Source organism: Vipera berus (genome assembly GCF_964194415.1).
Source record: "Vipera berus genome assembly, chromosome: 14".
Lineage (NCBI taxonomy): Eukaryota > Metazoa > Chordata > Lepidosauria > Squamata > Viperidae > Vipera > Vipera berus.
In genome coordinates, this window is record NC_138217.1 from 13,910,541 (window position 1) to 14,041,337 (window position 130,797).

At 58.2% G+C, this 130,797-nt stretch overlaps 10 protein-coding genes across 23 annotated transcripts; 6 read left to right on the forward strand and 4 right to left on the reverse strand.

The window, feature by feature from the left end:
• Positions 1-3,070: 3,070 nt before the first annotated feature.
• FAM222A (family with sequence similarity 222 member A) lies at positions 3,071-29,341 on the forward strand. Of its 2 annotated transcripts, none has more exons than XM_081338880.1 (3): positions 3,071-3,217; positions 17,888-18,017; positions 27,543-29,341. In XM_081338880.1, the coding sequence occupies exons 2-3, from the start codon at positions 17,936-17,938 to the stop codon at positions 28,805-28,807; spliced, it is 1,347 nt and encodes a 448-aa protein (XP_081195006.1). In that variant the 5' UTR covers positions 3,071-3,217; positions 17,888-17,935; the 3' UTR covers positions 28,808-29,341. The 2 variants fall into 2 exon arrangements, with proteins under 2 accessions (XP_081195006.1, XP_081195007.1); XM_081338881.1 differs by lacking the exon at positions 3,071-3,217 and adding an exon at positions 15,682-15,730.
• Positions 29,342-31,714: 2,373 nt separating this feature from the next.
• Positions 31,715-37,979, reverse strand: TRPV4 (transient receptor potential cation channel subfamily V member 4; the record flags this gene model as incomplete). The annotated part of the gene is made up of 15 exons (XM_081339315.1): positions 31,715-32,137; positions 32,334-32,455; positions 32,989-33,116; positions 33,198-33,514; positions 33,633-33,699; positions 33,988-34,153; positions 34,382-34,455; positions 34,715-34,807; positions 34,986-35,144; positions 35,238-35,417; positions 35,594-35,892; positions 36,290-36,430; positions 36,881-37,033; positions 37,295-37,467; positions 37,603-37,979. The coding sequence occupies 15 exons, from the start codon at positions 37,977-37,979 to the stop codon at positions 31,980-31,982; spliced, it is 2,607 nt and encodes an 868-aa protein (XP_081195441.1). The 3' UTR covers positions 31,715-31,979.
• A 6,020-nt stretch (positions 37,980-43,999) lies between these two features.
• On the reverse strand, positions 44,000-49,490 carry GLTP (glycolipid transfer protein). The gene is made up of 5 exons (XM_081338953.1): positions 48,570-49,490; positions 45,796-45,857; positions 45,367-45,500; positions 45,096-45,246; positions 44,000-44,893 (listed from the first exon to the last, which is right to left on the reverse strand). Exons 1-5 carry the CDS (start codon positions 48,670-48,672, stop codon positions 44,711-44,713), a joined length of 633 nt encoding a protein of 210 aa, XP_081195079.1. The 5' UTR covers positions 48,673-49,490; the 3' UTR covers positions 44,000-44,710.
• TCHP (trichoplein keratin filament binding) lies at positions 49,486-53,192 on the forward strand. The gene is made up of 12 exons (XM_081338952.1): positions 49,486-50,080; positions 50,190-50,400; positions 50,481-50,537; positions 50,657-50,725; positions 50,809-50,982; positions 51,227-51,339; positions 51,677-51,743; positions 51,893-52,065; positions 52,243-52,324; positions 52,413-52,598; positions 52,679-52,822; positions 52,994-53,192. Exons 1-12 carry the CDS (start codon positions 49,890-49,892, stop codon positions 53,024-53,026), a joined length of 1,500 nt encoding a protein of 499 aa, XP_081195078.1. The 5' UTR covers positions 49,486-49,889; the 3' UTR covers positions 53,027-53,192.
• Positions 53,193-53,342: 150 nt separating this feature from the next.
• GIT2 (GIT ArfGAP 2) lies at positions 53,343-63,645 on the reverse strand. Of its 4 annotated transcripts, none has more exons than XM_081338947.1 (19): positions 63,398-63,645; positions 62,924-63,057; positions 62,268-62,380; positions 61,838-61,943; positions 61,609-61,695; positions 61,386-61,516; positions 61,053-61,147; positions 60,852-60,897; positions 59,983-60,034; positions 59,596-59,668; positions 59,261-59,358; positions 58,772-58,883; positions 58,359-58,492; positions 57,993-58,097; positions 56,323-56,538; positions 55,873-55,955; positions 55,524-55,754; positions 55,365-55,428; positions 53,343-54,967 (listed from the first exon to the last, which is right to left on the reverse strand). In XM_081338947.1, the coding sequence occupies exons 1-19, from the start codon at positions 63,447-63,449 to the stop codon at positions 54,755-54,757; spliced, it is 2,145 nt and encodes a 714-aa protein (XP_081195073.1). In that variant the 5' UTR covers positions 63,450-63,645; the 3' UTR covers positions 53,343-54,754. The 4 variants fall into 4 exon arrangements, with proteins under 4 accessions (XP_081195073.1, XP_081195072.1, XP_081195071.1 ...); XM_081338946.1 differs by having other exon boundaries at positions 57,948-58,097; positions 59,983-60,031; positions 63,398-63,642; XM_081338945.1 differs by having other exon boundaries at positions 57,948-58,097; positions 63,398-63,642.
• Positions 63,646-63,659: 14 nt separating this feature from the next.
• Positions 63,660-69,373, forward strand: ANKRD13A (ankyrin repeat domain 13A). Its single transcript, XM_081338951.1, is given in 17 exon segments — positions 63,660-64,029; positions 64,032-64,052; positions 64,055-64,191; positions 64,974-65,106; positions 65,276-65,400; positions 65,748-65,793; positions 65,963-66,106; positions 66,186-66,381; positions 66,493-66,559; positions 66,704-66,785; positions 66,874-66,935; positions 67,040-67,170; positions 67,379-67,536; positions 67,648-67,761; positions 67,901-68,061; positions 68,293-68,360; positions 68,732-69,373. Coding segments are annotated over 17 exon segments (2,022 nt in total). The 5' UTR covers positions 63,660-63,845; the 3' UTR covers positions 68,925-69,373.
• A 253-nt stretch (positions 69,374-69,626) lies between these two features.
• On the reverse strand, positions 69,627-76,276 carry LOC308674410 (sodium-dependent serotonin transporter-like; the record flags this gene model as incomplete). Its single annotated transcript, XM_081338838.1, has 13 exons — positions 69,627-70,488; positions 70,587-70,754; positions 71,137-71,237; positions 71,574-71,673; positions 72,122-72,253; positions 72,577-72,689; positions 73,150-73,277; positions 73,617-73,720; positions 74,307-74,441; positions 74,591-74,729; positions 74,968-75,187; positions 75,496-75,750; positions 76,177-76,276. 13 exons carry the CDS (start codon positions 76,274-76,276, stop codon positions 70,411-70,413), a joined length of 1,773 nt encoding a protein of 590 aa, XP_081194964.1. The 3' UTR covers positions 69,627-70,410.
• Positions 76,277-79,401: 3,125 nt separating this feature from the next.
• On the forward strand, positions 79,402-95,429 carry SGSM1 (small G protein signaling modulator 1). Of its 4 annotated transcripts, none has more exons than XM_081339403.1 (25): positions 79,402-79,642; positions 84,248-84,323; positions 85,081-85,243; positions 85,762-85,902; positions 86,076-86,143; positions 86,296-86,441; positions 86,733-86,864; positions 87,159-87,283; positions 87,474-87,541; positions 87,743-87,909; positions 88,163-88,289; positions 88,865-89,041; positions 90,573-90,711; positions 91,122-91,186; positions 91,399-91,544; positions 91,625-91,753; positions 91,912-92,094; positions 92,318-92,389; positions 92,526-93,092; positions 93,335-93,459; positions 93,553-93,635; positions 93,920-94,029; positions 94,316-94,412; positions 94,677-94,844; positions 95,212-95,429. In XM_081339403.1, exons 1-25 carry the CDS (start codon positions 79,475-79,477, stop codon positions 95,298-95,300), a joined length of 3,531 nt encoding a protein of 1,176 aa, XP_081195529.1. In that variant the 5' UTR covers positions 79,402-79,474; the 3' UTR covers positions 95,301-95,429. The 4 variants fall into 4 exon arrangements, with proteins under 4 accessions (XP_081195529.1, XP_081195530.1, XP_081195531.1 ...); XM_081339404.1 differs by having other exon boundaries at positions 87,746-87,909; XM_081339405.1 differs by lacking the exon at positions 88,865-89,041.
• Positions 95,430-99,546: 4,117 nt separating this feature from the next.
• KIAA1671 lies at positions 99,547-124,747 on the forward strand. 7 transcript variants are annotated; one of them, XM_081339286.1, is made up of 11 exons: positions 99,547-99,621; positions 106,233-106,380; positions 106,682-108,206; positions 108,633-108,729; positions 109,934-112,561; positions 112,759-112,887; positions 121,090-121,208; positions 121,807-122,035; positions 122,112-122,292; positions 122,737-122,864; positions 123,033-124,747. In XM_081339286.1, the coding sequence occupies exons 3-11, from the start codon at positions 106,720-106,722 to the stop codon at positions 123,183-123,185; spliced, it is 5,151 nt and encodes a 1,716-aa protein (XP_081195412.1). In that variant the 5' UTR covers positions 99,547-99,621; positions 106,233-106,380; positions 106,682-106,719; the 3' UTR covers positions 123,186-124,747. The 7 variants fall into 7 exon arrangements, with proteins under 7 accessions (XP_081195412.1, XP_081195409.1, XP_081195410.1 ...); XM_081339283.1 differs by having other exon boundaries at positions 99,580-99,621; positions 106,233-108,206; XM_081339284.1 differs by lacking the exon at positions 99,547-99,621 and adding an exon at positions 104,072-104,741 and having other exon boundaries at positions 106,233-108,206.
• A 523-nt stretch (positions 124,748-125,270) lies between these two features.
• Positions 125,271-128,016, forward strand: CRYBB2 (crystallin beta B2). The gene is made up of 6 exons (XM_081339294.1): positions 125,271-125,886; positions 126,411-126,477; positions 126,660-126,778; positions 126,956-127,088; positions 127,421-127,563; positions 127,721-128,016. The coding sequence occupies exons 2-6, from the start codon at positions 126,430-126,432 to the stop codon at positions 127,887-127,889; spliced, it is 612 nt and encodes a 203-aa protein (XP_081195420.1). The 5' UTR covers positions 125,271-125,886; positions 126,411-126,429; the 3' UTR covers positions 127,890-128,016.
• Positions 128,017-130,797: the final 2,781 nt, after the last annotated feature.

A 130,797-nucleotide genomic window follows, 5' to 3' on the forward strand; every position in this document is an offset into this window, starting at 1 on the left:
TTGCCTGGGAGAAGATGCCAGCTGATCTCCCTGTGTCCACCTCTGCCTAATTGCCTGGGCCTGGCCTGGTGGGAGTTGGGGGTCCCTAGGTGATAAATGCAGATAATCTGCTCCAAAATGGAAAACACTTTAATGGTGTTTAAACTGTTTTTGAGGCAGAGTTTAATTGGGACACTTCACTGGGGCTTGTGTGGAAATGAGACCAGCGGGCACTTCAAGTTGTCTTCAGTGACCCGACGAGTGCCAGCCTCAGAGATCGGCTTCTCTCTCCAGATGTTTCATCACTGCTGCCCTGCAGTGTTTGAGCAAGAATAAAAAGGTCGCACAAGACTTAGAGCACAGGTGATGGTGGCGCTGGAAGGGAGAATCCCTCCTCTCCTCTCCTCTCCGGGGACCGGAGAAGAACCAGCAGGGTTTCTGTGCCTACATCTCCCCTGCAGAGGCATGAAATTGCCCCTGAATCGGAAATGGTCAGCCTCTTTCAGCAAACAGGAAATACACCCCCTTTATGGGCCCAATTGCAAAAAGTGCCCCCCCAGGAAAGGAGGCTGGGGAGAGGGCCCCGCTAGTATACCCCACCAGCCCTCTTTCACAGCAGATGTCGGCTTTGTATTGCATTTCCTTTGCTGTCCCTTAGATCTATCCCACCAGCCGGATGGACTGGCTGTGCCAGTGTCTGTGGTGGGCTCATTTAAGCGCCAGGCCCCACCTGGGCCAGAAAGCTGATTCGGCCAGTCCTTTCCGTCTCCCTCCCTCCCTCGGAACAAGGTCTGTGCTCCTGTCTGTCAAGAGACTGCAGCACTCCGTTGTTGGGGCTTGGAATAGATGAGCTTCAGTCCCCTTCTCCGGTGAGGCGGGGTGAGATTGCGGGAATCTTCTTTTGTATTTCGGCCTTTGGGCGGGTGGGCTGGGAACCTCTAACTTCTCTCTTGCTCAGGCAGGTGGTAGAAATTGGTTCCCTCTTTGGGCTGGGAAGCAGCTTTCCTATCTGAAGAATAAAAAGCTTTCCCTGAAACGTCCTGAGGAGATTAAGGACACTTCTGATCTCAGCTGTGCGGAGAACAAAGGCCCCACAAGAAGTTCTGTTTTCCTGACCCAGAAAAAGTTCCTGCCTCTCTAACTTCAGGGCTGCTTTTCCTTTGACTTTGTCACTTTAGGTCTGAAATATTTGGGGATGGGGGGGTGAAGGAAAGGACCCCAGGGGATGCTTGCTTTCAGCTTGCAAGTCTGGCACTCGATGGGTGGTGCAGGAAAGGCTTACGAATCCAGCTAAGCTGCAGCGGAGAGCAAGGGGCAACTGTTAATTAAATTCTGACATCTGGAAAGGCAGATTCTGAGGCGGGGACCTGTTCTCGCTCTGTCTTTCTCCCTCGCTCTCTTTCAGCGTGCCCTTCAGCCTACTGTTCTCTCAGGAAGTTTCCCGTAGAGGGCGAGGAGGCCTGATCCCCACCTATTGATGGCAGAGCCAATCAATGCTATCTTCTCTTCCCATGCCTGCACGGCCATTGATTTTTGTTGTTGTTGTTACCTCTCTGTTTATGTAATGTCTGAACTTTGCACAACGCAACCGTTTAATGTGCAGAAAAGGAGGCCGGTTGCCATGAAAACACGGCTCCCGATGACAGCATAATGCAGAGTGAGCCCTCTTTGCTTGGACTGCGCTGAGCGTATTTTAACCTTGACAAGTCAATAACTTTGTAGAAAAGAAAGCCGGATCTGACGGGGCTTTCAAGGCATTGAAGCTGGAGGAGAAAGGCCGGTTTCTAATTCCCAGAAAATCTCCCTCCCTCCCACAGCGCAGCAGAGCTGTGAAGAGAGAAAACACACCGCCCTCCTTGTCGTCGTCGTCGTTGTGATTTGTAGGCTCTGTGAACAGCCAGGCGGAGAGAGGTGGATGCGTTTGTGGCTTCTAAGGGGGATGAAGGTGGTCGGGGCGCCCTTTGGGGCAGGGAAGCCAGAGGGAGGGTCGGACGAGAAGTCAGTGGGAACCGGAGCCCAGCGTCGCCTTAAGACGTCGCGGCCGAAGCCCTTTTGCCGAAGGCGTTGACCAGCCGGGCCGGGGACGAGGGGAGCGGCCTGAGCAGAGCGGCCTACCCTCTCTGCTGGTAAAGCCTCAGCCCAAACCTCCCTCGCACCGGACGATTCTGCGAGGCGCGCTGAAAAGCGGCGGCGGAAGCCTCCGGTTGCGCCCCTGCAGCCACGGCAGCCACCCCGGGGCCTTTATTTCCATCCGCGTGCCGGTCGCGCAGCCCCCTCCTTCGGGGAGGACGCAAAGGCAAACTCCTTAGGAACCCGCATTAAGACCTCATTAGCGCTGGAAAGGCGGCGGGCGGGGGGGGCGGGGGGGGCTCCGGGGAGGGCGACCGGGCCGAGCGAGGCCGCTTTCGAATTCGGCCGCGTGGCTGCCGAGGCCCCGCCCCCTTCGGCGGGGGGGGAGGACGCTTCGTGGCGTCGCCCGGGCAACCCGGGCCCGGGGAGAATGGGGGGCGTGGCCGGGCCGCGTGTGCCGCGAGACGCGGGGAGCGCAGGAGGCGCGCGCGCTGCGCGGCTCAGAGTCGCCGGCGCCGCCGCGGAGGGAGGTCGCGGCCGGAGCCTTCCGCTTCGCGCAGCCGGCCGGGCCGGCGCCGAGCCAGCCGCCGGAGCCGCCTCGCCTCGCCGGCCTCCGCCGCGCTGCTCGCTTCGAGGAAGGGAGCCGGCGGAGCGGCGTTCCCGGAGCTGCTCCCTCGCCTTCTCGGCGCCCGACGGGCCCGAGCCGCGCTCCGCACCTGACCGGCCGCGACGGTCCCGGGCAGCCGCCTCCGCCGGGCTCTGCCGCGCGGTCCCCGGGGACCCGGAGCGCTGCCCGCTCCGCCCGTCCGCCTCTGCTCAGCGCGGCGGCGGCGGCGGCGGCGGCACACAAAGGGACCGGCCTCGTCGCCCCGCCGCCCTCCTCCATGTCGTCTGGGCTGCTCCGGCAACGGCGCGCGCGGCCCGGGCAGGATGTGAGCCCCGCTGGCGGCCGGCGACCCCCGCGGAGCCCCGGCCGGGCCCCGCCGCGCTCGGGCTGCCCCTGAGGATCGCGGCGGGCGGCGCCCTTTCGGCGGCGAGGCATCGGCGACGCTCCTGGCTCGGCTCCCTTCATGGCCGCGAGGACCCGGCAGCGGCGGCGGTGGAGGCGGCGGCGGCTGCTGCTCTCGGCCGAGGCGCCCTGAAGCCGATCCGGGGCCGCACCGAGATGGTAAAGCGGGGCGAGGGCCGGGCGGGGGGCATCGGCCCCGGCCCCCGCTTTGGGTGCAGGGCCGAGGCAGAGGCGCGCGTCCTTGGCCGGGGATGATGGGCAGGGCAGTCTGTGCGTCTGGCTGGGACGGTCCGCCCCGTCCTTGCCTTGTTCGTCCCTTCCCCGGCCGCTTCTCTTGGCGATTTGCCCGATGGCAGGGGTTCTCCTCCCGAACCCAGAGGCCTTTTCACTGAGCAGCAGGGCGGGGATGGGTCCCCCTTGCTTTCCTCAGGCGTGTGTGTGTGTGTGTGTGTGTGTGTGTGTGTGTGTGTGGCGGGGGTGGTGGTCCTGAGGGCCTCTGGCTCCCGCTGGGGGGCGGGGGGTGGCTGGTCGGAAGAGGCGCGTCGGTTGGAGCTCCGGCGAGTGGCTGAGGGCGGCCGGGGCCGGGGGTCCGCGTAGCCTTGGCGGTCTGGCCAAATGGGGACTCTCGGGAGGCGATTCAGCGGGCCGGAGCTTGGAGGAAGGTAGATGGGCCTCGCTGACCCGGGGCAGGTCAGAGTTGGTGTCTCTGCTTCCTTTGGGGGCTTCCGGCGCCTTCTGGACACCCCCACAGGCTCGGAGGGCCAGGAAAGCTGGAGCCACAGCCTTAAGGGACCCAGAGCCTGTGGAGGTGCCCTGCCCAAGTTGAAGACTTCTGGAGGTCTTTGGGGGGGGGGGAAGATCCTATTAGCCCTAAGAAGGAAAATCCCCCCCAACTCCAACTCTCCCAGAAACAACCCCCCCCCCCGAATGGCAGGTGGGGGCTTTCTGCAAGGGGGTCAATTCCCCTTGGGGACAGTTTCTGTCTGGGTGCTGGTTGGACGGGCTTGGCAGGCTGAGAAGGAAATCCGCTGGGGGCGGGGAGGGTCAGCCCTGGCCTGTCTTGCAGCTTCGCGGCTGCTGCCCTTGAGAACCACCGGGATCTGTCAGCTGCCCGGCCAGTGCCAGGCCCGCTTTCTTTCCCAAACTGGGAGAAAGAAATATTGCTGCTGCCGGATGGCAAAGCCGGGCCTGGTAGATGGGAGAGGCAGGGGAGGAGCCTCCGAGATCACCTATTTTATCCCCCCTTGCTGCAAAGGGCTCCCCCTCCCCTCATTGCATTGTGGGGAGGGGAAATGGGTCCAGGGGCCGGTCTGTCTTCAGAGAACTTCCAGAGGCCGCTCGCTGGGGCCCTTGGAGAAGGCGGGGTGACTGGGGTGTTGCCCCCCACCCCAAAGCCTGCTTACGCTGGTTCCTCCTGAGCAGGCCTGGGGCTGTCTGGTTTTAGCCTCCCCTGAGCCCAGATCTCCCCCCACAACTGAAAACCTCGATGGTGGCATTGTGAAGGCCTTGACAGGCAAGTTGGCACAAACATAGCCAGGAAGATTAAGTCCTCTCCAGGCCGCAGAGTCTTCTGCTGACTGTCCCTGTTGCGCGAAGGAGGCTTCTACTGAAGGGGACTTTGGCCCCCCACCTTCAAGTCTGCCTGGAAGACCTGCAGGTGAAGTCGGTGGCCTGCCTGCCTCTCCCCTCCCCCGTTCCCCATCTGCTCCGGGGAGGCTCTCTGGCGTGGGCGAGGTGAACCCAGAGGCCTTTTCACATTGGAGAAAGCGCCATTGGGGTTGAGGTTTGGGCACCCGATTCCAGGGGTCAAGTGTAGGCTTTCGCTTTGGGACATCAACGCCTCACTGCGCAAAGTGTGTCAGGTGAAGTGCGCAGAATGCATAAGACTTTTTTCCCGCTCTCTTTCCCTGCTTGCTTGGAAAAAAAAGTTTTCAAGTTTCAGACTTCTCAAGGAATTTTGTTGGAGAGAATGAAAAAGAGTCAGAATTTCAGCACCGGAGTAACGGACCTGCTCTTTGGCCAGGCCTTCAAATAAGGAGACTGATGGCTCCTGTTTGATTTGGCCTGAGTTTAATTGTTGTTATGATGTGAATTCCCTGAAATGCTCATTCTAAATATGAAGGTACCGTATATCAGTTCCGTGAAACAAGCTGGTTTATGTGTAACTGCAGAGAGTTTTTCCAGACGGACCAGGATGGAAAATTCTGTGAAATGTTAAAATCTGCACGCTTTTAATATCAGCTCACTCAGGCGAAACCTTTGGGCTGCGAGCACCTTGACCTGGACGCTCCTTTGAGTCAAAATTCTGAAACTGGAGCCTCCTTGAGCCTGTGAGGGAATGGTATCAAGGGAAAGACTTTTCCCCCTGGAATTTTATATCACTTGCCTGCTCAAGAACTCTGCAGAACTCAGAAGCTTACACAATTGGCCAGCGCTTTGCTGGTATTTTTATCTTATGATCCAGAAAGCGTCTCCTTTTATCTGGTATGGGGCATTTATTGGGAGAAGGGGGGGGCTGGGAATCCTTTGTGTCCTTCCTGCCTTTAAAAGCCTCCCAGACCGGCCTCTGCGTTCTCTTTTCTGCAGATCCGCCACTGCCTCGAAGAGGTCAATAAATCTCCATTCTGCCGCCTTCCTCTCAGTTTCACGCTGCGAGATATTTCAAGTCTAAAGAGGGAGCTGCATTAAAAATTTAAGCCTCCGAGCCACTGAATCTCCTCCGAGAGAGAGGAGCCTCATGCAGGCTTCTGGCGTGGGGTGGTGGTGGTGTGGGGGGGCAGAGAGTGGATTTCACGTGGATGGTTAGAGCAGAGTAGAGAGATGATGGGGGGGGCTGTTTTCCTGACGAGGAGGGGTCTGATTCCACAACGTTGCTCACCCCTGGCAGAACTGTTTGCGTTCCGGTCAGTGTCTTCAGCTTGTTCGGATAAAGTGGTGAGTGTCAGGCCGTCCTCCGCCCACCCTAATCCCCAGCTCTGAGGCTCGCTGTGTAGGTCGATACATTTGGCTAAGGATCACAGGCTGCCTGAGCAGGGCAGGTTTTATTGTGACCATAGCTTGGGTCCACGCTCAGGTTTCGAGTCCGTATTGTGGATGTGTGAAAGATCAAAAAGCAACCTGTTCCCAAAGGTCCACTTTCACCTTTCGGACTATTTTTCCTCCTTCCTCTGCTTGCAGTAGTTCACCGGTTGGCAGACTAGTGGCTTCCACACCTGTGCAGAGAAGTCGCAAAACGGCTTGTGGCTTCTTCTGAAATTCGATTCTTGATGCCCCGGCTGTTCGGGGAAAGGCTCTGGCTGGCGGGAGAAGGAAAGGGGCGCCCCCCTCCCCAAGAGAAGAAGGTGATTCTTTAAAGGGGGGGGCAGTTGCACGGGGATCTTTTCACCCCAGCCAGGGGGAGGAACCACTAGGCCTTCCTCCCGCCCGGCTCATTCCTGGGGAAAAGCTAACATTCACGCCAGGTAATTCAATCAAAGGGCAATTCCCCTTCTCTCTGGCTAATGCGGCGCACAAAAGGCCGGCTTTATTACCTCCTCCTAGCCAGGCGAATTGCTTCTCTCCCTGGAGTGAGCTGGCTAAAGCCGGCTTTATTGTGTTAACCTATTTGTGTGTCAAGAGCTATTGTGTGGCTGCCTATCGCTGTTTGTGCTCGCCTGGCACCACCGGGGAAGGGCAGGGGAAAATGGCTGGTCGCTCGGCCACTCCAGGGGCGCCGCTCCGTTGCTAAGTGACTTGCTCCCCTGTGCCCTTCTCTGAGGAGGGGGACATGCCCTCCGTAATTATCAGCTGGCTGACATTGGTTGAGGGCTGCCTAACAACCCCCTCCCCCGCCCGCCCCCTCCCCCGCCCGCCCTCTCCCCTCCCCTTCGGAAAGAGCAGAATCTGCACCGGGGAGGGGGGATCGGGACCTGCATGCGCTGCTGCCTGCACTCGCCACACCTTCAAGCGAGTCACCGCACAGCGGTCTCGCCTGGGGCTGCCAGGCCTGGCAGGCTGGCAAGTTTGGGAGACCTTTTCTCTGATAAGAATTGAAATGGTGAGCATCCCTCACTTTCTGAGTGAAACGCATTCACCCCCCCTCCCCCCAAACATGCAGGTAATTTAGGATGATGGAAAGGGTCTCCAAGCCCAGTGTTTCATTCCCACCCACCCTGCTTCCAGGAAGGAAAGTCAGCTCTTCCTCCCCTCCCACTGATCTCTCCTTGCAGCCAGATCTCTCCCCCCCCCCCCGCCTCGTCCATCCAGCCCACCTTGATGAGCCCTGCAGGAGAAGAGAAAGACCTTCTCCACTCTGTGAGGAGACCGACATTTTGAAAGCTGCTGCTCCTGAAGAGGATGGGACAACTCAGGGGGGTCCCCCAGAGATGTGAATGTTATCCCAGGAATTGCACAGATACACTGAAAGTCAGGCGGCGTGCACGTTTAAAAATTATTGTTATTCACGCCATCTTAACAAGTGGCAAGGAGGGGGTTGCGGTTGCGGTGGCTTCCCTGTCCCCCCTCAGCTTTGCGTCTGCAGTGTGCTTTGTGTGTTGCCAGAGACGGCAGCTGGCCCCGTGGGGTGGGGGTGGGGGTTGCGCAGAGCAACCGAAGATGCGTGCAGGTGTTTGCTTGGCTGATTTATCGTTTATTGGCTTTCCAATAGGCTTTCTGTTCCTTCGACCAGCACAGCAGCTTCCGGTACTAAAAGGATAAGAAGCAACATTCTTACAATTAAAAATCAGAGTTAAAATTAAGCGTTGGAATACAATTAATCATTAAAAGCTTATTCTGCTTGCAGCTTTTCTATTCCATATAATTATCTCTAGTATTTCTAGGCGTCCTTCCCACATCGGCTGCAGCTTAGAGCTTGCTTGTCAGTTTGGGGTTCCTCTGGGGAAGTTTGGTTGGAATTTCCTGTTCTTTGTGGCCAGACCTAGAATTTTTGAAACCACCTTGTCCAAATTTCGCCTGGACCACCAGGAATCGCCTCCTTCAGCCCATCCTTTGACAGCCACGTCCAGCAGGAGACGCAGAATAGCCGCGCCTCCCAACCACTGGCTTCCCGTGGTGGATTTGATCCAGAAGGGGAAGCTTGAATCCTGGGATCTGAGGCCTGGATGGGGTGAGGGGCCCTGTTTGCTCCAGGATGTTAGCGATCCTTCACTCGGGCCATCTGAGGACTCTGCAGGTGGGTGAAGGGGCTTGAAGCCCCCTCCCACCAAGGCACGGCAGAGGGCAGCAAGGTTGGCTCTGTAGCTGCGGCCAGACTCTCTGTGAAGGGTGCTTGGAGTGTCTGAATTGTGGACCTGGAAGGGGTTGCCGGCTGCGGCCTCTTCTGGTTTTCCCCGGCTTGGCTGGCTGTGAGCGATTTCCTTGGCTGCCCCTCAGTGCTCTGGCCCCCCTTCCCACTCTGGGTTTGAACTTTGCAGGGGCCGAGCCCAGTTGCTTTCAGGTCCCCCAGTCTTTGAGCTGGGATTGAAACATGCAGGAGATGCTTTTTCTGATGAGATCAGACCGTCTGAGCCACCGGCGCTATCCAATCCAGAGCAACTTGCTGGAATTTGTGCTTGCATGGTTAGAGAGCCCCCTCCCCTTTCGGTGTCTCAGGGCTGCGGCTTTCTTCCCAGCTGCTGCCCGCCCCCCTTTCCCGGGTCTCACGATGGCTCTTTGCTGGAGAGGCAAAGAAAGGAATCTATTTATGACTGCTGTAAACAACCTTTCAATAAAACAGGTTAATGACCTGAAACCGACAAGAGCCTGCTGGGAATTTTTTATTGCCCGGGAAGACAATATTGGCGCTTTTGAGCCCCCTCCCAGGGCCGGCTGCACTTGGCCCCCAGCCTTTCAGCCGCCTGAACTCCACACGCCCCCACAGCGCCGCTGCCCTGGCCGGCCAGCCAGATGGCGGAGGTCCCTGCAGGGCTGGGGTGAGCTTCTGGGCCCCCTGGGAGCCAAATGAATTTTGCCTGCTTCTTCCCAGGAGTAGCCTTGGATAGAATGGAAGGAAGGGGGGGAACGCTCCTCACCCCAAGATTTTAATTGCTTTGCATTTTCCCTCCTGCAGATCAGCGAATTGGCATTTTAATTCCAGAGAAAGGATCCTGAGATGCACAGGGTTTTCCTGGAGTTGGTGGGGGAGCAGTTCCTGATTAATCAGCTGCTTTGTGAATTCTCTCCTCCCCCACTTCTATCACCTGCCGGCTGAACTTTTGGGGTGTAAGCTTAAATGCAGCTGGGTAATTGCTTCTTTATGGTTCTGGTGGAATAAAGGAATCACTTTGTTTTGAGCATAGGGCTGTTGCATCTTCTGGCTGGGTGCTCCCCCCCCGCCAAATCTAGCTTGAAAGATGTAAAGGAAGGGTGGGCAGGTGAAGGGAAGGAGATTTGGGGAAGCGACCTACAAGCAGCTACTGGGAACTAAGGGGGGCAGGCTGGTTCCCCCTTGTCCCTAACCCTACTTCCTCTCTCTCCCGTCAAGCGTGGCTTCCTTGCACCTCGGGCGTCTTGAAGGACACCTGGAACTGGCTGCCACCCAACAGTGATGGCTGCTGGCTCCCCTCAGTGTAGAAAAGAAAGGGAAGAGATCAAAGTGGGGTAGATTCGCCCCCCCAACTCCTTGCCCCCGCATTATCTGTATGAAAGCTGGGTCTTGGTGGACAGGTGGCATTGGGCAGGAGAGTGGGCAGGCAAAAATGGGCCTTCTTGCTTGGAGGCTGCTGCATGAAGGCGCAAAGGATTTGCATGCCAGCCTCTTTGGCCGGGGACTGTGGGTGTTTTGAAGGTTTCAAGGGGTGTGGGGGAGCTGCCTGTTCACAAAGGGCACCTGTACGTTTACAGATTTTGCTTTTGAATTTTGCTTGAGGCTCCCTCTGCGGCAGGTAACGGCCCACCACTACTCAGGTTTTAAGACTTGGACGGGGGGTGGGTGGGCTCCTTCGTGCAGTTTCCATGTCAGGTGTGCAAACTGGTTCAGGGGGACAATTTCCTCTTTGTAAGAAGAGGTCTAAGGTTGGTGCTGTAAAGGAGGAATAAGGAGGCATTTATGGATGAAATATCAGGATGTTCTCCAGCCTCTTTCTGGAGATGGAAGGCCTGCGGCTGAAGGGTATTGTAGTCTAGCCTGTTTGGAAGACACGGGAGGGGGGTTTCTGAAATGATGGGCTGGCCAACAGAAATAAAAGACTTATGTTCTGTCTTTGCCTGGAAAAGAATGTTGTTTGAAGCAGCTGACATCAAAATAGGAGTAAAAGAGACCCGGTGTAATTAAAGCATTAGCTGGAATAAAAACACATTAAAGTCCTCTTGGCAACAAGTTGGCTTGAATGCCAGAAGCCTGTTTGAATGGAAATATCTCATTGGTGCTTCGGGAAACGGGAACGTTTAGCAGAAGTTTGCATACATCTCGTCCCCTGAAAAGGGTCTGATGGAGTCAGCTTGGTGGTCTCAAGTCTAATTTTGGGGGGGGGGTCTTAAAGAAGAAAAAGATTTTCGAATATTGGCTCGTCTCAGAGTGAAAAGGGGGCAGACATGTCCTCTGCGGGTGTTCTGCATTTGAAGGTGGGACTGAGACTACGTATCTGGTCAGGCATGGCGAAGCTCTAGGAAGTCTCCGGGTAGTGAGCTGGACTGTTGCTGGACGTGGTCGCCTCTTTTGTGTTTCTGGGCCCTCCGGAAGAGCTGGTGCATCTGCTGCATCCCATCCTGAGAGTGTGGGGGGTGGGGACCGAGAGGCTCGCGACCCCTCCCCTAACTCAATAGTGGCCACGGCAAGCTGGAGTCTGCGGTCCGGAGATAGAATTGGTCAGCAGCCGCCGACAGAGAAAAACCTTTTGCACATGCTCAGAGTGTGTCCCCGCTTGGGCCAACTTGCCCTCGCGTCTCCTCCAGCTGAACAAGACAAGCTGTTCTGCCCAGTTGGAGGCAACGTCCCGGAGCTGAGATCGGAGAGCAGCTGGAGCAGGAGGGCTTGCTCGCCTCTTCCGCTGCAGGACGTCCCGTCTGGGCAGCCTGGTCCCTTCTCAGCACTCCTCTGGGCAGCTCTGCCTCTCAGCCCTGCGGCTTCTGCGAGTTTTTTGGCAAGCCAGAAGGCACCCTTGGAGGAGCCCCATCCCTGCCTGTGACTTCTGCGGGACGATGGGTTTCAGTGGTGCACACACGTGAGTGAATGTGTGCTGCACAGGCAAAAGGGCGGGCCCTCCTGTGCGGCTCCCCTCCCCCCCGGCCCTCCCCCCTTGCCCGCCTCCCCAGCTGTTCCTGAGTTATTAATGCGCAGAGCCGATCACAGGCTCCCATTGTAATCATTAAAACTATTAGAAGGGAAATGCTCGCTCGGAGCGAATGTCAGCCGCTCTCGGCGTTCTGCTTTGCAAATGCTCACAATTAATGCCAATCAGAACGCGGGATGAAGCCAACTTGAAATCACGTCTGTTTGATCTCATTTGTCAGCTGTTGCCGATCCGTGCTGTACACTTTCATACAATTGCTATAAACATGGAAGGAAGGAGGGATGGTGGCGGGGGGGGGCTCTCTGTGTGCCTTCTCTCTTCCTCCCCGCCTTGACACAGTTTTTCCCATCGCACTGTTGTTCCGCCGATTCATTTTAATCGTTTGGCATTTCTCTGCCTGTCATTTCTCTGCCTGTCTGTCTCGCGCGAGGGAAGTGGCCTTTGGGCAACCAGCGACCGACGCAGGCCTCATTTCCTGGCCCAGTGGTGAGGTGAGGTGGGCTACGGGAAGCTTGCAATGGTCCCCTTCCTTCTGGTGAATTTCGGCAGGGCTCCAAGTCACTGAGTTGCTTTCTGGTCCGACCTTTCCCTCTCGACCTCCACCCTGTAAAAGATATTTTTTCTCCCCCCCCCCCTGTATTCTGCTTAAAAGCCTCCCCATCCCGAGTCTTGTCTTCCCAGTGCGTGCCCTTCCGAAGTGGGTCTCAAGGGCATCTTGGCTTAGCAAAGAGAGAAAAGCCTTTTGCACATGCTCAGAGTGTGCCCCTGCTTGGGCCAACCTGTTTCTGACCCACAAAAGGAATGGCAGCCCGCAGAGTCTTTGAAGTCACGCCCAGGTAGCTTTAGCGAGGATGCTCGTCCTAGCGACTGAAAGAAGAGGCTGAGGTGGGTGCTTATCCCAGGATGAGCCTTTTCCCCAAAGGAACAGAAAGTTGTACTTCTGCTTCTCTTTGGCTGTTTTGACCCCTTGCCTCCTTGGGCAGATCTGGGCGTGGGGATCCCGGCCTCTGCCCGTGACTCTCCAGCACTTGATTGACGCTCAAGGTCTTGCCCCTTGTTTGGGGGCCAGGCCCGGCCGTGCCCAGCGCCACAGGCTGCCTTCTGCTCTGTCCAGACGTCCAGAGCGCCAAAGGGGCCACGTATTTCCTTGGCCCCCAGTTTGAGTTGCTGGGAACAGACTTCACTGGCATCTGATGTTGCCCTGAAGGGTAGGAGACCCTTTTCTGGCCTGGGGAGGCTGCATGCTGGGTGAGCCCCCCTCGCCCAATTATTTGCCTTGGCTTTCGTTTAAATTCTCTGCCCTCAAACCGTGTCTGTACATCTTTTCTTCCTCTTAATCTCTCATTTGAATCAACTGCGTCTGCTGCCTCCCTCCTCCTTGCGCTAAAGGACCCCAGTCGGATGGAGACCCGGTCCGGTCGGTCATCTTTGTACGCCTTGCTCTCTGCCCAGGCCTCCCGCTGAGGGCTCCTTATTTCTGCTCCAGCAAGAACAAAACTCTTGTCTCAAGGTCTCCTTGTTATAACAAGAAAGGGGGGGAGAGAATCCATAAATTGTAGAGCAAACACAATAATGGCACAACAGGGCACTTCGCTTGTTTGTTAGAAGATAAGAAATTAGCCCAGGCTGTATAAGCTGATAATTTTCTTATTTATTTACTTTCAATATTTGCGGACCCTCCTTCAGGCAGAAAATTGTCCAGAAGCCAGTTTGCCAGCATTTAGGAAATGCAAATGAGCTGTAATTAGGAAAATGTTTCTTCCTCTGTGCAGTGAAAATCTGTGTTCGGGTTGAGGGGAGCCCGGAGGGTTGGAGAGGACTCTTGGGGGGGGGAGCAGAACCCTCATTGGAAATCAGCGCCACGAGGCTGAAATAGAAGTCACAGAATGTGCCCAAATACCACAACTTTGGCACAGGGTTTTTTGGGAAGAAGGGGAGAAGTCTGCAGCAGGGAGGGAACAGCGAACTTGTGGAGTCTAGATTTGAGTTTCTCAAAGGGTTTAAGATGGGTGGACTTCCACTCCCAGAATTCCCCATCCAGCATGGTTGCTAAAGTCCATGCATCTTAAAACTTGACCAGGTTGAGAAACACTGACCTACATCAATGACGGAGCACCTGCTGGGCCTCTGGGTCTGCCCACACAGCCCCTTGCTTCCTGGAGAGCCGAGGAAGAGGAGGAGCTGACAGGGAGCATGCCTTTGGGGGTGACCGGGGGTGCAAAGACTGGGGGGGGGCTGGCACAGAGGAGCCTCGGTGTTTCAGGCTGCAATCAAAGTTCATGCAAGCTTTAAACAAGCGTTTAAACTTGGCAGCCCCCCCCCCAAATGTCCTGGCTGGTTCCTCCCTCCCTGTCGGGTCCCCCCTTTTAATCAGCAGCCTGTGTGGCATGAAGCTGGCTGGGCTCTGGCTGATCACACGTGGGGTGAGTGGAAATTACCCTTGGCTCCTGCATGCTAATATAATCTTAAACCACATCTTATGGGCTGCAGCTAAAATTGCTTTTTAGATTAACATTTAATTATTAACCGGATGCGCTCCTCCGTTCTCTCCTCCACTGATTCCCCAGCAGGCTCGGGGCTTGCTCGTGATAGGGGGGGCAGCCAGTCAGGGTCTCCCCCCCCAAAAAAAACCGTATTAGCTGGGTTTCATGGAGACATTTGCGAGCAGGGAAAAGAGGTCGCACCGCCCCACCCCAGGCCGCCTGCCTGCCTCCTTAGATGCCTTTGGCAAGGTGCTGGTGAACTTTCCTGTGGCGGTTTTATTTATTTGCCATAATTTACAGAAAGGTGACCCTTCTCCAGATTAACTCATTCCAGCACCCAAACTGTCAGCTTGCTAATTGAGTTGCAGCCCTTTGGGGTTTTCAAGGTTAAGCATAAATTATTTGCAAGTTGCCTGACTAGCAGCTCACAGGAACGCAGGGGACAAAGCACGGGAGGGTGTCGAGAGGAACGGCATGCTTCGGAGCATAGGCAGAGTGCATCTGGGTCTTGGGTGCGAAGGGGAACTGGCTTCGTCTAATTTTGCATCCTTTGGACTCAGAAGGAAGTTAGATGTGATAGTTTCAAAGCTTGTGGCGTAGTTTGCTGGATCAGGCCCACCTTTGCACCAGGATTGTGATGCCCCTGAACACAGACCATGTTACAGCTCACCAAATGTAGGGCTCTCTGTTGGGCAGTCGGACTTAAGACGGGTGAGCGTAAACTCCTGGCAGGCTGGCACGAGCAGTCTCTGAATAGGTGTGCAGTGCCTTGGTTTTTCCTTCTCTCCACAATACTACCTGGACCTTCATAACAGCCCTGCAAGGTAGGATGGGGGAGTTCCCAGATCACTAAATGATATGCATGGCTGGGGGGGAGGATTTGAAGCTGGTCTTCCTGTGCCCTCCCCCTCGATTGCAGGCATTTAGAGTTCATTCCTTACCTCCAAAGACAGCTGGTGCTCAGTATAATCAGATCACCCGACCACAACACAAATAGAGCAGAAGCCACGTGGCCACGTGAGACAATTCACAGCAAAGTCGCCAATGTCAGTCGAAGATGGCTGGCTGGCATCTTCATTGTTTGAAGGCGCTTCCAAAAGAGCAAGTAAAGCTCAGGTGGGTTATGTCCAGCTGTGCCCCTCCAGCATAGCTGCAGAGGAGCTGTGATGGGAGTTGTAGTCTCAACACTTCTATGAGCCATCATGGCAGAGGATTGCTGCAGTGATGGCTTGGAAGTTGGAGCAAGCCTGATTTTAAAATTCTCTGTGCCACCCCCCCCCCCGTCTCATTGGGACTCAAGGCCCCTTTTATCAGCAACTGGAAGGTGCCAAAGAGCAGCCAGTGGTCTGCAGGGACAGGTGATTTGGGGGGGGAGGATTATTAAAGTCGCAGAGACCTTGGGCTTATAAATAGCCCTGCTTTTCACGGCAGGCTTTCAAAATTAGCAGGCGTTAGAGAAAAGGCTGTGAAATGGGTACTTATATCCGAATGGGAGGGACCGTTAGCGTGACTTTGAGAAGGGAGCTATTTTTAAGGGCCCTGCAGTGGGTAGATGTTGTGTCCTGCGCGTGGCAGTTTGCAGCAGGAGGCGAGACCGGCAGGGCAGGGCCTGATTCAGCAAGTGGGAGCATCCTTCTCTGGCTGGACGGGCTCTTTTGAGAACTGGAGAGAACAGGAGGGGTGAGTAGCCAGCTGTCCTCAACCAGGGACGGAGTCGGCAGATGGGCAAAACTGCTGAGTCCGGCCGTGCTCTCTACGGATCCGGCTGCCAGTGAAATCCAGGATGGCTGGGATTTAACTCAAATGCCGAGGGACCTAAGTAAGCGGAAACTTTTTTGCTGAGCCTTTGCATTAGAGATCCTCCATGACATCATAGCAGATTAGCCAATAAGCTGGAGAGATTTGCAAGCGGGTTCAAAACGGGTTGCCGCTTGGGGCTTTGGAGAAAGAGACCAAATGGGCCGGGATTTGGCTTTGCTTTGGTAGGTGAAACTCTCCAAGAAGAAAGAAAGTGCGTTTTTCACTCTCTGCAGTTCTGAGCTGTTTCCATGCCAGGCAAAGCTCTGCCATCTGGCCTGGGCAGCAGTCCCTGGCGGCCCAAATCCCGGTCCAGAGCCCCGAGCAGCGCCTTTGGGGGCATAAGGGGGGCTGAGGATCTGACTGCAGGATTAACCTCAAGTGCCAGGAGGAGAAGCCGGGGCAGGAGGCCGAGGCTGGAGGCCCAGATGGCCAATCCTTCTTAAGACGACGGGCAGAGCAGCTCTGCAGGCTCTCATCCGCGTCCAGCCTGGCAGGCAGCAGGGCACAAAGAGAGCCACGAGTGCAGAAAGTCCCAGATCCTCCAAGTCTGCCTCGCGAGCCGTGCCCGGCCTGCTTTTGGAGGGCCTCCTCTGCAGAGCTTCCCTCTTGCCCTGCTCATCAGGAGGGGGGCGGGAGCCACCCCCAGATCTGCAGAGAGGGGCTCTGTTGCTTCCCTGCTCAGAGTCCCCAGGGCCAGCCCCAAAGTGGAAGGGCTGCGGGCACGGTCCGAAGGAGCCCGGCTCTGTCTGCGTGGGGGCTGCTCCCCTGCAGCCCCCCACTTTGGACCTATCCCCTTGCGTGAAATTACTAGAGAGGAAATGGACACCCGGCTCTTGCATTAACGAGGGGGCTCCGTAATCAGGGTAATCAGGGCCCGTTTTGCTTGCCTCTCTTTTCTCCTCTTCAAGGCGGTAATAGGCGAAGATTGGCTGCGAGACAGAATAAAAGTCTCTTTCAGAGTAAAAACGCTTCTTTCAAGGTAGCTTCATGGAAAATAAAATAGCTGGTGATGATGAAAAGTGCCTGTTTCAGACTCCGCTTTTCTTTTCTTCCCCCCCTCTTTTTAGAGAAAGGCTGGTACAGATGGGGGGGGGTTAGAACCTAGATTGAGATAATTACGTAGTAACGAACTCTTGTTGTGAAATTAGCATCTTAAGAAAGATAGTGAAAAGGGCTTTTATGCCTGAATACTTCATTAGTACCAGGAACAGGAGCTTGGTGACTCCAGGCAGAAGTTCAACAGGAGCAGCAGCAGCGGATGTTTTGGGTCCCTCCGGCGCCACCTTGGCTCCATGGCGAGAGGCCAGGCTGCTTTTGGCCCCCTCCGTGGGGTGTGCAAACTCTTGGGAAGCAGATTGCGTGCTCCTCCTTGCTTCCTCGGGGAGGCACAGTGGCTGGGCAGCCCCCCCTCGGGGAAAGCCGGAGGGGGTCGTGCCGTCTTTGGGGGGGGGCAGGGATGCTGTAAGGACCAGAGCGGAGAAGGCCCTCTGGGTGGAGATGGAAAAGCTTTGCCTGGAAGAGTTAGGCAGCTCCTTTCTCCGAGGGTAAGAAGCCACATCCGCCATTTTCAGATTTCTGGGCAAAGCAGCTTCTGGAGCCCCAGGAGAGGGGGGGGGGAGCCAGGAAGGAGCTGCTTGCAGGACTCCCTTTTGCTCATTTAGCAGCCCCCCCCCCCACATACACAGGGTGTCCATTGTGTGCAGGGAGAAGGATGGTGGGCGAAATTGCTCCGACAGAACAACCAGTTCAGTCCGAGGTGACGGGATGCCCACCTTGATTGGGGCTGAAGGGGGAACATGCCTGGGGGGGGCAGAAATCCTGTGGCAGCAGAGAGCGAGAGAGAAAACTCCTGTCCGTTGTTTTTCCCCCAATGTGTCTCTGTTTTTGAATCTCCCTTGCAAACCGCTTGGCAGGTGTGGGAGCTCTTGAACACAGCCCCTGCCCTAAAATTGTCACGGTGCCCGCTGCCCTTAAGGGAAGCTGGTTGCCTGGTCTTCTGAAGACTGCCGGCCGGCAAGAGAGCTCTGGGTCCCCGCCTGGAGCCAAGCAAGGGGGCTGCAAAGGGCCTGGCTTTGCTTTGGTGGCCTTGGGAATTCTGGGACTTGAAGTCCACCCATGTTAAAGTAAACAAGGTTGCGAAACTCTGGTCTAGAAGCTTGGAAGTGTTGATTATCTGTAGAATTTTGCTTCTCCAGAGTGCACAGCACCCTTTGAAGCGGGAACCCTGCGCAAATCTTCCTTCCCTGCTGGTTTGTGATGCTGGTGGAGGGGTCTTTCCCCCCCCCCCAATTCCAGGCTGATGGACTGACCCCATTTCTCTTCTCTGGGGTTCCTTGCAGGGTCTTCTGGAGTGATGCCACCAGAGCCGTCTCGCCCACTCTTCCGCCATGTTGGCCTGCCTGCAGAGGACCCAGAACCCACCGAGGCAGCCTCTGGGTTGTCCGAATAAGGCCCTGGAGCCACGCAAGGGTGAGTCGCTCTGGGCTGGTGGCTGCAGCCAGGTGGGCAAAGGTTCCCTGGTGGGAAAGGCTCCGGCTGCTGGCGACAGAGGCGGCCACCCCCTTTGTCTCTGCATGGTGGCCCCTGGCAGAGGAAGGGGCTCTTGGCCTGAGTGCGCTGGGGGCCCCTGTTGCCCCCTTCTAATTCCCACTCGAGCCCACCTGGGCTTCTGGCGGCTGAGAGGAGAGGGCCTTTTGCAGGAGCCGTAAATGAGTTACCTTAAAATAGGTCCCCAAAGGTCACTCGGCAAAGCACCTGTTCCTGACGTTCTTTGCCTCTAAAGCCCAAGCTATGATTAAATGCATATTTAATGAGCCCGGTTTAGGCGGGCAGCGCTGACCTCTTCTTTGGCTGCAAAGGCGCATTAAGATTCTAAAGTGGTTATTGTGTGTTTTAAACTGGAGGAATTCTTTTAAAAAATGACCAGCACTTTACGGCCTGGGCTGGGCTCTGGTGGCTGCAGGGGTTCAAACCCCTCTTTCTTTGTTCCCTGGCCGAGCAGTTCTGCCACTTAAGAAAGGGGCACGGAATCAGAAGCGGTCAGAGATGAGGCTGGCCTGTTTCATTTCTTAAAACCTTTGAAAACGGCCTTCCGTGCCCCTGGCTGGTGCTGAGCCCCTGCAGCTGTGCTGGCCCAGCCTTCTTCCCACCTGGCGCCTGCGGAAAAAGGGCCAATTTCTCCTTCCCAGGAGGGCTAGGCTGGGTTTTCCCAAGGGAGGCTTTGCCTTTAGTCCTTCTGCCTGTTTTCATTTGTTTGCTGGAGAGGAGGGTTTGAACTGAACTGAACTGAGTACTTTATTTGGCCGTGTGGTCATACACTCAAGGAATTTGTCTCCGTGGCAGAAGCTCTCAGGGTGCCTGCAAAGCCACGAAACAATGATCACCACCCTCACCATCAAACTTGCAGGCTTCCGGTTTCACTTAGCATCAGTTTTAACTGAGCTGGGCACAAGCTGAGTTTGCTTGGGCCTCCCTCAGCCTGGCTTGATTTTACAGCTGCTTAGCAAGAGAGAAATCAAATCTCTCTCACCCTCCCCTCGCTTGGCTGCCAGGTAGCCCCACCCTGGGCGTTTCCTTGCCACCGCAGTTTTCTCCCTTGGATGTTTGTTCCACCCACAGAGGAGAAGCTGCACCAGGAGGCACACAGATGGCCGGTGGGGGAAGAGGGGGGGTCTTTGCCTTAGCCTGGGGGCATTGAGGAAAGGGGGGGTGTCTGTTTTTGTCCTGTCCTTCCAGATTGCTCTCTCAGTAATCAGGAACGATAGCACTTCTTAAAACTAGACATGATTTAGAAGCGCCTCTGATTACTTAATTTGCTCCCAAGTATCTCGGTAATTATCTTTATGGGCCTTATTTCATGTCCTCTGGCTGCGTTTCCGTCAGCATGAAATAAGTCGGCCGCCCAGCACGGCCTGCCACGGCTGCAGAATCCTATTACGCACCCGGGCTGTTGATTAATTTTGGTATTAATTTTGCATGCAAGGTGTGCCTGCTAATATTTGCCCTCCTGCCTGTGCTGGAGCTACAGAAGAGAGACGTTTCCCCCAGCCCGGCCCTCCCCTGGCTTTCTGGCCCACTTGGCTTGGCACAGAGCAACCAGGCTGGCCTGGCTACTCTGCAGGTTGGTGAGCAAATGGGTGCTCTCCAGGGGGCACTCTTCAGCCACTGCCCAAGGGCCATGGCTGGCAGAGAGAGGGGAGGGGTGCAGAGAAGGGAGGGGAAAGGCCAGCTCTGAGTGCCTAGCAACTTCTTTCCAAGTCAGGCCCATGATGGGCACATCCCCCTTCCAGAACCAACCCCCCCCCCGCGCAATGGTTGATTGTTCATGAGACAGAAGGAAGAAGCACCTAAATATGTACCGATAAAGGATAATATTTGTAGCTCAGGGTTGAAATGAGGGGTCCTTGCTGCTCTCTCAGCTTGGAGGTTTCCTTGCAGACATTTCATTACCCAAACTAGGTAACATGATCTACAAGAGAGAGGGATTTGCAGGGGGGGGGGGAGAAGGAGGACTGTGCGGTCCTGAACTTGGTGCTTTCTGAACTTTGTGGTTTTCTTAAAGACTTGTGATGATGTTACCTAGTTTCTGTAATGAAACCCCTCGTATCAAATGTGTCCTTGGAAAATTATGCAACTGACATCCTTGACCTTAGAATGCTTCTCTCCAGCCAGATTTGGGGAGGGGGATCCCACTGTGGCTCTCAAAAGACCTAGCCAGTGGTCCTGGGGAAGGGGGCAGAGTCGCATAATCTTCCCTTAATTGAATTAGTGAGTATGGACAAGCCTCTTCACCAAAGCACAACCAATTTCTTTGTGGGCAAACAAAGCACAATCTGTCCCATTGTGATGCAAACACAGCCCTGTTTCTTCCACTTGTCACAGAGCAAACTAAGCCATTTACTTTTTAGTGGCTCAGAGAGAAGCAGCCCCCTCCCCCTCCCTCTCGGCTGGGTGAACCCATGCAAGCCTCCACTAATCAAATTCAGACGTGCCCCTGTGTGGCTGAGCTCCTCCTTTAATAGCTGGGTTGCCTTGTGAGGCAAGGGGGGGGCTCACCCGGAGCACGGAGCTGGCTGGTGCTTCTGTAGGGGGGAGGCAGGCGGTGGGCACCAGCCGAGAGCCCAGCGGTGGAGATTGTGGCCTTAGGCCAGGCACTCTGTTCCTGGCAGAAATCTGGACGGGTGGCAAGAATAAAATGCCCCCCTCCTGGAAATTCCCAGGGGCCTGGCTGCTGCAATAAACAGGAGCATCTCTGGGCTGTTGAGAAAAAAGTCGCTTTAGCCGAGCAGGGCCTGTGGGCAGGCTGCAGCATCCTTCTGCCGGGGACCACACGCCTCCTGGCACCCTTTCTGCCTGGACAGCAGCAGGCAGCCATTGCTTAAGTGGGAGGGGGCCTCAGTCATGAGACGTCTGTTCTAGGTTTGGTGAAAGGGTCTGGTATCTGTAGGGGTGACCAACACGCTTGCTTATGTTTTCTTCTCAAAAGAGGGAAGGAAGTGCAAGAAACCCGGAGAGTTGGCTAGAGTTGGCTTAGAGCCCCCAGTCCATTCTGCCCCTGCTTAGGAAGCGGGTGTCTTGCTATCCTTCTGCAACTGGGCGCCCTCCGCATGCCAGCTGTCAGGCTCTTCGGTCACCATGAAGATCCTTGGCCAGGCTAGATAACTGGCTGCTTTTTAGGCTCGTCGTCCTACACACACGGTCTTCAAAGGCCCACTCCAGATGTTTCAGGGAAGGCGCCAGAATGTTCTGCACGCTGAGTTTGGGGGCTTGAGGGTCACGGAGAGAGAGAGAGAGGAAGGGATGATTCAAAACTGCGGCCTTGATGGGATTCACACAATGAGGAGGGACACCCCCCCTTCCCTGCGAGTAAGCCCCCTTGAGTTAGCCCAGCATGGCAGCCAAGAGTCTCGCAGGTTTTCCAGGTAGCTCAACGCACCAGAAGCCTTCCGGGACTGAACCCCAAGAAAGGGCTGCTCGGTCCCCTTTGCGCTGGGCCCCTTGCAAGGTAGGAAGCAGAAGGGGGAGCCCGCTGGCTCGGTTCCCAGCAAATCGGGGCTTGCTTTTATTTATGAGTAAACACAACTCACCCTGCCTGTCACTTTGGCTGCTGTTAAGCAGAAAAGCAGCGAGTAAGTCAAATAGGTGAGTAGTAGTGATAAATATTCCTGGGGGACAAAGGGGGGAAAGCTTAGGGAGCCAAAGGCCATTTGTTATTCAGGGCAGTTTCTGGGGCATAAAAACTGGGTATTTTTCCTCGGGGTTGGGGGTGTTGGCTGGATCCTTGAGCAGGTCTTCTCCTCTTGAAGGGACCTTGTGCCCTTGGAGTCTGCAAAACAGCCGGGAAACACCTCCGAAGGAGCTTCAGCTTTTTCCATAGTGCATTTTGTCACCCCCGTTTCCCCCCGGGACTGTCCCAACTCAGTGGTCTGGTGCAGGTGCCCTCCGTCCTTTGGCGGCTGAGCGGTGCCAACCTCGGTCTCTTCCCTTGCCAGACTTTTTATAAACTCGGCATTAAACTCTGAGCAGCTGACAGCCACGTGTTGGGCCAGCCAAGGCGGGCGGTGATTCATCAGCATGAAACCGTTCCCTGAGCCTTCTAGGAATCTTTAAGGGTCTTGGGTAGAAACGCAAGCTGGCTTTTCTCGGGCAGCATGGCGGGGCCCTGCTTGGTATTCAGGGAGTATTGGAAAATCTGTTAATGTGGGAGCAAAAATCCATATTTAATAGCTTCTCAGTGGAGATTCTTGTCTATTTCAGCTGGTTTGCTCCAAGTTGGTGCCACTTGCAAATATGAATTCAATTGCACAGGACTAAGGGTGGGGGGGGGCTCCCAGGGAGGGATTTGCAAGGTGGGTTTGCTTTCAAGCAGATCCCCTCCTCTGTATTTCAGGAATCCTCCCCTTCCTCTTCTTTGGGGCATCTGCCAAACAGAGGGTCATTTTTCTCAGATTTTACTCAGCTCAGTTTCTTCGCTATTACATTACTGGAAAGTTGATCCTGGCTGGGAGATCTCCGGGCTGCTGACAGGATATTTACCTAATTGGAAAAGGTGGGGAAAAAACTTGGCCAGCTCTGTCCTCTTTTGCCCAGGTGCACTTTTCTCACACTTAACTGGAATGTGCACAGCTCGGGCAGATGGACAAGTGTGGCCTGCCAGGCAGAAAGTGGGTGTGTATCTCAGCAGCCAGGATAAGTGTTCTTGCTAGTGGAAATTTGCATAGCCTCTGGCAGTCTTGATTCTGCAAACTCTACATCAGTGTTTTCAAAGTTGGCCACTCAGCACCATCCTGGTCAAATGCTTGTCTAATCTTTTGCAAGCCTCCAGTGATGGAGCACAGTACAGTTTCATTCAGGCTGCTCCCCTCTTTTGTGGTTGTCTGGCTGGGTCAAGATCAGGGCTGTCTGCAAAGCTTCACCGTTTGGAACCCTGGATGTGGGGGGGGGGTGTCCAGGCAGCCAGCCAGCCCCTCCCTTCAGTCCAGACCAATTTTCCAGGACTGGACCTGAGTTCCCCCCTCCCCCCATCTGTTGGCCAATTTGGGTGAGCAGAAAGTCCTTCTGTTTGAGAGCTAATCTCATCAGCTTCCTGATGGCTCCATCTCAGCGTCCTGCTCCCGCTCCGGATGTGCTCCCAGCTCCGAATAATATCAAAAGCCATCAGATGATTACCATGGGTCATGCATTTTTTCCATTTACTGTAATAAAATACTGAAGAAACAAAACAATTTAAAATTCTAATAAAATTCAAAGCCTATCTTCAGCAGCCGGGATGATTCAATTATTTGGCTGTTATTGAATGCAAAGTCGGGGAAATTGAACAGCTTGCAAGACGGAGAGGGGAAAATTTTGCTCCTGAGAGGGATTTGGGGATCTACTTTTTCCCCCTTCCCCCTTGAAAAATACGAGGAGATGAGAGGCGATGGAGACAGGAGGTGGTGATGGTGGAAATGAACCGGCTGCCTTCTCCTCTGATATTTATCCAGGGAGGTTTAGCTTCCTAAAAAAAATTACAAATGATAAATATATATTGATACTCTTGCATTTTCCTTGCTGAAGGCCTGGAAGCAGTTGACAGAAAGGAAAAACAAACTACATAATAAGGTACTTAAGTTGAAACAAAAGAAGGTTTGGTAAACAGGCAGTTTGAAGGATTCTGGCTGGCTTTGTGCTGGTAAATTTGCACTGCAGGTCACTTCAATGTGCTTTTAAAGTAGGTATCACTTTAATTAGAATGGATTAAATTGGGTCTTAAGCTTTTTCTAGGTTAATGGGCTTATGAAAAGACTTTTTTCTAAAAAAGAAGTATTTAATCTTTAACAGTGCACAGACTTCGACCTGCTTCCTCCCCGTTCCATACAAGCCTACGTACTTGTTAATGAAAGACATTAAAAACATTTTAAATTAAATATGGCATGGATTGGAGGCCAGTCTCAATCCTGTTTTAATACCGCTGCCTACTGAGGATTTTGAAAGGTTGAGGGTCCCCCCCCCAATTCTTCTCAGCAATTTGGGCCCTGGTGCTTTTCAAGTTAGGCAGCTGACGCTCCTCCAGGCTTCTTGAGAAGGCAGGACTCCTAACAAAACCAGGTCATTGATACATCAGCTCTGTCGTGTGGTTTTCGCAGAATTAGGGGAGTTTATTTTTGAAAAATGGAGTAATTCTTAAAAAAGAAGAAGAAGCCAGTTGGGGAACTGTGGAAGGAAGCTGGAGGCTGCATTCTGGCTGCCAGTGCCCAGCTGGCCTCTCCCGGAAGCCCCCAGACCCAGCCTGGAAGTCAGGTGAGATCAGACGGGGTGGGCTTCAGGGAGAGACCCCACCCCACCCTGGCCCAGGGAGCATCCCTTTCTCTGGCCGCCTTGCCCCCGGCTGGCGTGGCGGGGACGAGGAGCAGGCCAGCTGGTGTGGGCCAGTGGCAGCGTGGCAAGGCAAGCGTGTGGTGGCACAGTGGTGAGGGCGCCATGACGGAAAGCAATTACGGTCCCTTTGAAAGCAGTAATTACTGTGGGGAGGGAGGGGGGCTTGCCAGCCGAGCTCCAAAGCACGCCAGGAGCACCACAGAAATTGGTTCCTCTATCATTTGCGCAGCAGGGCGCTCAGCATCCCCCCCAGAGGTGGCATCACGGGGAATTTGTGGCTTGTCTTGTCTTGTGCTCAGCAGTGACGGAGTTGGTCTCCCTCCACCTCCGATTTGCGAGGGATGGTTTGGGGGCACGGGGGCATTTTCTGCCCTCCTGAAGCCAAAGGTGGCCAGGGGAAGCTGGGGACCAACCCGCACTGTGATTTTGAGGACACAAATGGAGGCCGGGGTGGGGGAGGTGGACAAATGGCAGCTGCAGGACAGCTGGGCCTCTTTCCACATGGGGCGGCTGTTCCCCTCCATTGCAGGCGGCCCCTTCCCCTGATAACTCTCAGGCCAGGAGCCTCAGGGACCAATTAGTGTCCCTGTTCCTAGAAGGCTGACAGAGCCTCCCTCCCCCCCCCACCTGCCCAAGGGACGCTGGGTCCTCATAGCGGGAGCCCAGAAGTGCCCTGTGCCTGGCTGGCTGGAAGGGGACACCAGCAGCCCCAAGTTGCTCCTCCTGGCTCTTGGCAGCCGTGCTGCCAAGCATTGCCCCGGGCACCCCCGAGGGCATCAGGCCTGGCCTGCAGGCACAGCAGAAGGGGGGGCGTTGGCTGTGAATGGCCTCCCCTTCTGCTTCCCTCGCCTGGACTGGGCAACGGAAGCTGACTGGCCTTCCACCAGTGCCACCCTCCTGCCCGAGAATGACGTGGTGGCACACGGGTGTTTCATTGCAGCAGCTGAACGCCTGGCCTGTTAATCACGGGTTTCCATTAAGCAGCAGTCATTGAAAAGCTACATTTGCTAGGCATCCTCCATGCCATTAACACTGAGGCTTTTTACAGGTGTCTGGAATAAGCATTGTTATTAACCAGGCTATTAAGTCAATTAAAACCCCGTCCTTCGAGTTGGGTTTAATGTAGCTGCTGGCGGAGAAGGGAGGGGAGAAGGGGCCGGTTGCTGTTCCACCACAGCACAAGCGGGCTCTGCCTTGGTGCCCAGAGAGGGGGGGCTTGCAGACGGGTGCAGGAGTTGGCAAGCACGAGGGTCCGACCCTCACTTCTCCCTTTTCAAGGCACCGGTGCTTGCCAGGGCACGGCAGACTTGCAGCGGGACTCTTGTGTTGCAGCCCCCTCCCCTCCCCCGTCCCAGAGTTTGCCACCTTGGAGAAATACACACGTGACACTTCAGGGCGTGACCCCTGCCCCCTCAGTTGGGAGAGCTGGAAACCTCCTGCTGCACTTTATTTCTCTGGACTCTTTGCAAATTCTTTTTCTATTTACTTTTTAGCATACATATATATATTATGATTGCAAACTGCCTCCGAAACAGATCTCAGCCACCTTTGAAGGAGCCAAGCAGTGGCCTGGCTTGGTTTTAGAAAGTGGCAGACGGGCTATTCTGAGCTTGCTTTCAAAGATGAAATCATCAAGGAGCAAATATAGGATTTTTGATCAACGCCTTTTCTTTCCCAGCTGAGTTTGGGGTGACAGACTAGGAGAGAAGGATTTTGTGGGCCTGTAATTCTCCCTTATTCTTTGCATCTTCCCCAAACCCTTCTCCTCTTCTCAGCCAGACCTTCTTTTTCCCACCTTCTCTTCAAACACCTAATTTATTCAATCTATTAGATAGATTTTGTAGATTTAATCATTTTCACAGTTGGTGGCTCATTGGATACTCAAGATAAACTCCAAATGAAAGCATAATGGAAACAACAAATGAGCTTTCACACCCCAGACTAGCAGACTAGCGCAGGAGAGGAGTTTGAGAGAGGCAGAATCCACAGAGTCCTCCCTCCCCCCCCCCAGCATTCTCCTCCTCCTCGAAGCTGCCTTCTGCTGACTACAGTAGGTTACCACAGTTAATTTCACCAGTTTTGTTCATCTGTAAAATTGCATAAAAGTGACATTTTTGTGCTCATTATAAGAAGTGCTGATTTATAGCTGGTAAATGGATTTTTTCTATTTTTTTCCAGTGGAGCTCTCATAGTGCCGCAAAGCATCCATGAAATTGCTTGTATAATATGGTTTAAATCCATTCTTTCAGAGCAGTGCTTCCTCTCTCTCGCCCCTCCCCCCCTGGTGTAAAGACATTTCCACTCTTCCCATATAGAATTACGGCCGCCCTTGCATAAACAACCTTGGAAGTCCAAAAAGAACAGTGGGTCGATCTTTAAGAACATAGAATCTGTTTGGAAGAAAGAAGACAAATTGGCTTCCTTTAGAAATGGACCAGACAAAGTGAAGGGAGAAATACAGTGTTTGGATTATCTTGAGTGGCCCTGGTGCTCAACAGAGCCTCCACAAGCAGGGGCAGAATACCATAGGAGAAAAGAGTGGGGCCACCCAGCCTTGATGGCTGGATTTCTAATGCAGGTTTGCTGCAGCCAGTGGGGAGATTGATGCTATTGGATGAGAATTTATCCTACGGCCTGCAGTTGGGGCCATCAGCCATCACTTCCAGGAGCAAATTCTGCAGTCGATCTGTGCAAAACCACCTTTGGCTTCTCAGCTGAGCCGAGTCGAGGGACCATGGCTGGAGGGGTCCCTTCTTTCTCCCAGAATTGAGGAAGAGACAGTATTGATCAAATTGTTGAAGGAAAAGTCTCCATCAGTATTTAAGCTCACTCAGTGGGCTGATTTTGCTTGCTCTAGGGTACTTTGCATGCGGAAAATGCTGTCCCTGGATTACCCGGTGAGGACAGACCACCTTTTATTTTAGCTCAATGTTTCCCATTCTTGGCAAGGATGGGTGGACTTCAACGCCCAGAATTCCTCAGCCAGCCACAAAGTCTTAGAGTTGCCAAGGTGGAGAAAGGTTGCTTTAACTGAAGCATGGCTGCCGTCAGTGTTAATTGTGCAGAGAAGGCTCTAGTGGCCTCTAGAGGTGACTACAAGCATTGCAGCGTGTCACCTATCTTCTTGATCTCTCCTAGGTGAAGCCATGGCTCCCATCCGCTCTCCACGATACCCCAGCCCAGCTGAGCTCGACGCGTATGCGCAGAAGGTGGCAAACAACCCTCTCACCATCAAGATCTTCCCCACCAACATCAGGGTCCCCCAGCACAAGCACCTTAACCGGACGGTGAACGGGTATGACACGATGGGCCAGCGCTACAGCCCCTACCCTCTGCACGCCAGCAGCTACCAGGGCCTCCTGGCCATTGTGAAGGCGTCTGCAGGCAAAGGGGCAGTGAAGAGCGCTGAGGGCAAGCGCACTAAGATGTCCCCTGCCCACGTGGCTGTAGCCCCCTACTCAGTGATGAGCACTTTAGCCCCCGGGCCGTCCTGCACAGCCCAGCTGAACTATCCTGGTGGCCAGAAGCAGATGGAGGCGCCCGTCCCGCCCAACGTCACGGTGGCCGCTTCGGTCGTCCCGCACGCCGGCCAGAGCTTGGTGCTGCCCCAGGCCAACCTGCCCTCCATCCAGAACATTATTTTTCAGATCAATCAGCAGTGCCAGGCTCAGGCCGGCGGCCAGCAGGTGTGCCAGGGGGTGATGGTGACGAGCCCCAGCCCGGCCAAGCATGGCGCCGTGGGCAGCTTCACCACTATGGCTGCCGTGGGGGCAGCAGTGGCCTACGCGGGGGCTGTGGTGCCGGATTGTCGGAAGGGCGCTGAGCTGGTGACTGGCTCCAACCTGGGCAGTGGCCTGGTGGGAGCCAAGGCGGGTCTTTACCCGGACGGCATGGATTATTTGCTGTGGCAGCAGAAGCAGCAGCCGCTGCGGATGTACAGTGCGGGCAGCGGGGGGGCCGTCAGCAAGTCACCTGAGGTGTGTGCCGGGGTCTTGCGTGCCCACCCCATGGCCAGTGCCACCACCGCGGACAAAGTGAGCTCTTCGCCGTTGAACTGCGTGGGCGTGCAGGGAAATTTCTCGGTGGGGCAGTACTTTGCCCCTGCTTGGAACAGCGTCTTGGTTACGCCCAACAGCAGCGACTGCTACAACCCCCAGGAGCTGCCCACCGGGGCCCGGGACCTGGGCCTGCACCCCTCGGAGGGGCTCCCCAGTCTGTCCAGCAAGGCGGTTTGCAACACCTCCGTCCTCAGCAGCAGCCTGCAATCCCTGGAGTACCTGATCAACGACATCCACCCGCCGTGCATCAAGGAGCAGATGCTGGGCAAGGGCTACGAGACGGTCTCGGTGCCCCGCCTCCTGGACCACCAGCATGCCCACATCCGCCTGCCTGTCTACAGATAAGGGCAAAGGTGCCCCGGGCTGGGCTGCCTGTGGTGGGGCACGGCGTTGGTCTGTGCGCTTCAGGAAGGGGTTTTATGGCTAAGAATGTGAACAGGGAGACGCGATCCGATTTTGCTGCTAATCTGGGGGTGCCCTGGGGGACGAGAATGGGTGTGTGCCTGCCAGTGGGCACTGCTAGCTGGACTGCCTGGGAAGGAGCCCCCCTGTCCTCTTTCTGCCCTGGGCGACAAGTGGGGGGCATTTGAAATGCATTGTGACTGGGGGAGGGCAAGGAAGGGTGCAGACTCCCCCAACCCCTCCCATTAATCCAGGGGGCTTAGCGATTCTGCCTCCTTTCTAGATGAAGTCTGTAACTTGCACTGTTTCGATTTAAAGCTAATAATTGGGGTGGGGGCAAAAGTCTGGAAGCTGTCTAAAGAAGGAAAAAAAAACACTTGAAAACTTGAAGTGACTTTTTTTAGTTTGAACCTGCTGTACAGTTTTTGGCTGCTATAAGATGGATTTTCCCACCCCTCCATCACATCAGCATTACTCCAGGAGATTTCTGAATTAAAACATTATTATTATTATTATTATTATTATTATTATTATTATTTCATTTTTAATAGCAGTATTTCATTTCATTACTATCTGCGTGTGAGAACCAGGAAGACCGTGTTTTTTGGGGGGGATATTTGCAGAAGAGAGGGAGACAGTCTTGAAAAAGAGGAGTGTCTTCAGTCTTTTTATTGGAATCCTTGCTTGGGATCCACCTCTATAGCATCTGGCTGCAATTGCCCGTGTCAAGAAGTTCCCTGGGAAAAACGTCAAGGGTCACTCCCTGGGGTCCCCCCAATCCCCAGCTGGGACCTGGCTGTTGAGTCCTTGCATGCCGAAGTGATGCAGACGCATCAGGGCTGCTAGAAAGTGTGGGAAGGCGAGCTCTGCATGTGTGAACCGGCCATTCCAGCCCCTGGTCCCGCTCTGTTCCTGCCCAGGCCGAGTTCTAGAAATGGGGATTGCGCGAGTGGGATCCAGTGAGTGGCCGTGGGTTCTTCCGCAGGCAGCTGCCTGAGCACCCGGCCCCCTCCAGCGTGTTCAGCCGCAGCCTGCTTTAAAGGGCTCCAGGCTCTTAGCGTTTCGCATCCTTTCATTTCCGCCTTCAAAAAAGAAAGAAATGCAGCTTCTAAAAAAGTGTTCCTTTCACCCCACAGTTGCCGTGGTGGAATTAGGAGTTTGATAAGTTTGATGCCAGGTGATCTGCTTTGCAGGTATTTCAGATTTTTCTTGTTAGAGAGAGAGATAGGAGGGGAGGGGGAGGGGCTCCAAATGCAGAGGTACTGTGTCCTTACCACCTTTTTCCAGCACTAAGTGCATTTACAAATAACCTGAGAATGTGTTTTTATACGAAAAAGCAACCATTATATTCTACTGTGACAAGTGCACTCTGCACTGTATTGTTTTGAAAATGATAGGAAACAAAAAACTTGGAAAAAACAACCAGAACCCAAATGTCTGTCTTTTTTCTCTTCCCTCCCACCCTCCTCCCCTCAAAGAAGACATTAAATCTGGGCTTTCATTGGATCGATGGTCTGCATCGTCTTTGCGTGCCGCTCTTGCTTGAACCCTGATTGGAAGAGGGTCCCCAGAGTGGGGGCTGGGAGGTCCCCTGGCTGGGAACGTGGACCAAGGAGGGTCTCCCGTGGGGTACACCTGGTGGGGCAGCTGGATGTGGGGGAACAACAGACCCCCCCTGCCTGGGAGGCTGTCTTCCTTTTTGGCTCCCATTCTTGGGGGGGGGCTCCTCTCCACCATGGCCTGGCCAGCTGTGAAATGGGCCTCCTGCATTGGGAGTCCGGTCAGCCCTGCTCGGTCGGCCGCTGCCAGTTTCCAAACGGGCAGGATAGAAATTGGGGTTCAGGCATAGCCAGGGCCGAAGGCTGCCTTTCCCCACCCCCTGAGCCTCAGTTTCCTGCTCGGAAGCCCCCAGAGGGCTCCTTGCCAGCTTTGTTGTGGGCGTTGACTAGCAAAGTGCAAGCTTTGGCGTCTCACTACACTGGTTTGGCCTTTCTGATTGCTCCGTGGGGCTGCGCTGTCACTCCGAGAGCCCCCAGTGGAGAGGGCAGGTTGGTGTGCGGGCTGGTGGGACCTCTGCCGTGGCCGGGTTCCTTCTGAACGGGCTGACCGACCAACCACCTCTTCTGGGTGACGGGCAAGGCGGCCGCCAAGAAAATTCTCATCCAGTGTCAGAAATGAGATTAACGCGGGAGCTGCAGCAATGTTGTTGGAAAGCCCCCACCCCGCCGCCGCTGCCCCCTTCTGTGGAGGGTTAGGAGCTTCCCATGGGAAAAACTGCCCCTCCCCCAATGCATCTGCACAATTCTGGTCCTTAATTACAGGCAGTGGTAAAAAGATCCAGCCATACATCCAGTGGTGCATCATCTGTTGAATGCCTGCCTGTCTGACCTTGGGAGGAGCAGAAAACCTATCAGCGAACTTCAGCCATCTGGTGGGGTTTGCTGCCCTCTTGTGGCCCTGATCCCAACCTGCAGAAGGAAGGAAGGAAGGAAGGAAGGAGTACAATGCAGTGGGAGGCATCCTCAGAGTGAACCTCAGCAGCTTTTCAGAAACCAGTCAAGACCAACTGGGTAGCGCAGGGGTATTGTAACCCCCCTCAAAAGCACAGAGTACAATAGAGATGCTTTGGCTTTTATTTCTAAATAAATAATTCAATAAAACCTTGTGCAAAATGATACTATCAGAGGAGACTCACCGTCCCCAGGCAGAGTGCGCACCTGAGCCGGCCGGCCTGTTTTCGGACCACAGGGAATTCACGCGGAACTGGGAACATGCCTATCTTCAAAGGAGCTGCTCTGGACGATTGCCTGGTGCCTTCTTGGTAGCAACCCTCCTGGGCTCCTCTGGCGGAGTCCAGGCTCAGCATTCAGAGCCTCCTTTAAGGACAACACTCTCCGCTCCTGAGCTACGTCGGCCTCCGTGCAGAGCTGCCCTTGTGCACAAAGCGGCCACCTAAACCCGCTTTCCAGTTTCTCTTTCTTTATAGGAGTGTTTCGTTTGAAATGCAAGAGGCTCGACCTCTCTGTGGAAGGCAGGCTGGTCTTTCCGGCGGTGGGAGCCGGGAGGTCGCTCCATCAGGATGCCAGTTTGGGGGGTCCGCTGGGGCAACAAGCCGCTAGATCTGAGCCTCTTCCTTCCTCCAGCTGTGAGGGTAGCTGGGCTTCTGCGCGTTTGCTCCCGCTGAGCGCAGGCTGTCCAGGGGCACCACCACCTCGTCCGGCTGAGAGTTTTTGTTCAGCTCCACCACCCGAGGCACCACCGTCGACCAACGATCTGCCCCACACCGGAGAGAGAAGGGGACGTCATGGGGGGGGGGAGAAAAAGCCAAGATGGGGGCTGGAGGGGCCTCCTTTATATGAGCATGCTGTCTGCTGCCCTAACTGACGCGCTGCCTGGGCACTGCAGCAACAGAGTCCAGAGTCCCGGCCTTGCTGTGGGGAGCAGAAGAGCCACCCGGCTGCCCACTCACCTCTGCGCAGGCGCCCCACGGTGTGGGAGAAGCCGTAATACTGGTAAGTGTCGTTCTTGCCGGGATCCTCGTTGATGATACCCAGGTTCTGATTCCAGTGAGACCAGTTCACCTCGTCCACTCTGCAAGGGGAAAAGCATCCCCTTTGGAGATCAGAGCGCTGGGGGAGGGGGGCGATCAGAAGGAGCAAGGGATCAGCTGACCGGCGGGCAGGCAAGCCCTTTCTCTGCCACGCTGAGTCTCTTGGCTCAGGGGCTACTTTAAATGGCATTGACCTGCCCAGGGCTTAATCCAGGTCTCCCCAGTAAATGCCTGTCTTGGGGATCTAGCTGTGAACCCCAGCTCATGCTGGGGACTCGGGACCCTTTCACAACGGATCAATGGACTCAGCCATCGTGAAGTCCTTCCAGATCAGAAGAGGAAGGGAGAACCCGTTAAGAGACTTAGAACTTCTGAGAGCAGCTGGATGATCTCCAGATGTGGAAGGGGGGCTCAGAGAGGCTTCCATGACCATCTGCAGCTCCTCCAAAAGTTGGGGGGACCAATAAGAACCAATAGGGGCTGATTCTGCACAGCTGGACTGGGGCCCCAGTTCCCTATTCCTAATCAAATAGGGTGGACGATTATGGCCAGAACTCTGAGGGTCTCTCTCTACCTGAAGCACCATCTTCGGTCAGGGGCCCCGTCCAGAGACTTCCCCACGGTGACCATCTCTCCCGAGCGGAAGGCTTTCCGGACAAACACGGGGAAGGAGCGCTCAATGTCCAGGATGGTGGTGGCCCACTAGGGATGGAGAAGACAAAGGAGCCTCAGCCACGCTGCCCTCCACCTCCAGGGCTCCCTCGCCCTCCTAAGCCCACCAACCTGGAGCTTCCAGATCTTCTTGCTTTCTTTGGAGACCTGCCCAACCGTCTCCCCCATGAGGGCGATCAACATGTTGAGCAGGAGGACGAAAGTGAGGATGATGTAGGTGACCAGGAGGATGACAAAGACCCCGGGGTACTTGGCGTTCTCGATCATCTCCAGGTCCCCCATGCCGATGGTCAGCTTGAAGAGGTCCAGCAAGAAGGTGCTGAAGGTCTTGCTGTCACGGCAGGAGGGGTAGGCAGGCGCCGTGCAGTTGGAGCGGTCCTCGCGGCAGGACTCGGCACTGGAGCAGGGGTTCAGCAGGGAGACCAGCGCTGCCGGAGGAGGGGCAAGCCTTTAGCCAGGTCCCCAACACGCTCCCTCCTGCCGTGGCTGGAGACAAAAGCCCACCTGGCAGGGCTGGCGCCAAGCTTTGCACGGGGAGGGACTTACCGGATGCGTAGCCGATCATGAAAAGGACGTAAACCAGGAGGAAGCGGAAAAGGTCTTTGAAGAGGATCTGCGGAGAAAGAGCAGCAGGTGGAGGTGAGTTCCAAGGCTGCGCCCTCAGCCGTGCTGTAATGTAGGTGGTCCTCAACTTAGGACGACAAGCAGGACAGAATTTGGATCTGGTGATCGTGGCGATGCTGCAATGGTCTTGTGAGTCACTTTTTTCACTCCTGTGGCAACTTCAAATGGTCACTCAACCGATGGTTGTGATTTGTGGGCCACCTGGAGCCACCACCGCTGGGTTCCCCCCCCCGCACGCCAAGGTGAAGGAAAGGAAGGGCACCTCGTTCTGCCTCACCTTCTGGATCATGATGCTGTAGGTGCCCGTCAGCTTGAGGCCGCGGGTGAAGTAGAGGGCGTTCATCCAGCCCAGCACCAGCGCAAAGACCATGACCGCCAGGTAGGCCTCAATGCCAGCCAGGTAGAGAGCAGCTGCAACCAGGACCAGGACGGAATAGATGAAGCTGTGGGTGGTGGAGGGGCAGGGTGGGTGAGCAGGTGAGTACACAGAGAGCCGGGGGGGGCACCCACATGACCCCATCTGCGAGGCCACAACGTCCCCATTAGAAGATCCTGAAGGGGAGTCCTCTTCTCCAGCCAGCCCAGGTGGAGGGTTTATGGCTGGGGGTCACTATTAAAACCTCCCCACGCCCTCAAATACACAAGGAGCCGACATTCTCTCTTCCACTCACTAGAGCAACTGAAAGGAGCCATCAATGAAGAAGGAATTGACCCCCGGGCATTTCTTCATGAACAGATCCTTGATCTGGAGGAGGGGAGAGAAAAGACTCCGCTGCTGCGGCCAAAATCCCCAGAGAGGAGCTGCAAAGGCCAGGGGAGCTCAGAAGCAGCAGCTTTCCTTGCTGGGAGGATTTGGGGTCACGGGGGAGGGGAAAGGGGAGGGAGAAGGGAGAGTCACAACCTTCCAGTGTGCAGGGAAAGGAAGGAGAGGATGTGAAGGTGGTTGGAGAAGGAGAAAGACGGGGCCCCTCCCCAAGCAAGAAGACCCCCCCATCTGCACTTACATTGGTGAAGAAAAAGAGGACCCCTGTGAAGAGGGTGACGATCTCTCCAGCCAGGCGAAGATAGTCCAGGGTGGTCGTGTACGGGTAGGGGGGCTGGGGGAGGAAAGGAAGGGCGCTGAGGGCTGCCCCAGTCTCAGAGAAGGAAGGAGACCCTCTGGTGGACGGGAGCCTCAGGTTGCACCAGCTGGGACTCTGCTGGGCTCTCACAACTGCAGTGCCTGCCTCTATCTGCTCAGGGTTCCTGCAGTGGGACAAGGGGCGGTGTACTCACTGTGCCCTCCAGGGGGCGGTAGTAGGCCACCAAGGTGAAGATAACCATGGCACAGAGGTAGGAGACCACGCTGATGTAGAAGGAGACAGCCCCAAACTTGCGCCACTTGTCTCGCAGCAGCTCGTTGATGGGCTCCACGGCCAACATCTCATGGCGGTTCTGGACAGGAGATAGGCAGGTGCCCCGTGAGGAGCCGGCGGGCAGGATCTTCCCACTGAGGGTGCCCCCATTCGGGTCTCCTGCCAACCTCACCTCAATCTTGCTATTGTAGACCAAGATCTCCAACACGGACACCTCCTCTCCACAGGTGTCCAAGGAAGACAGGTCGTAGAGGGAGGAGTAGACAGGCCCGTAGGCCCAGTCTCTGAACTTGCGGGAGAGATGGCGCGCATCCTCGTCCTTCACCTCCCGGCGGATGATATGCTGGAAGATCTGCAGGTCGGGGATAAATCAGTCTGATGAACTGAGGAGGGGAACTTGGCTTGGCCAAAGCAACCAAGGGATTTGGGACAGGTTCCCACCTCCAAATGGGACCCCGGGAGTCTCTCTGCCACCCTCAAGACTCGAGAGAATCCTCAGCTCGGTGCCCCCAACTGGCCCTGTCTCACCCCTATCTTTCCGGTCTTGGCTGCCATCATGAGGGGCGAGAGGCCGTCGTTGTTCAGCAGGGATTCCAGGTTGGTGTCTGGGAACAGCTTGGCACATTTGATGAGCAGCAGGTCGTACATCTTAGTGACGAACTTGGTGTTCTCACGGGTGTTATCTGCAATGGCCACCAAGGCGTGGAGCACCGTGTTGCCCCGGGAGTCTTGCCGCCGGAGGTCTGCCTGCTTGTGGGCATTTTCCGTCAGGTAGTGGACGATGTGGGGCTGGTTGGTGCAGGCGGCCAGAGAGAGGGGCAGCTCTCCTGTGCAGAAGTGGATAAATGGGCAGGTGCCAAGTTTCCAAAGGTGCACGGCTCAGCTCATCCATAACACCCCCAAATCAGCTTGGAAATGTAGAAAATCCAAGGGTCTTCCAGTGTTATGGGATCCAATTTAACATGCTGCATGCCCTCCGTTCTGTTCCTCGATGGACTCCCCCCCCCGATCCTTTCTGTGACTTGACCCCTCAATTTTTCCATCCATTCAGAAGCTCCCCACCCTGGCTTTTCTTCCTCCCATCCCCCTGAGGTCTCCCTCCTCCTTTCATCACTCTCCTGGCCCACAGGTGAACTGCAGAATGAGGCCTAGCAACCCCTAGGAGAAGGGCGTCCAGGAGAGACCTGCATCAGTTTTCAGTCTGGGAACAACTCCTTTACTCACCAAAGTAGAAGTAGCCACCCTCGTCTTTGGGCTGGAAGAAACGGCCCCGTGCCTGGGCGTGCACATCGGCCCCCTTCTCCACCAGCAGCTCCACGTAGTGCTTGCACCGTCGTTCGATCGCAATGTGCAGGGCGGTCTGGCCTGAAGAAGCACAACACCGTTTGCGGAAAGCCTCCCTGCTCCTTCTAGCGCCCCCTGCCCTTCTCATTGCCCCCAGGTCTGTGAGCCGCTGAGCACTTCCCGCCAGGTTCCACAGGCACGAAAGAAGCAGCTGCTGGGATGTGGCTCAGCGCACCCGCAGCCCACATTTCCATGCTGAAAACTCATAATTCAACCTGGTGCTCCCGAGAGCCAGAGAGCCAGGCTTCGGCTCCATCCAACTCCTCACCCACAGCTGTTTTCCAGGCAGCGATCTTTCAGATGGTCCCTGCCCCGCACAGACGGTGGCTCAAAATTACCACATCTGGGATTCCGTATGGCAAGGGTGGTGCAGGTGACTCTGGCAAGCACAGAACCAGCCGTGGGGGACGGACTGAGCCTCTTTTCCTGGGGAAAGAAGCTGCCCAGGCAGCCTCAGAAGAAGATCCTCACCTCGGTAATAGACGTCTCGGAAGGGCGCATTGATGAATTCTCGCATGTTGCCCGTTTTCTCGGCAATGTCCAGCAGGAGCGGGATGGTGTCATTCCGGCCACCATTGAGGTTCAGCAGGGCCTTGGGGAGACACGTCTTGCCGGTGGAGAGCTCTGGAACCAGGCAAAAGTGGCACCTCTGTTACACGGACAGCTCCCCTTTCTTCCTGGGAACCCGAGGCTCTTCCCTCTTTTGTCCTCATAACAACTCTGCGAGGTAGGCCGTGCCAGGAGGAGAAAGCTGTCTTAACATTGCCAGCAGTGCCTCACCCACCTGGGCCCCCAGGCTGCCTTTGCCCCAGCAAGGGCTGACAACCGTCTTCATCCCCCACCCCCTTTGCTCCACCCGCTTCTCAGACCCCCAGCCTCGCCCACCTCGGAACTCCTCGTCTGTCAGCCGCTTCTTGTGGCTCAGCAGGAAAGGCAGGAGGCCGTCCAGCCCAGCCGTGACCCCCCGGGAGACGATGTCGAAGAGGATGGGCCGGTTGAAGACCTTGAGGATGGGTGGGGGGCTGGGTGCGGGCCCCTTGTTGCTGGGGCGCTTCTTCCTGAGGGAGGGGGGGAGAAGGGAGAAGGCAGCTCAGCTCTGTTGGAGAGAGGCAGCCCTGCCTGACCAGAAGGGAGATCTGGGTCCCCCCCCAGCCAACCGCCCTGCTGGCTCAGGCCGAGGGCCCCCTACTCACTCCAGGACCCTCTTTCGCCTCCGCTTGTTGTCGCTGGGGAGGTGGCGGTAGGTGCCGTAGTCGAAGAGGGAGTCCATGGGGGCTTTCTTGGGCCCCGGCACCACCGAGGACTCGTAGATGGTGGACTCCAGCAGCTCCATGGGGTTGGGGACCCCCTTCCGGAAGGCCCCGTGGAACTTCATCCGCAGGTTCTGCTTGCCGTCCCCTGAGCCGGGGGGGCTGCAGGGGGCCTCGCCAGACCCAGAGCCCTCCTCACCCTCGAAGAGGTTGGCCAGGGAGGAGAGCGGGAAGGCATCGGCCTGTGGGGAGGACTCCTCGGCTGGGGCCTCAGTGGCCCCGGCGGGGCTGGCCTGGTGGGTGTCCTCTGGGTCGGCCATCGTGCGCACAGCAGGGTGGGCTGGGGGAGGAATGGAGCTGTGGGTCAGGGGCACACTTGGCCTTGCAACACTCAGCCAGTGCTGCTGGTCACTCTGTTGGCCTTGAGCTGAGATCCCCTCTTCTGGCCGTGGTGGAAACCCACAGAGAAGCCCCCATCATCCTCCCCCCACCCTTAGCAGCGATGGAAAGTGTGAAGTTTTTGAAAGGTTCCGTCTTAGGAAAGGATCACAAACCACCTACAGGAGCCTCAGGGTGTGGGAGAGACCGTTGCTCCTCAGGTCACTAGGAAAGAGCTCTGCTTAGTCAAATTCTCTTTTAAAAGCGTTTAGCAACGATCAGATACTTCTTCGGAGGAAACGCAGGAAGGCTGGACTTGCCTTAAGCCCTTTCCGTGCCTGAACTGCCCCAGAGCAAAGGGGACTGGAGACTTGCGGCTCTTCTTTTTCAACAGAGGCTGAGGACTCAGAGCTCCTGCTCAGCCCCACTGCCCCCGCCCCCCAGTTAGGGCCCCAAGACCACCCACCTCTGCTTTCTGGCTCCGCAAAGCCAAACCAAGGCTCTGTGGCTGGTCCTCCGAGGTGGAGATGCAGCTCCACACACTGTTCCCAGATGTGGCTGTTCTGGCTGGGGGCTGCTGTGCCTGACCCACATGGCCCCTCCCTCCCATGGGGCACAGCCTGCTTGCTACTCAGAGAGGCCTTTGAGAGACGGTGCGACTGGCCACCGGCCCGCAGCTCACTTCAGACTCGGCCCAGCAAGGAACAAGGAGTGCTTTCACAGCTCCTGGAAACGTCACCCGGACCCCACCCGAAATCCAGACGGGTGGGGGGGTGGAAGGAGGAAAGATGTGGCACTCCTGGAGGGGCCGCCAGCAGCCAGCCTCCTAGGCTCCCCTGCAGTCTTGTGGGGGAAGAAGCCCAGCCCAGGAGGAGACCACAAGCCTCAACCCCTTTCCAGAGAACCGCTTTCTGGCAGTGCCCATCCTCGCCCCCGGGGCCCTTCTTTTGGGGGGATGGCTGGGGAGAGAATCCCAGAAACCCTACCTGGAGGGCACCGGGTGGTTAGCCCAGAGGCCGAGAGGTGCCCCACGTGCTTTGAAGGCCTAAATCAAAGTGGCATCTCTCCATCCATCCCCGGCGCTGTCAATCCGAACCTTGAGACTTTTCCCATGCTGAACCGGGGAAAGGAGAGAAACTCTGGTTCTCCAGGAGGGCCAGTGTTGGGGTGATGGACCTGTGCAAAAGGGCCGGCCTGTGAACCTGGGGCCCCCCTTAATTCTTGGGGCTGAACCCCAGCGTGTGTATGGAGCTGCACTGCCTGCCCTTCCTTGGTCCGGAGAGAGATCCCAGCCCCCTGCCAGCCCTTCACCCTCAGGAGACACCCCCTCTTTCCCATGTACAGAAGCTGGGACCACTCAACACCCTGGATTGGGGCCAGCCGCGCTGTCCTTAAGCAGGAAGGGGCCGGCTGTGCCCTGCCTGGGAGGGCCCTGGCGTGGCACCCAGTGGAGTTGGGTACAAAGCGATCCTCTATTGAGAGTTATAGCAATGGGCTTCCGGCCTCCTTCCTAACTGCCAGAGCCCAGATTGTAGGGAGACTTGGAGCTCGGAAGAGCCGCAGGGACCTAAGCACTTTTCAGGACTAAATTAGGAACTGGGAGTTCCAGAGCAACAGGGAAGGAGAGACTTGGAGAAGAGGAAGCCAAGCCAGGCAGGCGGGTTCGGTTGGGTGGGGACGGAGGAGCTGCAAGTCCTCTCAGCTGCCTCTCTGGGGCGATCAGAAAAGCCTCTGAGGCCATGGGTAGGAGGTTCACTAAGGTGGTTTCCTTGGTGCCCAGACCAGAACACCAGACCCACAAGGCAGCCTGAATACTGGAAATTTTGGCGGGGAAAAAAAACGTCACGAGCGTTGGAGCGTTGACCAGCTCCTCGCTGCCCAGGAAGTCAGGAGCTGAGCAGAGCTCAGACAAAGCGGTTCCCTAATCTGAGCTATTCAGAGCAGGAATTTGCTGGGTGGGAGGGGCAGCTCTCCTCCTCCGGGATCAAAGGGTCCAAATCAGTAGTTGGACAAACAAGGGAGGGGGGGCCCTCTGGCAGGCAGCCCGCCTGCCCGCCCGGGCTTTCTGGCCAGCCCATCTTCACCCGGCAGCTCTTTTGCTGGCAACGGAATTCAACGGGTGGCACTCTCCAGCACCAGATGTGGCAATTGGGGGGGGGGGTGAGGGGGGAGATGGGATCAGGCTAAGCCTCAGCCTCCCCCTCCGGCCCCTTTTGAGAGCTCCTCCCTGAGCTCATCCCGAACCTTTACAGCCCACCCCCCAAAGTGGCAGTGTGCAAGAGAGGCCCTCCCCTCCCCCAGCCCTATTTTGAGAACCAACTCAGCTGCCCCACCACAGCTTTCCAAAGCCTCCATTTGTAGCATCACCGCAAGGAGCTTCCTTGCCAGCCCCGTTGGAGGGAGGCCTCGCTCGGGGGGGGGGGGAGGGGTGCCACCCCCTTCCAAAACAGGAACCGTTGTCTTATTGGGGGTCCTGCTGCCCAGGAAGCACGGGGTGGGGAGGGGGCTCCAGGCTGGAACCCCTCTCCCCCCAGGCAGAGGGAGGGGTGGTCCTGCAGCCCCAGAGGCAGCTGGGGACACGCAAGCCGGGGTGGAAGAGCCAAGCTGCATGTCTCAGCTTGGCCGGAAGGCGCAGTCCGTCTCCTCTGATGTGGTTGTGTCGCTGGCAGCGCTGGGGTCCCCGCCCTGCCAGAGAGTCCACGGAGCACAGGACTCCTCTCCAAAATGTGTTTGGTCAGTCTTGGGGGGCTGGGGGCCAAGGCTGTGCACGTCAACCTCCTGGCTATCCTGCAGCTTAAATGTTTGGAAATTTCACAGCTCAAAGGATTAATCGACATGCCCGAACAAGACCCTTTGGGTCTTGGAGAGAGAGGGAGGAACCCCCCCTCAGGCCAAAGGCTGGAGGTCGGCCAGCAGAGCGCACAGCCTGGCCACCTTCAGTTTGGGGCTGGGGGTGGGGAGAGATGGCCGGGGCAAGAACGGCACATGCTTTAAAGGTGATGCCCCAGAAGAGCGCTGCTCTTGCAGCCCTGCATGATTCACTGGCCTTTCCACCTCCAAAGGTGGTGCTGTTAATGGGAATACTGGCAAAATTAGATCATTCTGTCCCACCCAAAAACGGAGCCATAACTGAATGTGTGGAGCTGCAAGATTCAACTCCTCCCAGTAACCAGTGCAGAAAACACAGGGAGTGAATTCTGATCCTGCCCATCCCTTGCAGGGCAGGAGGAAAGTGCTCCCGCCCGCCCGGGCCAGCTCCCTTCTGTAATTCCACTGTCCCGCGCGGAGTGGAAGGGATTCTTGACAACAACCCCGATGGGCAGGCCAAGGAGGGCCGCGTGGGACAGAGAGCGGGGCGGCGGGGGGCTCCCCAGCATCGCAGCTGAAGCTGGACGGGAATCCGACTTACGCTCTGGATTGCCGACAGTCGCTAGTCAGGAAGTAAGCCTATTTCCAAGCCGGCAGAGCCAGATTCGGAGGGGGGGGGGGGTCTCACCGAGCCCACCGCTGAGGCTCTCTTAGTCCACGCTGCCCGTTCGAGTGGCGGCGCTGCAGCCCTTCGCTCTCTGCCACGAGCGGTTCTCGCCGGGAAAGGCACCGCAAGCGACCGAATCCCACCTCCCCAAAGTCCGGGAGTGGCCTCCGAGGCTGGCCGGAAAGGTGGCCTCACGAGGGCCCAAAACTGCGCCTCGCTGAACGGTCCCCGTTTAATCTCTCTTCTCCCGCCCTCGACGGGCTAGAGGCACCGGGAAGACCACCGCGGGCTCTGCAGGGAAAGCGCCTGGGGCTCGCTGGGCTCCTTTAGCTGTCCCGGCTGGGGATGATGGGCGCTTGAGTCCCGGAGAGCCGGAGGGAGGGGTCAGGGCCTGAGAAGCAGGAGGAGCAGCCAAACGGCCCTTCCCTGGACGTGTCCAGAGGGAGCCGAGGGGGGGACGCAGCCGCGCCCCTCCCCCTCCCGGCCCCACCCCACCCCCTCCCTCCCAGCCGGACGCGCCCCGCTCACCTCAGCGCCCGAAAGCCCTCCGGCGCCGCACGGGCTGCTCCGGTTTCAGCTCCCCCGCGCGTGGATCTCCGGCTCCGCGCAGAGGGAGCGCAACTGCAGAGCGCAAGAGACACGACCCCCCCCCGCTTCCTTCCCCTGCCCTCCCCGCGGAGCGAAGGAGGTCGGGCGCCCCCGAGCTGGCCAGACCACCCTTGCGGAGACGTCACTTGCCTGACAACCCCCCCCCCCGTCTGTCCGGGGGGGGGGAAGACTCTCGCCAGAACGCTCCGGGTATTCTCAAGAGCAACCCCCCTCCCACTTTCCCGGATGGCTCCCCTGCTCCCCCTCTGAAACCTTTGACCTCAAGACAGGCCCAGAGGCAGATGGGGGTCTCCCCTCTGCGGGGGGGGGGCAGGAAATCCCCTCCCCCAGACCAAACCAAACTCTCGCTGGCTGCCTCAGAAAGGAACTCCTGCAGGTGGGGAAACGAACAAGGAGTGGAAGGAAACTTTTTCCCTTAAAGGTTTTGCAAAGTGTTGTGCACACACCCAGCTCCTTAACTGCCTGTAGCCTGGCAAAGAAAAATAAGAAAAAAATGGGCAAGGGTGGAGCACAGGTGGGACTAAAAACACCTTTTAGTAGCTTTATTATTCTCTCTGCAGTTAACTAGAGGGGCACAACAAAGTGAGTTTCTTCCCCCTTTTCTGCAGAAAAGCTGCAGGCAGGTGGGTAGAAAACTGGCAAGGGATGGATTGAAGAAGCCCCAAGGAGTAAAAGTTCTAAGACTGGAGGAGGGCGGAGGGGGGGTCTTTAAAAATCATTCTCAAATAGGAACAAGGCAGGTGTAGAATCCAGCCGGATCATCCAAGGACAGGAGAGTCTGGAAGCACTCCAAAGAGACTACGGAACTGCCTGCCACAAGGGGTGGGGGCATCTTCCTGGCCACTCTGGATTGCTGGACAGGACATGACTGCATGCCCCAAAGGCGGAGAGGGAGGTGGGGAGCTGCAATCCCTCCACCTTTTCCCTCTGGGCTCCTTGGGTGAAGGGCCACCTTCCCTGCCAGACTAGAACCCCATTCTGAGTCTCCGGGCCTGCCGGCTTGCCCCCCTCCCTCCCTCCCTCCCTTGGCTGGGCTGATGGCTTTGGCAGGGAGCAGCCAAGGGCTTAGTGCTATGCCGGACGGAGGAATTTTTCTGGCCAGCCCGAACAGGCCTGGGTTGCACCCCTGACCCAGAGACAGCAGGAGCACAAGGAGCTAATTGGGGGGGGGGAGTAATTGAAAAGCAAAGGGGGGAGGCTGCAGCCCAGGGGCCTTGAGACAACACTCCGCTGGAGCTCAGTGGGTTGGACACCCTACAAGGTGGGGGGAGAGAGGAACCCGACCCAAGGACTCAACTCCCCATGGCCCACTCAGCCCCAAAGGGATCCTTATCAACTTTTTCTCCTTCTGCAAAACTTGGAGGGCTGCATCTGCTGACCCCTCCCTTCCTGGGTGTGGATGGCCAGCATGAGTTTCTCCCCTCCTCCATCTGTGAGGAAAGGCTGCCCACTGCTGGTGCGATGCAGCAAATTCCAGCTACCAAAAAATGCCAGCCAGGAGTCCAGTTGCCCTGTTAAGTGAGCATGATGGGCAACCCCCACCCATCCCAAGATGCCTGCCTTCTACTGGGCACAACAGGACCAGCTGAGAAGGTGGGTTGCCCGCTTCTCTGTTCAGGTTCACGAAGGTGGAGTTGCAGATAAACACATGGGCTACCTAAAAGGTCTTTTCAAATTAGTTTGGGTGCATTACTTAAAGCAATATTTATCTACATATGACCCAAGTAGATATCGTAAAGCTGGCAACATCTGGGTTGGCCACTAGCAGAAAAGGCTTTACACTCAACCCCCCCCCCCCCTAATCCCCAGCCAGTGTGGTCTAGCTGCCCCTCCCACAAATCTTCTTTGGGCAAACCAAAAGAAATTGCACACCTCTTTCATTAAATTTTAATTCAACTGTTGGGTTTCCTAAAACCACCCACAGAAGGCATCAAGCAATACTAACACCATTAAGGCTTGGCATAGATTTTATGCCCTGGAAAATGACAGCCAGTTTTAAGCCAAAGTCAGTTCCCTGAAGACACCCGTTGTGCAAAGAGGCCTTGTGGGTGTTCACCCCAAGAGTCGCTCGCAAAAGTCATGGAAGTCCAGCCGCTCTGGGCTGGCTGGTTTCCCCCTCCAGAAATCAGCCGGGATATCAGACGAGATTGAGAAGTTAAAAGCCACCCAGAAGAAGGCAAGGGAAGCCCACTGTGGCCCCACGGCCGGAAAGCTGCCTCCCGAGGGGTGAAGCACCCCGAGGGGCGAGGCTTTCCTGCGTTACGCGCCCTCCTGGCACGACTTGTGACGTGTTTGCGCACTAGCCAGTCCTGGGGCACAAAGGGTGTCTCTCGTGCGCGATCCAAAGGCAGGCAGGCAGCCCCAGTGAGCAGGGCTGGGCTGTCCCCAGCAGCAGAAAGGCCACTAGAGGAAGGCAAAAGGGCATCGGGGTCCCTCCGCCTGGGCCAGGCAGGAGACACACCTCTGCCGCTGCTGCAGAGTTTCGCTCGGGGTGGCCCAGAGAGGCTGGAAGGCACCTGCTGGGCTTCAGAGGGAAGGGAGGGGAGGCAAAGGGGCCGGCCCAGGCTGGCAAAGGAGGGGAGGGCCTGGTCAAGCCTTGTAGTTTAGCTCCGCATTCATTTTTGTGTACATCTCATAGATGGTGTCGAGGATGGGGGTTGCTTTGGACAAGAACAGGTGGATCTTCTCTATGGTCTCTTCCTGCTTGACCTCCCGGCCTTTCTCCAGGGCCTTCAGCAGCTCTGACTTGTAGGGCAGAGCGTAGACGGAGCCCTGGGGAGGGAGGCGAGTCAGCCGGCGGCAGCTTTGGCTTTTCTGCCTTTGCCCCCCCTCCCCAGGGCCGGAGCTAGAAGACCCCCAAAGCCTTTGAAGAAGGGGAGGTCCAGGGTGTTGCCACCCTCCCCCAGGTACCCCCCAGCCTCCCCAGGCAGGCTGGGTCTCTGCCGGAGGCCCCATCGGCCCCCCGGGGGCTCACCAGGAAAAGCTTCTGCAGCATCCAGCCGTGGTACTTCTTCAGGGCCAGCTCGTAGGCTTTGGTGGCGTTCACGCGGATCAGGTTGGGGTTGTCCTTATCCTGCTCGCCATCGCAAAGGCTCTGCAGCAAGACCTGGATGAACTTGAGACCCCTGGGGGCAGAAAGGTTTCTGAGAGGCTGCCAGCCCCCCTCCCCCCACTTGAGCTGGGTCCTTGTGAGGTCCTCCAGCCTCCCCTCGGAAGCAGAAGTGGCTTTGCGGTCACCCCCTCACCTCTTCAGCCACATGAGGGCCAAGGTGGCCCCCACCTTTGGCCAGGCTGGCCCGTGCATTTCCTTCTCTGCTTCTAAGATGTTCTGAAGGGTTTTGAACTTGGCTGGGTTAGTTTCATAAACCGCCCGTATTTTCTGAAATTGAACCAAAAGAGAATGACGAGTTTGACCCAGGGGTGGTTTGGGTCCAGCTGGCAGGAGAGGGGGCCACAGGGGCCTGTTCTGATTAGCAGCCCCCTTAATCCTGCTTCCTATGGAGCTCCTCCTTAGTGCCTCAGGATTCGCAAACAGCTGCCTTCCCAGGAGCCTGATTTGCAAGCCACGATAGACATAAACAACCCCGTGGTGGCTTGATCCCAGCCTGGGCCTGATCCCAGCTCAAACCCACCACCCTCTTTCCTCAGAGGCCCAGGATTGGGGCCTTCCCTACCTTAATGTTCCCAGAGAGATCCGCCTTCACTGGGGCGTAGACAAGTGGGGTGCCCAGGCAGTCTGCGGAGGAGAGAGCAAAGGTCTCCAGAATGCGTGTTGAAGGTGGGGTGTGAGGTTGGTTAGTTGTTTTTTTCTTTTAAGATGGTTTATTGGACACATAAACATTGCATCATTAATGCAAGTTAAAGTTTGCACTACAAGTTTGCATTGTGGCTTTTGTGGATTATTAGCCACCCAGAGTCACTATGTTGCAATGCAGGCTATATAAATGCTGGAATAAAACAGAGTAACAGTTAGAAGAGGCCTTCTAGTCCAGCCCTCTGCTTCAGCGAATAAATAGGTCCTACGGGTGAAGTTGCTTAGATCTGGCATTTGCAGCACTTCACGGAAGTAGATGGAAGCAGTGCGGGTGGGGTGGGGGTGGACAGCAGGGCTTCCCTGAATGCCAAGCGAACCAGCTTGCCAGCACGAAGCCAGATTTTCAAAGCAGGCTTTGTCCGTTTGCTCAGAGTTGGTTTGGGGTATGGAGAACAAAGTTGTGGCTGGGTGTCTGGGCTCTGGGGATGCCTGTTTTGCCACACAGCCCTCGGGGCAAGGCTGCCTCTTCCCCCGGACCCCACAGCAGTGGCCCCGTCCTTCCTGTTCTTCTCGTTCCCCCACTGGCCTTCTGGAATGGCTGAGAGCCTCTTGGCAGCCACTCAGCACTGCCTGCAGGCAAAGGCCACGGCTCTTTCCCAGACCAAGTGGCCCCGTCCAGTCTGGGGGCTGGTCCTTGCTGGCCAAGCCCACCTGGAGGCGCAGGGATGGCCCACGGCAGACAGGGTCTCAGGACCTGCGCAGCGTCTGCCAGGCTGCTGGCGAAGGCGTCCCAGTGATGCAATCCGCCCATTGAGGATTGCACAAGGGAGAAGGGAGAGGCTGGCACACCCAGCAGGCCCTGGGAGCTTTTCCCATGGGGGGGGGAAGAGATGAGCAGCCAGTGAGTCTGGCCTGGCGAAGCAGCAGGCAGACTGGGCTTGGCTCCCGACATTCATCCCCAGCAGAAAAGGCAGCCTGCTTTCACGATGGCTCAGCTGTTGGTGGAGGTGGTAAAGCCCCCCAGTGGGCCCCCCAGGTTTCAAGTATAAGGGGAAGGGAGCAACCCGCCATCCAGCTGCACTGGGGCAGCTCTGCGTGAGGGGAGATAACTTGACAAGCCCCAAAAGATTCTGAGGAAGCTTGCCAGGCAGAGCCAAGGCTGAGGGTGATGTTGCCCATAAGCCACTCGCTGGTTATGCAGGGGGGGTGTCTGGATCCCCAGGAACCCCGGGGACAGAATGCTCTTGCAGTCGCTCGGGGCACCGGAGCCTCCCTAAAAGCCTTAAAGGGGCCCTTAATGAAGTTCAGGGGCCAATCTAAGAAGGCCCTGAGTGAGGCAGCATTGTCTAGTGCCCAGTATTCCTTGGTAGGCTGCCCCTATTCATGGAGTGCCCATTTTTCTCCAGTGGCCCATCGGCTGTCTTAGCTTCCTCCACAGGATCCTCAGATTGCCCCTCCCCCCAGTTCTTCTCAGGAAGGCAGTTTTTTCTCCCACTGAACTAACCTAAACCTTGCAATGGCTCAGCTGAGTCGTGCCATAAGCCCACCAAGACACCTTGCTCGTGTTTTGAGGTGAGCACCCCCTCTTTTCTGAGGCCACCTTGGAACCCATCCCCAAACAAAAGTGCTTCGTTTGGCCTCTCCAGACCTTTATTGTTTGGAAAGCAGAGGAGGACTTAAGGAGGCTTGGCTGAATTTCTACAGGTGTCAGTTACGTCCATTAGCTGACAGCCCAGAGATCTCATTTCCACAAGCCTCTTGGCTGTGCCCCCCCCCAGTTTGGGGTTCAGAGAGCGAGATGCCCAAGGGGGGCGGGCTGATGAGTAGAATTGCAAGAGGTGGGGAAAAGACTTATCCCCGGACAGGATAACCTCTGGTGCAGGGAAGACCACGTTAAAGGCAACCACACTAGGGCCCTCTGCACGTGCCCCAAAGCACAGACCTTAATGAAAGACCAGGCTTAATTTTAAATATTTAGCGACAGCACAGTTCTGCCCCAAAGGAGTAAAAGGAAACCAAACTCGAATGGAAAAAGAGATCCCCGACGCCTGGGATGTCTGCCCTTCAGTTTATTGAAGAATTAAAGTCTCCGTTCCCCATTCTCTGCAAAGGCTTTGTATCCCTGAAGCCGGTCGGGCAACTTCTGCCCCCTTTTGGCCCGCTGGAGCACTTGGGCAGATCTGCCACTTCAAAGCCTTGACAGGTGACCGATCCGGCCCCCCGCTGGGGAGAGTGACGGGGAGAAGGGCTGGCCAGCCCGGCCGCGGACTCTTTCTCTAAGACCCGGAAAGGGTCGGGGTTCAAAGGGCCCCGCACTGCCCACCTCTCGCGCCCCCTCCCCCAAGGGGCTCCAGCTCGGCGTAGGCTCAGCTCCCGTCGGAGATAAGATCTGGACCGTCAAACCGATCATCCACAGAGCACAGCCCGGCTGGCGGGTGGGCGGGCGAACCGGTCTCTGCAGGCTGATCAGGCTCAGCGATGCCTCCTTCCGTTCTCAGTCGCCCCTCCGCACGGCCGCACGGGACCCCCGGCCCTTAAGGTCGCCCTCGGCGCTCTCCGAGCCACGCTGCCCTCCCCTGCAGGGCTGTTGTGTCGAGGGGAAACTTTGCAGGCGTCCCTCCCCGGCTCTGCTCGGGAGGCCGCAAGCCCGGCCGGCCGGGGCGCCTCCCGGGGGACGAGGGGCGCGCCACTCACCGAAGAAGGGCGGCAGGTGCGTCACGGCCTCCAAGAAGGGCTCCGTGTCGATCTGCTTATCGGCCGGCAGCGTTCGGAACTCGTACTCCAGCAGCAGCGCCATGGCGGGAGCCCAGCAGTCCGACCGGGCGAGTCGGCAGAAGGAACCCGGTCGTCGGGGTGGAGCTCGGCATCGCCGCCCCCGAGGGGGGCGGAGCGCCGCTGAGCCTCCTCCCGCAACAGCCGCCTGGCTCAGGGGCAGTCTATCCCCAAACCCGCGGGCCCGGACGCTCCCCGGACAGTGGAGCGGCAGCACCCTCGGATCCGGGGCGGCCTCGTCCCGGGCTCGACTCTCCCTGGGCGAAAAGCGAGGCGCCGAGATCTCGGGGTGACCCCGGCTTCGAAGGAGCAGTAAGCAAAGACGGGGCGGCACAACCCCTGACCATGTGCAGAAAGCTTTTGCGCTGCCCACGCTTCGACGGGTCTGATGAACATCTGGAGCCGCGGCCAAGGCTTCGGGGTCGCCAGCCCGGAGCCGGCCCCCCTTTCGGAAGCGCGACGGGCCGACTCGGGTTCCGCAAGCCCAGCTGGGGATGATGGGTGCGGCAGTCCAGCTCGCCGCTCTGAAGACCCCGCTCGGCAGCCAGCGCCGGGAAGGAGGTGCGCCTCCCGCCTCCTCCAGTCCGGGCAAGCGAGAAGGACCTCGTGGGGGTTCCCGGGCATCGCCAGGCGGAAAGCGGGTTGGCGGCCCCCCTTGCCCGGCGTCCGGTCGGGGTTGCGCTCGCCGCTCAAAAAGGAGGCGCAGCTGGCGGAGCGGTGACCTCGGAGCGGCGTGGGGGCGAAGCTGAGCCTGCGCTACCCTGCAAGGCTGTTGTGAACCTTCCCTGGCTTTGCCCGAGGGAGGGCGCTGCAGAGAATTCCAAAAGGGGACGGGAGCCCCCAGTTACGGCGGCAGCTCCGTCGAGCGCGGGGCTCGGTTCCGAAGAGCGCACCCGGAAGCCTCTGCAGGGAGACCCGGAGGACGCCTCTCCATTTTCTTAGCTTTGTGGGAAATCCAACAGTCCCGGCTCGGCTCCGCCCTTTGTGCGAAACGGGACCTCTTGTCCCTCGGCGGCCCCTGTAAAGAGACCGGAAGCGCTGCCCTGGAGACGCCTGGCCGCGCCGGAAGCGGCCCAACCGTCGGGCATTCGCGCGGAGGCAGCGGCGGGCGTCGGGCGCGGTCTCGGAGGCCCCGGAACTATCCCGCGGCGGCGTGGCGGGTGACGTCAGGACGCGCGGCCGGGCCTCTGCGTGACGTCACTGCGCCGCGCCTCCCCGGGCATCGCCGCCGCCGCCGCCGCCATGGACGCGGCCGCCGTCCCGCCTTTCTGGGCCAGCCGCAGCCGCGTCCTGGAGCAGCAGCTGGTGCGCCGGCGGGAGCAGGAGGCCCGCCTGCGCCGGCAGTGGGAGTTGCACAGCCGCTCCCTCCAGCAGTCCGGGCTGCGCAGCCTCAAGCAGGCCGAGTGGAGCTCGCGCGGCTGCTTCCAGCGGAGGTGAGGGGAGGGGGGCGGCGGGGAGGGGGGCGGCGGGAAGGGGGGGCGGGGGCGCCACGTCCCCCCCCTCCCTCCCTCCCTCCCTCCCCGCTCGCTCTCTCGCCCGCAGCATGGAGGCGCACGGCCGGGAGCGCCTGAGGGCGGCGGCGGCGGCGGGCCTGGAGGGGCGGCGGCGGCGGCTGCGGGGGCTGCTGTGCCGGGAGCGCGAGGGCCTGGTGGCCGAGCTGCGGGGGCTGCGGAGCGGCGGGCAGGCCGAGCTGGAGGAGAAGCGGCAGCGGAGCCAGGAGCTGCGCTCGGCCAGGGAGGAGCGACGGAAGCAGGTCTGGTCCCGGGGCCGGGGGGGGGGGGCGCTGGTCGGGCGGCGGCTCGAGTTGCATTCCTTGCTCGGCTTGGCTCGCAGGTGGCGGAAGATCGTCTGTACGAGTGCTGGAAGAAGAACAGCGCTAAGCTTCGAGAGGTGGGAAGCCTTCTGGGCGGGGGGGGGGGAGAAGGAACCCCCCCCAGGAAGGAGGGCGGATCAGAGCCTGGCTCGTCCCCCGGGCGGACTAGGACGCCGCTGTTTCTGCTGAACTTCAGGTGAGCTCGGAGCTGCACAAGAAGCACGTGGTGGAGGCCTGGGGGGACCAGCTGGCACAGAAGCAACAGGTAGGCCCACCTGCCCCCTCCGCACCTGCCCAGGAGGAGGGTGGGCAGAGGTTAATGCCTGCTTTGCTTTCCTCCCAAACGAGCGAGAAGCGGCAGATCGGGAAGAGAAACTCCGCTCAGAGAACCTGTACGAGAGGGCTCGCGGAGAGGCCCTGGAGCGGCTGAAGCAGGCGGAGGAGCGCAGGAAGCAGGAGGAGAGGAAGCAGGCTGAGATGCTGCGGCAGCAGATGGCGGAGCTCCAGCTGCGGGACAAGGAGGTGCGCAAAGGGCGGATTCGCGGAGACTCCACTGCAGCCATCCCATCCCAGAGCGTCAAGGGGAGGGCAGCCCGTCCCATTTCTGGATCCGCAGATCATCTCCTTTCTATTCGGATTCCTCAGCTTGCTTGCCCTCATTCAGCCCATAGCTCCACACCTGCTCTGTTCTGGCTTTGGGGGAGTGGAAAGGCAAAGGTGGCCAGAGAGAGAGTTCTCTGGCCCTCACTCTTGCTCCCCTTGTCAGGCCACCCAGCTGAAGGAGGAGGAGGAGAGCCTGCTGAAGCAGCGTTGGGAGCTGCAAGCACTGGAAGCTGAGCGGAAGCTCAAGGATGAGCACCGGAAGAAGGTGGAGCTTGGGTAGGTGATGGGGGGGGCAGGCAGCTTCTCTCCAGATGTTCTTGGAGGAGGAGGCAGCCAAGGAGGGGGCAGAATCCGTTGTCCAGCTGAGAGCTCGTATAGGAGGCTACAGTGAGAACGTGAGGGGGGTTAATTGCCAGAGGGAGCCGCTCACCCCCACTGTCTAGTCTTCCATAATTCCATTATTATCTTCCATTATTGGAGCTGTTGCTGGGCCCAGCCAGCTGCGCTGTTGGCAGACGCTTTGCTGGGAAGCGCAAACCTTCCCGGGGTCTGCTGGCCCAGGTTGCTCCCAGGGCTGTCTGCCCACTTGTCTCTTGCCCGCCTCTTTCCCCAGGCGCTTTCTGAAGCATCAGGTCCAGGCCCAGCTACGGAGACGGGCTCAGCAGGTCCAGGAAGAGCTGGTAAGCTTGTCCACCAGGGCAGGAGGCAGCTGCTGAAGGGCTGTGCCTGCAGGAGTGGTCCCCCCAAAGATCTGGGACGCAGTGGCTGCGAAGGCCCTGCCCTGCTTGCATGGAAGCCACGGTGGCTTCCTGTGGCCCTGTGATTCTAGGAGAAGGACAGGCAGATCCTCCTGTCCCTGTCTGAGAAGGAGCAGGAAGACCAGCGCCTGCAGTCCGCCCGGCGGGAAGAAGCCGTGGCCGCAGTGGCCTGGATGAAGGAAGTCATTGAACAGCAGCTGCAGCTGGAAAGAGAACGAGAGGCGGAGCTGGACACTATCTTTAGGTGGGGGAGCGCCAGGGGAGGGGGTTGGAAGCAAAGGCTGCCGGGAAGGGTCAGTTGGGGAACCAGGATCCTCATCTGCCCAAGGCATCTGTGGACGGGCAAAACCGGGGGGGGGGGGATTGGTGCTGCCTCTTGCTGGGCAATGGGCATCTCCCCGTCCTGTCTTTCCCCTCCCAGGGAGGAAGCCAGGCAAGTTTGGGAGAAGCGAGAGGAGGAGTGGGAGAGAGAGCGGAAGGCCCGGGACAGGCTCATGGCAGAGGTAAGAGCAAGACTTTGGGGGAGGGCTGCTCTTCCCAAGCAAGGAGGGGCGGGTCCCTGCTCAGCCCTCCCACTCCGGCTCCAAACAGGTCCTGGCCCAGCGGGAGCAGCAGATCCAGCAGAAGATGGAGCGGAACAGGCAGGCCCAGCAGGAGTCTGTGAGGTTCCGGGAGCAGCTGATCCAGCAGCTGGAAGCGGCCTGGCAGCTGACGCAGCGGGAGCAGGAGGCAGAGGCTGAGCGGAAAACGGCCCGCAAGCAGGAGCAGCAGGCCCAGGTGGAGCCTCCTTGCCGAGTCAGGTGGGGCTGGCTGGGCTGAGAGGTGCCCTGTCCCACACCGGCCTTCTCTCCCTTCAGCTCACGCAGCGGCAGCGGCAGCAACAGGAGGAGCTCCAGAGCCAGCAAGAGGCGGCCGCAGAGGCCCGGCTGCGAGAAGAGCAGCAGGAGCAGCAGGAGCAGCTGGAGGCCAGGCGCATGGTGGAGGTCGGCTATCGCAACCAGGTGGGAGCCGCTGCCCCGAGGGGACCCCAGCCTAGGACTGCTCAAGTGCGGCAGGCCAGAGGGCCCTCGATGAGCCTTGGGGCTCAGGGCTGCCATCCGGGAGTGCAGACCCCGTCGGTGGTCTTTCCCAGAGGGAGGATCTGATGCTACGTCTGCCCTGCCCCTTTCTAGTGCCACAGTTACCCCAAAGCTGCCTGGAGCTAAAGGAAGATTCTGGACGGCTGAGAACCTCTTTGCCAGCTGCTTGGGGACTAAGAGGGTGGACTGGCGCGTCCAGGAGTGGCCTTCCTGCCTTCCCCCAGGACGGAAGATGGCAATGAAGATGGGCGGGGGGCTTAGAGTGTCAATAAAGTGCTATTTTCTTTTTTAATTGGTTTTCTCCGGCCTGTTGCTGAACAGAAATACTGACAGCAAGCGATGGGCAATCTCAAGATTGTTCTGCCTATTTCTGTTCCACTGCCCCCCCCAATAGCACAAAACTTTTAAGAAACAGCTACAATGAAAAACAGCATTCAAAATATTATGGCACTTGTTTTTTATACATGTTAAGATTTACATATACACACACTAGCAGGATATTTTACACACACACACACACACACACACACAAACACACACGCTCCACAGAGTCTTCACTTAGCTGTGGTTTTAACATGGAGGTGGGGAGTTTGTCTCGAAGCAGCTGTGCCCCCATTCTTGCCAGGGCCCTGGGCAAGCCAGGCCCTCTCCGGCTGCAGGCGAGTCCTCAGGGCCAGGTGGCAGAGCAGCCTGTGAACAGGGTGTCTGGGGGAAGGCCAGGCTGTTGGCTGCTTCACCCGTCATTCTCTCGGGGGCTGCTGTGCAGCCTTGGCCAAGCAGCTGCATTCGCTTGGAAGCTTCTAATTCTCACTGACTGGGGGGGGGGGATGACCACTGGAGAAGCTACCCCCAACTTCTCCCTTTTTTTTTTTTTGCATTGACTGGCCATTGTGCCTTGACCGTGTGCTTTCTTCATTCTTCATACAAAAAGGCCTGCTGTGCTGTAACAAATGGGGATGGCGTGGCAGATGCAGAGCGCCTGCAGGAAGAGGGGAAGCCGGCACAATGGGTTGCCCGAACAGATCTCCCTCCCTGGCACAGCCCCAACTGCCAGTGGGGAGGCTGGGCGCTCACTGACCGTGCTTGGCCACCTCTCTTGCACAGGGCCCCCTTTTCTGGCCAGGCCTTCCGCAGGCACGCTGGAAAAGACCCTCATGCATCCGTATCAGTGGGGCAGGGAATTTTTTTTAAAAAGAGCAGGTAACAAGAGCTATCCATACTGGGGAAGGCACGAAGCCTGCCAAGGCATAGTTATTTCGCAAAAGCACTTTCCAGAAAGTCCAGCGTGAGGAGCCCCTGGGGGGGGCCTGCCTGGCTCTTTTTCAGATGTGGAGGGGCCGTTTCTTCTTCCTTCCAATCGGAGCCACGAGCATCTCCTGCTCCCCAGACAGACCGAGCAGGAAAGTGGGGTGTCCTTCTGACTATTCCCTGTATCTCAAGAGATGGCGGGGTGCTCCTTAGTGGTTCAGTATTGCCAAAGCAACTGCACAGCAGGATTCCAGGGCAGATACCCGAATTCTGAACTGGGCATCCGAGTTCGCAACGGGTGTTAAGAGCGCAGGATTCAAACCTCCCTCGCAACAGCAAAAAAGTCCTGGGAGATGGTGATGGTTGACTCAAGATAGACTTCCAACGCACACGCTCTATGCCGGCAAATACAGAGCACCAAATAAGGCAGTGGATTACAGCAATCCTGGGAAAAAGTCTTAGAAAAAAACATGCAAAAAAATTAATACTGAGCTTCCTTTAAAAAAATGGCAATGCACTGCTTTAAATATTCCTGTAAAAAAGAGCATCCCCTGAAAACCTGAACACAGTTTCCAAGACAACAGCAAAAGCTGTGCCGGAGCCCGCTCAGTTGGCGTTCTCTTTGGTTGTGATGGTGACGAGCTGCTTGGCAGCCTTGGCAATGTCGTAGGCGCACTGGATGACCTGCTGGGTGACCAGCTGGACATCGGCCGTGGAGCAAGACTCGGGCGGGAGGGCCTTCGCGCACTCGGAATGCAGGCGGAAGGCACTGGAAGTCAGCAGCCGCAGAGGGGTGCGCACCAGCTCCGTTGGCGGCTTCTGGAAAAAGACGGGGAACGCTGAACATTTTGGCCGACCTGGTTTCCCACGGGGCCTGAAAAGGGTAACCTATGGATGCAGCCAGGGGCAAAGTTGTCCTGTGGCCTCCCGCCATGCCAGCGAGGGGGTGCCACGGATTCAGCTGCCACCAGCCTTCCCCAGCCAGACATGGGAAAGAGGCTGGGAAGGGCCTTCTTGCCTGCCAGGCTTTATGGGCGTCGCTTGATTTGCACCTGACTCTGCTCACCTGTCCTCTGACAGTGTCCACAAATTTCAGGGATGCCTGAACTTTCTGCTCTTGCTGGTGCACCCGTAAATTTACCGCCATCTTCCCTAAGATCTCCTGGCCCAGCCTTTGCCCAGGCCTGCTGCCCCCCTTAAAACGAAGGTTACTTACTTTTGGAAAGAGGGCTGCCATCTCAGTGACGGCCAGATGAATCCTCTCCGAGCAGGGAACGTAGCTGCAGGGGGGAGAGGAGGCGGATGAGTCTTCCCAGAAAAAGGGGTCTTGTTCCCAGCAGACCCACACCGCAGATCTCCGGCCTCCCCAGCTCACCTCTCGTGCTTGCTCTCCTGAGCCGCCCGCAGCAGCTCCTGGATGTTCTTGGTGATCTGCTCGGTCTTCCGAATCACGTCCTCCGTGCTGGGGAAGCCAGAGCTGGGGTGGGCCTCGGGGTCCTTGCCCTCTGGCCCAAGGCCGCTCCGCTGCCTTGCCTTCCTGATGAGCCTGCCAAAAGGCACGTGCTGCAGCCCCAGACCGGCTCCCCCGGGCCCCTGGCGGCTCCATCTCCTCCCCAGAAAGGCAGAGAGTAGCCCCGTCTCTCTTGGGCCCAAGCTGGCCTGTAAAGGCCTCAAGGGAGTCCTTCAGTGGAGCCCCGAAATTACCGAGGGTCCTTGGCCCTTACCCTGTCTCGTCCAGCTCCAGGCCAGGGGCGGTGTTGTCGTAATCCCCCTCGGGCAAGCTGCTCTGTTTCTCCAGTCGGGACATCTGGAACGGAAAGGGAGAGGGGAAAGATGGGAGTCCACCCACTGATGGAGGAGTCAGGCCGCAGCCAGAGGCAGCCAGGCGCTCTCTCCCTCATTGCCGCTCCCCCCGGAGGGAAGCGGGCAGCCAGTCCGGCCTTTTGCCAAGGCTGGGAATCACCAGGTTTTGCGGGCTAGGGGAGTCCGGAGCTGCCGCAGAGGGCCTGCGGGAGCTGCCTGGGCTGGGGCAGCGGAGAACGAGGAGCCTTCGCCACAGAGATCCCCCGATTCCCTGACGGGGAAAGCGCAGGCAGGGCCGACAGCTGAGCAAAGGAGCTTTGGCAGCGACCGCAGAGGAATCGGGAGGGCGACAGGGCAGCTGCCTTACTCACGTGGAAAAGCTGGAGCCGGGGGGCGGTGTGCTCCTCAGGGGGCAGGTAGGGCTTCTGGGCGGACCCCGTCTCGTACATCGACATGGGCCGGCTGCCGCGCAGGGAGGGCCGGCGCACGGAGGGCCTGTCTGCGTACTCGGAGCCAGCCGGAGCCGGGTGGGGGTTGGGGGTGGCCTGCCGTCGGAGGCTCGTGTTTTCGCTCTGCAGGGTCTGAAGCTGGAATGAAATGTGGAGTCGTCCCACACGCCTGGCTTCATTTTTAAAGACCAAGGACCAAGGAGAGGGGGATTTGGCAGCGGCGTTTCAAGGCCGGGCAGGGCTCAGCAGCTCCCACAACGTCTCCAAGAGACGGTGGCTTGAGTAACATTTCTCGAGTGAAGGACGCTTGTGTGGAACAGCGAGGGACGAGCTGCAAGCCGGGAGGGGAAGTGTGGAAATGCCGAAGCCGCAGTGGGGGAGGGAACGAGAGAAGCAGGAGGCGCCGAGGCAGAAGGAAGCCGGCGCACAGCCCATTTCCTATAAGGCCTTCAAGCGGAAGGACCCAAGAGGGCGAGTGACTACAGCGCCCAACCGCCAAGCGGCCCTGCTCTGCCCATTAGGCTCATCGCCAAGGGATGAACACTTAACGTCGAGCATCGAGCATTTAAAGAAGCCGCCCACAGCCTCCCCACTGAGGAAAAGGGACCGCCCTGTGCAAGACCCAGGGGTGGGCTGCGTAGCGCCTTCTCCCCCTCTGGAGAGGCCACAGAATCCCGCCCTCCCAGGCTGCTGCTTCAGGAGGCAGATTCTTGCTGGGAGGTGGGACTGCAACTTCAGGGGGATCCTCAATTCTCCCCCCAACTCACCCCCCTCCCTGCGTATCTGAAATACGGAGAGCGGCACCCGAAGCGTGGCCCAGGCCTGTATCCCCTGGCAGAAAGGATGGGGATGGCCTGCTGGCGGCAGAGAGGAGGGCGTTCAGTTTCTCAGTGCCTGAGGAAAGACCCCCCCTCCCGCAAAGGGCCACCAAAGAACTTCCTGGAGTTCCCCACCTCCACTGGGCGGGGCTGGGGACCACCACGCTTCCTCTTTCTCTTCAACACAGGAACCTGCACCCGCTGCCGCCTCTGCCTGGCTATCTGCTCGCTGCCCTGGGCAGGCTGTGAAGCGGCCCAAGAGCCGGACTACAGCAGAGGAGTTCTGGGCCCACCTCCCCAAAGGGCCACAGCCTGTCAGCTGGAGAAAGGCAGGGAGGACGGCAAGGCAAGAGAGGAAGGAAAAAGAGGCCGAGAAGGAGGAGGAGAGCAGAGGGCCCTCGGGATACCATTGGCATGTGGGAATCTGAACTCGCCTCCTGTTCCAAGCTAAATCGCTCACCGGCCCCCTAAACACCACCTTCAAACCCCAGGCAGCCTCCGGCAACCTGGGGCTCCTCTAGCTGGGTGGTCTTTCATTCCCATCATCCCCTGCCCGTAGAGCGTAGGGCTGCACCCGCAAGGGGTGGGGGGAACTCAGCCTCGGGGGAAACGCTGCTCCAGGCGGGCCACCCTTTTCCCTGCACCAGGAAGAGCCCTGGTGATTCTGCTCAACCGGCCGGTGGCCGAAGAGGCGCAACCCTGCAGGGCGGGCAGGGTGTGGAGGGCTACCTTCTTCTGCATGGTCCTCAGCTCATCGCTCAAGTTGACGTTCACCTTCAAAAGCTGCTGGATTTTCGCCTCCGAGGCCGCCAGGGCGTTTTTCACCTGCAGGTATTCCTGGGCAGTGATGGGGCCGTCAGACAAGTCGGAGTCCAGGCTCTGCAAAAAGCCCACCCACCCCTTTTACGCCTGCACACACACTCTCCCCCACCCACCCGCTTAGAGCGATGTGCCCCAAATTAGACAGCGTTCAGCTGAGGAGATTCAGAGACCTCGTGAGGGCTCTCGCTAGAATGCAAGGAAGATAGATGGCTGCGCTTCAGAATCTCAGGGGGGGGGGCTCGGTCTCAACTCTTTCCAGGGAGCACCCCCAGAGCCTCCCCAGCCCCGCCCCCCCAGGCTGCCATCGTCTTCACTCACCTTCTGCCGAGAGGCCTTCCCTGAGCTCGTTTCCAGATCGCCTTCTTCGTCGGAGGCAACGCTGTCGTAGTCAGGCTGGTCGGCCTCTGGACCGTGCTGGCAGTTGACTGACTTGAGGATCAGCTCCACGTTTTCTAAGACCAAAGAGAGCAACCCTGCAGCGGTGGCCACTGGGAAAGGCCTTGGCAGAGGGGGGCTTCCTCCCAGGGGACCCTCCTTCCCTCGAGGCCCTTCTGGGCCTTCTCTCTCCTTGGTCCTTTTCCCCCAGAGCTGCTCCCGCAATCCCCCTCCCTTGCAGGCCGTCGTGTTGGCCCCAACGCCACCAGAGCCACGACGGGAGTGGATCCTTCCACCGCCCACCGGACCACCTCTTAAAAGCTGGGCTGCAGCTCCCAGGGGGCTGGAGGGCTCACCTGTGGTACTTGGAACAGGGTTCCCCTGCTGCCTTCGCTTGGCATCCCCCAGGATGTCAATCACCAGCGTGGCAAACTCATGGGCATTGAAGCGGGCCAGCTTCTGCCTTCCCTGGAAGCACAGAGGACAGCCTGTCGGGGTCCTTCAGGACAGCCGGGACAAGCGGGGCAACTGCTCCAGCCCACCCAGGGCGGGGTGCAGAGACTTGGGGCTCTCCCACCCAGGGCGGGGATGCAGCCGACTCTCCCTTTTAACTCCAGAACCCCGCCCCCCCCCCTTTCTAATGGCTGCCCGCAGCATCTTGGCATGGGAAGACTGGCCCTGAGGCCCCCCCCTTCCACCCCAGACTGATGGATTTGCAAGGCCCAAGTGGATGAATGCTGCCATTTTTCAGCTGGGGGAAAACTCAGCCCTGCAAGCAAGCGGAAAGGGGCGCCTGCTGCTTCTTGTAACTGCCGGAGCCCAGAGAAATCACCGGAGATTCGCACCTGGTTCCTTGTTGAGGAGTACTCCGGATTGACAGGAAGGAAAGGGACCACAGTTGTCTCGGTGACCAGTGTGCTGTGGTTCTGGGTCGCAAGCCACACTGTTGGTGCGAGGAGGAGGCAAGGTCAGGGGCGTGTAGCGTTCCCTTCTCGTTAGCTGCCCTTCCCCAAATCCCAGCCTTTCCCCTCAGCAACAGAAAACCCCTCCCTCCGTTGCTACTCTGGACCGTGGCTTCATTCTGGATCCCAGCAAGGCAAAACCGGGGTGGGGTGAGAGGTGGAGTGGGGCCCTGCAGGCAGCTACCCCAGCTGTGGGCAGCCCCACCAGAGGAAAGCACCTGCGTCTGTCTCCCGCCTGTCCACCTCGTCGTAGACGTCCATGGCCAGCTCTTCAAACAGGCGATTGCTCAACTAAAGAGGAGGGAGGGAGGGAAGGACCGAAGGGTGAGGCTGGGCCTGCCAGAGTTCCTGGGGACTGAGACAGGGCCGGCCTAGCCTTTGCGGTCCTCGGCTGCGGGCTTTAACCAGAAGCAGCCGCCCCTCCTTTGGGAAACGTCTGAGAGCCAGGAGGGCGGCTGCAGTTCTGGACCGCCCTCTTTTCCCAGGGCAAACGGTGGGATGGGGGTCCCAGGGAGGGAAGGGAGCTGGGGAGGGCGGCCCCTCCTTTCAAAAGTAAGCTTCCCTGCCCACCTTCGAGGCCAAAGTGGAGAAACGAGCAGACTTACCAACTGAAGCTTCTTCTTGGCTGCTTTGGCCAGCGCCGAGACGTCTAAGCTGCTACGAAAACAAACAGCCCTTCAGAACGTGAAGCCTCTTCCACGGAAGAAAGACCAGAGCTGGGCAGAGTCACTGAGAAAGTGTGCGTGCGTGTGTGCGAACGCGAAGGGGTCAGGTAGGCTTGCTCGCGCTTTCTTGAACTTCCTAAATCACCTCCGTGCCTACAGCCTCTCCCCCTCCCCCAAACAACCAACCCCGGTTTGGTCTGGGCGGTGATGCTTTGCTGTCCCGCAAGCCTTATCTACCCACCCCCGACATGGTAAGACAGCGGCTGTCCCCCCTGCAAGGCATCACCCCCATTTCAAAGCCCCAGAGGAGGTCCTGAGGCAAACCGTGGTCACACAGGAGACTCCAACACGCACAACTGAAAGCAACTTTTGATTTTGCCCCGCTAAATCATTAATTTGAATGAGCTGTTTTATCTTCCTCTCTTGTCTCGTCTCCTCTGGCTCCTGTACAGGCAGCTCAGGCTGCAAGTCAACATCGCCCAAGCAAAAAACGTTGCAGAAGCAGGAGGCGGCAACCTAAAAAACACACTTGCAGCTCCCTTCGTTCCCAGGATTCGGGTTCTAAACTGTGTTTATTTTGCTCTTCCCAGTCCAAAGAGCTAAAGTAGCCCGCCCAGTCTGATCCTGCTGGCTAAGGATAATGGGTTGGGATCGACATACTAAGAGGCGCCAGACTCGGCTCTCTTCTCAGCAGCTGAACAAACGCGCGTTGAAGCCACAATATGGAAGCCAAAAGACCGCACATTTGGGCCGTTGCTCTTGGAAATAGTTTTACCAAAAATTCTCAAGGTCCAAAGCCAGGTTCTTACCTGTCTGCCATCTGAGGTATAATGAAATGCTGCCTGCCTTTGTGATCTGAAAAGAACATTACAAAAGCGCATCAGGGAGGGGAAACAGCAGGCCTCCTCCGAATCTGCCCACCTGGACTGAGGGGCAGAGAAAAGGGGTGGAGTGGCCCAGTTCAAGCAGAGAGGACAACCGGGATCCTGCCAGCCATAACATCCAGTTACCTGGTTTTCTGCCACAGAGATAGAAGGCCAGCCGATCGGTGAGCTCGTACTGTATTTCTAACAGGCGCTCGGCCAGCTCATGGTGGCCTCCTTGCCTAGTGGAAAAAGGGGTCAGAGAGGCACTCGGAACTCACCGACATGGGGCTCCTAGGGGATAACAAACGGGGGGGGTGCTGCCCAGCTCCGTTCTTAATTGGATCCTCTTCTGCTATTCTCCCCAAGGGGCCTCTGCTCTAGGGGGAGGTTTTCATCCCTAAAGGCCAGAAGAGTCCCCAAACCTGCCCTTTGGGCAGTGGCTACCAAGAGACCCTCCACTGGCAAAAAAGGGCTCACCTTGCATAATCCACCGGTGTCTTCCCACAGGAGTCTGGGGTGCCAGGATCAGCTCCATACACAGCCAACAACTCAGCTTGCAAAATCTGCCCAGTCTTGGCAGCAACATGAAGTGGGGTGTTCCCTTTCTCCTACAGAAGGGGCCAAGAGAGCTGGCTCAGCTGCAAGACCTCCACTCCAAACCCGTTTGGGGCTACAGAAAGACCCTCCGCCGTTCTCTCACCGGGTGGAAGAAGTTGGCCTGTGCTCCCAACGAGAGAAGCCTCAAACAGGTCTCCAAGTTGCCAGTCCTGACACTGGAATGGAGTTGCTGGAAGCAAAGGCAGGAGAGGCCTCAGGACCGTCTAGCCCTAAGCTTAACGCTTCACTAATCAGCTGAAGTCACGCACGATGGCACCTGGAAGAGCCGGACACCTTGGGCCCTCCCGCCATCTGCCCAGGGGTGAATCTACCTTGCTGAGGTCCTTGGCAGTCACACTATCGTCATCCCGGCACGGCAAGCGATGAACAAAGGCCAGCATCTGATATTTTGCCCGAATGAATTCTGCCTTGTTGGGGCTGCAGGACGCGAAAGAGGAAAAGGCTGCAACGCAAGAGCCCAGGAAGGCCGGAGGGGTCTCTCCTGCTACGGACCAGAGTGGCAGGGGAGGGGGCAACACGCGGGGGAGGCAGAGACGGACAATCACAAAAGATCAACTGGTAGAGCTGCGACCAAGCCAGGAACAATCCGGCCAAGCTCTTCATCCTCAGGGCATCCCCTGATTTGGCGTAGGTGGGATGGCAACCCTGAGTTTCTCATTGTGTGGAGACTGAACTTCAGACCAATCACAAAGCGAACAATCTGCACATTCCCAAAAGTGGCTTCACAGGGTGTACACTTACTGCACTCTGTCCTGAGGGTTTGCTTTGCGCCGCCCGCTCAACACTGAGGCTGGGTCCAGTAGCGAATGCTCCCAAATGGAATTGGCACCATTGTTGTATAAGGTTTCCACCATCTGCAAAACCGAAGACAAAGCACAAGCTCTGGAGCTGCCTCTTCTCGTCCTCCACGGTGGCTTCGTGGCTGAAGGAACTTTCTCTGAAGCGAGGCAGTTGGAATAGCATCGCTTGACATTTAAAAAAGCACTAAAAGATGCTTCCTTTTCCCAGCCTCTGAATCCTTTACCTGTTACTCCATCATCCTCAGTTGTTTTACGCCGTGCCCAGGAAACCTTTAGCTATAAGAACAGAGCCAGCGAGTCTACTATTGCTAGCTGCAATGAGCGCCAAAGACCAAGCGTAAAAGGAGGAGGCCTGGCACGGGCAGCCCTGCCTTCTGGGCCACAGCAGGAAATCCTCTCCAGGCGAGTTTCTCAATCTCGGTGACACGAAGAGCGGGGTGGGTGGGGGTGGGGGGACTTCACCTCCCAGAATTGTCCAGCCGGGACGGGTGGACTCCAACTGTCAGGGGAGGGCAGGGAGGGTCGCCACCCTCTAAGCAACCCCCTTCCCCCCCCCGTCTCTTCCTGGGCCGGCCCAGTGTCCCCCCCCCCGGGTACCTGCAGCAGCGTGGCGGGCCAGGCCGTGTGCTTCAGGTGCCGCACCTGGGAGATGTGGCGGCCGAGGCTGCGGTGGACGCTGCAGCACTCATCGCACAGCAGGACGCCGCGGTTGACGGAGGCCCAGGTCGGCTCTGCCGGGGGGAGGAGGAGGAGGAAGGGAAGCCGGGCGGCGGCGGCGGCGGCGGCAGCCCCGGGGAGGCGGCTCCGGGCTCAGGGGACCCTCCCGCGGGCCGGGGAAGCCCTCCCTCCCTCCGCCGGCGGGGCAGTCCGCGGGGCCCCGCCCCAGAGATCCGGGCCGGCGCCCCCTCGGGCCGGCCGAGGACCCCGGGAGTCGCGGTCCGCCGGGGGAAGGGCGCCGCCGCCCCGTCGCTGTGGCGGCCGCGGGGCGCTCTGCACGGGCTCAGGGGCCCCGGTCCCCGGCACCGACCCCGGGCGGTCGCCCCCTCCCCGCCGCGCCCCCCCGCGGCCTACCCGCAGCGCTGCAGTCCGCGCAGACGTCGCTGCTCCGCAGCCGCTTGGACATGGCGGGCCGGGGTCGCCGCCGATCGCAGGTCGCCCTCCGCCCCGCCCGTCACGGAGCAGCCTCGCCGCGCACGCGCACGCCGTCGGTGCTCCTCGCCGCGCAAGCGGCGCCCTTCGCCAAGACGCTTCCGTACGTCGCGGGGACCGCCCTCGCGAGGGGCGGGCCGCTGCGGACGCCGTGCCGACGCCGGCCGAAGGGAGGCGGGCGCGGCCATCTCTAGGGCGGGCAAAACCGCCGCTTGCCAGAAAAGAAGCGAAAGAGGAGTGGGAGAAATTGCCCGCAATTGAATCCTTAACTCTCCCTAAAACCGGAAAACGCTACGTTCTCTTTTCCCCAAAGAAGCGTCCCTTGCCAGGTCTCTTCGGGACCCGCTTCCGCGGGCTGCCCTTCTCCAAAATGGCCGCGGGCGGGAGGAGCCGCGGAGGCCGACGGCGCCCTTCGTCAACATGGCGGCCGCGCAAGGAGCGGGGCGGCCGCTGCCCTGTCCCAAGATGGCCCGCCGGGCGTCACGGGGAGCGCCGGGGCGCGGCGTCGCAGGGCGGAGCTCCCTCCTTCCGGGCCCGGCGGCGGCGGCGAGGGCGGCGGAGGGCAGCAGGCGGGTCGGTGGTCACCGGCCGGGCCATGGCGGGCCGGGCGGCGTAGGAGTCGGGGCCGCAGCATGAGCGTCGTCGCCCGGTTCCCGCTGCACCTGCTGGTCTGGCGGAACGACTTCCGGCAGCTGGAGGCCGCCCTGCAGGGCCAGGTAGCGCGGGGGGAGGCGGGGGCGGCGCTCAGGTAGACTGCCGCGGGCGCCGGGGCTCGGCCGGGGCCGTCTCAGCCGCAGGTGCTCTTCTCTTGCAGCTCGCCCCACGAGCTGAAGCCGGAGGCGGAGGTAAGGGGCGCGGGCCTCGCATGCCGGCCGCGCTCGCATCCGTGCCGTCCGGACGCTCATCGTCTTTGTGCGCATCCCATCCGCCGAGAGCACACCCATCATCCGCGGCCGGGAAGGCCGCCCTCTCGCGCCCCCCCCCCGTGTTGCCCGGGAACGGCGCGCACGGGGGAGAGGGAGGCCCCCACGCCAGTCCTGGCCGCCCCCTCCCCAGCAGGGTACCCCGTGGCTGGCACCTGCCGTGGCCGGAGGCGGAAGGTCCGGCTGGGGAGGAGCCGCCTTTTCCCACTCCCCAACTCCCCCCTCCAGGCCTGGATGGGATCAGGAGGAAGAGGAGGAAGACCCCTGCCCGCTCTGAGAAGTGGCTTCTCCTTCTCCCACTCCCCCAATTCTCCCCAATCTGGGGAGGAGGAGGAACACCCCCCCCAGAAAGGGCTTCTCTTGGCCGAGGGAAGGAAAGTGGGGAGGGGTCTCCCGGGTGCTGTCTCATCTCTGAGCTTGCCTGTCTGTGTGTCAGAGCGAAGCAACGCCATCTCAGGGCTGGAGCTGCTTCCATAGGTTTCATGGTGTGTCTGGAAAAGAGTCACCGTTCCGTCCGTGACCGTGATAGGCTCGGGGGGGGGTCCTCAGAAGAGCTCTCCCTCTCCTTTTCCCAGGATGTCGACCAGCAGGATCCGCGCGGGCGCAGCTTGTTGCACCTGGCGGTCTCCTTGGGTTACGTGGAGTCTGTCCGCGTCCTGTTGCGGCACAAGGCGGATGTCACTAAGGAGAATGCCCAGGGCTGGACAGGTGAGCCTCCCCCCACCCCAAGCAAGAATCTGAGCAGCTGGCAAGGAAATGGAGGTGGTTGGAGACCAGAGCTAAATGCTGCACCTTCGTAGGGCCCAAGACTGATCTCCTATAGATTGCAAGCGCTGCTTCTCTCCTGTAGATTTAGCTCTGTGTTTCTTTCTGCCAGTCTTGCACGAGGCCATCAGCACCGGCGATCCGGAAATAGTCCACATGGTCCTTCAACACCGTGACTACCAGCAGACGTCCACCACTCTTGGTGGTGTCCCTGAATTGCTTCAGAAGATCAGTGAGGTAAATTGATGAACAGAAAAGAATAAACAATCTGGGTGAAAACCTTTTGGGCCTTCCGTTAGCCTCCATGTTCTAAGGTCCTTGTTTGCTAGGTTGATTAAATCTCTCCTGAAAGCCATAAGGCTTTTACGTACCCAAGAGTCAGCCTTTAGGCTACTTTTGAGTACACACGTTCAGATTTGCACCATCAGCTGAACAACATTTCCGTTCCTCAAAATTCCATGAAGGGGAGGTACTGATTTCTCATCCCTTAATGCCACAGGCTCAATCTGTAGAGCTCGTTGCAAGCCAAATCATGTTTTCTCCTCCTCGTTCCCCTTTGATTCTTGTCGTCTTTGCTCCCAAAGACTCCAGATTTTTACGTGGAAATGAAGTGGGAATTCACCAGCTGGGGTAAGTCTGAATTAACTTGCCACTTTTTGCTTGTTTATTTGCCCTCTTGGGCCAGGCTCACGCTATCCCTCTCAGCCTGGGAAACTGGCGTTCGTTTTGTGAGTTGTGTTGATTCCTGTGGCCAATCAGCATCTTTTAGCTCTTCTGCTCTCCCTGCGTCTCCCGACAGTGCCGCTGGTGTCCAGAGTTTGCCCCAGTGACGTTTGCCGCATCTGGAAGAGCGGTGCAAAGCTGCGAGTGGATATCACCTTGCTGGGCTTCGAAAACATGAGCTGGGAGCGAGGGAGACGCAGCCTGATTTTCCGAGGGGAAGGTGAGAAGTGTCAGAGTTCCAGGGGGCGGGGGCGAGGAACCCTAACCCCTTTACCAGCCCATCCCACTTGGCTTTCCAGATACCGGGCACTGGGCTGAGCTGATTGAGGTTAACCACGATGACAGAGTGGTGGCGGCCGAGCGCTTTGAGATCACCCAGCAGATCAAGCGGCTGACCCTGGACTCCATGGTGCCCAAGAACAAGGAGGTGGAGCGGCGGCTGACCTCTCCCATCCTCAGCACCTCCCTGGACACCAGGAACATCGCCTTTGAAAGGTAGGGCAGGAAGAGGTGCCCAAGGGTAAGAGAGCTTGAGGAGCGTTGAGTCACTCCTGGGCCCAGAATGTCAGAAGCCCAGAGGCCTGGAAACAGATGTTTATCTTGCAGAAACACCTCTGGCTTCTGGGTCTGGAAAACGGAGAGGAGCGAAGTGGTGAACGACTACGAAGCCAAGGTGGGAAGCCGCCTGGCGTCTGGCACAGGTGCCCCCTTTGCCCTGCCAGCAGCCCCCCTCAGGGTCTCTCTCTCGTTCCTTGGCTCTGAGGAGGTGGCTGTTGGGCTGCCTGGGCAGATCTCAGCTGCTTCCTCCTTTCTCCAGGTCTTCACGGCCAACAACGTGAACGTGGTGACCAGGATCCGGACAGAGCACTTGACTGAGGAGGAGAAGAGGAGATACAAAGGTAGCCTTGCCCAGGGTGACTGGGGGCGGGGGTGCCTTGGTGGAAAGGCCCGGAGCTGGGGGTGACTGGCCACTCTCCCTTTCTCCAGCTGATCGAAACCCCCTGGAGTCCTTCTTGGGCACCATTGAGCACGAATACGGAGCCCAGCAGGTGAGTCTGCCTTTGCCGTCCTCCTCCCCTCGCCCCTCCCTCCCACTCAGCCCTTCCGGGGGAGGGAGCCGCCCCTGAGGGCCGTCACGCTGCCCTTTCCCCAGGACCTCACCACGGAATTTGCCTCGACCAACAACCCGACGGCTCTGACGCCAGAGGAATACTTCGACCCTCAGTTCGACTTGCAGGACAGAGATATTGGCAGGCCGAAAGAAGTGACCGTTCGGACTCAGAAGTAAAGTCATTGGTTCCCCGGGTTCTCTTCGTGGTTTGTCCCCCAACCTGATTATTCCCCCCCCTTCACTCCACCAGGAAGAGGCAGCACCCACTTGGATGAGGGAGCATCTTGGTGGGGGGCTCCTGTTTCCTCATGGCAGAGGAGCAGCTCTCCTTTCATAACTCCCACCGCCCCCCCATGCAGCAATCCTGCCCTTCTTGCCCAGATTTAAAGCCAATCTGTGGATGTCGGAAGAGTTCCCGCTGTCCCTTGTGGAGCAGGTCTCCCCCATCGTGGACCTGATGGCCAGGACCAGCGCCCACTTTGCTCGGCTGAAGGACTTCATCACCTTGGACTTCCCTCCTGGGTTTCCGGTGAAAATCGGTACGGCCTTTCGGCTCTGCGCTTCTAATCCGGAAGACATCACAAGCCCAACCTGGTGGCAGAGATGACCGGGGGCCCCGCTGCTCAGTTCTTCCTTTCTCCTCCACACAGAAATCCCCTTGTTCCACATCCTGAACGCTAGGATTACCTTCGGATGTGTAAACAGCTGCAGCACCCTGGAAGAGGCTTCACCCCAGGGCCCCGAAGGCCCCCGGGGGACCGCCGGTGAGGCAGCTGCTCCAGGGGCTGGACTGGGAGAGTGGTCTGTAGCCCCTGGGCAAGGAGGGCGTCGGGACTTACAGTCCGTTCGGATTCCCAAATGTGTTGGCAGCTGTCCTGATCAGAGCCCTGCTCTTCCCTCCAGCTGCTCCGGCCTCCCCCTTTGTGGTGGACCCCTCCGTCTTCGAGATCCCCAAATCCTACCGGGTCCAAGACGATGGCCGGAACTTGCACGTGCAAGACGAAGACAACGAAATCATGCAGTTTGCCATCCAGCAGAGCCTCATGGAGTCTGGCCACAGCCCGGTGAGTTTCGGTCCCTGTCCTCCACGTGGCCAAGAGCGTGGCCCATTAGGCTGCCCTTGGGCCTTGCCATTTCCCTGAGGCACCCAGGCCGGGCTTTATGTTGCAACCAAAGACCACAGAGGCCCATTTGGGGATTGCTCTGAAGCTGGGTCATCCGGGGATCAAGGCGCCCTCCTCACCTGAAGCTGCAGGGAGAGGGACGAGCTCCCTGTGACCTCTGTGTCTCCCCAGGAGCTTCTGGGGCCAGCCTTGAACGGGGACGTCTCCTACTCCCAGGATCTCCACCTCCACTATCAAAGGTGAGGCCGAGAGCCAAAGGGTGCCGGCGGCCTCGCCTGCAGTCCTCCTTGGGGTTCCGTAGGGGTTCACCTAGGCCAGCGGGGGCACCCCGGGCTGGTGTGCGGGAGGGGAGCCAAGACCCGTCTCTCTCCTGGCAGAGCGAGCCCTCCTCCTGGCTCCAGCCCAGCTCGCCTCTTGGCAGCTGCCACCTTGTCCAGTTTGGTCTGTCCCCCGTTTCCACCCCCCGAGTATCAGTGTTGGGGAAAACGTAGCAGGGAGACCCTCCCCCAAGTCTTAAAGCTGCCAGGTTTGGAGACCCCTGCTCTAGCAGATCCTGGCTGGGGGCACCTTATCCGGCCCGCCAGGGTAAGCGCTCCTCTCCCCCACGCAGGGCCCTGCAGGAGAGCCTCCTGGCAAGCAGCGGGAACCACCCTCCCCTGCGTGGTTCTTCCACCTTCGACCGGGATCTGCAGCTGGCCATGGTGCTCTCCCTTCAGGAACAGCAGGAATGGGAGCAGCGGAGGCAGCAGGAGGAGGAGGAGCAGCTGAAGGAGGCTCTGCAGCGCTCCCTGCTGGAAAAGTAGTGGGATGCCCGCCTGGGCACTGGACGGGCAGGCCAGGCCAGGCCCTCTTCCACAGGGAGGGGGCTCTTCCACTTGCCCAACCAAGCTTTCAGCCCAAAGATCTGCCCGTCTTCCTCTGTGCTGAAGGGGGCAGCCCAGCTTCCTTCGCCAAAGCCTGTTCTGAAGGGGTGGCGGACTCTTGCCAGCCTCGAAGAGGGGTAACCTGAGCCAAGGGAGGGGCTTTCTCGGCGTCAGCTCCTCGCCTACCAGAGATCCAGCAGCTGTCAGGTGTCCTTCAGTGCCCGCGTGCCTTGGCCCGTCTGCCTCTACCAGAGTGCTGCTCCCTTCCCTTCAGACTGCTCCAGCCGCTTCTCCCATCTCTGTAGCCTTCCCGTGCCCCTCCCTCTCGTGCCCCTCCTAGCAAATCGGGGGGGGGGGCTTGTGTTTTTAAATAAAGTGGGGGCAACTCCTGTCTTGGCTGAGCTCCTTACCTGAAAAAGAGGTGAGCGGGCTGCTCTTTAGGTTAAAGAAGAACAGGTCTTCTGGAAGCCTTTCAAAGAGGCCGATTACAGAGACACTGCGGTTCTGAACGGCCAAGAAGATTGCAAAGTTTTCTGTCAAGCTGCAGTTTTAGGAGGGCATGATCCGACCGCTGGATCAGAGAGCAAAAATTATGAACTGCAACATTGTTTTGGTGGTTCTGCTGGCTGAGATAAGGCCAGATTCCCACAGGACTCGCCCCAAGATGAGATGGAGATCAGCTAAGCAAACCCACACTGACAACTCTTTTATTACGGACCCCAAAGTAGCCAATACACACCAGGAAAATCCCGTTAGGGCTCAAAAACAAAAGTACAGAATCATAAGAAATGCCAGCAGCAACGTGGGCAAACGGGGGGGAGCGTGCTTTCCCTGCACATCTTCGGCCTGCTGGAGATCGCTTGAGAGAGAGAGAGGCCCTTAGCTCTGTTAAGGAGGTCCAGTCGAGCAAGTCGCCCCGATCTCGTCCAGCCCACTGGGGGGAGCGCAGCAGCAGCAGGCCAGGCGATGGGGCGGAAGGAGCTTCCCAGGCTACCTGCGGCAGATCGGCCAATACACGCACACAGCCAGCAGGACAGTGGCGACCAGCCAGGAGGCCCAAGACGTTGCCCAGCAGAGCTGGCGGGAAAAAAGGGGTCAGTGGGCCGGGCAGGCACCGCGGAGGAATCTCAGAAGACGCCCCGGAGATCCGCCACCCACAGACGCCTGCAGAGCAGAGGCCATCGTGGAAGCAGCCCCCTCCCCAGCAACTAACAGTAGGAAGGTTAAGGGCCTGTGAGCCCTCGCCAGGGATCAAAAGCCCCCACTGTGCCCAGGAGACATGGAGGTGGGGGGAGAATAATTCTGGGAAAAGCGGGTGCTGGAGAGTTGACTTGGGAGGTGGCCAGCCCATCCAACGGTGCTTGGCTGTTGTTTTGGGGTGCTCAGCAAAGAACAGCCTGTGTTTTGGGGGTAGCTCCATCAAAAATTAAAGGGGGCCCGGCACGTCCACCATCTCCAGGGACAGCTTCCGGGCAATCTCTGGCCGAAGACACAGGGCCAGGCGCTGGAGGGGGGGCAAGGAGAGAGAGGTGGGTTTAGTGTTCGGAATCGACTGGGAAAACCCCCCACCCCCCGAAGTCCTTAGGATCCTGTTTCCCTGACCTGCTTCAGAGAACCGGGGGTCCAGACCAGCTTGTAGACCATGTAGGTGGGAATGCAGAGGAGGGAGGAGACCCCGATCAGGTGTCCCAGCCTGATGCTCCACGGGGGATACTCGTAGTCGAACAGCACGAGGGGGGGCTGGTCCAGGAGGGAGCTGATGAGAATGAACTGGGCAGAGCCAGGGAGGAGGAGGAGGAGGAAGTCAGGTGGGCAGGTTGCCATGCAGTTCTTTTCTTCCACCCAAGGGGATGGATGCACTGGGTAGCAACTGAGGCTGTTGGCCCTGGAGAGAGCTAGGGGTACCTCTGCCAAGACTGCGGTCAATACCTTCCCAATAGCCTCTTCTCTTAGGGCCATGTTTTGTTCCTAACTCATGGGGCATAACCGCGCCTTTCCTCCTGCTCCCTCACTCGCCCCCATCTTCCCCACATTTGGGGGATGTTCAACCAAAACCATTGGGAGGGGCAGCGAATGGCCCCCTTGTGTCCATTTCAACCTCAGCCAGTGGGTGGCATAAGAAGCCGTGATGGGGGAAGGGCCCATTACGCACCGCTAAGGTGGCCGGACTGACCACTCTCCAGCACACTTGCCAGTACAGTCCCGGCCCAAAGCCCAGCATGGCCTTCACGTCGCTGCAGAACTGCTGCATTCCTAGGAAGGAAGCCCAAGCCATTCATCGCTGGGTTGCCGGCTTCGGCTCTGGCAAAGCCCAAACGTTTAAGTCTATCCGAGTGACCTTTAAGGAGCTGGGCCCTGTCCCTGGGCCGTCGGGGTCAGAAATGCTCAGAGCAAAAGGGGAGGCTGGTTTTAAAGTCCGAAGGCAGCAGAAGGGTTGGCAGAGACGACGGGAAGAAATTCTGCTGGGCTTTTCTCTGAAGAAGACCCATAAAGGGGCGCTCCCTCTACCAAATTTGGGAAACTCTGAAGGTGGCACTGAAGATCTTATAGAGGCTCCCCCCCCCGCCAAAGGGTCACACAGCATCTCACCGTAGAACCAGGAGACGGCAATGGCTTCCAGGAACACCACAGCTAAGATGGAGTAACCAGCCCCAAACTCTTCCAGGAGTTTCACGATGTAGGGACCTCCCTGGATTGGAACACCAGTAAAGAGCCTGCTGTGAAACTGGGAGGGGAGGGGGGCTCTGATAGGCTGCAGACCCCCAGAAGAGCTGAGTTCAGAGCAGCCCTTGAAGGTGGACAATACCACAATGCTGTGGCTGGCCTTTAGGGTGCCACTCTGCCCTTTTGTGGTGGGTTCTAGTAGGGGGAGTGCCACAATCAGCTCACTTGGGGGCTTCCAGCTTGCTTCACCCCACCCCCATTATAGGAGCAAAATACACTCTCTGCAAACAGCCAGCCAGCAATATAGTCTCTTTCTTGCAGATACAGGAGAAGTGCTGTTAGCCACCCTCTGCCTGCAGCTGTTTCAGGGTCCTCCAATATCCCAGCTGGCCTTTCTGCTGCATTAACCACAGAGGTGTTGCCTGGCCCTGAGGTCAAGGGGTCAAGGAGCGCCCGCCGTCCCCATAACTCACATTGGTCAGTGTGGCCAGGGAGCCCAAGAAGCAGACGGCGCTGAGTCCCAGCACAAACAGCTGACGATGCTGGCCCAGCACTTGGGGATACTCGTCCATCAGGGCAGTGATCACGGCTTCCAGGCCCCCAAACTGCAAATCCCCCCCAGGAGAACCAAGTCTGAGGACACGCAGGGCTGCTCCGTTCACTTCAGAGCAATTCTGCCCTTCGAAAAGGTTGTGGACATTGAAGAGGAAACAGCAGATTGCTTGGAAAACAAATTGGGAGGTGCGGACTGTTTTCTCCACAATTTCTGCCTTGGAAACATTTCCACACGGGGCCTCTTTTTTAAGACAAAAGGATGGGCAAGTGCCACAGTAAGGTACATAAGGAAGCTGCTTTCGCGCAGCATGTAACGTGGAGCCCCACCCTGTTGCAGGACAGCAGTCGAGACAGTCTCCTGGCCTGGCCTTACCGTGCTGTCCAGTCCCAGTGTGATCATCATGAGGAAGAAGAGGACGGCGAAGAAAGAGGATCCGGTCATGTTGGCCAGGGCTTCTGGGTAAGTGATGAAGAGGAGGCTGGGTCCTGGAAGAGACCCTTGTGATGGCACCACAAGCAGGCCAATTCTGCACGCAGCCGATGGGCCAAAGGGAGGCACTCGAGAGAGAGAGCTCTCTGGGGCCTTCCCTGCCACCCCCCCCAAACAGACTCTTGGGTAGGTGCAGCGAGGGGACCAAGTGGGACCTGCCGGCAACAACATGAGCGAGGTGCAAGGCTGGCTTTCTCCAAAGCAGGGAGCCAGACATAAGCAAGCCCCCTGCAGCCGAGGGTGCCCCGTTCCTTGAATCCAGAGTTAATTCAATAAAGTTTGGTTTAGTTCATCTCCGGCAAGCCTCTCCTGAGAGCAATGGCACGGGGCTCCCTGGGCGGGTCAAGAAGCGTTGCCCACTCGGCCCCGGGACGCCAGCCGAGGGCTACTCTTGGTCCTCACCAGGGGAGGAAGCTGTTGCAGCCCCTTTGGCCCCCCCAGGAGGCCATCACAAACCTTGGTCCTTTGCAACGTCTGCAACTTCCATGTGCCGCATTTCGGCCATGTAGCCCAGGACGGTGAAAATGACGAATCCCGAGAGGAAGCTGGTGAAGCAGTTGACCAGGCTGGTCAGCATGGCGTCTCTGGAAAGGAGTGACAGAGCTGTGAGTCCCCCAGAGAAGAAAAGGATTGTGCCGGCCTCCTAGAGAAAGAAGGGGGCCAGCCGGCTGATAGCTAGGGCCCAATCGGTTGCTCCGCCTTGGGATCCGCCCGCTGCCCTCTTCAGCAGCCCTGCAGTCCTCTTTGCCCCCAGTGCAGCAACCCACCTGGGGCTCCCACCTGGCACAGGTGCGAGGCGGCGCCCTGGCACACTGGAAAGCCTGGTCAGGCTGATCCCCTGCTGGCATCAGCCTCCCAGATGTGCAGCCGCCCGACAGAGCGATTCGAGGGAGAAGGGCGAGCTGCTGGGCTTGAACCCTCACCGGTAACAGTTGTTGTTGAACGGGTTGTAACTGGCCAAGGCGAGGAGGACTCCAAATCCAGGGCCCAGCGAGAAGAAGATCTGGGCAGTTGCATCCACCCACACCTGAGCAGAGGAAGGCAGGGTGGCGCCGTGAGGCCCCTCTTGGAGGGGAGGGGGAGGTCCGTGTTCCTGCTGGCAGGTGCTGCCCTGGGACAGGTGCCTTAGGCAGAAGGAGGGCGCCAAGAAGCCCCTTGGAGGTTCTGGCCAATCTCTCCCTCCCCGCCACCCCCTTGGCGGTCATGAAAATGCATCAGTGCGTTAGGAGAGGTAATTATGGGCAGGAAGTCCATTGTCAATTCGGTAGGAAAGCAGGGCACCCTAATCAATTCCCCGCAGACAGCAAATGACATGTGTGATTCAGTTCCTGATTTGCATTTCTAAGGGTGCCAAAGAATAGCAAGGGAAAGAATGGCTCCCCCCTCCCCCCCAACTGGCCTTCTGATCTTCTGTGTGAGGAGGGGGAGTTGCCAGATTGGGGGCCTCTTTCTTGTGGATCTGCAGGAGAGGGGAGGGTGGGGAGGGGGAGCCACGGGGGCAGAGCCCGAGCAAGTGGCCCTTCGCACACCTAACTGGAATTAAAGCAGCTAAAGGCAGGGAATCTGGGATGAGGTACTGCCTGGCAATTACAAAGCTACGTGCAGAAACGTACGGCCACGCTCCTCAGCTTCTGCCAGTCGGGTCGCAGGTAAAAGACAATTCCTCTCCAGGCCCCTGGGAGGGTTGCCCCACGGATCAGCAGGATGAGCAAGACGATGTAGGGCAGGGTGGCCGTCACCCAAACCACCTGGAGGGAGAACCAGGCTGTGAGGGGGGGCGCAGGATTTGGGCCAAGCGGCTCCCCCCACCCCTCCCTGGGTGGGCACTGGCCAGGCTGCCCTGGAGGAGGCGTCAGAGCCCCACAGACACGGCAGTGGGGCCCCACACAGCCCGCACCTTCCCGGAGGTCTTGACCCCCTTCCAGAGGCTGAAGTAGACGATGGTGAAGATAAGGAAGAGGCAGAGCAGCAGCTGCCAACGGATCTTGCCCACATCGGAGAGTCCGTGCGAATTCTGCACCTGCAGGACGTGCCTCCTGCAGCAGAGAGAAGCTCTTGGTCGGAGAGGGAAAGAGAGCCGGAAGGATCGCCGTTGCTGGCCAAGGACCCCAGGAGAAATTCCAGCAAATTCACCCACGGGGGTAATTCCATCCAGGTGCCCTCCGTCTTGGCTCGTGCCGTGCCAGCCGTGCCGCCTAAGGACCCGGGCCTGGCTCTGTTCCCAAAGCCAGTTGGCTCCTGTCAGGGCTGCCGAGCCCCTCCGGCCCCTCTTACATGTAAAACTCCTCGGCGGGGGACTTGGAGAGGTTGGTCCAGGACACGTTGCCAGCATCAAAGTAGCTGAGGCAGCTGGGGGTGTTCCAGGGGTTGCTGCAGCTGGCCCAGGGCAGGGTGGGGGCAAAGGAGGAGCAGAAGTAGAAGAGGGCCCAAGCGATGATGGTGTTGTAGTAGAAGGCCACGTACAGGTTGATAACGCAGATGGCGAAACCGATGCCTGCCAAAGGAGAAGACGGACAGGCAGAGGCGGCCCCCAGACCCATCCTCTTCGTCTCCAGGCACCTCATGCAAACCAGCCAGGGGACCCAGAGGCCACTTAGCCTCCGTTTCTCTCAAGCACCGATTCACTTACCCTCTTCCAGAAAAACATTGAGACTGCCTCTCACCTGGGGGGGGGAAACCCTGACCTCCTCAAGCCCCCTCTTCCTTAGGGATCCTAAATCTTTAGGCAGATGTGCAGCTGTCTGCAGGCGCCCTGCCCTCCTCCCTTTTGGAAGAATTTCTGCTGTTCAGCCGGCTGGTTACCTTTAAAGATGGGGCAGATGTTCTTCCAGATGGGTATGGCTCCAACCCGGTGGAATTGCCCGAGGGCCAGCTCCATGTAGAAAAGGGGTACCCCTCCGAAGATGGCCATCAGCACGTAGGGGATGAGGAAGGCTCCTGGGAGAGTAAAGGGGTGTGGAGGGTGGGGGTGCAGCGTCCTCTCTTCTCTCTCTCTGGCCTGGAGAAAGAGCTGACCGGCAGGCTCACCCCCCCCCTGCCCCCGCCTCCGCCATCTCTCTCAGGGAAAGCCAACTTCAACTAGTCGTCACATTAAGAGGCTTCGTGAAGCTGCCTTGCTTCTCCCAAATTCCTTTTGTATGTTTTAAAGGAGCGCTGTGGAGGAGGCATGGTTTGCTCCCCACCAGTTCCTCCCAACCGCCCCTGTTCTTAAAGCAGCCACTTGCCCACAATGGAAGAGATTCAGACTGCCCTCTGATTTCTCTGCATTCATGTGGTCTAGAAACATGCACAACCGTGCCACGTATTCTTATGGCACAGCCGATGCGTCCATGGCAAAACAGGAAACTGCTGCAAGCTAAATTAATAAGACAAGCTGAAAAGCACAGACACCCAGCAGCGAGGAAGGCGAACAGCCACCCGTGTCCTGGGAAGACGCTCGGAAAGAAGCAGGTCTCCAGGCAAGACCCCGGCTGGGCACCAGACCTGCCTCGCTCTGGGGTGTCATTCTCTGCCTCTGAATGGCCCCCACCAGCTCCCAGAGGTGAACTGGAAACTGCGCTTCAGGCTCATTTACGAAAGGCATTCAGTCACTTTTCTTATGCTTTTCCAGAATTTGTTTTAGAAATCTAAAGGAAACATTGGACAATTTGGATACAGAGATTCAATCAGTGTTTGATTAATTTATTTCTCCCTCGATTTATTTCCATTTATTTTTTATATTCCCCTTTTGTTTTGTTGTGATCATTTGCATATATTTTACTTCACAAAAATCCCTAGTTGCTGGCAAATAGGGAAGAAATGTAAGAAAGAATTAGAGGAAAGAAGAAAGCAGTGACTTGCAGATTGCTAAACTTTGGTGTTGTGAATTAAATCCATAATGCCACAAAATAATGGTAAAACCTGTTTGCAACTTTACCACATTTTGGTTGATCTGCACTAAGCAGTGCCTTATTTCAGGTTTTATTTTTCCAAAGGGGCCAAAGAGAAACTTTATTGCCCACCAATGTCTGTTTGTGTGTCTCCCCCGCAATGCATTTCAGTGAGGTTGAAAATAAACACCATGGACAGCTCCCCAATCCCCCAGAGAGAGAAAGTACCATTATCTAGAGTCTGAAATATTTACGTGTGTCTGTGGGGAGGTTTTAGACCCAGGAAACTCTCCAGAACAGCAGAACAATCTTCCTACAGTGGCAAACTTCTCGAAAGAAGCTACGCTGACACTTTCATGCTTAGGTTTTCAATGGGAAAAACCCCCCCCCATTTTTCTGGGTCTTTCTTCCCCATTCTAAAATCCAGGCTTCCTGGTTGCTCTGGCAGAGAAGAAGGTGAGCTCTAGGAAGGAATGGAAGCAGAGAGACCCTCACCCAGAATTATAGCCCCCTTGAGGGCTGCCAGGGAAGGGGAAGGGGCTCCTTGCTCAGGGTGGAAAGTTTACCTCTGCCCCAAATCTGTGCCCAGCTGACGGACCCCTCCTTACCCCCGCCATTCTGGTAGCAGACGTAGGGAAAGCGCCAGACGTTGCCCAGGTCGACGGCGAATCCTACCACGGACAGAAGGAAATCCACCTTTTTGCTCCAGGTGTCCCGGGGGTCCCTCTGGTCAGGCAGAGAGCTGGCCCGGGTGGTCTCGGAGCCAGCTGGCCTGGCCAGGCAGGCAGTGGGAGAAGCGGACATCGCCCCCAACACCCCAGCTGGGTCTGGGCTGAAGAAGTTGGCGGAGGACAGGCACACCCGGGAGGAGGGCCAATGCAGCAGGCGCTAGGAAGGCTTGCTCACTTCAAAGGGAGAAGGGCAGGGGGGAGGAGACAGAGGAGGAGCCCCCCCCACTCCTGCCCTTGTCTGGCTCCAGGAGCAAGAGAGGCGCAAGGTGGGTGGGGGGCCTGGGTCTGCCCACACCCACAGCTGCGCAGCCTCTGTCTGGGGCCTGCAAGGCAAAATAGGTGGGTGACCTTTCCTTCTTCTGAGTGGGGATGGGGTCTGGGGCAGCGATGGGGCTTGCCCAGCTTGAGAGCCCCATTTCAGCCCCACAGCCTGAGCCCCACCAAGCAGGAGGGCTGCTGTGCTGCTCCACCCTGCTGGGTCCCAAACCCGCCCAGACGTAACTCTGATGCAGGATCCAGGGGAGCCTGGTCAGCCCCTGCTAGGGGCAGCATTGGGGGTCTTTTGCCTCACGGAACTGGGTCCCATCCTGGCCCAGCAGGGATTAAGGAATTGCCAGAAGGGGAAGGCGACAGGAGAATTTGCTTTCTCCCCTTTCAGGATAGCAGAATTGGGAGGGACCTCGGAGGTCTTCTAGCCCAACCCCCTGCTCAAGCAGGAGACCCTGGACCATTCGGGACAAACGGATGTCCAATCTCTCCTGAACACCCCCCCCCCCCGTGACGAAGCACCCACAACTCCTGGAAGTGTGCCTGGGTGAGTTGCTCTTTCACGTCGGCTGACTTCTGGTGCTTTTCTCCTGCACACCAACTTGTCAGGCAAGTCTTGGAGGCTGGGTTAGGGGAGCTGTCCTTGGCCGCCATGCAAGGACGTCTAGAGGGGCAGCTGCCTTTCCAATCGGGGACCCTCCTCGGACCCTGCTGGGGATCCGGAAGCTGCGGAGGAGCCTCTGGAGACTGCCGGCGAAGGGAAGGACAAGGGCCCCGGCTTTCCCTCCCTCTGCTCCACTGGATGCTCACACGGCCTCGCTTTCCGGCAGCCCCGGACCGGCAGAGGAAGCGGGGCCCCACCGAAGGGTGGCTGACTGCACAGATGCCCAGGGCTCTCTGCTACGGCGCAGGCAGCCCCTTTTCACGCCTGGGCAGCTGCCTTCCCTTCTCCTCTGCCACCTGTCAGCCGGATGTTCACATCTCCCTTCAGCCTCGACAGCTCCCATGTCTGAACGTGTCACTCAAGGGGCAGGCCGGGGAGGCGAGGCCCTCTTTCCCCCCCGCTGGGCTCAGTGTGATTTCACGGAGCGTGAACCCTCGGCCGCCCCTGGACGCTCTGCCCTGGTCAGCCTGGGCCCAGGCCGGGTCAGCTCAGCCCCCTTTCGGCCCAGCCAGCCCCGGATGGCGGAGGCTTCCTTCACGCAACGCGATGCGATTGACAGGTGTGACCAAGTGGATGCGCATTTGCCTGGGATAAGTGAGTGGAGGTGTGTGTGGGGGGGTGCTGAGCAAGTCAAGCTGAGAAGGGCAAAGGCCAAGAAAGCCCCCATCTCCTTCCACCCTGCCCCCCCCAGATACGCCTGTCCTGTCCTGACACAGGTTGCCCGCCGAGTCTTCTCAGCTGTGTCCTCAGGGGTTGCAGATACCTGGAGAGTCAAGTTTGGAATTACTGGGGCGGGGGGGGGGGGCTGCCCTGCCCTGCCCTGTCTCTCTGCCCCTCTGGTCCCTGGGATCCGCTCCAGAATCAGGCAGAGGAAAGAGGGGGGGAAGGCCGCGCTTGGGCCCTGCGTTCCTCCAAAGGAGGGCTAAGGAAGGGCAGGGGAGGAGAACCTCGCCCGGTTGGTGCCACAGACCCCGATCAAGGGGACCCAGCCTCGCGGGTCCTTCGGGAAGAGGGAAGGAGGCCGAGCCCCCCCCCCGCCTCTTCCGCCGCAGCCCCGAGAGCGGCGGGCGCGGGGAGCTCGGCCCGGGGGCGGGGCGGGCGCGGAGGGAGGGGCGGGGCCCCAGCCGCCTCCGCCTCCCCCCCCCCCGCCTGTCCAGCCCGCTGCGTCGCCTCGCCTCGCCCGCCCTCGCAGCTGCGTCCCCGCCGCCAGTCGGGCAGCCAGCCGGGCAGGCAGCGAGCGGGCGCGAGGGATGGCGGCGGCTCCGGCTCCCCCGGCTGCGGGCTCCGGGCGGCGGGCTCCGGCGGTGGCGGCCTCCGGGGGCTCGTCCGCCCTGCGCGCGCTGGCGCCGGCCTCGCTGCTGCTGCTGCCCGCCGAGGCCGAGACCCGGCAGCGCCTCCTGCGCACCGCCAAGAAGGAGGTGAGTCCGGGGGCTGGGGGGCGGCGGCGGCGGCGCCCGGGGGCTCGGCGCTGCGCTCCTCCCGCGCCCGGCCCTGCGCGGGCCTCCCTCCCTCCCTGGAAGGGCCGCGGCCTCTCTTGCAGAAGCGGAGCTGCGCGCCTCCCGGGCCGGGCTGCCGGCCGCGCGACCAGAGCCACCTGCGGCTCGGGCGGCCCGGCCTTGCCCGCCTTCCTGGGCGCCGCGTCCCAGGCGGCTCTCCTGCGGGCGGCCCGGGGATGGTCGGGCAGGTCTTCCCCCAGGAGAGGCCGGGCGGCCCGGGAAGGGAAGGGGCTGTAGGGAGCGGGGCTCAGGCCTGGGGGGCTCCGCTTTGCGCTCCGCTCAGTGGCCTTCAAAGGAAGTGCGGGAGGTGCCTGGCTGGCAGGCGGGGTGGGGGGGGGGGGCGGGCTCGCCCCCTGGCGGGGTCCCTGGCAGACTGGCCAGATTCTGAAGGGGACGTGGGGAAAGAGAGTGCACGAGCGGAGCCGGAACTGTGTCCCGCAATGAAATATACTGGTTTAAAGTTTTAAAAAAGTTTTGGACCAAAATTTGGTCCCGGGAAGAAACTCCCCAGGTTGCCATGCCAACTCCATCCTGGTTAAGGGAGGATGGGGCCTGCTTCGCCCTGCATCCGGCCTGATTTGCCGCAGCTCGTGGTCCTTGGTCGTGGCAGGGCCTCAAAGCGGTGCTGGCCGTGCTGATTCTGCTGCTGAGGTTTAAATGCCTTTTAATTCACTGGCCTGCCAGCCAGGAGCTTCTCCTATTTTTATTCGTTAATGATGAACCGGGCACATTGTGCCTGCTCTTAAGGCCTATTCTTGGATCCCCTTTCTGGTGTGTTATTGATGGCCTGGCAGTTGATACTGTCCATCCATCTGCTTGAATTGTGGGCTTGAGGCTGGCAGAGGGGGATTAATTGCCAGCACAGCCCCCCCCCCCCAGCTCACTGGCTGCCAAGCGTTCCTTGCATGGGCTGCCTGTCGAGCTTCAGGGGGACTGTTGGAGAAGCTGGCGTGGCAATGCTGCTGTACATGGCTGGCTGATTTAAGCGATTGTTTTAGCCCAGACATGTCAAACACAAGGTCCGGGGGCCGGATCCGGCCCGCGAAGTGGTTTCATGTGGCCCGCGAAGCCATCCTGGAAACAGTGAGGGAACGGCCCCCACTGCCATGGCCCTGGCCCAGAGACCCTCCTTCTGCCAGAGACCCTCAGATCTGTCCCACTCCTGCCCAGGCCCCCATAGGCACCCTTGATGCCAATGATGTAGAGCTGGCCACGCCCACCCAGTAGGCCATACGCACTCTAGCCACGCCCACCCAGCAGGCCACACCCACCCAGGCCACACCCACCCAGCCCCCTGAGGGCAACCGCAATGCTGATGCGGCCCTCAATGAAATTGAGTTTGACACCCCTGTTTTAGCCGGACAACGGGTTTCAAATGTTTACATTTTTAGTTCTTCTAAAGCTGCAGTGGGTAAACCCTATTACTAGAATTCGGCCACAGCTTCTCTTCGCATTATCGTTGTTCAGCAGGACCCCAACGCTCCTTCTTAACAGGAGAGCATCTCTGCTACTAATTTGTAGCGTCTTCCCTGTCCTGCTGTGTCCCAAAAGACCCGGGGCTCTTAGGAGGCCAGCTCCAAGCCAAGATCTCCTCTCTCTTGTGGGCCATTGAGTGAGGTCTGTTTCCCTTGGATGGAGAGGCCCATGAGGTTCCTGCACCCCGTGGAGATGGGGGGGCTGTGAGTCTGCCTGGCTCTGACTAACCCAGCACAGAAGACCAAGAGCTCAAAAGGGCCCCTCCCTTGGAGGGCTTCTGAGAGGTTGAAATGGTCTCTGGTGCCATTTTCTCTTCTTTGGAAGATGGCAGCCTGGGCTTTCTGCTGAAGGAGCCCTCGGGGAAGCCCCCCTCTTTCCCCCCCCAGCGTGGTGCCTCCAAGCCTTTTGTGGGGGGGGGTCCCACGTCCCTGGCTCTTCTTCCCATCCTTGCCTGGTGGTGCAGATTCTAGGTTGATAGTGTCGGCCTGTTTCCATGGGAACGGCTGCCTTCCAACGAGTCGGCGCCGGCCACACGAAACATTCCAGGGCCCGGAGTGCCGGCAAGTGCAACCCTTGAAGGGGCTGATCTGGAGTCGTGCGTCACACTCTGCAAGAGTGTGCAAAATTCTGTGCTTGTGAGAGGCTTTGACGAGAATCACATCAAGATAAACGATATCAGGCAGCCCCTCTTGCCCCCGTGTGTGCCCCCCAAATGCAGCCATTTGTGGGCATGCGGAGGCTGGAGATTCTGGACTGGCTGCTCCCTCCCTCTTACAAGTGCTTTGGATCTTCAGGCACTGTGTTTCTGAGCAGCTTTTTGTGCAAAATATGGAGCTTCTCCCCCAACCATTCAGGGCTTGTAAGCTCAGCTCTGTTGGAAATTGGAGGCTCTCATTGGGAGAAGGCTGGGAATCCGCTTTGCTTGTTCCTCAGCCAGGTTATCATCGGTGTAATGCAGAGCAAACCAACTCAATGCTGGGAACATGGCAGGTGGTGTTCACTCCCTTTTGTCCCCCGTTTTTTAATTAAAAGGATCTTGTTAGGTCCTTCGTCTGCAGGGGTGGCCTTTTGGCCTGCTCCTGCAGGATATTGGCAGTGCAGGCTGACGACAGCTGATGGATAGACTTGAAAGGGCATTGCATAAGCCATTGGTTAGTCAGGACAGCCAATGGCCAGGAAAAGAGTCCCGTTAAAGATCAGCCTTTGGGGCCAGCTAGACTGACACCCACAGAGCTTGGCTGACGTTGAAAGGCTTCTCTGAGGCTTCCTGCTGTGTTGTGTGCCTGGAGTGCAGAGCTGCACCTGCTTAGTTGCTTTGGGCTCATCTAACGGTGCCTCCCCTGACCCAGTGTTGTGTGTCTTGACTGCAGCAGGTCAGGGTCTCAGGTTTAATCAGGGTTACGGAAAACCCAGCAGCTTCCTTTAAAATAGATCGTGGCTTCTAAAAGCAGCCTAGGCAAAACTCTTAAAATTGCCCCAGTCCCCCCCAAAGGGTAAAAAGAGGGGCTCAAACATTTGCCCTGACCAGCGAGAGTGGCCCTCCCCCAAACGGACCGCCTCCCCCAGGGATGTGTATGCTTTTTAGAAGTGTGGTGGGGCAGGGAGGCCCCTGCCCAAACCTAGCAACTTATTCAGCTGTCCCGTTTATGAGTGATTCCAGAGCAGAGCCGGTTGGGGAATGCGGCAGAACCTCCCTGGCAAGATTTAAGGTCCTTTCGGCAGGACAGAGGTGCCGTTCTGGGAGATGGACGAGCAAGTTCCCACCCACACAGCCGGTGTGCAGCAGGCCTGGGAGAGGCCCCAATGCATTGCACGAAAGGCCAAACAAAATATTGTTAAAGGCGAGGCCAAGGGACGTCATCAGTGGGTTGCAGTTTTCTCTGAGAGAAGCAGCTCACGTGTGCAAGAGTGCTCTGGAGGGCCCCAGGGAGCGAAGGCCAATTCCTTCCTGTTCAGGAAGCTGGAAATATAATGGCAGCTCTGCCCAGCGGCCATTTGCCTTTGGATGGAGGGGAGCAAACTCTGGCCACTCGACTGGGAAGGGGATCGGGTTGGGGGTCATCCTGCCCATCTCCCTCTGGTCCCTGGTGTGGCTTTGGGGGAAAATTTGCTGCTGGAGAGGATTCAGCCTGGTGGAGGAGATGAGGGGCAGGGCCGCAGGGAGGGGCTGCTGGGGAAGCTCTCCAGCCCACGGGATGCCGAACACCCCCTCCCTTCCTCCTCTCCCTTTTTGCACCAAGGTTGCCATAGCAATGGGAAGGGATGCTGTGCCCGGAATAAATGGCCGGTGATGTTTTTTCAAGAGGAGCTGCAGAACCCTTGTGGGTGCATTTGATCCCAGCCAGGTTGTGGTGAAGCTGCTGTTTGCACTCCTGAGCCTCAGACACTTTTCCCCAAATCGCCCTCCCGGCACCTGGTTTTCCCTGCCGCAAAGCAGCCCCGAGTGACCAGCCTCGATGCCTTAGCGGCTGCAAAAGCCAAGGGAGGACTGGCCGGTTAATTTCCCTCCTTGCTGTTGTAAGGGCTTTAAGTCCCTTGCGCTCTCCTGCAGCCGAATAGGGACGTTGTGCTGCCATCTGAGGGGAGGCCTCCCCTTTGCTCCTCCGCTCGCCCTCGAGAGACGGGCGCCTGGCCCGTTTTTCTCCCCTCCCTCTCTTTGGAAGGACCCTATTTGGTGCAGTTCTGAAACGCGCCTGGAGAGAGAGGGTTTTGTTGAGCTCGCACATTGTCTTAATTTGCGTACTGTGGGTTTGAGCGTAGAAGCTGTCATTCCTTCAGCCAACTATGGCTTGTTGCAGTATGGGAACGTGGCTAAAGTGGGGCTGGCTCGGTCTCTTTGCTGGCAACAAAGAGGCGTGGATAGCAAATGACAGATTTCGCTAACAGGTTGGGAAAGTAAGGTTGGGGGCCAGCAGTAGGAATATCTAGAGGCAGCTCTGTTCTTGCATCTTCAGTGAGTGTTTTTCTCCTCAAATGCTGGCCTTAAATTTGGTTTAGCAGAGAAATATCTTTTCGTTTATTAATTTTCTCGGAAAATTGTTTTTTGGGCAGGTAAAGCAAATAATGGAGGAAGCCGTCACAAGGAAATTTGTGCACGAGGACAGCAGTCACATCATTTCTTTCTGCGGTAAGCCGGGTAGCGCCAGGCCTTTCCTGTCGTTCCCGTCGAGAGGCCCCTCAAGGAAACACGGGTGATTTTCCACCTGGTAGGCGGGCGTCCCTGTTCCCTGAGCTCCTGGCATTGGCTGCCACCCAGGCTGTCACCCAGGCAAGCAAGCAGGCAAATGGTTGGCACCCCTGAGCTTGACCTGAAAATCAAGAGCTCATTCTCTCTGGCCGCTTCTGTACCTGGCACCTCGGGAGGAACAAAGGAAGGCACCAGAAAAGTCACCTGAGTATTGATTTATTTGACTTACACTCCACCTGCAGGGAGCACCCTAGGCAGTTAGCAGAGTTTAAAAACAAAAGCTGAATATAAAAAGTTATTGTTACAATTAAGAGCACTGTAAGTACTAAACACATTGAACGGTGAAACGTCTTCTTTGCGCATTGTCCGGGAGGAGAAGCTGGGCAGCAAAGCAGCAAAGTGTGTGTGTGTGTCTTCCAAAGGGCTTAAGAAATGTTGGTATGATCAGAAGGACAGTCAAGCTCTTAGTCTTGCTCCACAGCCTTCATGGGGCAGGGGGGGGGAACCCAAGAAGTCTCCAGCCTGTCCAGAGGAAAAGGCAGTTTCTCGGCTGTGTGTGTGTGTGTATGCGTGTGAGGCTGGCAGGCTAAGGATGGACGTGGCCATTCCACGCCTGATTTTGCAAGGAGACCTTTGTCCATCAGCCAGATTCCTGGCTTCTGGGGGGCCTCTCAAGATCTGGGGCTTTTCCTTCCAGCCGCCGTCGAAGGCTGCATCCTTCACGGACTCAAGCGCCGGGCGGCCGGTTTCCTGCGGAGCAACAAGATCGCTGCCCTGTTTATGAAGGTGGGCAAGAGTTTTCCCCCCGCCGAGGAGCTCTCCCGGAAAGTGCAAGGCCTGGAGCAGCTCATCGAGAGCACGTGAGTCGCAGGCGCCGGGGGAATGATCGGTCCGGCTGGTGCCGGGAGAGGCCTTGAGGTGGATCAGCTCAGCCCTGCTCAGGCCGGCCTCCCTGCTGGCTTGCCGGTGCTGAGCACTGGCTATTGGGGAGGGGGGGAGCCTCAGGTCCTGCACCCCTTTGTGGTGGAAGGGGGGGGGTTGCCTTTAATTGATGGTAATCTAGAAAAGTGGAGCCTCCAATCAGTTGAGTCTGTTCCGAGCGGCCCTTTGGAGAAGTCGTTGCTGTTTTCTCAGCCAAAGCACGGAAGGGTTTTCCCCCCGGAAGCCTCTGGGATCTGGATTCAGATTCCCAGTCTCGTCCACGGGTTGAGGTTTCTTAGTGGCCTTCCATCAAAGTCTGGTTCATTTTAGATTTGGTGGGGTGCCTGTGTCTGTCAGCCAGATGAAATATGTAAAAAACAGGTTCCCCAAAGAGAACCCCTGATTTGGGGAGGGGTGATGGTAAACATGGGGCTCCTTCTTCCCTGCCTCCTTCCAGGCGAAACCTGCAGGAGGGCACTCGCAAAGCTCCGAGGCCCCCCGGCCTCTCCCCGCAAGCCATCAAGCACCTCTGGATCCGGACGGCGCTTTTTGAGAAGGTTCTGGACAAAATTGTGCACTACCTGGTGGAAAACAGCAGGTGAAGGTCTCCTCCGCCCTGGCGGTGCACTCCTGGGCACTGCTGCCGTCTCGGCCGTTGGGCCTCTCTGGCAGCAGCCCCCCAAAATTCTGCCATGTGCGAAAAAGTTGAAATTGGGGAGAATGGCCTCTATCCAGCGTAACCCTCTTACGTCTTCCCCCCCCCACCTGCAGCAAATACTACGAGAAGGAGGCCTTGCTCATGGATCCGGTTGATGGGCCGATCCTGGCCTCTTTGCTGGGTGAGAGTCTGGAGGCGTCCAGGGGGGTTGCAGTCCACACCCACCCGGAGGGTCTTGACCTGTGGAAAGCTGGCGGGCTGAAGAGGGTGGGCCTGAGTCTGGGGGAGCGCGCTCTCTGTAACCGGCCTGCCTTCCTTTTTCTGCACCCGCAGTGGGTCCTTGTGCCCTGGAGTACACCAAGATGAAGACGGCTGATCACTTCTGGACCGATCCCTCAGCTGACGAGCTGGTCCAAAGACACCGGATCCACAGCTCCCACGGCCGGCAAGACTCGCCCACCAAGCGCCCGGCACTCTGTGTAGGTTTCGGGGAGTGGGGGAACGGTCAGGGAGGTTGGGAGCTGAGGATCAGCGGGGCTGGGCTGCATCCTTGAACCAAGTAGCTTGGGGGGGGGAAGAGGGGGCTGCCTGGCAAGACACCCCCCCCCGGGATTGAAAAGTGTAAAAAAGGATAAAAAGAGAATGCGGCAAAGCTCCAATTCAGTGGGGAACATCACCCTGGTTCGATTCGGGCACCCAAATTGAATAGTCCAATTATCTGGAGAAATAGCTTTGCGTAGGGACAGCAATTTCCCCCTTTGGGCTTCCAGATCCAGAAGAGGCACTCCAGTGGCAGCATGGATGACCGGCCCTCCCTGTCAGCCAGGGATTACGTGGAGTCGCTGCACCAGAACTCCCGGGCCACCCTCTTGTATGGCAAAAACAATGTCTTGGTGCAACCAGTGAGTAGCCCGAAAGGGGCCAGTGAGTAGCCTGAGCTCCAGCAGGCTTTGTGGATGCTTTGCCTTCCCCGAGAGCCTCCAGGGACTCCTGCAAATTTGGGGTCCTGTTTGTCTGTGGGGCTCTTTGCGAGAGCCAAGAGAAGGGAGGGCTGGAGTGCAGCCCTGTAGGTTTCCAGAACCACCACCTGGCGGCTGTTTAACATGAAGCTGCACATTCTCTGCATGCTGAAAATTTGACCCTGGAGAAACAACATCATAAGTTGGTCCTGTCTCCTGTTTTCCCTCTCCCGATAGCGAGATGACATGGAAGCCATTCCAGGCTATTTATCCCTTCACCAGACGGCTGACGTCATGACGCTGAAGTGGACCCCAAACCAGCTGATGAACGGCTCTGTGGGTGACCTGGACTACGAGAAAAGGCGAGTGTCCTTCCGTGCTCTTTTGCCTGACTTCCTCACAGCCCACCCAGCGAGGAAATCACGCGCCCCCTGAATCTGGCTTGTGCTCCCCTCCCTGGCTCAGTCAGGTCCTCTGAATGCTTCAGCCATCCGGGCGGGAGGGGGTCACTGTTAAGGCGCCCTTGCCAGGCGTTGGTTCTTCCCTCTGCAGCATTTACTGGGACTACGCCATGACCATCCACCTGGAGGAGATTGTCTACCTGCACTGCCACCAGCAAGGTAAGGCGTGGAGCTGGCCCTCCGCTGCGTCCCCAGCTCTGAGCTTGCCCTCTCTTGCCTGGGCGGAGAGGCTTAGGGCGCACTGAGCCCGCTCCAGCCTTTGCCCGGGGAGAGGCCAGGCCTGCTTTCTGTTGGGCTCCCGTTGGCCCAAGCTGCTTCTCACGCTGCTGTCTTCCTGCACTTCCTCCTCCCTCTTGCCAGCAGTAGACAGCGGGGGCACCGTGGTCCTGGTCAGCCAAGATGGCATCCAGCGCCCTCCGTTGAGGTTCCCGAAGGGGGGGCATCTGCTTCAGTTCCTCTCCTGCCTGGAAAACGGCCTGCTGCCCCACAGCCAGCTGGATCCGCCTCTCTGGTCACAAAGGGGAAAGGTGAGGCTGGGTGGAGCTGCACCCTTGCAGGCGGGTCTGGTCTGAACGGGCTCCTCTGCGTGTCATCCAAGATGCTGGTTCAAAAGCTGGAGCCTTTTAGGGGCGCCCTGAATTTCGGAGGCAGGAAAAACACCCTTGCTTTACCAGATGCTCCGGGGCGTCAGCTGCAGCACTTTCCCCTGCTTTCATTGGGCTGGTCCTGATCCACCAGCAGGACTGAGGGGTTTCCGCTCCTGTGCTTTGCTTCCCAAAGGGGAAAGTGTTCCCAAGGCTGAAGAAGCGCAACCTGCAGGGGCCTTCGGAGCCTTCCTCGGACAGGGAGGAAGAGGAGGCCACGGACTACGTCTTCCGGATCCTCTATCCAGGCATCCAAGACTTCGGTAAGGGTTGCTCGGGAGCAATAGCGGAAGTTTCTTCCCCAAAGGTTTGCTTTCTCCATGTTAGGATACCTTACAGCCACATGTTTCAGAAATGCAATCCATTTCGCTATTATTTTAATGCAAAATATTTCTGAAATTGGTTTTATTTTGTCAGCTGCCTGGAATGCATGGTATAGTGGGGGGGAAACGGCATTGTTCCTAATAACTTTCGGGGGAGAGAAGGATCTCCAGTGGCAAAGCAGCCCAGGGGCATTTCATGATCCAGCTCGGCCCATTCCTTTATGGCTCCCTTGCAAAAGAGGGGACCTGTGAAAGCTGAGGGTCTGGGGAGATTGCTGGGGTGTGTGGGGGGGGGAACAGAGAGGTTTGCTGAGAACACCTTTCCCATGCTTTCTTCTTGGGAGAAGTCTTATAATTCCTAGACGTTTCCCTCTTCCGCCAGCCCTGGGAGCCTGCTAAAGAGAAGGGAGGCTCGCTTAGATAAACGTGGACACAAACTCTGTGGGTGTTTCTCTTTTTTTTAACAGGATGGGTTGGGGTCCATTTTTATATTTTCCCCTTTTCTGCTTCTTCAGCTGTGGTTAACGGCTCTTGTCTTGCCCCCACCTCTGCCAACGTTGGTGCTTCTGGGCAAGAGACGACTCGGATGGCCCGGATCCCTGGCAAAGTTGTGGTGATCCCCAAATGGCCCCTGAGTCTTCCTGGGGGGCCCCTTCCTCCTCCCACCAGCTCGGAGTCCAGACAGCACTGCTGTAATGTTCCATTCACCCACTGGGGGGCGCTAGAGGCTGGGCAGCTTGCTGTCTGTGTTGGCATTTGTGACTGGGGAAGGCAGGGACCCTCCCTCCCTCCCGTGCAAGGGGGGTGGGGTGTCCTCAGCCCATCCTTCCTGCTTCCCAGGCAGAAAACCAAGGAAGGAAGAAGGGGCAGAGCTGGGCCTTCCATTCCTGGCCATCTTGCGTTTGGAGTGACTTCAAACTGCCTTCAATGAAAGAGCCCTGAATAAAAACGCTTCTCAGATACAGAGAGGTTAAGCAGAGTTGAGAAAAATAAGGAGATTGTACTCCATGGCACACCTAAAGGTGTTGACTTAATCGGCTCCTCAGATTCTTACTATACGTCGTCATTTGCAAGTTGAGGCACGAAGACGGGAAGATGGATGGGAGAAGGAAAAGGTGATCTTTGCAGGGGGCTCCTCGCCCACTACAGGTGCCATCACAGGCCAAGCTCTTGACTGCAAATTTTCCTTCTTGGACCCCGTCAGTCTCTTCCCGAGTTCCGCACTCCCCTTCCTTGTTCCTCAAATGAGGCAGTTCTGTTTTGTTGTGCCCTCAGCGTGCTGCCACTCCTAGCTGGTCGAATTATGGCTTCTTTTGCAGTTTCGCTGGGTGATTCAGGACCCCCGAATTCTCTGGCCCTGGCTGAGCCTTAGATGTCTGCACCGATTGCTTTGGAGCAAAAGGCTTCAGCATCCTATCTAGTCTTCGAAATCAGCTCAGATTAGTCCACCTTTAGCTCATCTGTAATAGAATAGGGCAGAACAGAATAGAATGTTGGCTAAGGTTTCCGAGGAGCTTTTCCATGAAATCTAGAAATCCAGCAATTATTTACATCAATTATATTACTTCCGTAGTGGTTTAAACAGAGTATAAATGTTCAGCCCTGTAACAGAGAAATAAAACTGCATCAGCAAACAGACGCTGCTTAAGGTTTGAGAGGACAAGCAAAGCAGAGCAAACTGTCCCCCCCTCCCCCCCTCCCCGTTTCTTTCCTTGCACCCAAAGGATGGAATGTCTTAATCTTGGACAGTAGCAGCCTCCCAATCCAAGTTAATTCCTGGCTCCTGATTGGTTTGTCAGAGGAGAAGCCAGCTGGAGAATTGAAGGGCTGCGGTGGGCCTCTGAGCTGGGTTCCCAGCAGCCTCTTCTGATACGGCCGTTGTTTGAAGAGGCGAAGGCTGGTCCAGTTCAGGGCCTGGTTGAGGAGCTTGCGGGGGGCTGAGCGGAATGGGGAGTCTTGCGCTCTGCTTCTCTGGGGCGTCCCTTGATGGTGTCTCCACGCTTGATGGACGTGTTTCCTGTTGATCTTCCTTCCCTGACTTTGCCCCCAAAGCCTGGCGGGGATGATTGGATGATGATTAAGGCCTTGACCGGAGGCCACACATGAAATGGAGGTCCCAATCTTTCCGATGATGCTTTTTCCTTGCTTTCTTTCTCCGCTCCTGACGTTGGACTGCTCCTTCCCCCTTGCGCAATACTAACAGTTCGTTTCCGGTTCTTGCAGCCGCCCAGGATCTGATGGAGGCGCCAGGTAGCGCCCTCCCTTCCATGTGGCAGCCAAGCACTCACAAGGCCCCCTGCTCTTCCTGCGCCCAGGGGGGACCCACCGAGAACGGCCTGTTGAATGGCTGCAACCACGAAAGGTGAAGGAGGCCAGCCTGCCTGGGTGGCAGGGCTGGGGGATCCTGGGACCGGAGGGGGCCAAAAAGGAGGGTCTGCTGGCCCCACGGCGCTTGCAGCGTCACCTTTCCCTGCACGGAGGACAACGTGCCCCTCCTACCCGCATTGGGCAGCCTGGCGGCCTCTTGCTTTGGGGGAAGCGAGATGAAGAGTGGCAGGAGGGCAAACCCTGAACAAGGTTGGCAGGGTTGAGGTCCAGCCCTGAGTGGGGAGGAGCGTGGGTCACTGGGGGAATATGGGACGCCTCTTTTAAAAAGGGGGGGTGTGGGGAGAGGGAGAGACAAGCAGCCCCAACCCTCCTTGCCCTTCAGTTCGGCCTCCAAGGAGCAGGTTGAAGGAAGGGCACTCGGCCCCCTCCCCTCTCTCTTTGCAGAGCCCCCCTGAAGCTGCTGTGTGACAACATGAAGTACCAAATTGTCTCTCGGGCATTTTATGGCTGTGAGTATTTCCCACGACCAGGTCTTTCAAGGCCGAGCCTCGGTTTCCTTCCGGATCCCAGAGCTGTGAAAGTGCAGCTCTAGGTCCAGTGGGCAGCGTCCAGCATCCACGTCTTTGCCCCACCCTTCGTGGCCATGAACTGGGGTCTCCAGGGGGAGCTGCTCACGTTTGGGGGGAGCGTCTCTTGCTCCTTCCGGCCTCCTCTCTTCCAGGGCTGGCCTACTGCCGACACCTTTCGACCGTCCGGACGCACCTCTCGGCGCTGGTCAACCACGACATCGTGTCTCCCGAGGTGCCCTGCGATGCCAGCCCGGGGCTGACGGCGGAGATCTGGGAGCGGTTTCTCCAGGACAGCACGGTAGAGGGGAGCCTCCTTCGGACCCCTCTCCCCCACCCCGTGTCCCCTTCCAGCGCATTTCAATGGTATTTTCTCGGCAGAGCTACCAGGAGAAGGAGCTTCTCCGGCTGGTCTACTTCGGAGGAGTCCAGCATGAGATTCGGAAGTCTGTCTGGCCCTTCCTGCTGGGCCATTATCGATTTGGGATGCTGGAGGCTGAGAGGAAAGAGGTGAGCCGGGTTCAAAACATTTGTGCTTCTGAGTTTTGTGCTAAGATTCCACGGAGGGGCTTCCAAACGGAGCCTCCTTTTGTTGAACCTTGTTTGGTTCTCCTTTGGGGGTCTTTGGGGGCTCCTGCCGTCCTATCCCCCGTCTCTCTTGCCGGCAGGTGGACCTGCAGACCCGCACCCACTACGAGCAAACCATGGCTGAGTGGCTGGGCTGCGAGGCCATCGTCCGGCAGCGGGAGAAGGAGTCGCACGCCGCGGCCTTGGCCAAGTGCTCCTCGGCGGCCAGCCTGGAGTCCCAGGTGGGGTCCCTGAAGCACCACGACTCCACCATCAGCAACGGCGTGAGCATCTCCCGGGGCGCCCCAGAGGTTGCCGGCAAAAGAGTTTCCTTTAAGTCACTGAGTGCAACGGGCAGGTTTGGTCTGGGCACCGTCCCTCTCCCTCCCTCCCTGCCCACCTTTGGAAATGGGCCAGGCCGGAAAGTGGGGGGTTGTTCCTTCTGTCCACGTGGAAGAGTTCTTGGACACTCCAGCCGACTGAGGCTGCCTCCTCCCTCCCTTGCAGTCTTCCCAGAGCAGCAGTTTTGGCCCTCAGAACCTCAGCCGGCTGCAGAGCGACTCCAGCGGCAGCACCCAGGTGAGGAAGGGTCCCCTGCTTATTGGGGGGAGCCTTTGTGGGGAGCTGCCGACCCCACCAGCTAGCTCAGACTTCCCTTCCCCGAGGGGCCAGGCAGCAGCATGATGGGTTGTGGGCACCTGCTCTCTTTCTCCAGGTATTTGAATCGGTGGAGGAGCTGGAGCAGACGGAAGCGGAGTTGAAGCTGGAGGCTGGCAGGCGGGCGGCTCTGCCCGACGGGGGGGTCCCCGAGGCCGGCTCCTGCTCCCCTGACTCCGGCCATCCTTCCTCCCAGAACTTCTCCGTCGCCTCGGCCTATTCGGAGCAGAGCTTCAGCAATGAGGAGGGCTGGACGGAGGGAGGGAAAGGGGGGGCTGCCCAGACCATCGGGGAAGGGCCCCCGCCTGCCACAGAAAGTGGCCCCGTGGTCGGCAAGGGGGAGGCAGAAGGGCCCCAGGGGGGAGTCTCTGCGGCCAGGAGCCTGGATGCCTTCATCGCGATGGGCAAGGAAGTGCCCGGCAAAGAGGGGGGGCCCCTCTCCATGGCTGACCGCTGGGCCCTGCCCAGCGCAGAGCAGCCGAGTTCCATGGGGAGTGAAGACGACCTCTCGGAAGAGCCCGAGATGGAGAGCCTCTACCCAACGCTGGATTCGCACTCGCTGGCCGTCACCGACCTCACCTTGAGCGAAGTCTCTCCTGTCTCCTCCTCGGGGGTGACCTACTCGGTGAGCCCCCTCCCACGCGCTCAGTTATTCTTTTTTGGACATTTTCCACCCTACTGAAGTGTTGGCCCCAATTGTGGCCGTAAGTCAAGGACCCCCCGTATTTCGGTGGGGCTTGCGAGGACCGCAGCCCTCCTGGCAGAAAGGGGACGGGAAGCCGCATCCCAGGGTGGGGGAGGTCTTCCCCGACCTTTGCCAGGGGCGGCAATTCTGCGCTCGCTTCGATCCCCGTCTCTCGTCTGCAGCCGGAGCTGCTGGACCTCTACACGGTCAACCTGCACCGGATCGAGAAGGATGTGCAGAGGTGTGACCGGAACTACTGGTACTTCTCCCCGGCCAACCTGGAGAAGCTGCGGAACGTCATGTGCAGGTGAGGGTCCCGGCTCCTCCCCCCGCTGAAGCTCTGGCCCTCCCCTGGCTGACCTCTGGACGGCTACTCACTGCATCTCACTCCTCCCCGCAGCTACATCTGGCACCACATGGAGGTGGGCTACGTCCAGGGCATGTGTGATTTGCTGGCTCCTCTGCTTGTCATCCTGGACGAGGGTGAGTGGCTTTGTGCCCCCGGGCGGCCTGGGGGTGGCAGAGGTCCACTTGCAGTGCCTGAGACCCCTGGGGGGCCTGGAGGGGCCCTGTCAGCAGCCTTCCTTCGACAGCAGGAAGAGAAACGGCCAGAAGGACTTTGGGGCCCTTGGGCCAGGGGGAGGAGAGCCTGGCTACGGGGAGAAGGCGGCCCCTCTGGCCCCTGCGCGGCTGCAGATGGGGCTGGGGGCTGGGGGGCAGCAGCGGGAGGGGGTCCTGGACGTGGCTCCTTTCTGCTCCTTCGGCAGAAGCTCTGGCCTTCAGCTGCTTCACGGAGCTGATGAAGAGGATGAATCAGAACTTCCCCCACGGAGGAGCCATGGACACCCACTTTGCCAACATGCGGTCCCTCATCCAGGTACGGATGGGCAGCTGGCCGTTCCTCACGCCGGATGCCTCGCGGCCTGCCTGGCCTGGCTTTAAGGGGCGGGGCTGTTCATCTCAAACAGGCAGACATTCAACAGGAAAGGCTTTCTGGTGGGAAGGGGGAGAGGGGAGAAGGGGCTTCAGTTCCGGCAGGACGTCCCACCGAGGGAGTCTGTGGGGAAGGGGCCAAACTGGACCCTCTTGGAAGGGGCAGGGTGGAAGAGGGGGCTGCGGCCCGGCTCTCCTCTCCCTCAGACCCAAATGTGCTTTCCTGGCAGATTCTAGACTCGGAGCTCTTTGAATTGATGCACCAAAATGGGGATTACACCCATTTCTACTTCTGCTATCGCTGGTTCCTCTTGGATTTCAAGCGAGGTGAGCGTGCCAGGAGTGGCAAGATGATCCGTTGGGGGCCAGTTCGGGAGAGGGTGGTGGAGAGGGCCCAGGGGGCTGGCTGGCGGTTGGGGAGCACGCTCAGCAGGATGGTCCTTTGCTTGGCACAGCTTATCCCGCAGGCACAGTTGTTCTCCTGAGTGTGGGCCTGGGTGTGTGGCGAATCCCTGGTGGGATGGGGGGGTGCTTCTGGGGGTCTGTGGGGGGGCTGACAGCTCCCACGGCTTCTGCTCCACCCCCTCCCAGAGCTGGTCTACGAGGACGTCTTCACTGTGTGGGAGACGATCTGGGCAGCGGCCGAGGTCTCGTCGTCCCGCTACGTCCTCTTCATTGCCCTGGCCCTGGTGGAGGTGTATCGGGACATCATTCTGGAGAACAATATGGACTTCACAGACATCATCAAGTTCTTCAATGGTACGAGCCTCGTGGGCTGCAGAGCCCCGTGGAGGAAGCCTTCTTGCCTCACCGGGAATCCCCAAAGCAGCCCCGCTTGAGGTGCTTCCTGGCTCGGGGTCCGCTCTTTGCGGAGGGCCCTCGCTTATCAGGAGACCCTCTAGCTGTCAGCAGGGACACGTCCCAGTTTGGCGTTGATGGGCTGGGACCTGCCAGAAACTGCCTGCTTTCATCTGCTCCCGAAGGGGGTGCAGCCTAAGGCAGGGCTCTCCAAACTTTAAGACTTCTGGTCTTCAACTCCCAGAATTCCCCAGCCAGCATGGCTTTTCTTTAGAGACCCTTGGTGTAAGGTTTCCTCTGCTCTTTTCCTCCTGCTTCTCCCTTCCAGAAATGGCCGAGCGGCACAACACCAAGCAGATCCTGCAGCTGGCGCGGGAACTGGTCTCCAAGGTCCAGACGCTCATTGAGAACAAATGATTTGGGGAGCTTCTGCCCTCCAAGGAGGACGGCCACCCCCGCCTTCCTGGCCTTGGAGGCCGAAGGTGGCCGTGGAGACAGGATGCAAAGGGTCCCTGGGCTCCCAGCCCCTGGAATGGCAGCAGATGAAAGCCTGGCCTCGCCAGTCTCCCGGGGAGCCGATTCTGACACTTAACCAAAGAACTCAGCCTTTCCCTTTCCTGTCTTGGTCAGGTGGGGGAGGCATTTGGCACAAAGCTGGTTTCGAAGGTGGGGGGGGGCTTTGGAGAAGATGGCAGGAACTGGCCATTCCTTAGTTTTCCCCTCCCTTCAGTCCTTCCTGCCATGCATGTGAGCTGGGGGCGTGGGACCTTCCCCCCAGATCCCGTCCCACCCCAGTGGAGGGCCTGGGGCTGGCTCTTTCCCTTCTGCGCCTTCAGGATTGGGCTGCTATTTGGGGCCATCCCTGCCCTGGAGCTTCTCTGCTCGTTCCCCAGGACTTTGTGCCAAATTCCTGCTGCCATATTGACTGATGGATTTCTGCTTTGTGAAAATGGACCGGGCTCCCTGCGCTGGCCTGGCAGGTTCCTGCATTGTTTCCTTCTGCTCAGGGCTTGGAGCCTCTCATCGCCCCCTGCTCTTAGGGAGGCCTTATCCTGGCTCCCTGTTTTCTGACAGACCACCGGAGGGAAGCGTTTCTCCAGCCTAAGTGGCTCCATCTTTTTAGTCTGTGGCTGCCCATCAGCGCCCCCCACCCATTCTTCTCTAAGGCCTCCCTTCTGAGCAGTCGCCTTTTGAAGCAAGGCCTTGCGTGGGCCTTGGAGAAGGGGGAAACCCACCTGGTCCTGCTGGAGCCCTGCCTCTGCCTTGTCTTCCTGGCCAGCTCCAGAGTCGCCAGTCAACAGGGACCTGGGCTTCTTGGGAAGGGTGGAAGGTTTGGTTTCTTTAAACTCAGGTGTTTTTCAAGAGAAGCAAAATGGGGCTTTGTTGCCTATCAAAATCTGCAAGAAAAAAGCATCCGTTTGAGCTAAGCAAGTACCTATGTTTTTGCTGTGAAAATGGTTTCCTGCAAGCCAGAAGATGTTTAGCCATAGCCCTTCCTTCCTTCCTTCCTTCCTTCCTTCCTTCCTTCCTTCCTTCCTTCCTTCCTTCCTTCCTTCCTTCCTTGTGCTGCAGTTCTTCTGTGGGCTTCTAATCTTCCCATTCCATTTTGGAGAGGGAAAACTAACACAAAGAGTAACTCTTAAGAGCTTCTGTCCTTCTCTGTTAGTTTGTGTGCATATGTGTTTGTGCATTTCTGGTACATATAGATATATATGTGTGTATATATATTTAACGTCTGTTGAACCTAAGCAGAACATTTGGCTGTTCTTGGCAACATCTTTGCAGGAGATTTGCTGGACTTCAGAGGGAGGGAGGGCAGGTCTGCAATTATGGTTCATTTCTAGCTGCTATTTTTACAGTCGCTTCAAACATTTAAGTGGGCTTCCTTCTGCAAATCCCAGGGAAATTTAGTTCAGGAAATGGAAGTGGCTGACTTCCAAATTGTATAGCCCAAGGAGGAAGTACACTTTGCAGAAGTATTATCGTAGGTAAATACCTTTTAGTTGAGGAGGAAGATGAGGATGTTGGGGGTGGAGGAGGCAAATTAGGCTCCCTTTGCACTTCCACAAGCTTTCTCAGTAAAATACTTGTTGTTTCTTGGGGTCCTGAGAACAGCAAGGCCATCTGGGTGAGGGGGTGTAGCCTGAGTGCTCTTATTGGTGAAAACACAAGGAAACGCTTGCCCTGGTTACCTGGTCCATTCTTGGCCACCTTTTCGTGCTCTCATTCTCTCCACCCCACTTTACAGAAAAGGGAGCATTTAGATGCCAAGATTTCTGGATTTTTGAAACCAACTCATCTTTAAAAACGCTTTCTGTAGGCTTTTTCTCTGGGCTATATAGTTGGGCAAACTGGAATTCTGGATAATCAGATGCCCAAAAGATACAGTACGTGTGTGAGTGTGTATGTGTGCAAATGTGCATTTTAATTTGCTGGGCTATCGAATTTTGGATATTGCTCTAGTGATCCTTCTTTCTTAAAAGCACAATCCAGAGTGAGTGATCTTGTTCCTTTTGAACAAGAAAACTAAGCCAGATCCCTTTCAGAAACGCTTGGGTAGGCTCCCCCTGGTTGATGGGGATGGGGGCATTTCAGGCTGGGTGTGATGATGCCACAGTCGAGACCAGCAGTGACCCACCCCACCTTCCCAAGCTGTAGGGCAGCAGCTGAACTGTTTATAAAGACCCCCCAGCAGAGTTCCTAGCAGGGGAGCAGCCCAGGCTTCACTTGGGGTGCCTGGCCTGTTCCGAGAACGTTCAGGGCAGCTGAGAATCTCCCAGGGAGGGTGTGCTGGGCAAGGCAGCTCAGGCCCCTGGGAGTGACTCTTGTAGGACCAGGGGAAGCCAGCGGAGGAATTGTGCTCGGTCCAGAGAGCGGATTATGACTCTCGGAGAGCAGGAGCCCCCCGTGTGCACATATGGGGGAAACAGTTACAAATACAAGGGAGACATTACTTATATGTGTTTATGAATTCTGTGCGTCCTGAGGTCTGTGTGCATGAATTCCTATGCAAACAGAGATGTATTTTTGTCGCCGTCTCAAAATGTTATGTTGTAAACATTTTAGCAGGAAATTGTCTTGTATATTGCTACACATTATACAGATAACTAGCTCATGCATTTATATGTGTGTGTGTGAGAGCAGGTGTGTATACACACACCACGTATGCATGCATAAAAAGATGTCTGGTTTAAGCAGGGCAGTGCAAGAGCTTTGTGTGATCTTGAGGACTTCCTTCCCTCCAGTGTGTGTTGAGGGGACGTTTTCCCTTCGGTGTCTGCAAAAGGAAGTGATTTGAGGAAAGCTTTTATCAGCTTGGTAACATTACTGTTTATTTATAACCGAAGTGTTGTGCTGCTTCCCATAAAATATCGGGGAACAATTTATAAGTTACCTTTGGCCAGAGCATCCGTGTCATCAGGAGGCAGGGTTCATTTTCGAAGCAGCCTTTTCACCCGAGATAAGCAGCCTTCTGCCAGGTCAGCAGGAAGAGGCAGCTGCTCCCTTTCCCTGAAAGGCTTATTCAGTGGGCAATGATAGCTTCGCTCCAGGCAGAGGGGTGGGCACCCGGCCTCAGGTGGGCCAGGGAGCTAAATTGTAACTGGACCTTCCTCCCCGTGCTGGAAGCCGAGATAGGGGCTCTCGGCTTCTCCAGCCCCCAGCGATGCTAGGAGGTTTTCAGGGAGAGAAAAAGCTGTGTAGCAACTGCTGCCCAACACACAAATCTCCTGCTGCTTGTATGTGTGCGGTGGGTGCTTATTTCATCCCTTCTGGAAGTGACTCCTGGCATCCTAGTTTCTCTGGTTCGTGTTTTGTCGGGTTTTAAAAACAAATGCTGCTGATTTATTTTTTAAAAAAAATGTTTGAATTTTGCCCTTGTTCCGTTGTTGTCATTGACTCAATCACGCTTTGGAGTTTTGTTAATTCTGACTGTAATTTGTGTCTGTGGGGCCAGAAAGAAAAACAAAGATAAAGTTATATATATTGCCTATGGTTCTATGTATTTTCAAATCCACAGTAAAAGAGGAAAAAGCATCGGAGTTGTGTGTTCCGCAGGTCTCTGAACCGCGAGCCCGAGAGGGGATGCCCGGGGCGGGCGGGGGCGGCTCTCTGGCTTCCAGATCACCTCCGTGCAGTTGAGCAGGACCGAACGTGGGAACCCGGCCTGCGAGGGCATCAAACGCGTGTCCAGGATTTCTTCTGCGCGGATCTCCCGTTTCCCGAGGGAAAACGGCTCTTTGCAAGGGGGGGGTGGGGCGCAGGGAGCGGGGCGGCTCCCGGGTGCGAGGACCGGCCCGTTGCACAGCCGCGCCGCCCGCGGGCTTCTGGGAGTTGTAGTTCCACCCTGGGGGAGAGCAGCGCTGGGGCCCCAGGAGGCTCCGGAAGGGGGGGGCAGCCTCCTCTCTCTCTCTCCCCGCGGGCGGGGGGGGCTCCAGGCCCACCGCGGAGGCGGCGCTCGCTCCGGGGGTGGCGGGACCCGCTCCGGGCTGGACTGCGGAGGGCCGGCCGGGAAGGCCTCGAACCGGCGTCCTCGTTAATGCCAAGCTCCGCCTCGCGCGGCCTCGCCCCGCCCACTCGGGACGTGGGGTCGCCATGGCGACGGAGGTGCTTGCCTGGCGCAGGCCTCGGGCCGACCAGCAGGTTAGGTTGCGCGGGCCACGCCCCCTCGTGGCGCTCTGGGCCGGACCGCGGAAAGGAGGGCGCGATGGGAGGCGCGGGAGGCCGCTGCCCGACTCAGGTGAGGACTGCGGCCCGGTGGGGCGGCGCGGCGCGTGCCTGCGGGACCCCTCCCCACCCGTGACCCCCCAGCCCCGCCCCCGGGAGGAACCGCGGCCCCGCGGGGTCTCCGCCCCCTGCCCCCTCCCGGGCCTGGCAGGTGCTGGCCGGGGAGCATGGGCCTTGTTGTCCCCGCAGTCGGGGAGAAGGGACCCCCTCCTGGCCCGGGGGAGGGGGCTCCGGGGTGGGGCGCAGCCCGGCGGATCCTTCCGGCGGGAGAAGAGGAGTCCGGGCTGTGTCACGGGAGGACCGGGGGTCTGTCTGGATCCCGCTGGGCTTCCTGAGGCCATCCGGAGGCGGAGGGGCTGGGCTGCCCCGTGCCGGGCCGCGAGAGGGGGCCTCGCCCTGGGCCGAAGGTGGCGGTCTTGGCATTGGCAGGTGACATGGAGCAGAATAGAGCTGGAAGGGACCTCGGAGGTCTTCTAGTCCAGCCCCCCCCGCCCAAGCGGAGAACCTATTTCACTTGGGCTCCCCGGGGGCTCCTCTCCTCCGGGCTGGCTTGCCGCCTTCCGTTTTCACCGTCAACCAACGGGCGAAACGGAGGGGGCCCCCCATCCACTGTCCCGGAGTAATTTACTCTGGACGGAGGGGCCCTCCCTGAATATTTGCTTGCATTTTCACCCTCCAAAGTGGGATCAGCTAAAGTCCCTGGCAGATGGCAGGAGTCAAGATAACCAAGCCTGATTCTTTCAGACATATTTTCCCACTGCTATGTCGTGGGGTATGAAAATTGGCGGTAGAGGGTTGCTTCTGCCCCGGGGCCTTTTAAATGTTTCAGATCTGCTCAAAATTGTCTGTGGAATATGATAGTTAAAAGTGGAAATGCCCTTTGGGGATTGTAGCGTATGACTGCTGGATGGGTCATAAATCTTTTTTTTCTCAGTGGCAATTATTAGAAGGTGTCATGGCAAGAAAAAAATAATAATAACTTGATCCAGAGTTTTTCTGCTCCAAGGAGCTGTGCTGAGGTCGGAAATGTATGCCCAGGAGTTCTTCTCATGTGATATGTGCAAACTGAGAGGTGTGCCCACATAATAATAGTTATGAATAGAGCTTCTTAAGTAGCTTTAAACAATGCATGTTTACAAAGGCTATGATGAAAATGCCTTTCTTTGGAAGCTGGCCAGAGGAACCAAGCTAAAGTTGTCAGGTTCTTCAGGATTCTTCAGGGGAACCCATTCCAAAGAATTGGGGCCCCAGTGGAGGAGACGCACTGCTTCCAGGCTCTCCATTGGCATCCCAGGCCAGTCAGAGCCAGGTGGTCTGCAAGGAAGACCCCAAGTTGTGGGACACTTTACTAATAGGAGGTTTATTAGATGGAAAAAGAACAACATTACTGAAATCGCACTGAACAGCAGATTGTTGAAAACAGGCTCCAAACCCCCATGTGGTGAGGCTAATGTAGAAAAAAGGGTAATTTGAGTTGTCCTTGGTTTGCTGGGGAGGTTTTTATTTCCTGTAAATTCTTGAGAGTATATTTCTGTAGTGTATTTCAGGAAGAGAAATCCTGGCATTCTTCTCAGTTATGACAGGAAATAGAGCAGGTAATCGGAAAAAAAATCTGTATACGTACTTGTTTCTGTTGGGTTTTTCTGGCAAAGCCTGTCTTTGAAAGAATGCTTTAACAACTTAAATACTTGTGCATACTGTTATCCCGGGATATATCGATTAAAGCAATTGTTTTTCGCTTCTCCAAGGCTGGTTGTCTTGCTGTGATGGAAGACTTGACATGTGATCCCACTTCCTGGGATGCAGGAAGAGCAAAGCTCCGCAGGCCTTCTTCAGATGGCTTTTGTTGCCCATCCATGCAAGTCTTCCAGCCACGTCCTTCCACCTAATTACTTTAAATTTCAGCCTCGGTTTTCCTGCCCGGCACCATGCGCCTGGACGCTGCTGCATGAGTGGTAACTTACTCATCAGAGCAGGAGTTAATTCACCCATTAAGCCGTGTGGACGGAGCTCTGAAGGAATGCGGAGGCCAGTCAGACCAGTTTAACCAGTGAGTGAGTTTAGTCATCCAGGCAGAGGCCGTCTCTCCTCAGCGGTGAGCTCTGTGCATCTTTTTAGGTGGTGTTTGAGGCTGTTCTAAGACGAATATGGTGTTGATTTGGGCTTAGTAAATAGCCAGCCAGATACACCTTGTGGATCCTGGAGCACATGGGCAGCACCACGTTTGGCAAAACAAAAATGAAATGGTCATGCTGGAGCTTAAGATTTGCTAGAAGGGCGCTCCCTTCTCCCAAAGAATCTTGAAGGCGGAGAGAAAGAGGGGAAGAGACGGGAGAAGAAAGCACTGTGTGTTGACCTAAGCGGCTTCTCCTGCTGTGCTTGAAGGGGAGAGTTCCTAAGCTGTGTGGCTGGCCAGTTTGCACTTGCCTTACTTGACACGAATCAGTAAAGACAAACGTTACAGTACTTAAATGGGAAATTGCCATTCCTGTCTTATTCCTGATGTTCATGGTAATAGAATATCGAAAGAAGAGTTGCAAAGGGCAGCTTAGGGTGAGGCTTAGAGATTATAGCTGGGTGAACCTGACTGCTCTTTCCACCTAAGCTTTGGGGCTTCAACGCGAGGTCTCCTGCTTCTTTCCGAACTGTCTCTTCACAGAAATGCCAACCCCAGAATGACAGGAGGGGTGGGGGGGGAGTGTACGTTCCACCTAAGTTAATCGAAACTGATGAAAGCATGCCTTGGGACCTGGGGGGGGCAAGCATTCTCAACACTGATTTATTACCTTATTAATATAAATTCTAAGCTAATAGGTGGGGCAAAGGAGTTCTGCTTTTAAGGAAATAGGTTCCTGAGAGAGGTCAGGTTTCTCGGCTTTGAGGACTGAAATCAGGAGAGAAGCGTAACAGAAGGTGTGACCCAGAAAGCTGCATGGGCTCTGTGGCTGAGCAAGCGGCCCACATCCTGCCTGGTTCCATAGTCCATCTTGGAGGGTGGGGGGGCTGCTGTGGGGGTTGGGCTCCACTGCCCTAGAATGGGGCCGGTGCCAGCTTCAGAAGGCTCTGAGGAGAACCAGCTCTAGGCAGAATCTCGGGCCAAAGGTCGGCACGGCATGCCAGGCGAGGTGCAGTGGAGCAGGTCTGGGCAGGCTGCTGCCAGTCCTCTGCAGGGGTGGCGGCGCTTGCTGTCTCCGTTGCAGCAGGTCCTGTGGGTGCAGTTGCCAATAAGGAGAATGCAGCCAAGGCCCAGGGTCTGCCTTGGCTCAGTAGAGTCAGGTCCTTGCCCAGTGCTGGGGTGCCTGGCTCAAAAGGTGGATGGCTGCTTGCAGGTAAGGCTGAGGTGCCGTTCCGAGGGAGCGATCTGCCCTTAGGTTGGCAGCGGGCCAAGGTTCCTTCAGGTGTGTCCCTGGGGACCGACGAGGGCTGCTTGTGCAGAAGGGCTGCTTTCAGTGCACAGATCCCTTTGAGGACTGCCCGTGGGCCAGGCAGCTGCAGGCAAAGATCAGCCTGGTGTTCCTGGAAATAATTAAGTGCTCATAGTTTGGGTGAAATAAATCAGAACTTGTGATCGTACGTGGTGGATTTTGAGGGCAGTGAGAGGATTGTACAACTAACCAGTTGCTCCCTTAGCACCAATGACACCTGGCTGGGGGGAGGGGGGGATAAGGGAGCACCAGGGAGTGGGTGTGACCGCCCCCTAGTACAAGAAGTCAGGCCTTTGAGTAAGACAGGAGGTTGACCTATTTGATTTGAACAGCTTTCCTGAGTTGTAGCCCTCCTTGGTGGGCACCCAGTTGGTGAAGGACAACAGGCGAGCCACTCATTTCACCCGTGGGGACCCCCCTGGAGAGAAGCCTGGCTTTCTTGGGGAGGTTTCTGGGCTGTGGGAGTGGGGCCTCACAGCACGTGGGGCTCTCCCACTTGGTCACAGCCGCCCGTAGCTCACCCGGTTCTCCCATGTGCCGGGTGCCAGGAAATGTGGGCTGTGTGCAAGAGCTCTTTGTTCGGCTGCCCGGAGGTGCCGCCAGTCCTGTGCCAGCTTGCCTTCCCCTCCCTGCCCGCGGCTCCCCCTTGGAAGAAGCAGCCTGGGAAACGGCTGGTGCCGAGAGTCTCTGGGGCAGCCTGCTGGAAAGACCCAGCGCCCCTTCTCTGAAACCGAGGGTCCTGTTCCTGGCCTCCGCTGGCTGCCAGCTTCGTTCTCCTGCACTGGGGCCATCGCTGCATTGCTTTTGAGGGCAGAAATTCGAGAGGGGGTTCCGTTGCAAAGCGTCACGTGCCTGGTCTTGTCTTCTCGGGGTACCTGCATGTGTCTCCAAATGTGACCCCTTGCGTTTAATGGCTTGTTGGTAAGGACAAAGAGGGTCAGTTATGCCTCGGAGGATCGCTGACATCGTGGGCGGGGGGGGGGGAGCAGGGGCTCTGCCGGGGATGCCTCTGCCTCGAGGGCAGCTTTTGCAGGAGGGCTTCGGCCCCGAAAGAAGCCCTCCGGCTTGACCCAGAGGCGGGCCTGTCTTCTCCAGTGGCTGCTCTTTGGCTGCATGGAATCAGCACAAAGGGGCTGATTTGCCCAAGGGATCTTCCTCAGGGAGGACAAAATGCATTCACCTCTTGGCAACTCTCTTCCTGCTCTGTTGGTGTGTGTGCCTCAAGAGCTTCCCTTTGGGCCTCGGAATGGCTGCTGCGGCTTGAGCATTCGAGGTGCGTCTGAGAGTCGGGCAAGGAAGGAAGTGCTGGGGCTTGGTGGCTGAGCCTTCAGCAGGGCTGGGCTCCTTTGGGGGAGGGGGCTCTTGGGCTCAGAAGGTTAGGAGAGGAGCTCCTGTGGGGTGGATATCATTCCACTCTGGATTGGTGGGGCAAAGAGCCATGACTCGCCATCCCGGGACGGCCGCTCCCACGTTCGGGAGCCTCACAAAGACCTTTGTTTCCTGACGTAAGGCCCTCTGCTCAGCGCCTTCGGCCGAGGCCATTGTGTCCTTCCAGAGAGCGGCCAGGGTTTGGTCTCCAGTTAGCTTTGGGCCAGGGTCTGCACGAGGAGGACCGTGGTGGGCAGCAGGAAAGAGCCACTCCGGGTTGCTGCCAGAGGACGGTGAGGCACCAGCTTTAAACTCAGCTTGAAGAGATCCTGGGAAGCAGGTGGAACTGGGATCCGGGCATTCAGAGATCAGACAGGGCGCTGGCTCCCTCATGCCCAGGGAGTGAGGAAGGAGCCTTGGCTGGAGGGGCGCCCCGTGACACCGTGGGTCAGCAGCCCGTGCATCTGGCCGCCCAAAGGCCTCGGAGGACCGCCCGCAAGTGTCCAGGGGATGAGTCAGCCTTGCTGTGGACCATGGGCTTGTTCGCTGCTGTCCAAGAGCCTTGCCTGCAAGGTTGGCTCTCTTAACTATAACCCCAGTTCCCCCTCTGATCGTGTGAGCAGGGCGGAGTTGGTGAAATTGGAGGCGGCTGCAGGATTTGATGGCAGAGATCCGGACAAACCACCGTCGCCACATCCATTCAACCTGGACAGCCTCCTGCCCCCATTTTTCTGCTCTGGGTACAGACGGGGTCTTCTCTGCTGAGGGAAAAAGACAGGTCCCAGTTCTCTCTCTGCAGCCCCTGGAGAGGAGGGTGTCCGGCTTGATCCATGACAGTCCCCCCCCCAATATTTTATGATAGGTTGTGGGAAGGTCTGCTTTTCTGCATCTGAGTGGATGGCCTTTGTTTTCCCCTGCTGCGGGATTTCAGCCGGCCTGGGGGATGATTAAGGTCTGCCGTTTACTGTAGAGCCGTCTTAATTGCTCTGCCGTAATTTCAGGGTCCAGGCCACAAGCCTGCCTGATTATAGAGACGTGTCTGCTTATAATACACTCCACAAACCACGGCTGCCTTTTGGTTAACGATCGAAAGATGGCTTGTTTCCTGTCTAAGCCAACAGACGGTCTCTCGGCCCGGCCTTTCTGACCCTGGGAGGCGAAGAGCCGGTTCCCTCCTCGGTTGACCCAGCCAGAGGGGGGGGGGGGTTGCAGGGACCTCTGCAAGGTGGGTGCACCCAGGAGCTTCCGGAAAGGTGCCTGGAAGCCCAGGTGGGTCATGCAGGTGCGCCCAGCCCCCTTCCGAGCAGAGGAAGCATTTGGGAATTGCGCTGAGTTGGTTTGGATTTAGGGATGTTTCAAGGGGGGTTGTTGTGCAAAAGAAATGCTGGCAGAAATGCTAAAGCAGAGCCACATCCGGGAATTGCCTAGGAAGTTGCTTGGAAAAAATATTGGAGTGTATCCTCCCCCCCCCCCAAAGACCTTGCAGATCCCTCCTGGAAAAAGGTACCTGCTACCCTCAAATCCTCCCCCACCTTGAGCTATTTGCATCCCAGTAATCATCTGTTTCCTTTGGAATGAAATGCAAATGTTGATTAGTTGTTTTTAATTGGATGTAGAGGTTTTCTTTTGTTTTTTAACCAAAGCCCATTAAATTCCTGGATGGTCAGTCCGGTTCCCAAGGAGGCGACCTCTGCTTGCCAGAGCCAGAAGCAGCTCTGTCAGTCTCTTCCCTGGAGGGGGGCGTGCAGCAGGCAGGAGGCCCCACAACTCTCCACTTGGAGGGGGCAAGGGAGGAGTCAGTCCCCGAATGTCTTCTCTTTTTCATTCACAGGACCTCCTGCCTTCCCTGGATCCTTGAGGCTCTTTTTCTCTCCAGCTGTTTTTGTGGATCCCTTGAGGAGGTCTGCTTCAGAATGATCCTCCCTGGAGTCAGCTGCCTTTCCAAGTGGAATCCTTGTGAAACGGGTCAGGACGCTCAGGTTGTGTGAAAGGGCCTATTGGGAAGGGAACCAGGTTGGTGTTGGGAGGCTAATTGCGTAAAATGCATCTGCGGGAGTGTTGTGACGATGCATGAGCTCTGTGTGTCTTGGGAGTCCAGAGGAAATGAGCAGAATGGGGCGAGGACCCCCTGCAGGTGCCTTTTGGGGAGAGCAGAGATCAGGGGGCCTGCTGGAAATCTTTTTTCTGGGCCTGAAAACAGCTGCAGTTTGGAACGTTTCTGTGGGAACCCGAACAGCCGCTCGGCATCATGTTAATGCCTGATGTTTCCATTTTTCGCAGGGTGCTTCTTCTGGCAGGACCCTCGCCGTCCCAATTCCATGAGGCGCTTAAGGAGAGCAATGGCCACACAAGTCGAATTGGGCTCTGCCCTGACCTCCCTGGCCGGCATAAGCAAGGCAAGGAACGAGGCCGCCTTCCCGCACAACTTTATCAGCTCGCTGCCTGACACCAGCCCCAGTTCTCTGGCCCCGCTCATCCTGGAGGGCAGGAACAAGCCGGGGAACCCCGTGGGTCCCGCCACCATGCCCTCCACTGCGTCCAGGCCACCTTGGACCCCCAGGCCGTTCTCCCGCGAGGCGTCTTCTGACACGTTTGCTACGGTGAAACCACCCGTCCCAGCACTCAAGCCCAGCAGCGCTACCCCAAAGTCCGCCACCTTTTCCCAGATCTTTGAAGACGCTCCCAGGGGATCAACTGGAAATGTCCCACCGCTGCTGGATCAAAAACCAATGGAAAGCCAAACCCCCAGGGAGCCGGTCGCCCACCTGCCCTTCTGCCTGAGTCCTCAGGCAAACGCCGTCATCCTCTTTGAAAGCAGAAGCCCTGCGAAGGGGAGGCCCGAAGAGGGAGGGTCCAAGGCCCAGGACGGGCAGCTGCTTCGCTCCCACTCAGAGAAGTGGCCCCGAAGGCAGCCCTTCCTCTCCACGGACCCCAAGCCGGTCTCCTGGGTCCCTCACTGGAAGGAGGCCATTGCGGAGGGGCCCAAGGGTTCAGCTAGCGGTGTTGAGCCACAGCAGCGTCCGACTCTGGCCGCTGAGACGCATTGCCAGGCAGGAGGGAGACCAGCGGCCTCGGCTGGCTTTCGGGTATCCTGGCAGGAACAAACGCAACCGACTCCTCCCGCGGCTGCTTCCGGCCCAGAGACCCCAAAACCGAGACCGCTCCCCACCGATCTCACAGGCAGATTTGCATCCCAGGAGCTCTCTTGGCAGAAGACGCCTAGTCTGCCTGAAAGCAGAGAGAGAAGCTTTCTGGCAGCTGGCGACCGGGCCCTGGAGGCCACAGGAGCGAGGAGCCCCGCAGCTGGCTTAAGTGGGGCTGCCCCAGGAGCAAAAAGTGCCAGCCAGCTGGCTGAGTTTCCCCAAAGCAGTTTGCCTGCAGCTGGAGTGGCTCCCCCAGGCCAGGCTGTCCCGGAAGACTCGGGGCAAAACTCCACAAAGGAGGAGAAGGTGCCCTGGGAACTCAGAAGCCAGGGGAGGCCCAGCATGGGGCAGCACAACGCCAGCACAGGCCAGCCTTTGGGGGAATGGGGAGAGGTCACTCCCCAGGAGGCCGGCTTAAGGAACACCGAGGCCTTGGACGGCAAACACAGGGGCTGCGGGAAAAAGACTGTCCCGCTCCTGGACCCACCAGCAAAGCCTTGGGCTCCCAGCGACTCCCTTCCCGGCAGCCCCGGACAGGAGGTCCAGACACTGAACATCCAGCAGAGGATTAAAGTGCTGACGGCAGAGAATGCGGGTTTCAAGGCAGGAAGCCTGCGTGCCTCGTTCCGCTCACGGCCTCTTTCCGCAGATTTGACAAAGATGTAAGTGTAAGATGCAGCATTGCAGGAAAGCATCCTCTGGGCTTGGAAGCTAATAATGGCCCCGAAAAAGAATAAAACCCAGAAGCAATAAAATGGGGGTCCAGTAAGGGTGAAGCTTATGGATAATTTCGTCAGCTCTGTCTGGATCTGAACGATGAAAAAAGGGGGCTCAAGGGGGTCTTGGACAAGCTTGGAATGTGGGATTGAACCCAAGGATGCCTTGTTGACGTGCGGGCAGGCCGATTCTAGGTCAGGGGGAGGAATTCTTTGCCAGTGGCCTTTGGGGGAGCCCAGCGCTAAGGTTTTGTACGCGTTTGAAAGTTATAGCTGACTGCATTTCAGCTGCAAAGGTTGGCGGGAATGGCACAAAGGCCTGTGTTTCTCCTGTGTTTCCCCTCTTTAATGGTGTGGAATCTTTGCAAACAGGTTTTCTGGCCCCGCGACAGCAAGTGAGCTGAAGCCCAAGAGGCAGCCTGAACGGAACAACAGGAAGCCTGCTGGGGAAAGGCAGGATGCTCCAGAGGTAAGGGGGAAAACCCAAAGTCCATTTCCTCCCCCAGAGAGAAACCTAGACGGGGCTTGTGTGGCTCTGCAGGAAATGGGCGGAATCCTTAAGAGCTGATGCCTTTGGGGAGAGCCCAGAAAAATCATGGCTCTCCAGGATCCTAATAAACTCTGGGTTTGTCCCTTTAACCAGTAAATTAGATCACATTCTTGTTGTTAGGCCAGTCTTCCCAAGCTTAGCGTTCAGCTCCCATAATCCCTCAGCCAGCATGTGGATTATGGGAATTGAAGCACCCCAAGATTAAAGGAAGCGTCACACCTTTTTTCAGACTTCCTAAGCAGCCTGATGGCCACACGACCTTTGTCTTCCAGCCCTTTCTGGAAGGTTCTTCAACCTGATTCCTTGATCTGTCAAAGGGTTATGCTGGTTAACTGGCTGTATCCCGTACAAGTGAAAGTCTAGGTGTGTATAGCAGGTTGTGGTAGTTTTGCTTGTGTAGCCAGTTTAGTAAACATTTGCCATGATTTATACATTTTTGCAAAGCTCTCAGCTACGTTTGCTGCGAAGCCTGGTGCAGTCTCTTAACAAAGCTTGTTCTGACGAGAGGGACTGCTCTATTGGCAAACCAGTGCCTGAAATTTAAAGACATTGTTTAAGGGGCAAATGCCCATCCACGTTACTGGGTGGACGGTGGAGTATAATGTCCTTTGTATTCTTTTCTGCATTTAAAAAAAATTAATATACTGCTAAGGTAAAGGTAAAGGTAAAGGTTCCCCCGCACATGCGTGCTAGTCGTTTCCGACTCTAGGGGCCGGTGCTCATCTCCGTTTCAAAGCCGAAGAGCCAGCGCTTGTCCGAGGACGTCTCCGTGGTCATGTGGCCGGCACGACTAGACGCCAAAGGCGCACGGAACGCTGTTACCTTCCCACCGTAGTGGTCCCTATTTGTCTACTTGCATTTTTACGTGCTTTCAAACTGCTAGGTTGGCAGAAGCTGGGACGAGTAACAGGCGCTCACTCTGCTACGCGGCACTCGGGATTCGACCCGCCAAACTGCCGACCTTCCGATCGACAAGTTCAGCGTCCTAACCCACTGAGCCACCGCGTCCCTTAATATACTGCTAGGAACTATTTAAAGAAAAAGCCGGAGGTGTTTTAACACCGTGTTCCTGAACGCTTTCAGCTCTGACTTCTTAATGCATGCATATTTCTGCTTGTTTCAGGACGAGACGCTGCCGGCGGGTGGAAAAGATGTTGGAGAGGCCGGCACGGCTGGCAGTTCCCGGAAGCCTCCGCTGCTGGCAAAAGCACCGTCCATAGAGGGTGCCCCCAAGATAGAGGGCACCCATGCCAAAGGCAGGCTAAATGCCTCTTTGCCAGGCAGAGACCCTGGCTTGGTCCTCAGCCCCAAAGCAAGAACCTTCTCCAGTTCTTCCACGGAAGATGCCTGCCCTAAAACAGTCAGAGCCACCATGTTTGAGCACCACGTGCAGAGACACAGTGTGATGACCAGCCATCTGGGCCCTGAACCGGCCTTGCTGTCACTGATGGCGCCCTTTGGAGAGTCACCCTCCCGTGGTCAGGAATCGGGGGCAGAGAGGGTGCTGGCAGAGGGCCAGTCGAGCAAAGCCTCCGCCTGGGGGGCCGATGCTTCAGAGGGGGGCAGAGGACCCAAAGATCCCAGGCCTTTAGCCAAGGACAAAGGCTCTCCAACGTGGGCTGAAGAGGCTCCGAGGGAGAAGGATGAGCAAAGGGCTTCCAGGGGCACGGAGGATTCCCTGCTGGCTCAGAGGATCCAGCCCAGGTACGAGGTCCTGCAGACCGTGGGGGAGAGGGCCCAGAGCGAGGCGGTGGCTGCCGTCTCCGGAGGGAAGGCCATCACTCTGTGCCGCCAGAAGCCTTTGAAGGAGAACCAGAGAGCCAGTGGATATGGCAGGAGCAAAGACTGGAGCGGGGCTCCTGCCCTGGGAACCGGCCCCTCGGACCTCCCTGCCTTTGGGAGCCAGGTTGCTTTTCCCGGGGAAGGATCCGGGCCGGACAGAAACCGGGCCGGACAGCAGCCGGCCTCTGAGAAGGCAGCATCCTCCAGGATGAAGAAGGACAGCCACTTTGCACCGTGGCTGGACACCAAAAAGGAGAGGTGGCTTGCTCCAGCCGGTTTGAGAGATCATGTCCCGCAGAGGGCTGGAGCCAGGGTGCCCGGGGCTGATGGCTGCGAAGGTGAGAGTCCCCTGCAGAGTGGCAGCTGCCCAGGGCTCCTGTTCGGCCGGGACCTGAAGCCACCTCAGGGCCCCGAAGGACCGAAGCTGCGCTTGGCCGGACACGGAGCCCAAGGAGGCACAGCGGAAGGAAAGGCGTTGCGAGGGTCCGGCATCGAAGCGAGGTGGACGAGCAGCTTCCGTAACGTTTCTACCCAAAAAGGTTCAGACCGGTGGCGGAGGAAGACTCTGCCCCACAGCGCTGCCGGGCTTGAGGGCCCGACGGAGCCCCCTCAAGGCCCTGCCCAGTTGGCCAGCAGAAGCGACGCCCTGCATCTGATGGATGGTGCAGCTGCACAGAGGAGCCCCCAGGCCCCCCGTGGACTAGACCCCAGGCAGGCGGAGGTCACCTCTCCCAGCAGCCCAAAGAAGCCGCTCTCTCCTTCAGAGCCCAAAGCCACGTATTTTGCAGTCACCTGCCAAATCTCGGAGGAGGAGATCAATAACCAGCCCGGGAGAGCTGCTCCTCCTGCCAGCGCTTCCAGGAGAGCTGATCCCTCCAATTGCCAGCACAGGGCGTGCTTTTCGGAGGGAGGGAGCTCTGCAGGCGGGCCTCTTAGCAGGCACAGGGGAGGAAGAGAGGCCTTGGACCATTCGGGGACTGGGGCTTCTCGGGAGCCACTGACCGAGGCCAGAGATCAGGGCCAGGAGCTGCTGCAGAGAGGGCTGGAGGCGGCGGCTGAAGGGCGTCTGGCCAAAGCTGACCCGCCCTTCAGTCCTGGGACAAGGTCTCCTTACTTGGCACCCCTCCAGCAGGATAGCCAGCAGAAGAGATCCGGCAGAGGGGAGGAGAAAGCCCCCGATCACTACAGATCGAGAGTGGTTGACATTGATGAGCTGATGGCAGAGTATGGGGGAGAGTCCCAGAAGCTTTGTGAGCGGGAGGCCCAGAGAGAGAGCAGCTTCTTTCCTTGGGAGAAATGGCCCCCCAGGCGCAGTTTCTCGGGGAACCTTCCCTGCAGCTCCGACCAGAGAGACAAGGCCAGGGTGGAGCACTCCCTGGGCAGCAGAGGGCTGGGCACCGGGGCCAGCCGTGGCGAGGGCAGCCATGTGCGTGAGAGCGATCCGCTGGAGATCCACCTTCAGGAGTCGAGGGCCAGAGAGGGGAAGCGCAGCCCCCCTCAGTGGGGCAAGCCAGACCCGGAGAAGCCGAAGCCCTGCTCTGCAGAGCCACCCGGGCCAAGCACAAAGACGGGGCCCCAGAGTGCCAAAGGTGCCGCTCCCGGCCCCCACCCTGCCTGTCTGGACCCGGGAGCCTTGTGGAAGGAAGCCAGTCCAAAGCAGTGGGCAGTTCTGGCCCCCGCCAGCAGTGACCGGGGTGGCAGGACTGGGTGGAGAGCTGAGCCCCAGGCCGGGCTCTGGGAGGAGGGCTCTCCTGCAGCACATACTGGAACGGAACGGAGCCCTTCCACCGCGTCCCCGGGCACAGGCGCCACGCCGGACCTGAAGCGTTCATCCTCCGAAGAAGCCCACCAGAGCCAAGCCAGGCCCGGCTTCCCTTCGGGACCAAGGCTGGATCAGCCCCATGTCTGCCAGAGGTTCCCTCCTGAAAGGCCCGGGGTCTGGCTGAGCAAGGGAGGCCCGTCGCCGAGGGTACGTGAGGGGTTTCCGAGTGGGAAGAATGAGGCAGAGAGGGTGGGCTGGGGTGGGGGTCTGGCTCCCTTGGAGTTGAAATTAGCCCACCTGGAGACATCCAGGGATGAGGACAAGGGAGGGCTGTCAAGACCTGAGCAAGCGCCTGATTTGGGGGGGGAGGGGGCTTGTCCGTCTGATGGGTCTCCTCCTGACAGGACCTTGGGAAAGAAGGCCTCACCGTGGACCGTGACGATGCCACAACCACCAAGCGTGCTCTGTACCTCCTTACACAGCGACGGAGTCAGAGTTTCTATAAAGAGAGGAGGACCGACCACTGGTCAGGGGTAAGTGCTGCAGCCTCTGCCAAGCCTTTTCTGTAGGGCCGGCTGTGCGCCCAGCAGCCCGTTTGCGAAGGTCACCCTGGGGTGCCGTGGGGCAGCGCTTGGTCCTTCCAAGGAACAGGCCACGGTTGGTCTCCGCCTTGGCTCAGCAGGACTCAGCACAGCAGCTGGAGGAAAATGGCGGACGTGGCTCCTCCCTACATCCGAATTGCTTCTAAGGGCGAGTCCAGCTGGCCAGCAGGAACCCCCAGCCTGTTGGGGGGGGGTGGGATGTCCTCACACTCCTCCCAGGCCTGGTCACGGGGAAGGGATTGTGTCTTGCCTTGATTTTTTTGTTGTAGTTGTCACAGCTCCCGCCTGGCAGCTCTGCTTGTCTGTGGCTTAGCAGCGAGGCGAGACCCGTCATTGTAGCTTAGCATTTGGCTTGAACCCGGTTGGTTGTGGGTTGTGGAAGAATCCGTATTTCCTCATAGAGGAACTGAGCTTGTGTCGTCCTTCGTTGTCCTCGGCGTTTCCTTCTGTCGGCCTGGGACTTTTGCTTGGCTTCTCCTCGGGAGAAGGGAAGGTGGCCCTGAGGGGGACGTGGACAGGAGCTGCCCTTCCCAGCCGTGGCTGGAGGTCAGGCCTGGCCTTTGGGTGTCTTGCTGCGTCAGCGGGGGAGGCTGAGAGCTGACAAGGCTGCGCTCTAAAGAAGGTCCCGGGGCCCTTCCTGCACGTCCAGGGCCGAGAGTCCCTTGCCAGAGAAGCCAGGGTGGGGTGGGACCAGGGCAGTTAACACCCCCCCCCCCCCGGATGAGGTGATGGGAAAGGAAGATTCTGGGAAACTGCAGCGCTTCCTCTTCTGCCCGATTAGAGCTTTGCGTATCTGCAATAAAAGTCACTTATTTACCTGACCCTCAAGTCCTTCTGGAAGGCTTCCAGGGGCAGGGCTGGGCTCCAGAGAGGCGTTTGGATGGCCGGCTCCTGGTGCAGCTCTGACTTCCAGCGAGTAACTCCAGATGGGGGCCCCAATCCCAGCCAAGTGAGCCTCTGGCAGTGGGGATATGGGGGGCTCCTGCAGCTGTGTAGACCTGCGCTGAGCTGAGCCCCCCTGCCTGCCTGCTGTAAGCTAGGACGGTCCGGGAGGGATGAGCCGGGCCTTCCTCCAAGGCTGCCTCCTGGTCCCGCAGGGCAGCGGCTGGCAGGTGGTCTCCCATCTGGGAGCTGGGGGGCACTTGGGCGCCCGTTGCCTAGGGATGAGGATCCAGCTCCTGCTCGGGGACCAGGAGCCCTTTGGGCGGAATCCCAACGGCAGCCTCGCCATGCAGAGATGAAGTTTATCGGGCCTGCAGCCGTATTGAGGGTGGATCCCCGAGCTCAGCTCTTCAGCTCTGCTGGGTCGAGAGATGCCGTGGGCTTCGAGGCTCCCCCTGAATTCCCCTTGCAGCGGCTCCTCTGGTTCCGTGGAGGGGGCCGGAGAAGGCCTGCAAATGACTGTGGCTTCAGGGCTCCCCAACGGTGGCGGGACCCTTCCCTCCAGGCGAATCTGTCTCCTTCCTTAACTGATGCGGGAAGCCAAATGCCAGGCTCTCGGGCATTGGTGGGCTCCACTGGGGTTCAGGGTGCGGTAGACGAAGGCCTCCCAGGTGCTTTCCTGGCAGGGGTGACCTGGGGGTGTGGGGGTGTCTGCCGAACTTCTTGTCCCGCTACCTTCCCTTCTTGCGATGATTGGCTTCTGCTCCGGAGCTGGAATTCAGCCAGAGGGTCTTTGATGGAGGGGCAAGATGGGCGAGCCACTTTGGAGGCATAACGCAGATCTTCCTGGTGGGCCCGTGTCCTGCAGATTCAGGGTTCCCCCCCCACCGCTGATAACAAGCGTCTGGTGACCATCTGAGAGAGGCTGATAAATAATTTGCACGTTCTCGGTTCTGCATTTCAGATGAGGGGAGGGTGCTGAACGATTGCTTGTCGTGGGAAGGTTTTATCCTCCCATTTAATTTTTTAAAAGCGGCTTTAACAGAAACATTAAGCTCCTTTCTCCTCTTTTCTCGCAGCTGAAGGGGGAAATGAGGTCATTTACCACAAACAAGGGTGGTGACCTTGTGCTGTAGCCTCCCTCTGCTTAGCAACCCTTTGGGTGCCCGGGGAGCTTGGAGACATTTCAGGAGATGGCCCCCCCTTTGGCCTTGCAGCAGGCGAAAGGCTGCCTGGTCCTCCCTCTCCCCCAGGGCTGCTCTCCCTCCGTGGCCGCCTCTGTCCTGGGGAGCTGAGCTCCGAATTCCTCGGGCTCCCACGACTGGGCTTGGCTGAGAGGAACAGGATGGGGGGCTGCCTGACCCGGGACATGGAGTTTTATTACTGCCCAAGTTGCTGGAAATCCCTATGCAGCCTCTGGGTGAGTAAGAAAGAGCCTTTCTCTTGCTTCCTGATCCTTGGGGGGGGCACTCAGTTTCCTGGCAGTGAGGGGGTCTTGGCAAGAGAACCCAGACTCTGAACAGTGATGAGCAAGGGGGCTGCAGTGCTGTAGAAACTTTTCTCCCCCATCTAGGGAGAGAGCGGGTCACACAGTGCCCCCTGCTGGGCTGGGTGAAGCTGAGTGCGTTGTTCCCCTTCCCTCCTCCTCACCCCCTCCGCTCAGGCTTTTCCGGGCCCTCCGGAGGAGAACTTGCCTCCAGGGGCACCTGTGGGCCGTGCCACGGGAGGGCGGCAGCAGCCTTGCCCCCAAAGTGCCCAGGGACAGCTGATTTTCAAGGCGCTTTGCCAACCCTCCAGCACGTTGACTGTGGGCTTTCCGGAGCTGCTGGGCTGCCAGTTACCAGGGCTGCTTTGGCGACTTTGCAAATTGGGGAAGGGGGCAGCTTTCTCGTCTCAGTCCAGCTGCCTCGATGCCTCCTGGGGCGAAGGGCAGAAGAGGCCCCTTGGGCTTCAGGTTGGCCAGAGAGTTTCAACTCCCATTTGCCCCAACCAGCTCAGTCAGGGTAAAGGATTATGGGGTGCTGTAGTTAAAAACTCAGTGTCCTTCACAGAGGTTGGCCTCTGATGCAGTTCTGCACAAAGGCTGATCCTGGCTGGCGGTTAAATAGGGGTAAGGAAGATCCCTTGCAAGAACTTTCCACCATCAGATTTCAGATCAATGAAGCTGGAAGTTATTTTTAATCATCGCTTTAGCCTGTCCTTAGGCCAGGGGTATAAACAGGAAATGGGGGGGCATTGTATGGTCCTGTTGAGGCAGGGAGAGTGGGGGCTTCCAAACACCTGCTCTCCTCCCCCCCCAGCTATTTTTAAGGGCTCAGTCGAGGCCAGCCGGCTCAAATGAAGTCCTCTGTTGGGGGGCGGGGGATGCCTGGGCCACCAGAGTTGAGGAAGGCCTCTTGGGAGAGGAAAGGGGGGCAAGGAAGCACGGTCCCCCAGCCCCCCCCCAGGTGTTTTCCCTTCCGAGCAGCCTTTCCCTCCCCCCCCCCTTCCTGCTGGTCTGACTGTAGGGGGGCCTGGCAGCTGCAGCAGCAGGGACTCGACCCCCCCCCCGTGGGAGAGCCTCCCTTCGGCTTGGCCGCCGGGGGTCCGCTTAGAGGCATCCAGAAGCCACCTGAATTGACCAGCCTGGGCGGGGGCAGCGGGCAGGGGCGCCGCGGGAGGGGACGAGCGGGTTAATGCGGGCGGCCGGGCCGCGGGACGTGGCGGCGGCGGCGGCGGCGGCATCAGGCCGAGAGATGCGCCCGAGTCGCGGAGCGGATGCCGCGGTTCCTCCCGTGGTTGCCATGGCGACCTCGCCCGCGCTCCCGCGCCGTCCGATCCGCGTCCTGCCCCTCCCGGAGGGCGGGGGGCGCAGGGGGTCCAGCCGCCTCCCCGCGCGCTCCTGGCTGGGCGGCCGGCGGGGCTCGGAGCTTGGCCCGGGGGGGCCGGGGGAGCTGCGCCCGCGGCTCTTTCGGGATGCGGGTCCCGGCCGGGACGGGCCCGCCCTGCGCGGGGTGCGCGGCGGCGGCGGCGGCTCCTCCAGCCCTCTGCAGAGCCTGCCCGCCGGAGGGGCGCCCTGGGCCTCCCCCGCGCAGCCCAGCGGTCGCCGCCCGCCCTCGCCCCTCCCTCCGCGCCCGGCAGCGGGGCCGGCGCTACCTGCGCTCGATCGCGGGCTCCGGGCGGCCGCTCCGTCCCGCAGGAGGCGGCGGCGGCGGCGGCCATGGGGGAGCGGCCGGCGGGGGCGCAGAGCCAGGTGAACCGCTGGGTGGGCTCCCTGCGCCGCTCGCTGCACGGGGCGCTGAGCCTGGTGGCGGCGGCCGTGGCCCCCGAGCGGGGGGCGAGCGAGGGGCCGGGCCGGGCCCCCTTCAAGCGCACGGCCTCCTTCAGGCAGCTGGCCTCGCGGGGCCGGGCGTCCTTCCGCCGGTTCTCGGTGCGCAGCCAGCGCCGGCTCTCCTCGCTCAGGAAGAGGCCCGCCGGCGCCCCGGAGCAGCCCTCGCCGACGCCGGAGCTCGTAAGGGCGGGGCGGGGGGGCGAGGGATGGGGGGGTGAAAGCGGAGGGAGACCCGCCCAGCGCCTGGCCTCTGCCTGGCTTTCTTATCGAGAAAGGGAAGAGAGAGCCCCTTTGTCTGAAGAAGCTGGGGAGGGGGGCAGCCACAGAATCCTTTGGCATCAGCTGAGAGAGGCCAGGAGGACCCCCGCCCCACCCAGCCGCTCAGCTTCCTTCCCCAAAGGAGGGGGGGTGCTGTGTTGTCCAGCCCAGCACAGGGACCCTGGGATGGGGCAGCCAGGGCCTCCGTTTGTCCGGAGCCTAAGCAGGGCCCTGGAAGGGGTGCCCAGCAGGGCTCCAGAATGCCCCCCCCAGAAGAGAAGGTTGCTAACCTCTCGTGATCCGGCTGGTATGAGACCAAAGGCATGGCGCTGGGTATGGGGGGAAGCTGAAGGTGGGGCTGGCTGGCAGGTCTGGGATTGACAGTCCCCTGCTCCTTGGAGGGCAGCGGGAGCAGGGCAGATGAGGAGGGCACAGAAGCCCCTTGGGCCTGGAGGGCCAAGCCCCTCCCTAGCCTGGCATCCCCCCTTGGTCTCCTCTGGCCCCGGGACTCGAGAGGCTGGGGGCGGAGCCACGGCCCCCTCCTTTTCCCTCCTTAGCCCGGGCCCCTTCGGCAGCCTTTCAGCAGATTCCTCTCCAGAGAGCTGCGCCTTGAGTCAGGCCACCTTGCCTTGCCATTATGAGATGCTGACGCTTTGGGAGGCGGGCATGTTTATTCCCAGGATGCGCTTGTGCCAAGCAGGCCTGAGTGGCAGAGGGAAAGTCCCCTGCTGGTTCTGGCAGCCTTCTGTTGACCCCTGAGCACGGCAGGCCCTGGCAGGCTGCTCTAAAAGGCATGGCTGGAGCATCCGAGCAGCCCCAGCACCCATGCCCCCCCCCCGGTAGGTGCCGAGACAGCCAGCAAGAGGAGCCTTCAGTGCGCGGGGGGGGGGGAACGTTCTACGTGTGTGGAGAAGGCGAACCGGGCTCCCTCTTGCAGCCACAGGCTGCTCACCTGGCGGCTGGGGGTGGGAGAGAACTAGAAACACACAGCGGGGGCTGCCTTCTCTGTCCAGAGGTTGGGTTTCATTTCCGGTGCCCAGAGTTACAGCTGTTCTGATTCCCTCCTGACCAGCTGAAAGGCTGGCATTGTCCAGGCTTGGGAGTCGTGCCCTCCTGGTTTAAAGAGAGTTCAGGGGTGGTTGGGGGTTTTCCCTCCAGAGTGAGGGTCCCTCTCCCAAGGGGAAGTCCTGGATCTTGAGTGGGTTGGGGTAGAAGAAGGCTGCACCCTTGAGTGGCTCCCCCTTTCCTCCCCCCCCCCCAGCCCCACTTGCACAGGAGACGCTGCAGATGTCTGGCTGAATTGTTCTGGCTCTGGTTAAAAATACTCTTGAACATTTCAGTCTTCTGGGAGGGGTGGAGATAGAAAACCTACACTGAAGAAGCTTCAGCTTCTGGGAAGCCCTCCTGGAGGGGAGCAGTTGAAGCCCCCTCCCAGCTCCCGCTTCACCCCTCTCCCCTCCATCTTGGCTGCATGGCTGACTGTCCCTTTGGGGGCTTTTGTGACCCCCCCAGGGCTTGTGCCTGAGCCCCCCCCCCGCCATCCGTGACTGAAGCCTTGGCTCCTTGCCCCTGCTGCTTCTAGGAAGGAGTCACACACACACACACACACACACACACACAGAGAGAGAGAGAGAGAGAGAGAGAGAGAGAGAAAGAGAGGAAAGAGCTGTGATCACAGGGGAGGGGGGAGCCTGTCATCGGTGAGGTCAGCCACTTCTAGGAACTGCTGCTTATCTGTGGCTGCAGCCCTGACTTGCTCTGAAGCAGGGGCTCCCTTCTCCCAGTGTGTGTGTGTGTGTGTGTGTGTGTGTGGGCCAAGCCTTGCTGAGAGTCAGGAGCTGTGTGTGCAAAGCAGAGTTGCCCAGTTGTGTGCATTGGAAGGGAAGGCTTTGGAAGTGGGGCCCTTGACTCAGGGGGACCAGTGTGTGGGGTTCTGCACTGACCACTCCTGCTTTTTGCCAGCCATCAGCCGAACATGAAGCGGGCAGAAAGGATGGGACGACAAGGGCCAAGTATCCAGGAGTTATGCCATGACGTAGTTTTGACAGATGGAGTCATCTTTCAGGATTGCCTTTGCTGAGCTGGAGAGTCGGGAATCGTGCTTTGTTCTGGATGAAGCTCTTCCGGGTCTAAAGAGAAACGCCACTGCTCACGCAGACCAAGAGGAGAGGGCCCCTTTTAACACTCCTTGCCACCCACGCTTTAGTGTACTGAATGGTGGAGATCTGCCTTTTCCTCTGGGAACAGAGAGCAGGTTTTGTTCAGCTCCTTGTTAAAGGCCTCTCCTCTCAGTCATCCCTGGCTCTGACCTGGTGAGCAGGGCCGTCTCTCTGGTGGCCGGGGGGGGGGGGGACATCACCGCACCCCTTCTTTGGCTGGCTCCTCAGGAGGGGGGCCTGCTGCGTCCAGGGTGTGTGTGTGTGTGTGTCCGTGCAGCGTAGAGCTTGCCCCCAGCCAAGCAGGCACTGGGATTGGCTGCAGCCTGAACACGCAATGTGTATTTGGGTGAGTAGTTGTGTTGCAAAGCTGCCTTGTTGGGTGCTGCGCTGCCAGAAGGCGGTGGGTCAGCCCCCTGAGATGGCCGTTGGGAGAAGGCCTGGCCGTGATCGGGGGGGGGGGGGGGCTGTGAGTTTTTGTCTCCTGGAGGGGCAGCGTGGGCATTCGGGGAAAGAGCAAATGCTTGTCGCGGATCCTTTTCTGGACTGGTTTTTCGCATTGCCATTTTGGTAATTCCAAATTTGTTGTCTTCCGAACAAACTCCGTAGTGCCTGGGTCAGGTAAAAGTCTTTCTCATCATCTTCTGAAAGCTTATTGAGATCTCTATCCCTTCTGAAATATCAGTTATTGATATTTCAGTCCAGGTTTTAAAAAAATCTCTCTAATACAGGCATGTCAAACTCGCGATGTCAGGTGACGTTGCGCAACGTATCGCAGTTCCCCCCCCCATTGCCAGCGATGGGGTGGGCGCGGTTTCAGTATGATGCATCCGGCAGTTTGACATGCCTGTTCTAAAATAAGAAAAAGTTACAGCTGGCTTGCCATTAGCTCTTTTCTATCTGGTCTTTTAGTTCCCTCTAGCGACCATTTGCAAATTTCATCAAGCCTCCGTTCCTAGTATGGCTTTGATTCCACTTCCGTCATTTCCCATTCAGTTACAAGCTTGTTTTTCAAATCTTACAGCAAAAATAACCAGTTTTTCAGATCTGGCTAGTCTCCCAGTCCATTTGGAACTTTCTTAAATCAAAATCCTTTTTTTGTTTTTGCCAATTGTATATTATTTAAAATTCATAAATCTCTCTTTAAAACTTCTTAAATCCAAAGAAGGTACAATTCACAAGGTGTCAAATTAAGCTCACCGTTTTGAAGTTCTCCAATCTCCATAAAGCGGCTAAATCGAACACTTAGGAATGTGGTTAGGAAGGGGTTTTGCCCAGCTTCCCCTCCTTGCAAAAGGCTCTGTGGCTGGAGAGAGCAGAGCTGTCGTCTCCCTCGGCTCCTGGAAACCCACTGCGAAAGTCCCAGAAACTGCTTCCTTCCCTGGGGCTGTTACAAGACTTGGCCTGGTGGCCCCCAGGTGTGGAAATTAGGGGGTGCCTCGAGGGAGAGGGAGGAGCTGCTGCCCCCCAGCCCAGTCCACCTGGCACCGAGAGGGTTACGCCAGCTCTCCCTTCTCACCTTCTCAGGACCGTCTGAAGGCCTGCTTCGGCCGGCCATCAGCAGAGGCCAGGGACACCGACGTGCTCGTGCAGGAGGCCGACAGCAGGTGTGGCACCTGGGGCGACCAGCGGCAGAGTGGAGACAGGTGAGGGGCTGGGGGGGGGGAGCAGTGCTGTTGCTAGACAGGCCAAAGCTGGGGCCGCCAAGGGCGCATTTGCTCCCCCGTTTCCTGCAAGCCAGTTGACAAGCAAGAAGGGCCCGGAGCCACGACGGCCCCTCCCTGGCGCCAGGCAGGCCCTCAAGAGCCAGCTCTGGCTTCCTGCCTAGCAGCTGGGTGTGTGTGAAGGTGGCATGAAGGCACCCCCCCCAGCTGCTTTCTCCCTGGGAAACGCAGCCCACAGCGCCCTCTGCTGCTCACTCAGCTCCTGGCCAGGACACAGATGCTGCAGTGGGGACGAGGTCAGTCCTGCAGTAGGCCAGGTGGCTTCGTGGGGTCTGGGGGAGAGACGAGGCTGATTCCAGCCACCAGCCTCTCCTGCAACATTTGTGACGTGTTTGTTGCTGCTACTTGGCTCAGGCGCACAATCACCTTTCTAGATCCCCCTCCCCATTTACCTGAACTGTTAGAATCCTTCCCCTCCCCAGAACAAGCTGCTCCCTGGCCCAGGTGAGGGAGGGGTCCTCGCAATGGGTCATGCTCCAAACTGCCACTCGGGCCTGATTCCACCCGCTGCTTGTCCTAGCTTCACCCTGGACTCTCCTTCCTGGGGGGGCAGCGTGGCCTCCGCGCAGAAGCCGTCCCCCGGCCGCCAAGCCTCCTTGTGCTCCTCTCAGAGGGATCTGGCCACTGCCGCTGACCAACAAGATTCGTCCAGGGAGCAGAGGAGCCCCAGCCTGGATGATTCCAGCCCAGAGGCAGATTCGGCGTCTCCCCCCACAGAGAAGGCCAGCCCGGACTTCTCCTTCCTGGAGGTGGGTTGCGGGGCAGGTCCTTCTGGCTTTGGGGAGGGGTCTGAGCTTCAATTGCAAGCAGTCTCTTCTCTCCCAGCACACTCCCCGATTGGACTCGGGGACCCTGAAGAGCCGGGTCCTGCTGGGCAAAAGGCGGCAGCAGCGTCGGGCCCCCATCTCCCGCACCCTCCGGAGGAGTGCCGGTGGAGACGCCCAGCCGCCCCCCTTCTCTGCGACGGAGGGAGCGGTCAGCGCCCGGATGTTCACGGACTCCACAGGTGGGTCCTGTGGGAAGGGGGCTGCAGCCAGGAATCCCCCACCCCAGCCCCAGAAGGCATCTCAAGGGGCTTAAGGAGAGAGTCTGGCCTAATTGGGGGCAGTCTGAGATCCTCCAGGAGGGGCCTAGACGCAGCCGGCCACTATGAACACACACACACACACACACACACACACACACACACACACAGAGTCAGTTCCAGGGCTTGTGCCAGTTGCGGGACTTGGACCTTACTGGAAGTCACTGGGCAAGTGTCCAAGTCAATCATGGTTGCCTTGCCATGGGGGGGGCTATTAGGAAGGTGTGCAGATCACCTGGCCAGTGTGGCCCCCAAGACAGGCCTGGTCCCCTCTCAGCCCTGAAGCCTCTTGGTGGCTTCCAGTGTCTGTGTGGGAGGGCTTCATTCTGGTCTGGTGATGATTCTGCTCCCCACTTCATGGTGAAGAAGAGAACCCCCCCAGGAGGACAAAAGGGGAGGAGGAGGAGGAGGAGGAGCCCCCTCCAGCAGAGAGGCAGCTCCGTGCCCAGCCGAGACTGCCGCTCTTCCCGGGCCTGGCCCCCTCCGCCCTCAAGGTACATTAGAGAAGACCCCTCCCCAGGAGAAGCCCTCCATACCAGCCCTTCCCAGGGCCAGCCTGCAGGCTACTAGAGGCTATTGGGGGGGGGGCCCTCCGCCTGCCCTGTTGGCCATCAGCTGCTTCCCAATTTTCTCCTGAGTGGGATCTGGGGCTTCCTCCACAGGCTCAGCTCAGGAAAAGGCAGAGTCGGAAGGGGGGAGGGAGGAAGCCCCCCCTGCGCCCCTCTGCAAGTCGCCCAAAGGTCCGTTTCTGGCCAGGGGCTCTGGGGGCCGGGCATCAGCGGCTACCCCCGAGAAGGAAGGGAGGTGAGAGATGAAACCAGATGGGGAGGGGGAGCTGGCATCACGCGGCCCTGTAGGCCAGAAGGGCCGGCCAGATGCCCTGATTTCCCCCCCCCCTCTTTTCCAGGTTGAAGCCATGACTGGCCAGAGGAGGAGCTGCCTTAACTGACCGCTGCCCTTTCCCTGCCCTCTCCCGCCTTGACCGACCGCTCTGCGCTCAGTGCCTTCCTCTGGGGCCCGCCTGGCTCCAGCCCCAAGGACCTGTGGGAGGGGGCCCGGCCCACCACCCTGCAGCCAGGGCTGCCCCCAAACGTGACGCCTCCCTGCTGGAGGGTCGAACCGGGATGTGCCTTCCGCCTTCCTCTCTGCCGAAGTGGGAAAGGGAGAAGGGCCGCTGGTTCTTCCAGGATCCGCTTTTGTGGGCTTGCGGTTTGGAGGGGGGGGAGGCGCCTTGTTGCCATTCAAAAATCAGAGGAGGTTTTTATGGTACACGTTTTGCCGGCGGTGGGGAAATTGAGCAGTCCTTCCCGAGGAGAAAGAAAGCAATAAGGCCGTCTCCTCTCCCCCCCCAGGCGGCTTTTTCACCCTCTTCGGAAAGAGGGAAGTGGGTCTCCATCAGCCTCGGGATTGTCTTTGTCTTCACTGTAGATGTTCTTGTAAATATTCGGGGAAGGGAGTCCTGAATTCGACTCCAGTCCTTCCAGATGTCCGGATCTCTCCTGATCCTAAGTGTGGGGATATCGGTCAGCCAATGAATGTGCCTGGGGTGGGAGATCCTTGCAAGCCCTTTTCTGCTCCATCCTGGTCAGCTGGAGAGATCCCAAATTGGGTGGTTCTGTGAATGCTCCCGCGAGCGACGGGGCCCAAAGACCTCTGAAGACCCCTTTGGTTATGCGGTGGGGCAGACGAGGGTCACCCCTCCTGGCTTTTGCCCCTTTGGAGGCACTCTTAGCAGCACAGTGGCTACCCCAAGGCTGCCTCTGGCCCTGCCTGGCTGGCGAGGCTGCTCAGTCAGCCCTGCGCCCAGCCTCGGGGTCTGCATTCCTGCCCCCCGAGACGCTGCTGTGCTTAAAAACTTGCATTCCCCCCCCCATAAGTGCTCTTCTCACACTACTCCGGCTTCCCAAAGGGTTCCGCCAGAGGGGACGGCGACAGCCGCCATTGGGCCTGGAGTGAAACAGCCAGCTGCCTCTGTGCCTCCCAGGTGCCGGTCCTGGGCCAGGCCTTTACCTTTACCTTTACCTTTCTTCTTTTCTGTTTCTTTCCTTCCCTCTCCCTCCCTCCCTCCCTCTCTCACTTCTTCCTTCCCTTCTTTTCTTTTCTTTTCTTTTCCTCCCGGCTGGGCAGAAGGAAGCCCATATGCTCCGCCAGGCCTCCAGCCCTCAGGCAGCCTGTCCCTTGTTTGGGGGAGATGCCCCCGCCCTCTGCCCACTTGGAGGAGGCCGCTCCTGGCAGTGCCAGCAGGAACTCCGGGCATTCTCACCGTTTCCGAGGCTGGGAGAACGTGGCTGTCAGATGCCCGGGGAGCTGCGCACGGAGGTTCTGCTCCAAGACATGTTGGCCTTGATCGTCTGATTAAAAAGCTTGTTCAGAGCAACCTGTATGGCTGAGGTCTTTTTTCTTCTCTTGGTGGCGGAAGCCACCCTGCCACGCTCTTCCTCTGGGCAGCAGCGTTGCTTCTCTGCAAAGGAGGACGGAGTGGGAGCACTGCGCATGGACACACGCGGGTGCCTGCTGCCTCCTTTCCACATCAAAGGGAGCAGCTGTCCTGTGCTCGCCTTGTGCCCTGCCGGTCACGCTCCGGTCACAGACTCCCTCCTGTTTGTTGCCACGAGGGGGAGCTCTCTGTCTCCCAAAGCCACTCTCCCTGCAAAGACCCCAGAAGACCCCGCTTTGGTCTCCCTGTGAGCAAGCACTGGAAACCTGCACCGGGCCGCCTTCTCCCGCTGCTTGTTTGGCTGCCCCTTGCCAAATGCAGAGGGCCACCTGGGAGCCCTCTCTCTACAGGCTGGCCACCCAGAGCAGCTGAGCAGACGGGGCCCGCCCTGGCCAGGCTGCTCCCCAGCTCTCCGGACGGCCCTGGGCTGAAGTCCTCGGGGCAGGAAGTGTCGGGGAGACCGGGAGCCTGACAAGCATGAACGGTGGCAGCAGTTGCAGGAAGGACCTCCACCAGCCCCGGGGGGGGGGGGGGCTGCACTTGCCCACCTTTCCAGTCTGACTGGCCCACGGGAGGAGGGGCCTGTCCCTGGATCAGGAATGCCTGAACCTGGTTAGGGCGTTTGGACCCAGGGAGACAGGCTGCCCGGAGACCTTCGTGCCATGGAGAAGCCCACCAGCCCACCCGTAAAGGGCCTGGTTGGGCTCATTCCGTGCGGGCGGGTTGCAGGGACTAGCTCCGTCTGGCACGGCCCCAGGGCCACTTGGGGGGGGGAGGGTTTTGCAGCGCCAGGCCCTGGGTGGCTGCACCTGCTGAGGTCAACAAAACCGGGCTCTCCTTGCCCACGGAGCTGAGCAAGCAAAGCGGGCAGCTCCAAATTGAAAGCTCATGAAATAACTCTCCCAGGACAAAGGGAGGCAGGGGGGGAGCTGACTCTGTTTGCATTGTACTTTAATCCAGCATTCTTGGTTTGGGTCACATGCTGATCAATACTGCTGGCCTGGGACTCTGCCGCCCTCTATAAAGGATGGGGCTCGGCGGCGGGTTTTCAGCGGCAGAAGCAGATTTTGGTGCAACCGGTAGGCTTCTTCTGCTTGGCTTTTTTTCTGGGGTTGGCGGTCCCTTTTGCGTGGGGCTCTTTCCCAGCCAGGGTTGAATCTGATAGAGGAAAATGGCAGGTTGGCAGAGCAGAGGCAGAACAGGGAGATGGTGGGACCCTCCCCCCAAACAAGGACAGACTCCGCAGTGGGCAGGGAGAGGAAGTCTGACCAGTTGGCTGCAACCGCCCCCCCCCCCCAGGACCCTGGTTCTCTTTGGGCTAAATATGCCAGGATCCCTTTTCTGCTTCCCAGGATTTTACTTTCCCCGCTTCCCTCTTGCAAATGCACCATGCTTCTTTATTGGCAAGCAGCCCTTGGCCAGCTTTTACCCATCCCTCTTCCCATGCCAGTCCCGAGCCGGGCCGTGGCCCAGCTTCTCCCCTGGGCTGGAGAGATGCCAAGCGTCCTCTGGAAGACGGGAGGGTGTGGCCCCTTCTGGAGCACACCGGGTAGGTGGGGTGGGGGCAGCCACGTGCCCTGCCTGCTGTGACTTCTCTCCTCAGGAAGCAGCCCCCTTTCACCATGGCCTTGGACCATCAGACCTCGAAGCAGCTGCAAGCCGCTTCCAAGGTCAGTGGGCCCACCCCAGGCAGCTAAGTGTGGGGTGGGCAGGCGGAGAGGAAGACCCTCTGCCTGTGGGGCTGAGGGAGGCAGCAGCCATCTTGCTCCCTCCTCCACCGGGCCCCGAGGCAGGGGATTTCTTCCCCTCGTGGTCCAGGGCGCCCCAAAGGCTTCTCTTCTCACCCTCCCAGATCGCCCTCTTTGAGCAGGAGAACTTCCAGGGGCGCTGCCAGGAGCTGAATACCCCCTGCCCCAACTTGAAGGAGGCCGGGATAGAGAAAGTCAGCTCCATTGTGGTGCATTCTGGCCCGTAAGTGGCAGGGAAGGGGGCTCCGAGGCAGGGAGGCTGTGGGCACCTTTCCTCCCCCCAAGTGTTCCAGAGGGAGGGCGGCCGCTCCATTGTCTGGGCAGCACCGAAGCTCTAGTGGGGTTCCTGGGGGGGGGAGCTTCCGGCCAGGGGCTCACCCTGGTCCCTCTTTACTGCCAGGTGGGTGGGATATGAGCAGGCCCACTTCAAGGGGGAGCAGTTCATCTTTGAGAAGGGGGAGTATCCCCGCTGGGACTCCTGGACCAGCAGCCGCAGGAGTGACAGCATCTCCGCCTTGAGGCCCATCAAAGTGGTGAGTGCCAAAGGGGGGGTCTCAGAGGGGGGAGTAACACTTGGCCTGGCAGCCAGACCCTTGGCTTTAGCCCGGGGCCCCCTGCAAGCTTCCTGCCGCTGTTTTCGGCCCTGGGGAGGGATCACGATGGCAGCCGGGTAAGGCCACGAGAGGAGGGGGTGGCCACGAGAAAGCTGGGGCTCAGCAGCTGCCAAGGGAGGAGGGAAAACGTGCACAGAGAACGGCTCTCCCCCGCCGGGCTGTGGAGCGCTTAAGAGCGTTTCAGGTTTGGTCCTGGGGAGCTCAGCCAGGACCCCCACCCGAGGCTCCCTCCCTCCCCTTCCTCCCTGCAGGACAGCCAGGAGCACAAGATCGTCCTGTACGAGAATCCCAGCTTCAGCGGCAAGAAGATCGAGATTGTGGATGACGACGTGCCCAGCTTCCACGCCTACGGCTACCAGGAGAAGGTGTCCTCTGTGCGAGTGCAGAGTGGCACGTAAGTCTCTGGGGAGGCAGCAGGACCCTCCCCTGGGGAGCCGCCCCGGGCTTCGGGAAGGGACCGGCGAGCCAGAGAGGGGTTCCCTTCCCGGCTGCCCCTTGCATGAGCAGAGGGCCGAGCTCCCTGCCCCCCTGACCCTGCCTGCCTCCCGCAGGTGGGTGGGCTACCAGTATCCTGGCTACCGTGGCTACCAGTGCCTCTTTGAGAAGGGCGACTACAAGGACAACCTGGAGTTTGGAGCCCAGCAGCCCCACATCCAGTCGGTCCGGCGCATCCGGGACATGCAGTGGCACCAGCAGGGCGCCTTCTACCGCACCAGCTAAGCCCCGGCTGGGCCCCGGAGCACCCCGCTCTGCCTCCCGGTCTTCCTCCGCTGCCCGGCTGGGCCCCTCTCCGCTCGCTGCCTCTGCTTCTGCTTCCCACCCTGAATAAAGCTTTTGTCATCTGAAACACTCTTCCCGGTCCTCCTCCTCCTCCTCCTCGGTTCTGCTCCTCGGCTTCCGCTTCTCCTGGTGTTGCCCCCCCCCCCCCGTGGGGATCCAGGCAGGTCAGGCCAGGCTGCCCTCGGTTTGGAGGTGCCAGTGGGCAGCCCCGAGTGACCGGGTCATCACCCCCTCCTCCTCTCTCATCCCCTTTGAAACTGGGGAGGGCTACTCTGGGCAGCCGTGCCTGGCAGGGAGGCGCTTGGCCTTCAGGATGCCCCCCACCCCGAGCCAGGCTGCCCTTCCCTGCCAGTCCAGGGGCCTCCGCAGCTTTGCACCTCCTTGAAGGGGAGAAGGAGGCAGCCAGGCCAGGTGGACTCTCCTCACAGGCCTTGCTCCCCTCGCCCCCAGTTCCCTCTCTTCCCCGCCCGCCCTCCCCCCACCCGTGCCGAAAGGGCTTTGGCCTGGATCGGTGGGCTGGACGTTGAGCAGGGCAAATCTCTGGAGAGTCTACCTTGGGCTACACAGGAAGCGGTGACAGAACAAGGCTGATTCAGCTGGCCATTGGCCAGCCTCCCCCCCTCCTCCTCACTGCCCAGCCATGTGGGACCTGTTGGGATTAACTGGTGCCAGTGGAGGAGAGTCCCTGGAAGGGGAATGGCTCAGTTTGCCCCGTGTCCAAAGATGGCAGAAAAAATGTGAGCGCAGGATCCAGGCATTGATCGGGTTGCTTTGCAAAATATTTAGATGCTTTTAAATTCTGCACAACAGATGAAGGGAAGGTTGGGGCAAAGTTGCTTTTGTCATCGCCGCTGGAGTTTTCTTTGCTCGTGGGGGGAGAGGGGAAGGGGCCTAGGCCTTATGCCCCTCTGGTTCTCCAGCCTTTTACCTTCCCTGCGCTTTGGCGCATTTGAGACCCCGACTGCAGGAGGGCTGTGGAGGTGGGGGGGGCATCGCTCTGGGAAGATAAAACGAAGCAAGTCTCTGTGCCTCTTGGAGGCCTCTGGCTGGAGAAAGGTAGTCAGTCACAGGGCTCCGATGGACGCCCAGCAGCTTCACCCTTCAGACAATACGCTAATCACAGCAGGGCAGCTGCTGTGGGTTCTTCAGGGTGGCTTCAGTTAGGAGGCCCTGGTTGCTGGAGGAGGCTCAGTAGAGCCAGGGAAGGTTTCGGGCTCAGAAGACCCTGGTTTGTCTGCCCATCTCTCCTCCCTTCTGGAGTCCCCAAAGATGCCAGGGGGAAGCCGCTTCGATGGTGCAGGCGTGAGCGTGGCATCTGGAGAACATCTGGCATCCCTTTTCCCTTCGCTTCCAGGCACCCAAAGGCATCACTGCAGAGCTGCCTTTGTGCAAACCTGCAAAGATGGGTGGAGTCGGGGGCAGCCCCCCCAGGCGTGATTGTCAGGCACCATGGCCAGTCTTGGCAGCTCTCTCACCACCATCCCCTGCTCCGTTTCCTCTGGCGCCACCATGTCGCCTGCTCCCCTCCTGCCCCTTTGCCGGGCAACCCATCCGTCCTCGGTGGGGAGAGGCGGTGGAAAAGCCTCCGGTCCCCTGTAATTTTCCCCAGGAAGGAGGGGGCAGGGGGTGCTGCAACTGCCTCAGTGCCCATGTGGGCAGGCAAGACAGCCTGGCAGTTTGAGCACTGTGGCTGGAGTTTTCCCCCCTCCCAATGGTGTATCTGAAGGTGGCTTTGGCAGGAGGGCTCTTCTGAATCCGAGGAGTGCTGGAAGCATCTGGCAATCCTTGCCAGGCTACAACCGAGATGCCCTCAGCAGAGAATTGGGGAGCGGCGGGCCAACCCCGCAGCCCTGTGAAGGGAGAACAAAGGCAGCTGCAGGCCCAGGCTCGTCTCGCAGGAAGAGATTGGCTGGGTTTTGCAAGGTGCATCTTTTGACAAGAACGGGAGCATCTGGAGGTGTTCAGCATCGGCTGTCCCAGAAAGAAAGCATTTGGGTCTGCAGAGCCTGGCTCTGTACACAAGGAAACCCTCAACTCTGCGGGGGCCTGCTTCTTCCCGGCAGCCCCTCCGGTGGCTCCCAGCGGCCTCCTGGCTCATTAAAGACTTTTAGGGGAAAGAAAATCTGCAGAGCCAGGTGATTATGGTGCTGCTGCGAAAGGGTTGCTGTTTGTGGCCTTTTAAATTCCTGACTGGAAGGTCCTTTGGATGTTTTGCAAAGCAGATTGATTATGGAGGCTTTTCTCATGGCAAAACACAAGAAAAGGGCAGTCACTTGGCACAGTTTTCTTAAAAATGTTTGGCGGCCATTGCTGATCAGGAGATGCAAGGATTGTAATGGGGGTGTGTGAATAGGCCTATCTGCAAATGCGTAATGAAAGATCCGAAATATTTGTCTGAGTCGGACGGGGTCTTTGATGGAATCGAAACTGGAAGCCCTGTGGACACAGACTTCCCAATTTTGCTTGTGACCGAGGACCCCGGCCAAGGGGGAGCTGCCTGGATAGATGGGGACCCTCAGCCAGCAGCTGGCTTCCGTGTGCCGCGAGGGGCAAGCGAGGGTGCAATTTAAGGAAAGGATTTGTAGGTAATAATCACAGTAATAGCCCTAGCCCAAGTTAATTTTTCCCACCATTGTCTGATATTTAACGTTTAAAAGGAGACAGCTGGCGAAGCGAGCGATGCCAGGGCACAGCCTTCAGTGAAGACGCTGCTCTGATGCCAGAAATGCCCTCGGCTACAGCTTTTGCAAACACGATGCAATTTTTTCTTCCGCGCAATAAAATGAACGCAATTAGAATGAGCTTGTTGTTTTATTCAATTATTTGCAAATTTACTTACTTGAAAGGA

Excerpts from the sequence above, each read along its gene's own strand:
- FAM222A (XM_081338880.1), top strand. The coding sequence starts at position 17,936 with ATGTTGGCCTGCCTGCAGAGGACCCAGAACCCACCGAGGCAGCCTCTG. Across the intron at positions 18,018-27,542 it reads GGCCCTGGAGCCACGCAAGG|GTGAAGCCATGGCTCCCATC; the intron begins GTGAGTCGCTCT and ends GATCTCTCCTAG.
- GIT2 (XM_081338945.1), bottom strand. The coding sequence starts at position 63,449 with ATGTCCAAGCGGCTGCGGAGCAGCGACGTCTGCGCGGACTGCAGCGCT. Across the intron at positions 61,696-61,837 it reads CTGCCAAGGACCTCAGCAAG|CAACTCCATTCCAGTGTCAG; the intron begins GTAGATTCACCC and ends CTTTGCTTCCAG. Across the intron at positions 59,669-59,982 it reads CCAAGAAGAAGCTTCAGTTG|TTGAGCAATCGCCTGTTTGA; the intron begins GTAAGTCTGCTC and ends CCTCCTCTTTAG.
- TCHP (XM_081338952.1), top strand. The coding sequence starts at position 49,890 with ATGGACGCGGCCGCCGTCCCGCCTTTCTGGGCCAGCCGCAGCCGCGTC. Across the intron at positions 50,081-50,189 it reads CGCGGCTGCTTCCAGCGGAG|CATGGAGGCGCACGGCCGGG; the intron begins GTGAGGGGAGGG and ends TCTCGCCCGCAG. Across the intron at positions 52,066-52,242 it reads GAGCTGGACACTATCTTTAG|GGAGGAAGCCAGGCAAGTTT; the intron begins GTGGGGGAGCGC and ends TTCCCCTCCCAG.
- GLTP (XM_081338953.1), bottom strand. The coding sequence starts at position 48,672 with ATGGCGCTGCTGCTGGAGTACGAGTTCCGAACGCTGCCGGCCGATAAG. Across the intron at positions 45,858-48,569 it reads GCACCTGCCGCCCTTCTTCG|ACTGCCTGGGCACCCCACTT; the intron begins GTGAGTGGCGCG and ends TCTCCTCCGCAG. Across the intron at positions 44,894-45,095 it reads TGCTGCAGAAGCTTTTCCTG|GGCTCCGTCTACGCTCTGCC; the intron begins GTGAGCCCCCGG and ends CTCCCTCCCCAG.
- CRYBB2 (XM_081339294.1), top strand. The coding sequence starts at position 126,430 with ATGGCCTTGGACCATCAGACCTCGAAGCAGCTGCAAGCCGCTTCCAAG. Across the intron at positions 126,478-126,659 it reads AGCTGCAAGCCGCTTCCAAG|ATCGCCCTCTTTGAGCAGGA; the intron begins GTCAGTGGGCCC and ends TCACCCTCCCAG. Across the intron at positions 127,564-127,720 it reads GTGCGAGTGCAGAGTGGCAC|GTGGGTGGGCTACCAGTATC; the intron begins GTAAGTCTCTGG and ends TGCCTCCCGCAG.
- SGSM1 (XM_081339403.1), top strand. The coding sequence starts at position 79,475 with ATGGCGGCGGCTCCGGCTCCCCCGGCTGCGGGCTCCGGGCGGCGGGCT. Across the intron at positions 87,284-87,473 it reads GACCTGGACTACGAGAAAAG|CATTTACTGGGACTACGCCA; the intron begins GCGAGTGTCCTT and ends TTCCCTCTGCAG. Across the intron at positions 90,712-91,121 it reads AATGGCTGCAACCACGAAAG|AGCCCCCCTGAAGCTGCTGT; the intron begins GTGAAGGAGGCC and ends CTCTCTTTGCAG.
- KIAA1671 (XM_081339283.1), top strand. The coding sequence starts at position 106,663 with ATGTTTCCATTTTTCGCAGGGTGCTTCTTCTGGCAGGACCCTCGCCGT. Across the intron at positions 112,562-112,758 it reads AGGGAGGCCCGTCGCCGAGG|GACCTTGGGAAAGAAGGCCT; the intron begins GTACGTGAGGGG and ends TCCTCCTGACAG. Across the intron at positions 121,209-121,806 it reads CAGCGGCAGAGTGGAGACAG|CTTCACCCTGGACTCTCCTT; the intron begins GTGAGGGGCTGG and ends TGCTTGTCCTAG.